This window comes from Sturnira hondurensis, unplaced genomic scaffold, assembly GCF_014824575.4.
Source record: "Sturnira hondurensis isolate 20B ecotype Veracruz unplaced genomic scaffold, ASM1482457v3 Scaffold0020237, whole genome shotgun sequence".
Classification (NCBI taxonomy): Eukaryota; Metazoa; Chordata; class Mammalia; order Chiroptera; family Phyllostomidae; genus Sturnira; species Sturnira hondurensis.
Genome location: NW_028092868.1, coordinates 8,500,745 through 8,629,048, shown reverse-complemented (window position 1 = coordinate 8,629,048; position 128,304 = coordinate 8,500,745). Strand labels below are relative to the sequence as shown.

The window sequence follows — 128,304 nt, the reverse complement described above, 5'->3', positions numbered from 1 at the left end:
CTGGGCTCCCTACCGAGTAACAGTTTAATGTACCTGATCGGTGCCCAGTAAGTAATTTTTGATCGACTATTATAACGCATTAATTAGAACAGCATCCACTAAGCCTACCAAATTAACTGTCTGTGACTGAACTGAACAATCATTTGCTTTAACCCAGTAGGCATTTTAGTTAAGCCACCAATTTGACTGATTTTTAGCTCTCAGAAAATTATTTGATGACATTTGACCAAGTGAGCCCATCCCCAAATAATTTATGTAACTCCTGACCTTGCCTGCTCTTAGATTCAAGGAGCAAACATGTTCTCAGGAATATACAACTCACTATGCACTCTTACACAGGACAGAAATCATGTGAGTGGTGGAGTCACATCGTTCTAGACACTGGCAACATTGGCTGCAAAAAATGCCGATAGGCTGACATGTTCAATGAACGACACATTTTAGTCTGTCTAGGGAAAACCACAATTAAAATGTAAATTGTTATTTTGCTTCAGTGAAAAATGAACCAAAATGAAAGTTGTCTCTCAAAAACATCGAGATCCGGAAAAGGCATTCGACCTGTGTTCTCTCTCTGGTGTTTCTACCCTGCAAACAACAGAATCTTGAAGGGGGGGGGGGAGGAGCACTGTGTATGAGATTGCTCATTCCTTAGCATACACAATGCCAAGGCTGTTTCTTAAACCATTCCAAGCCTCGTTAGACCAAAGAAATTTCTGACCCCGGAGGTAACCTTCTCCACGAGATAAACTGACAGTTTCTTGTGCAGCTTTTTTCATCACGTCCATGCTACTCTGGTTAATGCAACTAGCCCCACAGTTCAGAATATTCAAATATGCAACTGGGTTTGGGGACACAATGATGGGTCTCAAATTCACCCCCACAAAGGTGAGGTAACATTAAATTTGTCACTGCCTTGTCTAAGTCAGCAAGATGGCACTGTATAATATCGTTAGAAACACTAAGTTAAGAAGCCCACGGGGAAGAAGGTGAAAAGAAGGTCAGCAACTGACATACAGTCAGGCTCCAGATGTGATGATCCCACATCAGAGGCTTCGTAGCCTGCAGGTCAGCATAATGGTATCAAAGCCACCTCCCAGCTGCAGCCAGATGCGTGGACGAAACCAGCCCCACCTGCACACTAGTGGGTGAGCCGTCAGCATTGCCGCTCTAACGAGAGACACAAACAGATCTTTTATTAAAAGAACTTAAAGCCCCAATCAGCCTCTTTTATTTTCTATGCCCCTCACCCCAAAGTGTTGACCTGTATTCTAATGTCTAAAGAATCCACGAACAACTTAGAGGGGAAAAAAATTAACCTCTGGTAGCCAGAGTCCTGAAAATCGCACTTTAAAGAACACCTGGGAAACTCGATCTACCACGTGTTGACAAACTGGGGTAAAAAAAGTTCGTTTTACTAGAAACAGAGTGTGACAACTCTTCAAATAGCCTTTTTCCTCAACAGAACACACTTACCAAAAATAGCTTAAACTAGAATTAACAAAGTGAAACAGAAATTGGAACCCCTAGTTTTACTTTTGCCTTATGTTATGTAGGTAGAGTTTCTGGTATTAACCAGAAACAATGACCAGAGTCAATCAACCTTGATATGCTTTGATTACTACAACATAAAATTTTTCAAAAGACTTCTGTGTTATCTAGAGGAATTAATAAGTGAGACATTCAATGGGGTTTTAAAGCTTGGATGAAATGTATAGTAACTGTAATATTGGACAGTGTGGCTCCCTGTTTTAGAAGAGAAAATTCCCAAACTAGATGAGGAGTTAGATTCCAGAAGGCAGAATCTAGGAAATTGTTTATGGTGAAATATAATGTTAGGAGTTTGAAAAACTTCTAGCAACTGTGCTCATTGCAGACATTAACTTGTCACATAATTACTGATGTAAAATTACACGTGGCAACTAACGCCCTCAGTTGCCAACAATTAGAGTCTCTAAATGAGGACTGCTGGAGAGAGCCCACCCTTATACATGGCTCTGTAATGAAATGTATGAGGTGGTGTGTATCTTAACTGCCAGTTTAAGACATCTTTGACACCAAATCTGAATACCTGTGAAAGAAGGAAAAGTTTAATTTGTGACTTATTGTATTAGACATTATGAAGCAAGCCCTTATTGGATGTCATTGGTAGTCTGCAAAGATATTTAGGCTTTGTCCACAGAAATCTGCCTTTGAGGAGGCATTACAGCAAAATCAGGGCAACTCAGAGAGGCAAAGGGGGGAATGGGGTTAAACACAGGTCTTGGAACCAGAGGTTGGAATCATGGCACTAAACTGAGCCCCAGCTGCCGTACTTGCAGCGACCTCAAGTGCAAACTGGGGAAAACACCTTCCTCACCGGGTTGTTGTGATAATATACATCATTAAAGTTTTCATTGTTCTGTACTTTAGTTATGTTTAGTTAGAGTAGCTTAATTCAAGAACTAATGCATGGGTACATTTTCAAAAAACCAGCGATATAAGAGAATATGGAAGAAAGAGAAGGTGATCCTCACCCAGGAAAAACCATTGCTAAGACTTCTTAGTTGCCTTTTAGGATTTTCCCATGTATGTAAAAACATACATGTGCTTTTCTTTAAAAATCATAAATGATGGGGTTTATGATAATTTTGCACCTTGCCTTTCTTTCCTGTGGATTGTTCCATGGATCTACTGAATTATCTTTAATAGCTATGCAGTATGTCAACATGCAAATGTGGTTAACTTACCTAAGAGGTTCTGTGTTAATGGATATGTATGGTATTGTCAGTCATCCTCTGTGATGAAGTATCACTTCCATGAATATCCGTGCATGATTATTTCTATAGAACTCATTTCCAGAAATGGAATTACTAGGTCAAATGGCATATGCCTTTGAAATGTTTATAGCTCTTGTTCAACTGCCTTCTAAAGAGGCTGAAAGAATGTATACTCCTACTCAGTTGTAGTATACAGAAGTCATTTAAATACATTCTTTATAAACCACTAGATTTTCTTAAGCCATTTTTCTCACTGTCCCAGAAATCCCCAAGCTACATTCCTGCTTCCTTGCCTCTAATCTCGTTTTTCCCTGAACCTAGAATTACCTTCCTTCTCATGTGTCTTAAGTCCTATCTATCTGCATTAGCAGCGCATGCTCAGTTGAAAATAACAAAACTCAAATGGAACTAGCCGAAGGAAGCCCTGGCTAGGTAGCTCAATTGGTTAGAGCACTGACCAAATATACCAAGGTCGTGGGTTTGATCCCTGGTCAGGTGCACATACAAGAACCAACCAATTAATGCATCAGCCAATCAACCATAATAAGTGGACAACAAATTGATAATCTCCCCTCTTCCTCTCTCTGGAAATCAATCAATAAAAAGGAGAAAAAGAAACTAGCTGGCAAAAAAAAAAACTAAAAGAGCAATTGAGGATAATTAATGAAAGGATTTTAGGTAATTCATAGACTCGAAAGATGAGCTACAGATTCTAGGGCAGTGTTGAGGGCCTAGGACTGTGACTCACACACACTCCTTTTAACTTTGAACTCTGCATACCTCTATATGACTTAATTCTCTTCTGTGGTATATTGATAGGTCTCATAACCATCAAAGGCATGAAAGTTTACATGAAAGGTAGCAAGTGGTAAGCATGCAACTTCAACAGGTGTTTTGCCCTGGCAACTTCTGGCTCTCCATACTTTGGGTGTCTTCTCCTCCGTCATTACACGGAATTCAGTGAAGTTCAGAAAGCACTGACTGAATGTCCAGAAAAAGCATTCCTCCCAAATATCATGGAGTCAGAGTCCCACCTTTATTCTTTACAGTGGTACCCTTTAAATGAAAGTTGTGCGGCAACTGTTCCATCTTTTCCCCCAACTGCTCGACTAGAACGCTTTGGAAGCGCCCCTTCCTCGCGCTCTCCGTGGTCCTGAACCACCCTGTAGTGGCTACGTGGTAGCGTCGGAGGAAACGTGATGAGGGTTAGTGGGGTGGGGGGTGCGGGTTAGGAAGTAGAGAAAGTGAAGAAGCTGTTGAGGGCGAAAAGAAAAAAAATCGTTTGGTCAATGTTGAAATAATCTCAGTTACCAAAAAAGAAACCACAGTCAACCTTGGTGAAATCAAGGAAGAGCGAGCGATTCTGTGGGAAGCAAACATCCATGTGCCCCAGCCAGGTCGCCTGGGGGAGTGGACAGATCACCCCTGGGCAGAGGCAGGATGGGTCAACTGCCCTTTGCGGTTGACTGGTAGCAAACTGTACGTGGAATTCATTTCTTTTAAGTTTTATATCACGATGGGGAAAACTTAGAACTAAACCAACAATAAAATCTCCCAGTCCACAGAGGGGACTTAGACACTTGACCTCTCCTTTTAGAGGTTAAACAAGCATCTGAAACTCACATGTCTAGAACTGACTCTCGATCTCCCCCATTATGCCTGCACCTGTTTACCCACGGTCTTCCAATCTGTGGTAGCTTTTTAAATGACTCCGAATTCTTTTATAGTGTTCCCATGAGAGAAGTATAGTCTAGGTTCCCTCCCCTTTCATCCGGCTGGGATTGGTGACTGCTTTGCCGACAGAGTCTGTGCAGTTGAATGGAGGCCCCGGGGTTTCTGGGATGAGGCCATATAAGGCTGTGCCACTTTTGCCCAATTCTCTTCAAACAGCCCCCTCTTGGCATGTTTACTCTTGAGATCCTCAGTCTGTGGTCTCTCTTCTTTGGAATTCAGCCTCCATGCTGTGAGAAGCCCTAGCCACATGGACGGACCAGATGTAAGTTTGCTGGTTGACTCAGCCTTTCGGTCATCCTAGCCCAGGTGCCAGACACATGAGTGAAGGAACTTTCAAATGATTCCAAGTCCTGGCTATTCAAGTGCCACCGCCCGCCCCCAACTCTTCATGCCATCCTAGCCAGAGTCCAGGGACAAGTCATTGCCACAGTGTTCTGTCTGGATTCCTGACCCACAGAATCCTAGAGCATAATACAATGGTGGATGCTTTAAGATACATCCTTTGGAGTGACTTGTTAACCCAGGAATAGAAAACTGACACTTCATCTCAAATGATGGGAACTTTATCTTTCCAGTTACACAAATTAAAAAACAAAACAAAACGTTTTTCTCATATCACATCCAAACCACCTACAAGCCCTACTAACTCCACCTTCAAAATGTATTCACAATTTGACCACTTCTTAGCATGTCCACTGATGGCTGGATCTCCATCTCTTGACTGGATTTCTGTTTCCTCTTACCCAACATTCTATTCCCAGTATAAGTGCCAGAATGAGTCTTCAAACTATCGCAGATTATGTTAGCACTCTGTCAAATGCTCTCCAGTGGCTTCCTATCTCATTCAGAGTAAAAGCCAAAGTCCTTAAAATGGCCCGTGGGATCTTTGATGATTCCATCCACTGTTCTCTCTCTAGTGTCTCTTCTTCCGTCCCTCCCCCACTTCCCTGGGGACAGACTCCCTTCTGTACTGTCTGTTGAACATGCTAAGCATGCTCCTAACTTGGGACCTTTGCACTGGCTATTTCCTCTGCAGGGAACACTCTTCTGGTTGGCTAGTTAGCTCACCTCCTCCAGATCTAGACTCAGTCTTACCTTTTTGAATGAGTTTTGCCTGGACCATCTATTTATAATTGCAACCTTCTGCTACACCAGCACTCTTAATCTTTCTTTATTTTTTTCTTCCTCTCATAGTATTTATCAACTTTTAACATTTTAACTAGATATTTTAATTGTTTAAGATGCTTGGTTTGATTGGCATTTGTCTTCTCTTACTATATAGAATGCAAGTTCCTTGAAGGCAGGTACCTATTTCATACTGCAAGTATCTCAAGCACCTGAAACAGTGACTGATGCTTAGTAGATGCTCAATAAATGTTTGTTGAGTGAATGAATGAATGAATGAGTGAGTGAGTGAGAATTTGCCCCTGAACACTGGATTTCCTCATTTTGGGAGAAATTGATGTTTGGTGAATTGGAAAATACAAAATAGCAACATTTTAAATGTCTCCTTTATAAAAGAGGATAGTTTCTTTCTCATTTAGCATGAAGCCAAAACTGATACAAAGAAGGATCTACATTTAAATAAATATATTTTAAATGCATGTACATTTATTTCACCTCTTTCTCCCCAAATACTTCACACACAGTGCAAAGTCAGTAACATCAACTAAATATTCCAACAGAATAAAATTGGAAAATAATAAATGTCTGTTATTTTTAAGAAAATAGTAACTGAACTGCCTTTAGTGCTCTTAACTTGCCTTTCACCTGTATTCAGATTTCTGTTGTCAAGATACATGGAAAATTTAAGTGTATCAGATTGCATTGCTAGCAGGTACACATTGGCTATGGCTTAAAGAAAAAGCAGGGGAAATATCACATATTTGGTTGGTAGAAAAAAATAATATAATTTGAATGGACTAGAATTCATTGCAAGCTATGTGAATTTTCTTCTTAGGAGAGTCTATGGATAGCACACCTAAGGAACTAGAGATGACTGTTGTTTTGTTTCTGAAACCGTAGGTACTGGTATAGTAAAGGAAACTCAAACTGTTTTCAAAGTCAAACTGTTTTCAAAGTGTAGGTCATGGCTCCTTAATGTGCTCAGAGATTAAGGTAGTAGGTCTTGGCAAGCATCAAAAGAAAAAGACAGTGAGAGCCAGGGAGGGAGAGAGAAGGAGAGAAGAAAGATCTGAGTGCATTACAGGGAGTAAGGGTAGGTTGTGTTTCAGTTGTGTGTATGTGTGTGTGTACGGAGCTTGAGGGACAATGTGTTTATGAATGTATTTTTTACTATGGGTTATAGTCAATACTTACTAAGACACTGCAATAGAATGTTTCAGAGTAAAACCATCGATCAGACTTTTAATAATTACTGGAGGTCTATCCACATCCACATGTATTTTATAACATCCTCATTTAAAATTTATGATTTTAGACATGGTTTAATAAGTGGTTTTAAAATCTTAACACACATAAAACTCATGGAAGGGGGTGGGAAAAGGGGCAAGTGCACGTTAACCTATAGACAGTCTGATGTTTAGAGTCAGGTGTCGGATGGAGGACACTTTGAGTTTAATAGGCCTCCATTAATTACGATGTGGGTGATCCTCTGCTCATGCGTGGGGCCACACCAGACACCACCATAGTTAGTGATGTAATTGTGAATGTCTTGAGTTGAGATTAACTCATATATTCCAAATCCACACACACAAATATTCCTACACTTCTGTCAGTTGTTTTCATTTTTTGTTCCAAATAAAGGACCTTGAAGCCATGAGCCCCAGTTTGAGGAACTACTGAAGAAGGAAAAAGAAGAGAAGGAGGAGGAAGAGGACATGATTGTTGACCTTGTGGTTAGGGAGGGAGGCATGAGAAAAGTTGGGGGCTGTGTGTGTGACCCAGTGATTCTTTGTTAATAAAGCTGACTAGTTTCACCTCTACACTCTGACTAATGCGTAAAGGGCGTCGCAAATTCATCGTTACTAAAGTTATTATTAAAAAGCAAACAAGTCAAGTTAAAGAATTATTTTGAAGGCAATTTTTGGTTATCGGATTTCAGGATGAGCGTACTGCACTGAAAGACAACTTGAAGACAATGGGCAGAAGGAACAAGAGGTGTGATAATGTTTACAAATCCTTCTGGGCATGTGCCTTTCTACGTAAAACATAGGGCTCCTTAAATACAAGGAACAACCGGGGGTTCTTTCTTTAGATTAAATGACCAAAAGAGGTGGCAGCATTATCTAAGATGACAACTTGACTGACAAACACCCCATCCTCATCAAAGAATGTGAAAAACAAATAACTGAGAATATAATCATTAAGGAAATCAAGAAAAATTATATAATCTTTATTATATTTTTCTATCATCATTTAGTCCCCTCACACCACCCACCACCAGCAACACCACACTGTTGTCCGTGTCTATGAGTCCTTTTTCCTTTTTGCACAATCTCTCCACCCACTAAGTACTTACTCTCTAGTAGCTGTCATCTGTTCTCCATCTATGAGTCTGTCTCTTTTGCTTGTTAGTTCAGTTTGTTCATTACATTCTGCCTGTGAGTGAAATCATAGGTATTTGTCTTTCTCTGACTGACTTGTTTCACTTAATATAATGTTCTCCAGGTCTATCCATAGTGTCACAAAGGGTAAATTTTTCTTCTTTTTTACAGCTGAGTAGAATTTCATTGTGTACATTTCCCATAGTTGTTTTATGCACTCATCTATTGATGGACACTTGGGCTGCTTCCACATGTGGTGATTATAAATAACGCTGCAATGAACATAGGTGTGCTTATGTTCTTTCAAATTAGTGTCTTGGGTTCCTTCAGATATATTCCCAGAAGTGGGATTGCTGGGTCAAGAGGCAGATTCATTTTTAATTTTTTTGAGTTACGTCTATACTGCTTTTCACAGTGGCTGCACCAGTCTGCATTCCCACCAACAGTGCAGGAGGATTCCTCTTTCTCCCCGTGCTTACCAGTACTTGTTGTTTGTTAATTTATTGATGATAGGTATTCTAACAGGTGTGAGATGATACCTCATTGTGGTTTTTGTTTGCATTTCTCTGAAGATTAGTGATGAGCATGTTTTCATATGTTTATTGGCCATTTGTATGTCCTCTTTGGAGAAGTGTCTATTTAGGTCCTTTGCCCATTTAATTGAGTTATTTGGTTTTTTGGTATTGAGTTTTGCAAGTACTTTATAAATTTTGGATAGTAACCCCTCATCAGATGTATCAGATGAGGGGTTAATATTAATATCTAATAACGCAAATACGTTTTTAGGTACATCTGAAAAGAATATATATTCTGTGAGCTGTCTTTTTATTTTGTTGATGATTTCTTTTGCTGTGCAAAAATTTTTTCATTTAAGGAGGTCCCGTTTGTTTATTTTTTTCTTCTGTTTCCCTTGCCTGGGGAGATATATCCAATAAACAATTTCTACAAGTAATGTCCAAGAATTTGCTGCCTATTTTTTTCTTCCAGGATTTTTATAATTTTGGGTCTAACATTTGAGTCTTTGATCCATTTTGAATCTATTCTTTTTTTTTAAGATTATTTATTTATGTATTTATTTATTTATCTTTAGACGGGAAGGAGATGGAGAGACATCAATGTATGGTTGCCTTTCGTGGGTCCCCTGCTGGGAGTTGGCCTGCAGGGAACCTGCCTGCAACCCAGGCATGTGCCCTGACTAGGAATTGAACCACGATCCTCTGGTTCACAGGCCCACGCTCATTCCACTGAGCTACGCCAGCCAGGGCCATTTTGAATCTATTATTGTGTGTAGTGTAAGAAGGTGATCTAGTTTCATTTTTCTGCATGTATCTGTCCAATTTTCCCAACACCATTTATTGAATAGACTATCTTTAGCCCATTGTATGCGCTTGCTTCCTCTATTGAATATTAATTGACTATAAATGTATGGGGTTATTTCTGGGCTCTCTATTCTGTTCCAGTGATCTATGTGTCTGTTTTTATGCCTGTATCAGGCTGTTTTGATTACTATGGCTTTGTAGTATAGTTTGACATTAGTTAGGTACTGTCAAAGTACAAAGATTCATCCAACAAAGATTCATCCAGCTTTGTTCTTCTTTTTCAGGATCGCTGTTGCTATGTGGGGCCTTTTGTGGTTCCATATAAAGTTTTGAAATCTCTGTTGTAGTTCTGTGAAATACGTCACTGGAATCTTGAATTGTGTTGAATCTATAGGTGGTGTTGGGTCATTTTAATGATGCTGACTCTTCCTATGCATGAACATGGTATGTGCTTCCACTTATTTGTATCTTCTTCAGTTTCTTTCTTCAGTGTCTGATAATTTTCTGAGTATAGGTATTTTATGTCCTTGGTTAGGTTTATTCTTTTTGAATAATAGGTATTTTATTCTTTTTGAAGCAATTGGGAATGGGATTGTTTTCTTAATTGCTCTTTCTGTTAGTTCTTTATTGACATATAAAAATTCAACTGATTCTGAATATTAATTTTGTATCCTGTTCCTTTGCTGAATTCATTTATCAGCTCTAGTAGTTTCTTGGTGGAATCTTTGGAATTCTCTGCATACAGTAGCATGTTGTCTGTGAACAGAGACAGTTTTACTCACTCCTTTCCAATAAGGATGCCTTTTATTTCTTCTTCTGGCTGATCGCTGTGGCTAGGACTTCCTGTGCTATGTTGAATAAGGGAAATGAAAGTGGCCGTTCTCGTCTTGTTCCCGATCTTAAGGGGAATGCTTGTAGTTTCAGCCAGTTGAGTAGAATGCTGGCAGTGGGGTTGTCATCATGGCCTTTATTATGTTTAGGTATGTTCCTTCAGTTCCCACTTTTCTGAGACTTTTTTTAATCATAAATAGGTGCTAGATTTTATCAAAGGCTTTTTATGCATCTATTGATATAATCATATGGTATTTACCCTTCAGTTTGTCTATGTGGGGAATCACAGTTATTGGTTGTGAGTGTCATACCACCCTTGCACTCCCAGAATAAATCCCACTTGATCATGGTGTATGATCTCTTTGATGCATGGCTGTATTTGGTTTGCTGATATTTTGTTGAGGATTTTAGCATCCATATTTATCAGTGATAGTGGCCTATAACTTTCTTTCTTTGCAGTGTCTTCATCTGGTTTTGGAATTAAAATAATGCTGGACCCATAAAATGAGTTTGGGAGATGTCCCTCCTCTTGAATTTTATGAAATAGTTTGAGAAGGAAAGGACTGTTCTGAGTTCTTGAAATGTTAGGTGAAACTCACCTGTGAAACCATCTGGTCCAGGGCTTTAGTTTGTTGGGAGTTTTTTGATTACTGCTTCAATTTCACTAGGTATAATCTGTCTAGTAAGATTCTCTGATTCTTCCTGATTTATTTTTAGAAGAATATATGTTTCTGGGAATTTATCCATTTCATCCAGGTTGTCCAGCTTGTTGACATAAATTGTTCATAATATTTTCTTACAAGCCTTTGTATTCCTTTGGTGTTAATTGTTGTTCCTCTTCTTTTATTTCTGATTTTATTTATTTGGATCCTTTCTCTTTTTTTCCTTGATGAGTCTGGGTAGTTTGTCAGTCTTGTTTATCCTTTCAAAGAACAAAATCTTGAATTCTTTGATCTTTTGTATTAGTTTTAGACTCTATTTCATTTATTTCTGCTCTGATCTTAATTATTTCCTTCCTCCTACTCACATTGGGCTTTGTTTTTCTTTTACAAGTTTAAGTATGAAGTTAGGTGGTTTATTTGAGTTTTTTCTTATTTTTTGAGATAGGCCTGTAATGCTATGAATTTCTGTCTTAGGATTGCTTTCCCAGTGTCCCACAGGTTTTTAATTGTTTTGTCCTCGTTTTCATTTATTTCAAGGCATCTTTTGATTTCTTCCTTGATCTCATTTTTGACCCATTCATTGTTTAATAATATGTTATTTAGCTTCCATGACTTTGTATGTTTTTCAGTGTTCTTCTTGTGGTTTATTTCTAGTTTCATAGCATCACAGTCAGAGAAATTTCTTGGTATGATTTCAATCTTCTTAAATTTATTGAGACTTGTTTTGTGTCCTAGCTTGTGGTTTATCCTAGAAAACATTTCATGTGCTCTTGAGAAGTATGTATATTCTGCTGCTTTGGGGTGAACTGCTCTGAAGATATTAATTAAATCTATTTGATCTAGTGTGTCATCTAAGGCTTTGTCTCCTTGTTGATTCTCTGCTGGGAAGATCATTGATGTCCACTGGGTGCTAAAATCCCCAACTATGACTGCGTTTCTGTCAGTCTCTCCCTTTACGTCCATCAAGATTTGCTTCACATATTTAGGTGCTCCTATGGTGGGTCCTTAAATGTTTAATAGGGTTATATCCTTTTGGTGGATTGTTCCCTTTATCATTATGTAGTGTCCTTCTTTTTCTCTTACTATAGCCTGGTTTTAGAGTCTGTTTTATCAGATGTAAGGACTGCTACTCCAGGTTTTTCATCCTTTCCATTTGCATGAAATATATTTTTCCATCCCTTTACTTTAGTCTGTGTGTATGCTTTGATCTGAGGTGCAGCTCTTGGAGGTAGCCTATATATGGATTATGTTTTCTTATTTATTCAGCTACCCTTTGCTTTCATTTAAAGCATCTAAGCCATGTACATTTAAGGTGATTATTGATGGACAGTATGTAGTGCCATTTTATTGTTAGATGGTTTTCCCCCTTCTGTCTTTTTCCTCTTCTTCTTAAAGCAAGCCCTTTAACATTTGTTGCAGTATTGGTTTGGTGTTAACAAACTCCTAGCATTTTTTTTTTTTTTGACTGGGAAGCTCCTTATTTCTCCTTCAATTTTAAATGCTTGCCTTGCCGGGTAAAGTAGCCTTGGCTGTGGGTCTTTGTTTTTCACCACCCTGAATATTTCACACCACTCCCTTCTGGCCTGAAATATTTCTGATGAGTATTCAGATGACAGTCTAATTACAGCTCTTTTTCCATAACCACCTGCTTCTCTCTTGTGACTATTAGGATTCTCTCCTTGTCTTTAAGTCTTGTCCTTTTAATTATGGTGTCTTGGTGTAGGCCTTTTTGGGTCTAACTTGTTTGGGGCTCTCTGAGCTTCCTGGATTTGTGTGACTTTTTCCTTCACCAGATTAGGGAAGTTTTCAGTGATTATTTCTCCAAATATGTTCTTGATCCCTTCTAATAGAGAATGGCACTCTATTCTCCTTCTGATATTCCCACAATGTGGATATTGTCATGCTTCATGTTGTCCAAGATGTTTCTTAAGCTCTCCTTATTTAAACTTTTTTTTTCTTATTCTGCTCTGCCTGGTTGTTTTTTCTACCTTGTCTTGTAAATCACTTATTCGAGCCTGTGCGTCACCTAACCTGCTGTTTATTCCTTCTGTTCCTTCCAGTGTATTTTTTATCTCAGGTATAGCGTTCTTCCTTTATGACTAGTCCTTTTTGGAGGGGGGGAGGGTTTCTATGTCTTTTTTTCATGCTGTTGAGTATTCTTATAATCATTGCTCTAAACTGCCAATCTGATAAACTGCTTACTTCCATTTCATTTAGTTCTTCTGAAAAATTCTCTTGTCCTTTCACTGGGGTCCATTTCTTTGTGTTCCCATCTTGGCTGCTTCTTTGACTTTTCTGCCTTAGATGCTAAATTAGTCAACCATTACCCAATGGGTTCTTAACCTAATCAATCTGTAAACAGCACTCAGGCTTCAGCACCACAGGGTGGAGCCGGTAATTCCTGTGGGCGGGGCTATTGCTTCCCCTCCCGCTAATGTCACTCAGAGGGTTGTGGTCTGCCTGAGCGAAATGGCTGCTGCCCTATGGGTGATCACTCAGCACAGGGATCCTGGTGGCTGCTCTCTCAGTTCTCACTCCAAAGCCAGTTTCCCCAGTCTCTCCTTAAGCGTCTCTAGACCACTCTGCCCTCCCTTTGCCATTGCTCAGGGTAAGTGGCTGCGAATGAAAATTTATTTCAAAGGCTCTCTGTGTCTCCAGCTTTCCGTCCCTGGCAGAGTGAAACCCTTTCGCAGCTGGGTGTTCTCTGGGTATCTTTCAGGCTCTGGTGCTGTATGCTGGGGAGCTTAGCTGGTGGTGTAAACCCCACACTTCCCAGGGTGACCTGCACCCGGTGTCCACTGAAATATCCCTCCAGGACTTCAGCCCAGGCAGCCCTCTTGCATCTCCCCCGCACCCCCCACCAGTCACCTTGTGCTGAAGTGTTTTCTTCTGTCTGTGGTTATAAGGCTTCTCTCCAGCTAGTGTTCAGATGGTTATTCAAGACAATTCCTCTACAATATAGTGGTAATTCCAGTCTGGCCCTAGGAGGAGGTTAGTGTAGTTTTCACTGACTCCTCCACCAGCTTGGATCTTCCTCAAGTAAAAATTTAAAAACAGAAAAACTAAGTCTTTTAGGTATGTCAGTGATTAGGGGCTATCTAAAAATCATCAATCAGTAAAATTTATAAAATAGAAAATTAAATACTGGCACGGAGTCTTCATCTTCTCCTTTTCGTCCAACCCCATTCATTAGTTTATTTCATGCCTTATTTCAAAATCAGTGAATATTTAAAATTTTTCTATCGAGGGTATTATTCTTTGTGAAATGCCATGTTAGATCTCAGTGCATTTGTTTTCCCTGAGTTCTCTAGAAGAGATGGAGGATGAAGTTAAAATGAGTGTAGAACTGGATTCCTACTACTTGATTTCCAACAACAGATTTTTCTCAAAGGTCCTGAAATTCACCAGGTGTGGTTCATAACTCGCTCCCCCTAGTTGTAGTAAATAGTCCACAGGCAGAGACTTCTGTTTACTGGGTAAGGCTGTGTATTCCCCTGTTCCCAAGGTATTTAATTAAACACTTTCCTTTGTGCCCAAGTCAATGGCTATTAAATTTTAGTGTTAACAAGAATTTCTTGGAATGCTGCTTAAAATGCAGATGGTGCATGCGTGCGTGTGCGTGTGCATGTTGGATTGGGGAGGTTATCGTTTTCTGAAAGGGCTTGGATGGAGCCAGAACTCTGCCTTTTAAATCACACCTTGGAAAACACTAGCACAGATGTTTAAGAAAAAAAATAACTCTTCACACTTGTCAGAAAGATTTGATACCTCTGATTGAAAAGAGAGCAGCCCCAATGCAACAAGGCCTCAGTTAAGTAGTTTTGATTGCTGCTCTTCGCTTGATATGCATATAAAACTAGACTGTACAGGTCCTTCGTGTGTTTCACAGAACCACATTACCACGCCTTTCCACGAGTCCTCAGTCATTTAGAGCTGTGTTACTGAAAGGGTGGTGCCCACACCCTCCAGCCAAATCAGCATCATCTGGAGGATGTTAAAGATGCAGCCCCTCAGCCTGCCTTAGACCTTCTGGAATCAGAACCTGAATGCTATTAACAAGATCCTTAGATTTAAGAAGCATGAATCTGACAGGTTCTCAAGCCAAATATGACTTTCCAGCCCACTTTTAATTTCACTATGTCTCATTTTGTAAATCTGAAGGCAAGAAAAACATTTTTAATGATTTTATTTCTTTTTAGAGAGAGGGGAAGGGAGGGAGAAAGAGAGGGAAACATCAGTGTGTGGTTGCCTCTTGCATGCTTCCTCCTGGAGACCTCCTGGCCTGCAACCAGGGCACGAGCACTAACTGGGAATCAGCCGGTGACCCTTTGGTTTGAAGGCTGGCACTCCATTCACTGAACCACACCAACCAGGGCAGAAAAAATTTTAATTACAAGGGAAAGCAAGGTTTTTAAGGGGAAAGGCATCCCTGGGCTCCTAAACGGCACTGTCTGTAATTTATGATTTTAAATCAGAAGGCAGTTCATGGTCTTGGGATCTCATTTGCCCTGTGCCTACTTTTTTTACCAAAGAAATCACAGCACTCAATAATTGTATTCCTTCATCTTGCATCTTCACTGAAAAGCTTCTTGTGAGCCGAATCATGTCTTAGATATCCAAATCCTCAGTGCCTAGCCTAATGCCTACTGTAGGATGGAGCTTTGAGACGTGGGAATGGCAACAAATAAGCAAGTTGACAGCCAACCGCTAATCTGAGTTACACCCACCATTCAAGTTCAAGCTTAAGGCTCCTCTCCTTCATAAAGGTTTCTTCAGTTATTTCATCCACCATAATCTCCACCTGCTATAATTTACCACTTATTTGAGATTTAATACACACAGAGAAGACTTTATCAATTATTTTTATTTTGTATCTTTCTTATTACCCCAATCTAAGATATAAAAAACTGTCTCTTTTTATACATTTCATATTACCCTGCAGAGTAAGCATTCAAGTATGTTACAATTAAACTATCTTAAAATAAAAATAGAGATTAAAATGAGAAAATGTACAAGCTTTAATTTTCCTTCAAGCACCATTCTAAATTGCCAAAATTAATTCTAGAGATGACAATACTTAAATAGCTCCCCCAGCTGTGACCTATTTATCTTAACTAAAACATCTGTTTTGATATATGAAATACTTTCTAAATTTCAAATGGTTAGTTACACAGTTAGCCAACTCAATTCTAATTTCTGCTCAGTAATTTATACTTATGTATGTTGACTATATTTAAAATGTTTAATTTATAACAAATCAATTAATAATCAAAATGAGTTTATAGCTAGAGATCACTTTAGGGACATACATAGTAAGTTATAAAGTCTTTATAATGTATTTCCTAGCATTGCACAAACCAATATTTCCATTTAAAAAAAATCCCCATCCAAGGACATGCTTATTAATTTTAGAGAGAGGGGAAGGGAGGGAGAGAGTGAAACATTGATGTGAGAAACATCAGTCAGTTTTCTCTTCTGCATGCCCCACTGGGAGGAACTCTGGAACCCACAACCTAGGCTTGTGTCCTGTGGAGGCGTCCAGCCAGCGACCTTTTGGTTTCCCGGACAACGCTCAAACCAACAGAGGCACACGGGCCAGGGCCAATATTTCCATTTGAAAACTAATTGTAGACATATTGCTCAATAGTGTACCCCTGGCATATGAAGTTTTAACTTCTGGAGTCATAACTGCATGTGTGAATATCAACATAGATGTTCCAGTGTCTGGATGAATTGGTTTTTTTCCGCTCTCCTTATTTTAAAATGCACTTGACCACCTCTAACTATCCTATAGATGGCAGCATTGAGCAATACTTGGTACTAGGTGGCTTTTCGGTTTCTGTGAGTACATTTTTCATACAGTGTATACCATTACAGTACACCACAAGACTAATTTAGTGTAAGGCGACAGGATAATACTTGTACCCACTTAAATTACTTCACTTAGATTCCACCAAAACATCTCTTTCTATGCTGTATAATACTGCACCAAATGTGCACTTCCAGAGTTATCTCAACCCATTAATAAAAAATATGCAGAGAACAAATGAACCTACTATAGCATAATTATAATAAATATTAACCGCCTCTAACGTTGATAGTAAAACATCAGCAAGCAGGAAGAAATGAACATATCTAACATTCTATCTCCCATGACCAACGATGGTCTTCCACAGGAAACGCATTGGTCTGGACAGAATTTGTCACTAAATCTGGGTTATCTCATGATTTCTAGCCACTGTATTAGCCATGGAAGTTAAGTTTTCAAAGTAGAAATCCTTTTCCACTGAGACACTTTAAAAAAAGCTTTTATAACCATTTGTCTTACCCGATCAAAATCCTAACCTTTGTGTGAAGGTTGTTGTCGAATATTTGCAGTTCAATGGGCCTTCCCGCCCTTCCTTTAGGGAAGAGTACAATGTTCTGTTTTCTAAAAAAATAGAGGCATGTTCCTTTTATTTAGCATTTCTTTTTTTCTGTGGTGGGGATGGGGGGTGTCATTTGAAAAGTCAGTCTATGGATTTAAATGGTTTTCCTATGAAATATGAAATAACCTCCACCCTGCGCTGAACATTAGACCTGCAAAAAGCCCTTTGGTCTCAGATCACGTTGTTACTAGTAAACAATCTTTTATCTTTGTCTTGCTGAGGGTGAAATACCACAGTTCCACTTTACTACCAACTTCCTGCTTCCCGGCTGCACCCACCCTCCCCTGCTCCTCACAACGCAGGCTATACCCGCAGAATCTCGGCCGCCGCTGCCGCCTGGTTACCGGCTCCGTGTAGATGCTATTTATAGCTCTGCTGTAGTGGGCACGTGTGCCCACATCACCAAGCTGTCAGAGGGAGAGATGGCACGCTTTCAATTCAGCACTGTGTACACGACTTATGGATTCACCAGGTTTAGATGAGGTTGCGTGATGGCAGGGAACAAAAAGGTGAGAAATGAGACGCTCCCGGGCTTTGGTTGGGGAACTCCCCTTTGCAGATGCCGAGCCCTGGGAATTCACGTATCACACGCAGCTGAATGGCGCCTATGGGTTTTTTTTTTAATTTATTATTTTTTTTCCTACGCTTCTCAACCTACCTTGGTACCCCTACCATCTCTCCCCACCTCCCCTCCTGCAAAGCAAGATTTGAAAGACGGGGAGCCTCACCAATCAGCAGGCTTCTCCAAGAAACTCCTCCCGCCCCTCACCCCGCAACTGGCCCGGGCGCGCTATTCCGCAGCCCAGCCTGGCGGGCCGTGGAGCGTGCCCAGCGCCTCTTCTGCTGAGCTTTCTCTACCAGCGTCCCCGCAGTGGCAGAGAGCTGGCGGCAGACGAGGGTCCCCCCTGCGTAGAGAGGGGACGCAAACCGCCGAAGGCCTGGAATGAGGTGGAAAAATAAGATAGCATGAAACCGAGTGTCAGTCACCTTTGTAGGGTCCTTGATGCCAGCTGGGCAAGCAGGGGACAACAGCCTGTTTATGGGTCAGCTTAAAAAAAGAAAAAAACTTTGTGGAGCGTTTGCTTGTGGTTGCTGGTCTACAGCAAGGTTGACTGTAGACCCAGACTGCCGACCTGTTCTCGGGAAGTACCCATGTTCCTGTGCAACTGAGCTGGCACCATCCCTGTTCTTTCTCGATTATCCTTGTAGTCAAGGGTAAATATGCCATGGGGCGGTCCAACGGGTGTGGAAGCTGTGTGTGAAGCCAATACTTAAGCCAATATTTACACATTAGGCCTTATGGACCTCTGTAGGTCCCTAACACTTTAAAATCTGAAATAGATTTCATAATATTTTAAGGGGCATGTGATGTTCTCCCCCGTGCCTTCACCCCTAGGTGTGAATCCCCGCCCCTCGCCAGGATGGGGGAGAAGCTGTAATGCTTATATTACCCCCCTAATTGATCAGTGTGGGGCTGGGGCACGGGGAGTGTTGAGGGTGCTTCCCAGGGATCCCTCTGCTGTTTTCGGAGTTCCCAGAATCTCCCAATCTCTGCCGGTGGGCGTCCATCTGCTTATTCCAGATACGTCCATGCAGCAAATGCGGGGATTCCAAGGAGCAGGCCAGCCCTCAAGTCCCTCGGGAAACCTTATAAAAATTCAGATCGCTTCACCACGGCCTATCACCCCGAAACTGAAATGCAGCTTTTGTATTCCCTAGAGAGAAAGCCTTGAGTAGAAACCTCCCTCCCGAGAGGTCGATCTTACCTGTTAGGTAAGCTGCAGCCCAACTCACGCGCCCCCTCCTCCCCGGGCCCTCCCACTCCTGGCTCAGTAGCCGCAGTGCATCCCTGACCCCCCTCCCCAACTTCTGCGTCTTCCCGAGCTGGCCCCCACCGCCAGCCGTTTTCCCAGACTCCCCTCGTGCTTTCGGGTAGCCACCCAAACACCCCGCAGCGGGGATTCCTGCGGGCTGGGGGCACCCTGGGTGGCAGACGTGAGGGAAGGCTGTGCATCCGTGCGGGCTGCCGCGAAGGGGCGCTGGCCGAGCGCTGCAAGGAGGCCGGGCGCGGGCTCTGCTGCGGCAAGGCCGGGAGGCGGAGAGGGGCGGGCGTGGGGCGGGCTCGGCCGGGAATGTAGAGACCCGGGCGGGAGCCTCCCCAGCAGTGGCGGCGGACGGGCTGCGGAGCGCAGAGGCTCCGTCACGTGTTTTTCTCCTCGGAGTGAGACAGCGGCCCGCGGTTGGAGGGGGCCGGCGCTCAGAGCCAGACGCCACCGCTTGTTTTGGTTGGGGCTCTCGGCAACTCTCCGAGGAGGAGGAGGGAGGAGGGGAGAAGTAACTGTAGCGGCAGCGCCTCCCGGGGAAGAGGCGTCTTCCTCTAGTCCTTCCCAAGCCTACCCGCTGGCCTCCCGTCCTCGTCCCCTGCACTCCTCCCCTGCTGACTGGAGTGAGGGTCAGGGATGTGCCAGTCCCTCCGGCCTGTCCCCAGCTACCCCGGTTGCTTAGTAGCGTTTTTCGTGGAAAAGCCACTTTCTCCGCCTGCCGAGATGGGCCCGAATGGGGGCTGCAGAGGACGCACCCGCGGGCGGCAGCAGCAGCAACAGCCGCAGCGCCGCGGTCTCTGCGCTTGAGCTGGTATTTGGGCGGCTGGTGGCGGCGGGGGCGGTGAGGGGGTGGGAGGAGGCGGAGGAGGAGGCGAAGGAGGAGGGAGAACCCTGTGCAACGTTGAGACTTGGCAGCTCGCCTCCCCCTGCCCAAGGATATTTAATTTGCCTCGGGAATCGCTACTTCCAGAGGGGAACTCCAGAGAGAAGGCGAGCGCTCCTGGAGGGGCAACCTGGGGATCTCAGGCTGCCGCCGCCTGCCTGCGTGGGACTCCAGCCCAGGCGGCGAGAGATGCATCTGCGCCCCTTCCCGGAGACTTGGCTCTGGGAGGATCCAGGCTACACTCCCGCCGGACGCACAGCCTTTTCCCCGGGCATGAAACGCCCGTAAACTCCGGTTGGGGCTATCTCCTTGGCGTAGTCACTGCGTCCCTCTGCAGCCGCCCCTCCCAGGCAAAGAGGGGCGGTGTGGATTTCGGAGTCGAGGTTTTGGCCGCCTCCAGCCCTGTTTGCATGCGCGGGGCCACGGCGAGGAGCCTCCACCCCGAAAACGGGTGGTTTTTCGGCGCCTCCCTCTGCTCGGCAGCGGTGGCGGCGGCAGCATGGCGAGCCCTCCGGAGACCGACGGCTTCTCGGATGTGCGCAAGGTGGGCTACCTGCGCAAACCCAAGAGCATGCACAAGCGCTTCTTCGTGCTGCGGGCGGCCAGCGAGGCAGGGGGGCCCGCGCGTCTGGAGTACTACGAGAATGAGAAGAAGTGGCGGCACAAGTCGAGCGCCCCCAAACGCTCGATCCCCCTCGAGAGCTGCTTCAACATCAACAAGCGCGCAGACTCCAAGAACAAGCACCTGGTGGCCCTCTACACCCGGGACGAGCACTTCGCTATTGCAGCGGACAGCGAGGCCGAGCAGGACAGCTGGTACCAGGCCCTCCTGCAGCTGCACAACCGTGCCAAAGCCCACCACGACGGGGCTGCGGCCTCCGGGGGAGGAGGTGGTGGGGGCAGCTGCAGCGGCAGCTCTGGCGTTGGCGAGGCTGGGGAGGACTTGAGCTACGGGGACCAGCTCCCAGGACCCGCGTTCAAAGAGGTCTGGCAGGTAATCCTGAAACCCAAGGGCCTGGGTCAGACAAAGAACCTGATTGGTATCTATCGGCTCTGCCTGACCAGCAAGACCATCAGCTTCGTGAAGCTGAACTCAGATGCCGCGGCAGTGGTGCTGCAGCTGATGAACATCCGGCGCTGTGGCCACTCCGAGAACTTCTTCTTCATCGAAGTGGGCCGCTCCGCAGTGACCGGGCCTGGGGAGTTCTGGATGCAGGTGGATGACTCGGTGGTGGCCCAGAACATGCACGAGACAATCCTGGAGGCCATGCGGGCCATGAGTGATGAGTTCCGGCCTCGCAGCAAGAGCCAGTCTTCCTCCAACTGCTCCAACCCCATCAGTGTCCCCCTGCGCAGGCACCACCTCAACAACCCTCCGCCCAGCCAGGTGGGGCTGACCCGCCGCTCCCGCACCGAGAGCATCACTGCCACCTCTCCGGCGAGCATGGTGGGCGGGAAGCAGGGCTCCTTCCGCGTCCGCGCCTCCAGCGACGGTGAAGGCACCATGTCCCGCCCGGCTTCGGTGGACGGCAGCCCCGTGAGTCCTAGCACCAACAGGACCCACGCCCACCGGCATCGGGGCAGCTCCCGGCTGCACCCCCCACTCAACCACAGCCGATCCATCCCCATGCCTTCTTCTCGCTGCTCGCCTTCGGCCACCAGCCCCGTCAGTCTGTCTTCGAGTAGCACCAGTGGCCACGGCTCCACCTCCGACTGCCTTTTCCCGCGGAGATCTAGCGCTTCTGTGTCCGGTTCCCCCAGTGATGGCGGTTTCATCTCTTCCGATGAGTATGGCTCCAGCCCCTGCGATTTCCGAAGTTCCTTCCGCAGCGTCACCCCGGATTCGCTGGGCCATACTCCACCAGCCCGCGGAGAGGAGGAGCTGAGCAACTACATCTGCATGGGAGGCAAGGGGGCGTCCACCCTCGCCGCCCCCAATGGCCACTACATTTTGCCTCGGGGTGGCAACGGTCACCGCCACCTCCCAGGCGCTGGCTTGGGCATGAGCCCAGCCCTGGCTGGGGAGGAAGCAGCCAGTGCTGCAGATCTGGAGAATCGCTTTCGGAAGCGGACTCACTCCGCAGGCACATCCCCCACCATTTCCCACCAGAAGACCTCCTCCCAGTCCTCCGTGGCTTCCATTGAGGAATATACAGAGATGATGCCTGCCTACCCACCAGGAGGTGGCAGTGGAGGCCGACTGCCCGGCTACCGGCACTCGGCCTTCGTGCCCACCCAGTCCTACCCCGAGGAGGGGCTGGAAATGCACTCCACGGAGCGTCGTGGAGGCCACAGCCGCCCAGACACCTCCACCGTCCACACTGACGATGGCTACATGCCCATGTCCCCAGGGGTAGCCCCAGTGCCCAGCAGCCGGAAAGGCAGTGGAGACTACATGCCCATGAGCCCCAAGAGTGTGTCTGCCCCACAGCAGATCGTCAACCCCATCAGACGCCACCCCCAGAGAGTGGACCCCAATGGCTACATGATGATGTCCCCCAGCGGCAGCTGCTCCCCTGAGACTGGGGGTGGGCCCAGCAGCAGCAACAGTGCAGCTGCCCCCTCTGGGAGTAGCTACGGGAAGATGTGGACAAACGGGGTCGGGGTCGGGGGCCATCACTCTCATGCCCTGCCACACCCCAAACTGCCCGTGGAGAGTGGCGGTAGCAAGCTCTTGTCTTGTACAGGTGACTACATGAACATGTCGCCCGTGGGGGACTCCAACACCAGCAGCCCTTCTGACGGCTACTACGGCCCTGAGGACCCCCAGCACAAACCAGTTCTCTCCTACTACTCATTGCCAAGGTCCTTTAAGCACACCCAGCGCCCAGGGGACCTGGAGGAGACCGCCCGGCACCAGCACCTCCGTCTTTCCTCCAGCTCTGGTCGCCTTCTCCATGCTGCAGCCACCGAAGATTCCTCTTCCTCCACCAGCAGCGACAGCCTGGGCGGGGGATACTGTGGGGCGAGGCCTGAGCCTGGCCTCCCGCATCATCTCCACCATCAGGTCCTGCAGCCCCATCTGCCTCGAAAGGTGGACACAGCTGCGCAGACCCACAGCCGCCTGGCTCGGCCCACGAGGCTGTCCTTGGGGGACCCCAAGGCCAGCACCTTACCTCGGGCACGAGAGCAGCAGCAGCCGGCCCTGCTGCAGCCTCCGGAGCCCAAGAGCCCGGGGGAATATGTGAATATTGAGTTTGGGAGTGATCAGCCCGGCTACTTGTCTGGTCCCATGGCATCCCGCAGCTCGCCTTCTGTCAGGTGTCCATCCCAACTCCACCCAGCTCCCAGGGAGGAAGAGACGGGCACTGAAGAGTACATGAACATGGACCTGGGGCCTGGCCGGAGGGCCACCTGGCAGGAGAGCCCAGGGATCCAGCCTGGAAGAGTGGGCCCTGCGCCTCCGGGGACTACTACCATGTGCAGGCCTACCCGGGCTGTGCCTAGCACCGGGGGTGACTACATGACCATGCAGATGGGTTGTCCCCATCAGAGCTACACGGACTCCTCTTCGGTTGCCCCTGTCAGCTATGCTGAAATTCGGACGGGCACTGTGGAGGAGGTGAGCCTTCCTGGGGCCACAGCGGCGGCTCCCTCCTCATCCTCAGCAGCTTCAGCTTCCCCTACTGGGGCTCAAGGAACAGGGGACGTGGGGGCCTGCTCTTCCCTGCTGGGGGCCCCGCAGGGGCCCGGGGGCACGAGTGCCTTCACCCGGGTGAACCTCAGTCCGAATGGCAACCAGAGTGCCAAAGTGATCCGAGCAGACCCTCAAGGGTGCCGGAGGCGGCATAGCTCGGAGACCTTCTCCTCCACACCGAGCACCCCTCTGGCAGGCAACTCCGTGCCTTTCACTGGGGGCGCTGCAGGAGGGGGCAGCAGTGGTGGCGGCAGCAACACTGAGGATATGAAACGTCACAGCTCCGCTTCCTTTGAGAACGTGCGGCTGAGGCCTGGGGAGCTGGGGGGAGCCCCCAAGGAGGAGCCTGCTCAAGTGTGTGGGGCTGCGGGGGGGCTGGAGAACGGTCTCAACTACATAGACCTGGATTTGGTCAAGGACGTCAAGCAGCGCCTCCCTCAAGGGCAGCCTCCCCGGCCCCCTCATCAGCCTCTGGGCAGCAAGGAGGGCAGCGCCACCAGCCGCTCCAGCGAGGATGTAAGCGCCTATGCCAGCATCAGTTTCCAGAAGCAGCCAGAGGACCTCCAGTAGCTCCACTGGCCATCACAGCAGGTGCGTTCTATGGTGACAAAGTCAGAAGACAAAATTGCTTTTAACCTTGTGCTTGAATTCTCTTCACCTTTGCCTCTGGCCCTCCCATCTTTCTTCTGCTTCTTCCTTAGAACTCTGGTGGGGGAGGGGGGAGGTCAGGGCACACAGGATGCTCTCACCCTGCAGCAACACCTGGCTGAGTCCTGTGGTCCTGTGGGAGTGGTCCCCGGGAGGGCTGTTCCATCCGAGGTTCCCAACTGTAGTGTTTTCAAAACGTATATTTTTCATCACCAGTTCTGAGGTTTGTGAAGTTCGTGTCTGAGAACCTTGATCTCTTTGTTGAAGTTTACTTTTGACTATACACTTAGGTCACGCCCTGGAAGGGACAATTCTTCTACAAAAATATTGGTTAAAACAGAGCCCACACCTTCACCTAAACTCATTTCTTGGCACTCTTAGGTTAATCCTGATCAGTTGCTCTGTGGACTTTATTTCCGTGATTACGCAATACCAAGGCAACATAAACAGCAATGGGAAACATTAATTTTTATTTGCGCTCCCTCCAAAAGGACTCAGGAATAAGATGTTTAGGCTTGCCTATTTAGAAATACTTATCTACCTGTGACTCTTTAGAAAGTAATTATCAGTGAGGCTTTCTTTTTGTTCCTGAAGCAGGATTTGTGAAATACTTACACACTGACCTACCACCTCACAGGCATGGCCGCTCTTGCACCTGGTACGCAGGGAAGTCTGCATGCGTCTGGGACCTATTATTAGTTAAAAGTTACGGAAATTCAACCCGGCGTGCCTGCCTCACAGTTGTCTGTTCTTCCAAAGGCCTGCACAGAGACGTCACAGAGGTCATTTGGGGGCTCCTGTGCATCTTCTGTGAAATTAGTTAACGTGTTTATGTTGAAAGAAGGAGTATTAGGTCAGGGCATGGGAGGGGTTTGGTAGGGTTCTGTGTTCCATGTAAGGGCTAAACTCTGTACTCTTCATTTTTAGGACATTTATTATTTGCCTTGAAATTCAAGTGTGGATGCCTCATTAAAAGTTGGAAGTTGGCTTTAGGTCTTCTGTGGTAAGGCTCTATTGAAAGGGAAGAGCATTTGTAATAGGAAATTAGCTCGCCCTTCTGTCTGCTGAGGCTGTTTTCTGGTGGTCATGACCGTGGGAGGAAGAGAGGAGTATAGTTTGCAAATAATGTGGTGAGCTGGCACTGCAGAAGTTTCCAGCATTTGGAAACACTTTATTCTGACAAACAGTCATTCTTGTGATAGTCTTTTTATATGTACTCCACAGAATGAGCTTTTAGAAGCATTCTTCTTAATAGCGTCCATTCACGAGAAATTTAATTTGTGCATTTGGATTCCTATTGATAGGTATTTGTTTATTATGAGATCACAGCCTCCTTGATTCTAACAGTTTCCGATAGTTGAGCTATAACCTTCTCTATTTTACAGAACAAGAAGTAGGTATATGAACACACTAAGCTTTTAGGTGATAGTATATATTCTAAAAAGCAGGAATTTGATCAATACTCAGCATTTATTTTCATGATTCGCCAGAGAAGATTGAATTATGTTCATCAACATCAACAGTAAAAATCTTTGAAGATGTTTTGGGGGATGCGAATTCCTCTAAAACTTTAATCGTTTTTGGTGCAAAGTCTTTTATTTATAGAGTAATAAAAATTTGAAGAAAAAATCCCCAGCAGAACTTAAATTTATAAGATGAAAGGAGAGGCTAGGGAACAACAAGTTTTCCTCACCTGTGATCTTAATTCGAACAGGTTTCTTTATGGAGAGGAGAAGAAATAGTATTTGCCCCAAAGGCAACTGATGACCAAATAGACTTTTCAACTTTAAAAAGGGCTTAAAATCCTCCCTATGTGGAAAATACATTAAAAACAAACCAACCAAAACAGTCTCCTCTTCTTAGCTTTCTTGGGGAAAACATAATACTCTGGACTAATCACGTAATCATTTCCCTAATAATCTTGGAGTATCAGTAGACCATGCCCTAACAGCACCATGCCAGCCAGTTCTACAGTTTGTTTGTGAGATGTAAATGGAGAGAGATGAGGGGTGTGTACATTTGAAATGAGGCACCAAATGCTACTTGGCACACATATACCCTGAATTCTGCTTGCTTGCCTTTGCCCTGTTGAGTTTAAACGTGTGATTTGAGAGTCAATCATATACTGAATCTGAAAGAAATCAAACCTGTCCCTGGCAAACAACTTTTCCTAGAAATATGTTAACTTTGTGAAAACACATTAACTTCCTGAGCAATTAGTATCCTTGCCTCTTTCCCATTTTTCACGTGAAACCTGAAACGCGAGAGGCAATGAGATGCTACAAAGAGTGAGGAATGTGCTGGCTCTTCTAGCCCCTCCCTTTGAACATCTCTGCTTGTCTGATGTTTTTTTTTTTTTTTTTGCTACTAAAGGAGAACATTCCTGAGGCATTTATTTAGCTCAGGTGCCCTTTGCTTCACCTCCCGTCTAGCCACCTTTCGGACCTGCTGGATTGTTTTCTCGAAACCCTCCTCTCCCATTCCCTTTGTTTCCCACTTCTTATTTCATGGTCCTGGCATTGCCCGCCCCCCACCCCCACCCCTTTCGCTCCATTCCAGAATTTCTCAGTGCGTGTGGCCTGCTCTCTGCAGAGTCAGGGGAGAGCCCAAGAAGGCGGGCAGAGGACACAGCAGCCCAGCTACTTTTAACCAGCGTGTACCTCACATGTGTTTTTTCCCTCCAAACTGCAGCTGGGCAGATAGAGCAGGCTTTGGCAAAGACAGAGTCCCCTTTTTTATCTTTGGAGGGGACGGGTCAAAGATTCTCTACCTCCACGGCCACCTGCCCTGTCTTCCCCAGTCTCCCTCGCTGTGTGGGCTCTCTGTCTGGCGCCCCCCTTCGGGCTCTGGCACTTTCCCTTTTCCCCAGGTCACCTCCGCTTCCTGCATTCCTCTCTATTTATTTGGCACTGGCTTCCCCCTCCCTCCTAGCCCCCTTTTGCCAGGGGTTAGAGATTCTGCTGTGGGGCCCAGTTTGCCCTCTGAAGTCTGCCACCCCGCCCACCTCCGGTGGCCTGGGGGCGCTGAGGTGGCCGGAAGGGGGGGTGGCCCTTCCCAGGCAGTGGTGGTGGGCGAGCCGCTGCCCCTGGGGCCAAAGCGCGGAGAAGGGCTCGAGGGGGCGGGGCAGACAGGAGCTGATTGGCCCCCACCAGAGCCAATCGGCACGAGTATCAGCTGAGCTGTGCCCGTGCGGGGCGGGGCCAGGGGTGGCCAGGGTGCCTTAGTGGCCGCTGGCCTGGCGTCCAGGGCAGCCTTTTCCCACCCCTCTCCCTCCAACCCTTTCCTGAGCCAAACACGAGCCCCTCCCCCCCCTCTCGGAGGAGGTTCTGCGCTTAACCTCTCGCAGCCATCGAGCCCGGAATCCTAAGAATGAAAAAGTCCACCCAGCCCACTTGACAGGGGCCGGAGACAGACACTTCCTTTTATTTTTAATTGAGAAAAATCCGGGCCGTGACCATGTGACGTGCCCCATTTTGTTTCCCTCTTCTGGGTACTACGTTTTACTAAGACGCCTCGTTCCTTCTTCGTCTTCCTGTCTTATAATCCAGGAGCAGAAGGGAGCTACAGCATTTAGTTGCGGGCTTTGATGGGGCTGGCTCAAGACTCTCACATTGACATCCCTTACTACGGGGAGGGAGGAGGCGTAAAAAACGGAGACGGGTTAGGGAGTCTTTGGGGAAAAACTCATTTGGCCTGAAATTGCTTTAGGGTCAACTCTATATTGAATGCCTGCAGTTTGCAAAGCGTGGGCAATAACGAACTCTTCTAGGCCCCGAGGGAGCTCACAGAGAAATGAAAACGTCCGATAGAGCTCACGTATCTTGAGAATCCAGAGATTCCTTAAGAAGGCTCCGGTCAGTTTCCTTTCTGAGGTTGGAGGAAATGCCGCTCATGCTCCCCCAAACACTTGTTTTTCACGACCGACAGCACACGTGAAAAATCATCAGGACAAGCTGGGGAACCAGTTTTGAAATCCTGCTAGATTGGTGGTGTGCTCTCTCAAATAATCAAAACTATGTAAGATGTATTACTATACGGGATAGAAACTTTGCTGAGATCTGTCCTTTCTAAAACAAAGAAGATAAGAAAGAGAACCACCTCCCCCTCACCCCATTCCTCTCAAATGAGCAGTTTTCATTAGCCAGCATCCCTGAATCCTAACCAAAGGCAGCATTTTCCCTTAGCATAAGAACTTACTAAGTAAAAATGTAAGAAAGAAGGACAGCCCTGTGTAAACGCTACTGTGTATGCCCTGATCTCTTGTTCCAGAAAACTTTGAACACCTAACAATCTTCTTAACATTTGCCATTGTTTAGGTAGCTTTATATTGTTTTTAAAAATCAAGTAAAAGTTCTATACATTGTAGTCATTTATGTGACTACACCCAAACAAATACTGTCTCCAGTATTCCCTACAGTGAGGGACTTGGAATTCAAAAGTGCATGTCTTCCCCCTCCCCCTTTTTAATCGAAATTCCTGGAAACTATGCTCTCTTGACTGATGCAATGGAAAAAGCAGCTCCTTGGAGCCAGAGATCTTGCCTTGTGACAGCCAGTGCCCTTCACTGGCTGAGTGACCTTGGGCAAGTCACTTAAGTTCTCTGGACCTACTTCCTCATTGGTAACTTGAGAATTTTGTTCTGAATTATTCTAACCTCCTTTGCAGCTCTAAACATAGGAATATTTTGGAGAAAATGACTGATATTCTTTAATGGGTCAGTTGTAATGAGGATTCTTTGAGGAAGCTGTGGATGGGTCACAATGAAACACATTAGAATATTTTGTTTCGTTCTATGCTAGCTTTCAGGTCAGACATTTTTTATGGTTTGACAAAGGGCTGATTTTACTCTTTTTCATTTAAAGGGAGCAGTTGCAGGTTTTAACAGACCTTCACACAAACCCAACTGACTGTACCAGTTTAAGTTTTTGGAATTTTCTATGGACTAATTAGGCTCCTCCCCCTCATTTTAAACTTGTGTGTGTGTGTGAGAATGAAAGCCTCCTGCATCCTAAGGCAACTGTGGATCAGAAGCATCCTTCCCTACCCTACAGTACAGGTCAAGCTTTAGCCAATCCCTTTCTTGACATTACTCTGCGTATCCTGTTGGAAATCACCCCTTTCTGAACTGTGGTTCATGGGTAATGTTTCTCATCTGCACCATCAGAAGAATCATTCGTGAATGGAAAAGAAATCTTGAGAGGCCAGATGGATCTATAGGAGATCTTCCACAATTTTTTGTTGTTGTTTTCTGTGTTAGGTGTGTGAAAAATCTCAATATTTCCCCTGCCACCAAAATGATTGTCATCCAGCCTTTTTGTGCATTAGGATTTTCGATTGGTTAGTTGAACCATACACGTTTTTTCTGACCCAGTTTTATCTTGGCTGTTGAGTTACCAGTGTATCCAGAAGTGTCTACCTTTTGGGCACCTCCATGTAGATTTCGTAAGTCGTTACAATAGTCTACGGACTCTTTCGTTCAGAACTTCACAGACTTATCTTTTCCAAGGCCCCTGCTATGGTCAGATAGATTTCTTAGCTGTATGGTCTATAAATGGTTCCTTTTATTTTGGTGGGTTGGTGATTTTAGGAAAACAAAACACTTCACAATGTTAAGGTTTTGTTTTGCTTTGTTTTAAAGGGAGCCATTTCCTCAATTATTTCCTCATGTTGCAGAGTTACTGGAAATTGTATTCAAGGAAAATAGCTTCTTGTGAATTCAGTTTGAAGTTAGTTTCACACTAAAGATTCCATAACTTTTTTCATACTGATACCCTTTGTGTTTAATATAATAGGTATTCTACCACCTTTATAGTGGTGTAATTGATTTATTTCATTGTTTTATAAGTCCATCACTATGTGCCAAACTTTAAACTCTTTTTAAAATGTTATTGAAACATGTTCAGAAGTTGTCATCAGACTGAATGTTAACAGGATTACAGTTTGATATTAGTAAGGTATAATAGTATACTAATTTCACACTAATTTTAAACTAATGTGAAGCAGTTACAAAAAAGTTATTGTAAGCCTTTCTAAAATATTATCTATTTACTTCTAATCTTGTCCTACATTATGGAAATGAATGTCTCCCATTCTTAATTCACAGAAAAAGGAGAAGATGGATTAGATGAGCATAGCGTACTGTCATCTGGGGGCAAAGGAATAGTTTCCGTTTTAATAGCTTCCTTGCTGAAGGCTCTGCTATAATCTGTTGAAATAAATTTGGTTGGATAAATATTATTTGTGCTTCTTCGATGAGTCAGTGATCACTGAATAATAGAGCTTTTAAAAGTGATGTGTTTGTGTTGAAAAGCTGCTTTGCTTTCTCAACTTCTTCTCTGCATTTTCATGAATGACCGCAGCAGAACTGAGTGTGTGGGCCAGACTATAATTTTAGCTGTCTCTATCTGCAAGCAGAGGGGAGGTTTGGGGGTTTCATTGCCCCTGCCCTGAGTGTTTTATTGAATAAGCTGCGCTGCGTGCATTGTCTTCCTCTAGTCATTCCCCGCTCCCCACCCTCCCACCCCCCACTCCATCACACCTGACCTGGCCCAGTTAGAGCCAGGCTCATACACAGTGAGTGCTAATTGGTTGGCCTGAAGAAGATCCAGAGAAACCCCAGCTGTAGTAAGGAAGAAAGACAGATAAACTTTCCGCCTTTTGTTCTTTTGACCAAAATACACTTTGATGTGAGTTCTCTGGTCCTCCTTGACACATTTATGTCATGTTGCTGAACAATATCACTTAATCTTGAGAAGTTGATAGTTACGTTTGTTGAAATGATCAATGAGGCATTCTTCTTCTTCCTTTCTTTTGTCTCCAAATATGTCGGGTGACAAGAAAACTGTATTTTGTAGAAAAAGTCACAGTTCTTTCTGTTAAGAAGGTTATTATTAAGTAAGACAGGCAAAATTTTTAAGAAATTATAAAAATGCAGTAGTTAGTGGAAAATGAAAGAGTAATTACTATGTCTTTAACTGTTACTTGTTTGATGTTACTAATGGTCACTTCCCTGTTCATTTAAAAATTACTTGAAGGTTTCTGTGGGATGTGATAAATAAATTGTACTCACCCTGGAATTTTAGGGATTGTGGGAATAATCAGAACTTTAGCATCTCCGGCGTAGTGTCAGAGGCCGCCCCACCCAACACAGATGCTCTGATCTTGGTCGCTACACCGCTGTCTCTTGTGGGGCCCTCTCCTCCCTCTCCTCGGCAACACCACTGAGCACCTGTTGTGCTACAAATAGCACATTTTCTTGAAAGAAATGGGGGTGGACACTTGGAGAAAAAATGGGAGTGAGGCGAGTTCATCCAAGTGACTACTAAATTTTGTACGGCACAGTTTATCTGGATTCAGATAAATCAAGATTCAAAGCGTGCAATCTGTGGAAGTCAGCATTTTTTGTGTACTTAGCTGGTGAAAATGCTTCTCCCTCAAAGTTTTGTGCTTTTTGTTATCGATCTAACCATGGCTTCCTGCCCCGCAGTAACACCCGCGTGCACTTAAACAGTGTACAAGGCTGCTGAGACTCCCTTTTGGAAGAGTAGCTCACTTTCAGATAATCTGCTAGCACACGATATTGGCAAGAAGCTAGAAAAAGTTGTCCTTGGCTTTTTGTCCCAGTGACACAGCCAGGAGAGGGGTCCAGGTGTTAAGTGAGCAGAAGTTCAGTGAGTTCTTGCTACGGGTTGGTTGGTAAGGGTTAGGAAAGGGAGGTGTGGTGGGCGGGAAGTGCTGGGGGCTGCAAAAGGCATTGTCAAGTCTCTTCTTTTGGTCTTAGAAGCTCTACTATTCAAGGACTTTTCCCTCTTTCAGTGGGTAGTTTTTATTTCTGGCGGTGAAAGGCTCTAACCCTCTGAACTCCCCTGCCTGTGCTGGCTTCTGGCTGGAAGTAGAATCTCCTTTGAGAATTTGTCATGGCTGTCTCTTAAGTGTGCGCACACACACACTTGCTCTCCCTCTGTTACGATGGTGTGAGTCGTATTTGTTTTGAAGTTTGCAGTAGTTCCTTCCAGGAACATAAAAAAGCATTTTGTTAAGACCATCGTGTTTTATGATTGCTTTCTGTGCCTAGTCTCACTATTTTTCCCTTGAATTTTGGGGGTATAGGCAGTACAGACACATGCTGTAAATTTTGAGCAGTTAGCAATGTTTTAAAAACCTGCAGAGTGAAGACTAGGGTCCCTCCCACTGGGGTCGCCCAGCTTCTTTTCTCCGGGGCCATGGTCAGTGCTGGGTTTTCTTTGTTTATCTTTCCAGAGATGAGCTGCCTGTACATTTGGAAGCTTAGTAATAAAAAGTTGATTGGATGCACTTTGCTCAAAGTCCCAAATTTCTGCACTAAATGAACACAGCAACCAATATACCTCTTTAAAAGACTCACTGCATTTTTGTTTTGTTAAAGAGAAAACAGAAAAGCGCTTCCCATGCCTCCTCTGAGTTTTGTGTTTGTACAGACAGATTAAGGAGGGCTAGGTGTCTCTGTTTTAAATATTGCCATTTAAGATCTTTGTTACTTTTATTTTCTTCCCCTGTTCACTTCCATAATGGTGCTCAGGCCCTCCCCGTTCCCTGCCCTTCCCCCCCTCCCCACGGAATGAACGATGAGTTCTCCATACGGTGTAGGAGGGCTACGTAGGGAGGTTAAGGGTCCTTCTGAAGAGTTTCTGGACACCAAGATCTCGTAGTTTTGAGAGTTCAGAAGAACTGATGCTTTTTTATTGGAGTAGTCTTTCGCCATTTCCAACTCTGGGAGCAGTTTACTTTAATATGATGTTGCATAGAATAATAAAGTCAATTCGTCGACACGAGTGATTTCCTCGAATTTTTTTCAAAGTGGTTAATGCTTTGGAGAAAAGGAGTGGAATGCAGAGAACCTCTTGTTCGTCCTAAGGAAGATATGTGTGTTCCTGAAGTCATTTTTCCTTTGACCCAAGGAGAAACTCTAATGTTTAAAAACGCTGATAATTGATGCCCTGATGTTCTTTGCTAATTGTAGTCCAGGTAGAATCTGAATGGAGTGGTGGGGAGGGGGAGGGTAGCTCTTGTTACAAAACAGAATATGGTATTGGAGAATATGGTAACAGGTCACATTAAAATCAGAATTACCAGTGTTGTATCACTTTTGGGGACTCATCAATAAGCGTATGCTAAAAGCAATAGTATCAGTTTTCTTCCAGATCATCTAGAGCACGGGTCTCCAACCTCTCTGGGCCTGGACTGGTACCTGTCCCCAAACCAGTCCCCTCCCACCCCCTCCCATGGTCTGTGGAAAAATTGTCTCCCATGAAACTGGTCCCTGGTGCCAGAAAGGTTGAGGATTGGAGACCACAGACCTACAGTAAGGGGGAATGAAATTCATCAACAGGAAGGAACTTTTTAAAAAGCTGTTAAAGGGGTCTGTCCTTGAAGCTATCTAGTTTCTGAGGTGTGTGCATCGTTTAGCTTTGATGTGTAGCAAATCACCCCCAGACTGATTGCCTGAAAATATCTCTCATGGGCTTGGCCACACTGCTGCGGGGAGGAAACTGGGCTGGCTTCTGCCAGTCTCACCTGTGCAGGTGGGCTCGGCTGGCTGGGGTCATGGAGGGTTGTGTGAGGGCCGGCAGGTCTCTGATGGCTTCCTTCGCTTATCTGTCCGGATAGCGCTGGCTGTCACTTGGGGCTTGCTCTTGACTTAGCCGCGTGTCCCCTGCTAGCCAACCTGAACTTCACAAGGCATTGGATGAGTTCCTAGCAACAGGAGAGGGCAAGCACGCACAAGTACTTTTCAAGCCTCTGCTTATAACACATTTGCTACTTTCCCGCTGCCCAAAGCAAGTCACAAAGCCAGAGCCAGTTTCAAGGGGTAGAAAAGTAGATGCTGCTTCTTGGTGGGAGAAACCAACTGTTTTTTGATTTATACAATGCACACGTGTATTTATCAATGGAGTTCTTGGTGTCATCTTTAACACTCTCTTATCAGTTGCATGCTGAACATTTAGAATAAAATTCTTCTTAGTTGTTTACAGTGAATACTCTCAGCTTTGGGTGAAATATCAGTGAGTTCCTCATATTAGAGTGGTAGCACTCTTTTCCTCTTATTATTTTTAAAATTTTATGCTCCAGTTACAGTTTACACTCAGCATTACTTTTGTTTTATTTTTCAGGTATTTGCCTCTTAATTTTTCTTTGAAAATTGTGAGCCTCAGGTGGCTCATGTAGGCTTGGAGATCAGTGCCTACCGAAGGGACCCCAGAGCCAGAGGACATTAGGGATCCTGTACTACCTCTGTCTGCCCTTGACCAAGACCGCAGCTGATCCTGTGAACACAAGCTGAGGCTTGGCTCAGAGAGCTAGACCTTTCCTGGGGTGAGGTGGGGAACAGTGTCCAGAAAGGAAGTCAAAGACCTTTCAGTAGTTTGAAGGAGGTTTTCCCACGGGAGCACAGATCCATGTCTTGGTGATATAGAGTGGCTAATCATTGGAAAGCAAGTGTAAATGGTTGTAACGAAGCGTGCCAGGCAAAGCCAAGGCCATACCTTTACTACCTCTGTGCCCCAGATCACCCGCCAGGCAGTTCACACTTTTCTTTTGCCAGAATCTTGAACGCCTGAAATGTTCCTGAGGCCACGGGACAGAACAATGTGGGGCACTGAATAAAACATGTCACAGTGAGGGGCAGGGGAGTGTGCCCCTCGGGTGTTTTGAGGGGCTGGCTGAGTGGGGCTGGTATTTGTATCTGGATCTTGGCGATTGCCATCCACCTCTCAACTCCTCCCTCGCTTCCTCTCTCGGCCCCCCTCCCAGTTCCAGCACACTCTTGGAACCACAGCTAAACAATAACTTTCTTTCAAAAGCAGATCCCATTCCCTCTGGTTCGATTAAGGACTATAAATATTACGTCTATTTCAAGAATGGGCAGTGGCTTAATTTCTGAAAATATTTTACTTCCACTAGCAGGATTCCCTAGAAGTCATTGGGATCATAATGGAAACTTGCCCTTTTGCCTAAACTTTACTGTGTGTGCGCGAGGAAGTGGGCCAGAGGGGTAGGGGATGGAAACTGCAGCCCAATAAAAAGGGTTATATTCCTAACACTAGGTCTTTAAAAATATTTTGCAGCCGCGGGTCCTTCACAAGCCCTTACTAGGGACGACCTTCGGAAAGTGTGCAGGCTTATTGTTTCTCCCGCCTTTGAACTGGGTGAGGAATGTGGCCTGAGACGGAAAAATGAATGGCTGGTGCTTTTAGCCTCCAGCCTGAAATTCGCTGGAGGAATGTTATTGTGCCTTCAAAGCCTGCATCCCACCAGGCTGTGTTTGATGGGCTGCTGAAAAGCGTCTGCCTTCTCCAGTACACAACAAAAACCCATGCCACCCAATTCGATCTAATTCACTGGCTACTTTTAAGCAGATTTTATATTAATGTCTCTTCCCTAAGAATAGAGCCCCCGTGCACGGTTCTCTCCCACTGCAACTGGAACGATTTGCTGTTTCTCACGAGGTAGAAAACTCCAGGCTTTTTTTGGGGGGGGAGGGGGCGGTTGCTGGGGGATATCATTTAAAAAAATCGTGGCAGGAGGTATTTAGCAAGGTGGAGTTTTTGGCTCAGGAGAGTTCGGAATAGACTTGTACTCTAGGGCGGTAAAATTGCCTTTGCACTGTAAAAATCAATACCTTTCAATGATCAGAGGAAATAGTGTTTTATTTCGAGGGTTCCAGTGTACCCGGCACCCTGCCTCCTTTCTTTCAGAAAGTTTTCCCCATCCTGAGAGATGGAAGCCCCTGTGCTTCCCCTGGCTGCCGGGTTCGTGGAGCTCCTTCTGACTAACAGCTGTGAGCTCTTCGAGAGGAGTCTCCCTGTTCATTTCATGACTCCAGGATCTGGAGAGGTGCTCCCAAAACACTTGCCAAGTGTTGAATTCGTTTATCAATAATTCAGTAGAAACTTGTCGAATTGTGGGAGAGGATAGCTTTGAAAATTTCCCAAACAGAACAATACTGTGGATATGTTTTTGAATGCATCAAACCCTTTCATGTGCCAAATATTTTAAAATTCAAATTTAACAATATATTTGAAAGTAGTCAGACAGAATGACAGGAGTCCTCCCAAATCTGATGTGAGTGTATCTGTGAAAACTTGGGTAACATTAATTACAGTTGCAGCATCCCTATTTCTGAAATCCTTGGATGCGTCCTCTGTTCCCCCAACTGTTCTTTTAAAGATTGACAGAAACTTTGCTTTGTTTTGACAAGATTTATTTCTCTGCTTCCAATAGTGGTGCATCAACTTTCGTTCGACTAACAGAGTTCTGATGTTAATTGTAGCTTACTGATCTAGGCCATAACATAACATTTTTACTGAGGTTTAAAGATATCAAAGCAATGAGAAAATTATTTGAAAAACAATTATTGTATTATAGGTACTTCTGGTTTTAAAAGGAAGTCAGTTATAAAGTATGTGATTCATAGAGTCCCCTTCTAATTTGTCCCTGTGCACTTGGCTTTTCTTCCCCTTGGGTTTATTGTTGTTAATTAGTCCCTCTGCTAAAATATGGGTAAGGCCTGGGAAAAGAAATTAAATTTAAACAAGTCCATTTTGCCGGCATGGCGCTTGTTAGCTACTCTGCTAAAAGGGTACCTTGCCCTAGAAAATAGAACCGAATTCCCAAGAGATGAGACCTTCCCCCTGCATTTCATGTCCCCTCTAGATTGAGGCCGGGCTAGTTTGATGACCATAGTAATAGAATGTGTACTCTGGTTTATCAGCTATTATAACAGTTCCTTCTAAACATGGGTTGAGATTTCAAGTATGAAGCCAAAACTGAGGATTCAGGCAATTTCGCATGGAGCCAAACATCATCTATCATACGTTAATAATATACAATCCTGCAACTCCTTAAGATTTGCAATGTAAATGTATTCTGTTCTATTTTAAATAGGACTTCCGTTTCCTCGCCCCTGCATAGTCATTTGACATTTATGTAACTTTCTAAAACTTGACCATTGATGCTGCTTTCTGACAGCTGTGGCTGGGACTGAGCTGAGAGGCTGACCCTCTTTCTGCAAGCCAGCGTGCTTGGCCAGGGTTGAGTGCTTAGTGCAGCGAGCCTGGCGTTTAGTGAGCCTGGCATTTGGTAGCTGTTATTTGTTGTCGATACTGAGTGGATGACTATGGGACCGTATGTTTTTAAAACCGTTGTAGGGAAAATATGCCTATACCTCCTTTATCTGTAGACCAGAATCATACTCTATTCAGAAGGACAGAGAGTCTTCCTTAACTCTGTTACTGCTACTTCCTGTCTTACAGTTTTCCATTCATTCCGTAATTAAGCCATTGTGATGACTGAACCCGGGAACTTGAAAAAATCAGAACTTGTCATGAAGATAGCACTAGGGAATTGCCGAAGACTCAAATATTTGTAGACCAGACAGGAGAGAATGTTCTGGTTAATTAATGTAATGAGGAGTTAGTGAGTTTCTACTGAGTGCCAGCGTATGCCTAAGTTCTTGACTTACAACTGTAAAGAAAACAGACAAAAATGCAGGCCCTCTCACTACTTTCTTGAGGACACGTTGATTGAGAAGACTATGAAAGGGCCAGCTTCCCCAGAGGTTGGAGGGACACATGAGACCTACTGAGAGAAGTAACAAGGACTTCTGGCCCCTCTTATGGACTCAAGGGGTTGACAGCCTTGATTGATTTGTACACAGAGTTTGGCTTAAAACTCAAGATGTCCCCGGGCCTGGATGTAGGAGTGTGGTTGACATATCATGCGGCTTCTCAGTCATGTCTGAGGTTACCCTATGGCTCACAAATGAAGCAAGGGCTGATTTTTCTGACATGTAGGGCAGGAGATGGAAGAGAGAAAAAAGTAAGCGCTGAGGTTGATGTGTGTCTGCTCGGTAGAGATTGTTTTACCCAAAAGGCAAGATCTGGAGCTGGCGACAACAAGGGACAGGTGTGAGGAGCATGTGACATCTCCTGGGGGACCCTGGGAGAGCCTGAGCCCGGCCAGTGTGGCCACCAGCATGTATTGGCCACATGCATACGTTGGTGAGTTTCCTCTTTAAGACTGTGATGCAAAACTGGTAATTATGTGTACTAACCCTTTTCTGAAATTTTGTTTGAGAGTTCTTTGGAAAAGTGTTTCATATGTTTGGGTATCTCTATATGTATTCTTTGTATAAAAACGCTTGGGCGGAAAAGACGAGGACCTTGAAACTCTTCATGTAAAAAGCTGTAGTTTGGGTATTATTATGTATTTTGCTAGTAAGGATCTGGAGGCATATTTCTGTCAGATCCATACATCACAAGAGGAAATCCCACAATTTTTAGTCACCGTTTCAAGTGGTTAACGGCTTTTGTGGTGAGGAAATTCCTTTGTCGGTAAGTTAAATCCACCCTTCTCAGGGGAGAGTGATTTCCTCATTCTGACTTTGGCAATGGGGACAAGTGATGGTCCTGCCTTTTTTTAATTGAGGGTATAAATTATAGTTTTATCAGAAGATTCAAGGTTGTATAATACAAACATCTAAGTAGGGCCCAGTAAGATTCTCTAAAAACAAATTAAAAATAAAACACAATGAATGTATTGAAATGTACAGAAGATAAAACAGAAAATCATAACAGCCTCAGTACTGTTACTAATTAGTTTGCTAAAGAGGAAATAAAACTGGAATTTAAACAGAAATTCTTAGAAAAAAATAGCCATAAACATAAAATGTTTTATAAGTGATTAGACAATGCTAATTAAACTGAATATGACTTTCTGGGTTTTAATATAATATATATTCATTTGCTGAAATTTAATTATAGAGTCCATTTCCTCTGAAAGGAATTTAGCATCATCTACCTTTAAAAAAAAAACAAACCAGTAATTCATCAAACACAATTTACAGTTTGGGGTTCTTTAAAGTGGCCAGGAGATTTAAAGGTGTTTGGAAACCATTTAGAGATCAGAACACATCAATATTTGCATAATTACCTAAACTTGTTCTATCCCTCATTTTTACTCAGTGGCTTTAAAAAAAAAAGCATTTCCTCACTTTCCAACAGGCAAGATGCTCTAGGATCATCCTGTTTATTTCCTGCCCCCATCCCAGTATCTGGTCCTCCCAGGAGTCCTGGTTCCTTTCATTGGAACAATCGCATTAGAAACTCTAGGGTCCTGGCACTAGATGTGTTTGTTGTACTGGGTTTCGGTTCTTTTTTGCCCTCTTGGCTTTCCGAGCAAGGAAGTATGTGTTTGTGTGTAGACATAATCTTCAAACTACCCAAGCAGCAGTATAATTTTTTAAGCTGACATAAGATGACATAGACTTTGAGTGCTCTCTTATCTATTTATGAGCTTTTCATTGTACCTATTCTTACTCTGTCCGGAAAGTATCCAGCCCACATGCTGTGAAAAATAGAGGCCATTATTGAAGGCGATACAAGAAACGCTGTACATAGGACAGTGACACCTCAGTCCCCTTCAAAGTAGGCACTTTGGGACCTCACACAGTTCCCCCAGTCATCATCAGCTGCCCCATCGTATTTTCCTGGATTTCATCAACAGTGAAATCTCTTCCCCTTCAAAGGTGATTTTAGTTCTAGGAAAAGCCAGAAGTCACAGGGTGCCAAATCTTGGCTATAGGGTGGTTGAGTCACCTGGGTGATCTGATATTTTGCCAAAAAACTACACATGAGTGGGGCGTGCATTGTCATGATAAAGCTGCCAATCCTGAGTTTTCCAAAGCTGCAGCCTTCTGCATCTTTCAAATAGTTTTTGTGGTGGATATTCAGGGTTAGTGCAAAATTTGATGCAGATTCATTGTTGTACTTACTCAGTCATTTTGAATGTGACAGCCACACAGTACGCATGCTCACTCAGTGCACCTATTTCCCCATGGGCTAGAACAGTGAAGTCATCATTGTTCATGCATGCATATTCCAGTCTACTGTCCTTGGCTACAAGATTACATTGACGTCACAAATACCATTCTCATTACATTAACAAAGGCTGGACATTTTCCAGATAGACCTTGTATATACATAATATATATAGGTATAAATATTTCTGTATGTAATTATCTGTATACTAAGCTAAGTACGAGTTCCTACTGATGCCTCTTAAGTCTTTGAATGCTAATCAGTTTCCAAACAGAGCATTGTAGCCCCCTCCCCTTGCTTATCTGTCATACTCACTCCAATAGTGAGAAACCTGGCTCTTGCCATCTTCCACCCATTTACCTGTGAAATTCCACCACATGTATGTACAGAGCAGCATCAGAGTTGCTGACTCATGCCCCTGTAGGAAACAACTTTATGAGTGATTACAGTGCTTATGTGCACTGTTTATTTTTTTGTTTTGTTTTGTTTTTTGCCTTTGGTATTATAGACTCACTTCATTTCCAAAGTTACACAGGTCATTCCCCCACTCCCTGCAAAGAGGTTTTTGTGTGCATTTGTAATACATTTAGATCCTTTCAGATTCTTCTGTCATATTCTGCATTCCACCTGGGATAAGTGATCTCTGAAGTGATTTTTAACAATTTGCACATATGAAGGTTTACTCTTTATATTAGGAAGTTCTATGGGTCTAGACAAATGCTTCACATTTTGTAAAACACTATCATGCACAATAGTTATACTTCCCTAAAAATCCCCTGGGCTTTTCTAGTCAACTCTACCTTCCTCTCTCCAATCTCTGGCATACACTCATTTGTTTATATTGGCATTTTGCCTCTTCCAGAATGTCATATAATTTTTTTAAGATTTTATTTTATTTACCTTTAGAGGGGAAGGAAGGAGAGAGGGAGAGACATATCAATGCATGGTTGCCTCTTGTGAGTCCCCTGCTGGGAACTGGCCTGCAACCCAGGCATGTGCCCTGACTGGGAATCGAACCGCAAACGTGTGGTTCACAGGCCCGTGCTCAATCCACTGAGCTACACCAGCCAGGGCTCAGAATGTCATATAATTTGGCTTATATAATATGTACACTTGTCCGATTGGCTTCTTCCACTTAGCAGTATGCACTTAAGATTCATCCACTTTTTTTTTTTTTGGTAGCTTGATAGCTCATTTCTTTTATATTTCCTTGTATGGATGTACCACAGTTTGGCTCTCCAGCCCATTGACTTTTCATGGGCTATTTCCCTAAAAAATACAGTTGACGATTTGCTTCCTGATTTCTCCATGTTCTCCCCATTTCAATCTGCTTCATGCCAGTGTTTATTTGTTCAATGGCAGCAGGAATTACAGATAATTATACCACCTTAGAGCCGCTGTGGTCATCAGAGCCTTCTTAAACACTCTTCCTCGAAGGACCTAGCTTTTTTTGGATTTTTTGAACGGAGTTATTTGAAACCTTCTACTGGTAGTTTAAAAAATATTTACAATATGGCCTTGGTATAGGTATTTATAAAATCTTCTTCTTTTTTTTTTTTGTCCTTTACCGTAATTGATTCCCAAGTCTCAGGGAGTGAGTTCATCGGAAGTTGGTTGTCATGAGTTCTGGGAGTCCAGTGGGAATCTGACACTGGCCCCAAGGCCCATTCCTGTTTGGATTCAGAGTCTGGAGACAAGCGTTCCTTGCACGCTGCAGGGCCTTGTTCCCGGCCTTGCACAGGGACCCCTCTGGGGTGGGGGAATCAGTGCTCATCGCCTTTGTGTGGAAAAAGGCAGCTACTTAGCAATTGGCTAAAAGGGACTTGAAGATCACATTCATACAATCTTTCAACACTCAGTAAACTTTTTTGAGCATTTACTACATACAGAGTATAATCATCCTTAAGGCTGTGGGGCAAGTCATCAGAAGAGGGAGTGGTAAGGGCCCAAGAGGCAGCGGTCCCCAAACTCTGTGGCACCAGGGACTGGTTTTGTGGAAGACAATTTTCCCATGGACCTGGGTGAGGGGTAATGTTTCAGGATGATTGAGGCTCACCTCCTACTGTGTGGCCAGTTCCTAACATTTGGTACTAGAGTTTGAGGACCTGTGCCGTAAGGCATAGATGGTTTATTCAAATACCAGGACACAAAAGAAAAATAATAATAATATCCCAGGCATTTGCGCTCTGCTGTCCCATTCCGCAGTCCTTTTATTTCCCCTTGAAGAACACAGACACTGATGATTTTTTTCTCTCTCTCTGAAATTGTCTCGGCTTGTTGTGTAGTTCTGGCAGCAGAATTCCTGACATAGTAGATCACAGAGATTACAGCGAGGCGTCTTCTATGCCTCTGCCTGTGTGCGCTCTCCATATATTTAACCTTGGGTTACACGTGGAATTTTTCAGACGCATTCCCTTATAATCAGTCTTGCTGTCTGTACTTGTGGACAACGAAAGCCTCTGGAAAAGTTGTTTGAAAGATAGGGCCCGGGGGTTTCTTTGTATACCTCCTTTTCACCAGAGTGAATCTCTGGATAGAAGTTGCTTTCAAAACTGATTAAAATGCAATTGACCTGAAACAAGTCTTATGTTCTTTCGTGAGCCATATATTAAAAATAGAACTCTGTGTTTGCTAATGGCCTTTCTTTCAAAATTTCCAGAAATATCCGAATTGAGTGCCTCAGGTCATGGACTAGAGACAGTCACAGTGTCCTCCACGGAATTGTGGGGCTGCTTGATTGTGCACGTTTTGGATTGTCATCTAAGGCTGCAAGGGGTGGGTACGACTGGAATCTATTTGCATTGAGAGTGCTACTAACCCTCCAGAGTACATGTGCTGGGCTGTTTTTGAAACAACTTCAGCTGACAGCTGAAGATCAGAAGGTTCTATTTTGGGAAGTGTCCTAAATGTGAGGTTCTGTAGTTAAAAAAAAAAAAAAAAAGAATTTAGTGCCCTAAAGATAAGAATACTTAAAACAGGAAGCGGTGGTAATTTATTGCTTCCTGTACAAGTATTCTTATCAGTATGATAAGCGTTAAGTTTCAGTTCTCCTTTCTCGATCTGCTTTTCTTTCCTTGTAATCAGCTTCTATAAGAGGATTAAAAACAACAGCAACAAACATTGGGAGAGAAAAAAGAATCTGCCAGCATCATTGTTTTCTGTCCTCCTCAGATTCTCTCTTTTCTCACAACTCAACGGTATTGCTTAGCTAAGAAAAAAAAAAAAGCACAGGGCTGTTCCCTCATTCCATTGGTATACCTATGGTGTGTGTGCATATAGTTTTGATTCTAAATATTGTAATTCTATTATACAGGAGGGGTCAAATGATAAAATAGAACTAGTGTGGACAGAAAAGAAATGTGAATTTTATTCCTGATTTTGCCACTTCCTGGGATCCATCATTCTTTGATCTAATTTTCTAGTCCATTAAATTGGAGGTAGTAATATTTCCCCAGTGGCTCTTAGAGTGTTGTTCTGAGGATTAAGTGAGAGAATGTATGGAAGTGCAGTTGTCAACTATGAGTTGCCTTTCCAACCTGAGGTTTGTCGTGGGCTGGGGCCCACCACTCCCCCTTCACCCTTAGAACACGAGGGGGCTTTTAGTTTCTGTCCCTTCCTTTCACTTGGCTCCCTAGATTTCTTGGCTAGAAGAGTGTATCACAACTGAGTGCCTGAAAAGATGCATCAGTGTGGACCCCGTAGCTCAGATATTTGTTTCGTGAAGTGTGAATGTTGTTCCGTTAAGTTCTAGGAAAAACGAAGTTCTACATGTGGCCTACGTTGTTTTATAAGCTGTGAGCATAAATCAGGATTCAAGACTGAAATGTATTTAATAAACTTCAAAAGGAGGTATGTACATGCAGTTTGTAGTTCCTGTGGATTTAATTATATACTAAATATGGAAAGTAAAAGTATTAGCGGGTAGCACGAATGTTTTCTTCAACAGAATCCTTGTTGTCGTATCTCTGCTTTTGAGTGTTAGCGCTGTTTACCAGTGGGACCTGGTGTTACATGCTGGGCTGGCCAGAAGGAATGGCCGTCTTGAAGAGATGGGTATAGAAAAGACTGTAGCCCGACTCCCGTGCTGGGCGAGGGAACTGGACCAACTCTCTGAGGTTGGTCAGAGGATGTAACCGATGCAATTTATTGTACTTGCCCCAAAGAAGGGGAGCTTTGGAGAGTGAAAACTAGTTAAATCTTTTCTTGACTGTCCTCTTGCTGTTCTAGAATGACTTTGGTCGCGTCGGTGTTGTGATTTTAAAGGTTACCACGGTTTTATGGGGGAGAGTGAGTATTTAGGTGTGAGCTCATTCTTGGCTCTGACTTGCCTTTGTCAAGGTCACAGGTTTGTGGGGAGGATAATGACGATAGGGTGCACGTGGCTGTGGAGGAATTAGCTGGGCTCCTGTGCTTGAGTGCATGGCATTAAGCAGCTATCCAGAACAGTAACTTCAGTGGCTCCCTAGACTCACTTATGTTCCAAAATAACTTCAGAGCACTTGGCTCCATCGATCAAGGAAAAAGAAAACAGGAAATGAGAAGAACAAAGGGGTAGGTTGGAGGAGGGACTGAATTCATATGGCAGTTTTATAGATAGCCATTGATTATAATTATCCAGGGGTCAGGAGTTAGAATTTCAGTTACTTGCTAACTTGTTTTCCATGTAGAGTAGATTATGTAAACTGTTATATGAGTCTTTTGAATTTACTAAGAAAAATTATTAGAGCTGAAAGTATCCTTGAAGGTGATAAAGCTTAAAATGTTCATTCTGTGAATAAACTCAGGCCCAGAAAAGTTAAGTAACTTACTGAAGGTGATACATGGTAGAGCCAACAACCCTCCCCAGCCAGGTACGATCGATCTTCAGCCTGATGCTGTTTCTCCATAGTGTACTAAAGGTGTGCATGTATATAATCCTTTGTCTATTCTATATACTGTATATTGCAAGTTACAGTGTTACATATTTGCATATACATGTGTACAGAGTGCTTGTTATAGGTTTAATTGTCCTTTCATTAGTTCCTAAAATGTTCTGTAATTGAGTAGTAAGACTTGATTTTTGCCCTCATAGAATTGATATCCTAGTGGGAGAAACGAACAACAAACATAAACACTTATTTCAGGCAGGGGGAAGAACTCTTAGGGAACATCAACCAGTGTGGAGGAGTTTATGGGCAAAATATATGATCATACGTTTATCAGAGAATCTAAGTGGATCTCTCTCGAATTTAGTTTTAATGTTTTTGAAGGGTGTTTTTTTTTAAAAAAAATTCTCTTGGCGAGAAGCACGCTGAATGTCAAAGATATGTTTGGAAAAAAAATCTGATTTATGAGAATAATTAAAAGATTTAAAAGATAGCTTGTTATATGAAATTTCCATTTTATATGTAGAGTGTTCGATTATTAGCCCTCCTTGAAAATAATTTATGAGCACTGGTCATTAACTGCCTGTATCTGTGACTTAGGCAATCCTGACCATAAAGTTTTAAAAATGCATTGATGACTCCTAGGATTTTATGAGTGCTTTTTTTCAACCTGCTGTTTCCTTTCTGGGACAGGACTGGGTTTTCTAGCCCCTGCAGCGTTCACTGCGTAGGAGGGCAGTGAGACTGGGGGGCCGCGTTTTATATGACTCAAAAGGACATACCTTATGCAATAGCAAGGATGGTATGTCTCGACTAAGCTAAACATATGCTTGTTATCAATGAATGAACCAAGTTCATTCAGAAAAGTTGGAGGACTTTATTTCATAGATTTATGAATTATTTTCCCATGTACCTGTTTTCCTGGAGTCATAGAAACAAAGATTTTGGAAAGTAATGGTGAGAGGAGTCCTCCCTCATTATCTCCCTGTTCCCACTAAAATGATGTTATTTTTAAACTACACTTTACCCTTGAACAACATGGGGGTTAGGGTGCCAACCCCCATGCAATCGCAAATCCATGTGTATCTTTTGACGCTCCAGAATTTAACTATTAATAGCCTACTATTGACTGGAAGCCTTACTGATAACATAAGTAGTTGATTAACACACATTTTGTATGTTATCTGTATTATATTCTATAGTCTTGTAGTAAGCTAGAGAAAAGAAAACGTTATGAGGAATACCTTAAGAAAAATATATTTACAGGATTTATTTTTTTAAAAATCCACATACGCCTTGACTGGTGTGGCTCAGTGAGCTGGGTGCTGTCCAGCAAAGCAGAGGTCACCTGTTCAATTCCCAGGCAGAGCACATGCCTGGGTTATGGGCCAGGTCCCCAGGTTGGGGTGTGCGAGAGGCAACCAATTGATATTTCTCTCATGCATGATGTTTCTCTTCCTCTCTTACTTCCTTCCTTTCCCTCCCTCCAAAAATAAATAAAATATAAAATATTAAAAAAAAAACACGTACAGATGGCCCCATGTAGTTCAAACTTGTGTTGCTCCAGATCAACTCTCATGTTAGAATGATGGGTTGATAAGTTGCTGCCTTGCACATGGAAGGTGAGTCTCTAGCCTCCTGAGAAACCCCTCGGAAGCCTCCCATGACATGTCCTGCGTGCCTTGCTCTTTCATTCATGGACTGGTTGGCTAAAAAAAACAGGCCCAGAAATGCCCCTGTGGTTCCATGGGTGCTGGAGGAGGGCATTGCTTTGGTTAATGGTGGCACTTCCTGAAGACACACTGGGCAGCCTGTCTTGGAGCTTCTTGAACCCAGGTTGTCCTGATTTTAGTGTCCAGGTCCTGCCTTGCAAGAGGCCAGCCCTTTGCTGAGCAGGGGCTGGTGTCTGTAGCTGGGTTCAGTCTCATTATCTTTTTATACTTCTTTCCTGTCTCTGCTCATTGGATTGAAATTTGTGACTTGTTTTCTGGACATCAGGAGCATACATGTGGTTAGACGGATTTGGTGATGTTAGTGGCAATGAACTAGGAGACTCTAGTGCCAGTTTCTAGGTTCTGGTGGTCTTTTCAGTTGCACAATGTGGAAATATATCGAAAACGGTTGTACAGAGAATGTGAGTGGTCCTGGTTAGCAAAAAGTGTTATGATGCTGTTGGAGAATGGGTCAGAGAAGGTACCAGCTGTCCTGCTTCAGTCAACTCTGGTATCTTTAAAGAAGAATTAAGATCTCAGTGAATTTTGCTGCATCCAGATTGGTTTAGTCCCAGCCAGAGCTTAGTTTGAAGCAGATTTTGAAGTCAGCATGCAACTCCTGGCATATAACGTGCGGCACACATACACCCATGTCTTTGAACCATTGGCTTTGGTTTGGTTTGTTTTCATCTTAGCAGTGGTGACTTGCTTATTATTTTCATTAGTAATGAATTATTTCATGAAATGTTTGTTAATGGTTTGGGCCTTTGTAAGGGGTTTGGATTTCACTCCAAGGGGGACAGAAGCCCCTTAAGAGGTTAGCACTTGTGTCAGGAACCCCCAGCCCGCCCACCAAGTCTTATGTTGGGGAGACACGGGATTCTTCTGGACATCCCCGTGGCTTCCCTTCTGATTGAGCCCATCAGCTGGGACCTCTCAGGTAAGAACTGCAGCCACCTCTGACCTGGGTTTTCATAGACTCATCCTCAGCATGACGTGGGCATGTTTCAGGAGTGCCTCAAGGAGATTTCATCCTTCGTCTTGCGTCAGCAGCATATTGCCCAAGTTCCTGAACGCCCATTGGGCAACCAGGCCCTTTGGATGTGATGAGGACAGTTTAGGCCGAGTTCAAGGTCTGCCTGAACGCTGGACCCCCTACCTGATGACACAGTCTTTGGAAGGCACACCTCGTCTGACTTCTTTAAGGCCAGATCACTGTTTTTCTATGAAAAATGGCGAAGGGCCTTCCGTCTGGGGCAGCATCCCTACTTTAAGCCTCCAATAAGCTGTCTCGCTGTAAATAACTTGATCCAGGGTTTATGTACGTTGATTTGGTCGTTTTTGTTTTGGAATCCATGTCCCCTGATGTGACCCGTTCCCATACTGGCCCTGTTAGTCCTTGAACTTATTTCAGCACCCTTTTTATCCTAAGTGGTTTTTTAGGTTATGAGGTCCAAATTTAAACTTGCTGATAACACTTGGCTGCCGGTCGACTGGCACGGAGTGGAAGTCTGTACGTTTTAGGAAGTACGGTATTAGGTCGTTTTAATCCTTTAATCTTCCTGTATGCAAGACACGGGTCTGCTCTAAAAAAAACCTACCTTTCAGAGCAGTTTTGACTGTGACGTTTAAAACCTATAATGGGAACATACAGCACCAATCAGATGAGTGCGTTAGCTTTGACTTTTATTGCCTTCTTTTTAAAAAAAATCTGGATCTTACCTGCTTCCTGGAAAATGTTGGCCAAGTTGACTTTTAGTGATGTTTTTGATATGCCCTTTGCTTTAGGTGTTAATTCCGTGATCGTTCTTGTTTTGAGCTGCCCTCGGCAGCTGGCTCTAGTGGTTTCCTGGGGACAGGCTAGTGGGTCGATGAAACCTGAATAGGTGGGTGGGAGGGAGAGTGGTGTTGAGAAAGGGATCTTCATGATCTGAGTTCTTGCAATTATAAGGATTTAGTAGGGAAGTGGAAGGTATAAAAATATTAACTAATGAAGTAAGCACTTCTGAACTCTCTCCTAGTTTGTTATCACTCTGTACTTCATACCAGGGACTGCTCCCCCATCGGTGTTATTCAACATCGAAAATGAACATTTTGCAAAGGATGCGGGACTCCATGAAGTTAGCGAAGGTGATGTGGAAGAACTTGTGAGGGTTCACAGCAGCCAATGACGAGTAAGGATCTGGCCAAACTAGACGAAGGAACTGTTGAAGAAACCCAATATAATTACTCCTTTAGTACTTGTAAGGTGCACAATAAAAAGGCATGATTAAGAGAGTCCCTTGGAAAAATTGATAAAGCTTTGGAAATTTTCTGCAAAAGCAGTTCTTGTAATGAGCGGCCTGTGGAAACCAAACACAAGTGAGAGATGAAACATGAAGGAGAAAGAATCCAAAAAATGAAGAGTTGACCACATTTCGTTCATTCCAACACTTTGACAGTAGAAGCAAGGAAGACAAATTTGGTTAAACATAAGGCAAAATAGCTTTCCCCTCTGTGTATTTTAGTCTCAGCATTTCTAATATTTTTGTTTCCCAATATGAAATTCCATTTAAATCCTTGTTTACTATAAAAATCAGGTCTCTGTTTTAAGTGGGGTTTACTTTCTGATGTGGTCCCTTTCTGGTACCAGCCATGGTCAGCTGTTGGAGACATCCTGCATTTCCTGGTGAAACCAGTTAGGCAGCTGAGCAGCCTCTGATCTGCTCACCTGCAGGTGAGCCTGAATTCACACCTTGACAACCACCCCCAGCAGAGGCACAAGTAGCATCATCACTCACTACAGGGATGGCGCTGAGATGGCCCCCACCGTGATCTGCTGTAGCTCTTTCTTTCTAGGACTCATAATGACACCCTCATTTAAATCTCCCTTTTTCCAGGGCTGCATGTATTTTCCATAACAATTTAAAAATCTATGTTTTAAAATCTGATTCTTTGTCGCATCCCTTTGGTGATCCTTTGTTATTGCCAAAGGATCACTTATATTTGTGCAGTACAAGCAAGAACAAAATATTATTTAGAAAATCTGGTATGGGGAGAAATCGTAACACTTATTTTCAGGTGCACAGATGTGGTGTTAGATGGTGGGCTGTGGAAGTTTGTCCATTTTTCATCATTTGGCATGAAGTACAGAGTTGTGTAGAGATTTCCATTTTATTATTATTTGAAGTTCATTTATTGTATAATATTGATACAAATGAGGTTACTAAGTGATTATTTAGCGACTGTCCCAGAGAGTGTGGTATTAAGTAGGAGAGAGTGGTACCCGAGATTCACTGTTGGTGTTGACAGTGAAGAAAAGAAGTAACTCTGGCATTGCCAAAGAGAAAATGGATTCAAAAGTCCAAGATTTTGTGAACGGACGATTCACGTACAGTCCTTTTGGATGGCATCTAAAGTTGGTTTGGAATTATTGTGAAGATAATAAATCACCCCCACTGACATAAAGCTTATACCATAGAAACCAAGAGAGAACACCCACAAAAATGTGAATATGTCGGCCATCGCAAATCAGGTGTGCTGTAATCTGATACTCTGGATGCTGGTGCTGGAGGAGGAGGAAACTCGTGGGCTGTTTTGCTTTTGGAAAGCAGATGGCATTTTTTAAAAGTACCCTTGAAATTTAAGCTCTCTGCGTTGCTCATTTCATTTTCCTGTTGGCGTTCAGGGGGGGTGACCACCAGGATCTGAGATGTGGCACCCATGGCACTTTTTGTGGATTTTGTTGGCAATACTTTTGTCTTAAGTGTAGATGGTAGCCTTCCCAGAGGGCCTTAATACAGGACTTTCCGAATCTTGCGCAATTTCAGGACCAAAGAAACCACAGCATGGTATAGAAAGAAAAAAACCCAAAATGTAGCAATTTGAATAAAAAGGAACTCAAGAGAGGATGGTAGGGAAATGTTTAGGGAATGGTGAATTAAAGCTAATGAGACTCCAGTCTAAGGTCCTCAGCATGCACTCTCTCTGGTTTGTCTGTTCCTTAATCTAATAATCTTTCCTCTTGACTTTGAAGGTGACTTTGAGCAGATTTTCACCCTCCTTTTATGTTTCCATTCAGAAATTGCTGTATATTCTTTACTACGAGAACATTTAAAGGAAGATAATGAGACAGAATGTTCTGGAGTTAGTCTTGTTCTCTTCTGAATGATCAAAACAGTGTAGTATTGTGTGTGAATAACAAATGTGTATTTATAAATACTTGAGCATACCACTTGTTTGTTTGCTAACCCGATTCCTTGCATTAGAAAGGTGTTTTGTATGCGGAGGGTTGCCATTCTGAGCTGATTTGGTCTTCACGTTCAGTCCCTCTTGTGTTCTTATTCCTAATTTCCGATGGAATGTATAGTTTTGCCCACGTCACGCTAGATCAGGAGCCAACAAACTAGAGCCCCTGGTCCAAAATTTGGTTATAACAGCAGAGGTGAGTCACTGCAGTAGAGATTGAAGGTAGAAATGGGAGGTGGAAAGTGTGTTGTGGGTTTTTTGTGTGCACTTTATCTTTTGTTCACATATCTATGGTCTCAGGTCATTGTAGGCGGTCATGTCCCAGAAGGCATGATCTATCTTTAATTGTCAGTACAATATCCCACATGAAATGACTTTCCAAAAAACTCTGGGCACTGATTCTAAGTCAGGATGCCACATTGAAATGGCAATAGCGCCCATTTACGTTCACTAAAAGCAAAGTTTTTGAAACGGAATTAGTGAATCAAACAATTAGAATCTATGTTTTTTTTTTTTTCCCGGGAAATAGCGATTGCTGGTTGTTGGAAGAAAGTGAACCTGAGGGAACCTTCGAAGTGTACTTGGAGAGCCTCCGTAATGACCGGTGCCTGCGTACAGGGTAGTCACGTGAACCCCGTCTTGCGTGCTTTTTTGGTAAGGGGAATGAAGTACCTGTGCACCGTAGTAACCAGGGGTCTTAGCGGAAAATAATGAGAAACTTTAATTTTCCTATAGTTTACGGTGGCACATCATGCCATTTGGCTTTGTCATGATTTCCAAACGACATCCATGAAACAGGCATTCAAGTTTCAAGATTAGTTGGGTCAGACCTTTCTCCCTTGGATGGATTCCTTGGATTTGGAGCATTTCAGGTTTATGGAAGTACTTGTGAAATCCTAGTTCTGTTCAAATTTTAGAACCTTTATTATTTACAATCTGGGATTTTGGTGGGGAAGAAGGAAGCTCTTGGAAACCTCAGCTGGCCCTTCATTCAGCGTAAGGTTTCATAAGGAGTCAAACTTTGTCCCTGCGAACGACAGCTGCCCAGTGTGGACAAGGTGGCTGGGAAGAATTACACAGGAAAGTATCAGGGATAATGGATACTTTTCCAGCGTTTTCCTGAGGTACAGCTTTTGAGAACCAGTTTAGAATGACTTGGTAAAACCCACTACTGTGGTGCTATGTTCACCCAGATGGTGGTGTAAATAGCGCCCCCTGTGGTTGTACTGTCAAACCCCAGGTACAACAAAAGCCGTATGTAGTACCGAGTGGCATTCCAGAGTAATTATATGTTTTTGTTAAGTTATCTGGAGAGTTGGATTTTATTGCTCTGCTTTGCTCATTAAAACCAACAGTTCAGAATTGGAGCTGTCTCTCTGTTCACATTCCTGCCCACGGCGACTGAGGTAGTGTAGCTTGATACAGAACCCCGCTTGATGTCTAAGTTTAGCTTCACGTGGTGAGCCAGCAGTGAAACCTAGAAGTATTGGTTTTCATGGAAGCCGCGTGGAAAACCTCAGCAATTCCTGAGTCTCTGCTGAGACGCACATATGCGTCTGCTGCTCTGAAAACAGAACTGCCCGGTTAGGTTTCACAATGCTCCTTTCACAAGATTGGCTTTGGTATTATGCATATTTGCTTCCAAGGCTTCTAGTGACGGTAAAAGACAGCACCTTGGACTTCAGACAGCTTTGATGGCAGGTTTTCAGGCTTTGTGCTTGCAATATCTTTTCAACAAGGAATTGTTTGATATCTGATAATAGTGCAGAATTCAATTAAACACACACACACACACACACAACTCATTTCCTTGCTAGCTTCATATGAAAGTGGGGAGAAGGGGTGCTGGAGGGATTAACCATTTAGCCATGTGTGTGCACGCTCATAAGTGGGTTCCTTCATATAAGCCCAGATCCCCACAGCTGTGTACATGCTCATCTGTCACAGGGGGTGAGGGTTTTCCTCTGACGTAGAGACATTCCAGATGGACAAGAGTGTCCATGCCAGGTTGCATTTTTAGGGGCTTACTAATGGAGCCACAGCAGATTAAGAAAGGGGGGAAAAAAAACGATGGCTGCGTGTATTTGTAGGGAAGTGTGGCCCAGACGCCATTAGATCTGCTGGTCATGAGATCCTCTTCTGTTGACATTTTGTGAGCTAATTGGGTATTTTCAACTCTTTTTCAAGGAGTAGAAAGGAGATTCGGAATGTCACTTTTTGCTGAGATAATATTGCAGACAACCTTTTAGTAAAGACACCTATTGAATCTTGGTTTTAAACTTAAGTTTTAATCTAGTCTTAGGGCAAAAGAGAACAAAACAAACAACGTAAAAATGCGCCTCCGCCAAAAAAAAAATCCACCCCAATTTAATTTATGTACATAAACAGAGACTTTTGTTTGGAGGGTGGGCTCATTTCACTCTATGTGTGACTTTTCTTTCTCACCTAGGCCTGCGCACGTGTTTTAACAGATTCTAGGAGACAGAACATTTTATTTGACAAAGCACTGTATCTTTATAACCTCATTATTCATGGCATATTTGTGTTTTATTGTGACTTTGGATTCTGTTGTGTTTTCTTCAGGGTAAAGAAAGCTCCACATTTGAAATTATTTCCAAAAAGGAGTTTTTGTTTGTCTTTGCATGAAAATTTTTTTAAAAAGGGATTCTTTTTCATTTGGTTTTTAAATACATTTGAAAATATGTATCTGCATTGTTCATAACAGCTTTTCTCTGTTTGCATGATCTTTGTTCAGCCCTAGTGAAGGAATACATTTCACCGCATAGCAACATTTTCCTGTATTATAGGAGCTGCAGAGTTCTGGAATGTGGCTTGCTTCAGCTGCTGTTTGGTGGTTAATGGTTCAGGACATGTGCCAGCTGCCATGCTTTGCTGGCTATGCCAAACCTTTGTAACTTCAGACTCAAGAACCTGGTCCTTAGTTGCCCCTTTATTCAGTGCACCTACCATGCTCAGAAGTGCATTGGTTCCTGACCTGCCCAAAAGTTTTCTCTGGACAAAGTGTTTTTGCTTTGTAGAAAGAGTTTTTTCCTATACCAACATGGCATTGTACAAATACAGCTACGGTAGCTCACGTTTGTAAATAAGTATTTGGATTTGGTTTTCAAAAGCCATGTGGACGCCTAATGAATGTTCCTTGGTAGTTGTGACTTTTATTTGTGCTTTGAGCCTTGTGTAATGTTCCTTTCCTTCTTGAAACAGGCCAATTTGGGTATTAGGTCTTTTTTTTTTTTTATTATCCCCCATTGGGCCTCTGTGAGTCATGTTCTGGGCACAAACAGAAGGAAATATAGTGGTGCCGTCTTTCTTCATCCACAATTACTGGATAAAATAATTTGTAATGTGCACTGAGCATCTCTACTAAAGGAGTTTGCAAAATTCTCTTCAAAAACAATCTCCACTTCCTTGGATATTAGCGGAGTATTAGATTGGATTGCACTCTATCTGGCTAATGGTGAGGCTGTTGCCATTTGCATCTGATAATTTAACTTCATTCCTTCCCTGACATCTTTTTCGGGGTTTTTTACACCCTATAAAAAATGATGCTCTTTTATGTCTCATTTTTGTGTTTCTGGCCATGTATAATTTATACACATAAAGATAACTTAGAAAATATTGGATATCATCACACCCTTTTGGAAACCGAGAAAGGAATCAAAGTAATAGTCTGATTGGTTGTAATTATGCCTGCATTACATCAGGGTTTATAACCAGTTTATGATGTCGGGAGGGGGAAATCTGTGCTCTTAAGGTTAGTTTTTTTGTTGGGTTAGCATTTTAATGCTGAAAGGCAACAATAGAAATAGTGTGGAATTAAGGCCACCCAGTTCCTTAAGGCCAAGCATCAATAATGATGCTGACAGGTATTTATGGTTGGCACTAACTGACGGAGAGGAGGTATTTAGGGAAAGGAAAAAAGGTTGGGGGGAGGAAAGAGAAAAGTAGAAGATGAAAGGATAGAGTGTCCCTCCCCTCCCACCCCAGGAATTGCATCCAAGGTCATCAGACCCAGATTCACCCAAGTTCACCTTGGAAAAGCTTTTTGGGTTATTTTTATTTGTTAAACCAGTTGTGTCCTGGATCTTATCATAGGGAACGCACATTCAAACTAGATACCATGTTAAAGGGTAGGTATGTGATGAGGTCTGTCTGGGAAAAGTCCAGCCATTGTTAATATGAAGAGAGCCGTTTATGTGACATTGGTGTAATCTGGCAGCCAAGGAGAGTGACAAGAATGTGCATACATGAACAGTGACGACTTCACTGTACTGGTCAGAGAGGGCTGTGGATGCTGTTGAGTGAACGTGTGCACTGTGTGGCCATTGCATTCAAAATGACTGAGCAAGTAGGGCAACGAATCTACATCAGATTTTGTGTTAAGCTTGAGCATTCCTGTGTGGAAATGAGTGATTTGGGTGATTCAGAAGGCCTCAGCTGTGGACAACTGGTGACTGGCAGCTTCACCGTGACAACACGCCCCCGCTCCTGCACCATGTATTGTGCAGAGCAGTTTGGCAAAACGTTAAATCACTCAGGTGACTCAGTGCCCTTACGGCCCAGATTTGGGGCCCGGCAACTTCTGGTTTTCCTCAGAACTAAAATCACCTTTGAAAGGGAAGAGATTTTAGGTTGTCGATGAGATTCAGGAAAATACAACAGGGCGGCCAATGGCGACCGGAAGAACTCTGTGAGGTCCCAACGTGCCTACTTTGAAGGGGACTGAGGTGTCATTGTTCTGTATGTTGGGTGTTTCTTGTATCTTGTATCTTCTTCAATAAATGTCTCTGTTTTTCATTTTACATGGCTTGATACCTTCTGGACAGACTTCATATGTTTTAGAGTTTCCTGAAGACTGTGAGATGAACAAAATTAGAGCTCTTCAGCTGAGCCATTGAGAACAGTTGCTGCCAACTAGAATCATGCTCATAACTCAGCTCTGTTTATACATAAACTGTGTAATATCTTAAAGCTAACGTCATTGTTTTCCCCTCCTCAGAGCACAGCCTGTTGTGATCTACAGAGAGAGTACTTTTAAAGAGCGGCCGTCTAAGAATGTAAACAATTGAGAAGGGAGAGGCAGCTGGGTACGATTGACTTTTAATCTTCTGTTCTCTCCTGGCTTCTAATGGCGAAGGGTTTTCGTTACCTATTATATTATAGCTCATGGCTTTTGACTCTGTAAGTGTACTTCTTCTTGGTTTTATTTTGGCTTTCTAAATAAGGGACGGAAGGAAAAGTTGTCGAGTAAAAATATCCCGGAGTGTACCGAATTTCACCCTGGTCCTAGAGGGAAAGGGTTTCTGTTTTATGGGGCCAATAAATGTCAGGCCTCCGCTTTACCTCTGGCTCTGTTTACGTGTGTTTGTCAGAATCTATTAGTCACGCCCAGTCGCTCGCATCCACTGCTGTCTAGACTCCAAGCAACGAGAGATCTCGCATTTAGTGTTTTTACAGGCGATGCCTTCACGATGGCAATCTCTTTTGCAGACTGTTTTCCAGAAGTGAAGGTACCTGTGATGGCCAGGCGCCTATTATATAAAATGTGGTTTTAACTGAGTTAGTTTAGATTTATCGGAATGGCATTTCACTGTGTAATTTCTTGTTAACCTTTGTAAACACGAAGCGTACCCCTGTTTCCTTTCATCAAGAGAACTCGGTGTGTGCCAGTGGACTTCATTTAGATGAGAGGCTTGACAACTCTTCCACCCTGCTTTTACTAGCATTTTCTATAAATCGGTGGTTGAGAGCAGGGGTGGTGAATCCCAGTTCCCAAATTTGCTAGCTGTGAGACCTTGAGGAATTTACTCCTTCTTTCTGAACCTTGGTTTCCTAGTCTTTAAAGCAGGAATACTTATACACTCTCAGATGGTTGTCAGGATTAAATGAAGTAATGCACATTCAAACTCCTAAGTATTACCTAGCATGTAACAGATGTTGGCTTTGTCGTTGGCAGATCCAAGAGTGGCTGTGTGTGTGTGTGTGTGTGAGCATGTATGTGACATGTTTACCTCAGGAATGGTTTTCTGGTTTTCACAAATATGCAGGGAGTAAGGAGGATCCAGGTATAATTAGAAAGCAATTATAATCAATATGAAAGTGTCTGTATTTTTTTAGTATTGTTATTTAATTTGTAGGATTAAAATTAGGTTGCATTTTTTAAAAATATAGATGTTTCAGAAAGAGGAGGTAACACTTTTAAAAAGTTAGCAAATCCCCTTACTTGACCCCTTGTCCACCATGAGGGAAACTTTACAAAAAACTGAATTTCTTGGGCTGAAATTACCCTTAATCAAGTCATGCAGACCTTAGAATGTGTGTGCGAATACATATGATTTTTGTACAGACACTTTTTGAGACAGTACAGACAGTTGTTCGCTTTGTGCCAGTTATGTATAAAACACTGATGAATCAAGTAGAAAGTCAGAGATAAGGAAGCTCAAGGTCAACTCAGTGACGTTGTTCATCAAATGGAACTTGACTCGCAGTCTCAGAAAACTGAGTTTCGTGGCGTTTGGGGAGTGTGGTATGATTCCACTATGCCTGGGTATACGTTTACCTTTCAGCCAGTGAAGTTTAAAAGTTCAGGTCACAGAACTTGAGGGTGCTTTATGATTGCTCAGAATAATGCATTTGGAGTCCTGGATCAACTATTAAAATGGCAGCTTCAAAGCCAAGTGGGAAGCACCTTCATGCTCAGTGATGAATTAGCTGTGACTTGGACAGAATTCCACACAGTGAGTGTAACTGTTGGGGTTTCAGAGGTACCATTTCCGAGGTGCTCCTTTCTGTACACGTGTCAGTGGTATCCCAGAGCAGAGGGTGTGAGGCACCTTCCTTCCCCTTTCAGTTCCTCGTCCTTCCTGTCCCCTCCCATTATGGTCCCTGGTGGCCTCTTGCCACCTGATACAGTGAATTAATTGTTCTATAATTGCGTAATTGCAGGAGCCTGTGCCTGGAGTTTTACAGGCACCATCTCATCACAACAACCCAAGGAGTGGGGCAGTTTTAGCACCATTTTACCATGTATATGGCATTGTGTATGAATTTGTGGTCAGGAGCATGGGCTTGGAATCCCAGGAAAGTGCAGCTCAGTGAGGTGGATCAGTGCCCGAGTGCCAGTGAGTGGTGGGGGTAGCGAGGGTCTCACCACTGTCTGGTGGCTGCGGGGGTCCCACGGACAGGGCCTTTCCTGTCGTATCCCATAGCCCTTGGTTCAATGTGTTCTCACTGGGTCCCAACTGGTTAGGACATCAACACATGAGAATTGCGTGTGAATTGCACTGTCCAGCGGTGGTTTGGGAATTAGCTCTTGGGGAGTATCTCCGGCCACATCATCGTTCTCCTCTCATTTCCTAAAGCCGTTAGCAATGCCTGCTTGCCTCGTCTGGGCCTCGCTCGCAGACCAGTGACACCGCAGCTTCTGGTCAGAGCACAGGGTCAGGACTTGTGCCTGAAATTGCCATCAGATAGTGAAGGTCAGAGCCCTGCTGTAAGACCTCATTGGTGGGGAAAACAGAGTCTTGCAAACTGACTTCCTAATAAATTGAACTGAAGGGCACGCTCCGGACTCGGGCTGCCTGCCTTCCCATGGAAATGGGGACCAGTGTGCTCCTACCTATTGCCCCGAATGGCAGTTCCTAGCACACATACAACATCTGCTTGTTTTTGAGTCTTTTCCAAATTGTGATACCTTTGAATCTTTACGACTTTGCTGCTTCCCCGGATATTATAAAATGTGCCAGTTCGAGATTGGTCCTCTGCACAAAACTATGGCTCTGGGGATGAGTTGTCTGCACGTGAACTCATCCTTGTTCCTTAGAAAGATTGGGGAGGATGCGTTTGTACTCAGTGGGAATGGTCCTCTTGTTAGCTGTGAGCTAACACGCATGGCCCTCCTCAGCAGTCTGCGTTCAGTTTGTAAAGATAGAGATGTGCTGGGTCACAGTTTCCACCCCCGTCTCCCTGTCCTGGGTTCAAAGTCTCCCTGAACATTCGATAGGGTAGAACCCATGAGTGTGGAGTCTTTTAAGGGATTCTGACTATTGTTGTGGCTCCAGTGTCCTCACTGCAATCTTCTAGATCTTTCTCTCTGTTACCCTGGGCAGAGGTTCCTCATCCTTCTCCCATTAACCCCTCTGGAAACTGTTCTGCCTGGAAATTTATCTTTGTGCGTCAGTTCAAAGCTGTTTCTTCAATGTAAGCCCAGGGACCTGTGGAGATGGAGCCCAGACTCCGTGTAAGTCCCCAGTCATACCCTTTTATTATTTTTCTTTATAAACTAAGTGGCACTTTTTCTTTTAGGTTCTCTACTGCTTTGCTACTTCTGACCAGCAGCACAGGGGCCACCTGGGAGCCCCACCCCAAATGGGCAGTGAAACCCCGGGAGACCTGAAGCACATTCAAGTCTGAGACACTTTCTTTCGCCCCTTCGTAGTTTGGTTGTTATTTTCTCTCTGCTTATCTCTAGTGTGTCCTCCCAGTGAAGACCCAAACTGGACGTATTACTATAATTATGGCTTTGATATTACCAAGTACAATGGAGATATTTCTCTGTCTTAAATTTAATACCCATAATGTTAAAATATTTCAAAATATTGTTGACCCTGGAACATCATGGGTTTGAACTGAGCAGATCCACTTGTACACAGACATTTTTCAAGAAACACCATCGATGTATTTTTCTCTTATGATTTTCTAAATAACGTTTTCTTTTCTCGAGCTTATTGTAGTGATACAGTGTACAATACATATAACATACGGAATATGTGTTAATCAATTGTTTGTTATCAGTAAGCCTTCCAGTCAGCAGTAGGCTATTGTTAGTTAAGTTTGGGGGGGGGTTACCAAATGTTGTACATGGATTTTCGACTGCATGGGGTGTCAGTACCTCTGACTCCTGGGTTGTTCAAGGGTCAACTTTAAATGGATGCATATTCTTTATTTAGAAAAAATCTGTAGTCAGCAGAGACTAGATGGGGTCTTTTTCTGCTCTTTGTTTATTCCCATCACCTATAAAAGTCCCCATTTTGTAGTAATGAATTGGCTGCTACAAATCTCGCTTTGTGTTTAAGCTGAATATCAACCTGTTTTTTTCTTCTACTAGGGTCGTTTTGCTTTTCTGACTAGTTGGGGCTATTATAAGATTTTAAAGACTTGTGGTTAGAAAGAATATTACTCTTGAGGTGAGGAGACCCTCAATCTCTCCCCATGCTACCACCAACCAGTTTCATGAGCTTGGGCAACTCATTTAATGATGCTTCTAAGCCTAAACAATAATCACACAGTCACGGAAGTTCTCCTAACACCAGGCCTGGAACTGCTTTGATTGCTCTGTTCATAGGAACCCATGAACCCTTCACATGTGACTTGGTCATATAGTGGAAGTCACCTATAGAAATAGAAATGGAGCATCTAAAACAAAAATTGGAATAATTGTCATCCAGGTGCATGCTTTGGTTAGTTATTGCACCGTCCTACTTACCACTTTTATAGAACTCTCAGGTGGAAAAAACTCGCTGTGTTGAATTTTGGTTGAGTTCTTGGATCTATCCCTGGAAGAAATGCCAGTAAACCACTAAATAGCCAGTGGAGGACAGGCCACCATGGTGAAGGGTCTTTCCTTATTTACTTCTGTCAAATGGTTCTCAAGGCACCTCCCTGTTGACTTTCTGTTGCTCTGCATTAGAATGAGAAATGAGCAGGGATCTGGTTGCTCTCAGTCCTTGCAGCTCTATTTGCAAGACTGTTTGCAAGACTCTGGGAAGGCCTTTGTTTCTACTGGAAGTTAAGTGATGTGTGGAGATTCAGTGGCTGTGTTGGTGGGCCCCAGTGGGTACTGCTGCTGGTATGGGGGTGAGGACAGCTAAGAGCAGGGGACAGGAAGACAGAGGAGTGTCTCTGAACTAAGACTTGACACAGACATTTCTGTAGTCATGCTCTTCCTTACAGTGTTTTTGGCAGGAGAGAGCAGAGAAACTGAATGAACAGCCACGCAGGCCATTGCCCATTTGTGACATGGTTTTACGGGAAAATTTTAAGGCAATTTTGGGGCATAATTAAGCAAAGTTCATCATAGGGTTGTTAATTAAGTGTTAATTATAGCCTGTCACTGTTTGATAGTAATGTCGAAATTGTGTGGTTAGGTTTTATTTTGGAGGCATTTGGTCAACATCTCGGGCTGTGGTGTAGAATGAATAGGAGCTGTTGTTTTCTTTGTGTAGTTTGGGGCCACAACAGCTTCTGTGGCTGTATTTAAAGCGGATCCGTTCTTATTGCCACTGCCTTATGGTTCAATCTGAAAAACTCCGAATTGAACCACCTGGAAATCAATTGATTTTCTGTTCATTGTCTGATTTTCGGAATTTAGAACCATGTGTGCTCTTATTGAGATGGTAGTATGTACCCTTCCCCTTCCCTTCCAACCCTGGTATTTGAATTCACGTTTAAATTTAGGGAGAAGAGACTAAAAAGTATCTTCCTGGGAAGACATCTCATACTTTAGAAACAGCAACTGGAATTTCTGTCTCAGCCTTTGACTTTTTTTTTGCAGTAAATTATCTTCCAAGGTGGCTCTTTATTTCATAAAGTAAAAACAAAATGAAAAAAGAAAAACCCCTAGGAAACAGTGTTCTGACTTAGAAGTAATCCCTTGGAGAGCATGGTAGTGGACTAATTGTTAAGATTTGACTATTGCAACAGAGGGGACCGACTCCTTCGGTTTTTTTTTTCTCTAAGAGATTTGAGGGCACCAAGTGTGACAAATAGTCACTAGTAACCTAAGTCAAATGTCTTTTATTCACAATGTCCTTCTCTTGTCTCACTGAGTTTCTTGCAAATGATCTCGAAGACTAGCTGCTATTTTCTCCATTTTATTCAATTGCAGAGGCAGATGAGATCGAATGACTTGTCCAAGACCGTAGAGAAACTCCTGGCTAAGGTGGACAAAGCACACACCTCAGGTGGAGCGATAACGTGTATCTCCCTGCGGGGCTGGTGTCTTTCCCACGGTCACAGCAGGTAGAGCAGCATCTCACCCAGCTGCTCTTCCTCCAGCTGGTGCCCGGTTCCCCCCCGTCTCTAGTCATCGCTTTTGCATTGCGTCCTGAAGGTTCCTTCGGGAAGGTTCCTGCTTTCCTCTGGAGGAGGGACATAGGGAAACATGGGCCAGGACTGGTTTGCCACATTAACTAGCAGAGGGAAGATTCCACGAGTGATACATTGGGAACGGCTGTGAGCCAGGGGAGGCACCTGTAGGGAGTCTGAAGCCATGGGTGACGGTGGGTCAGAAATCCAGGGAGGGCTCAGAACAGGAGTTTCTCTTCCTTCACATCCTTCCCTGAAACTGGCGTGGACCCTAGAAACAGTGGACAAGCGTGTTTGGTGGCTTCTTATATTTCCTCAGCTAAAGGCAATAGCTGGGGAGTATGGTTTCTCAGCCTCAGCGGCATGGACATCTGGGCCAGGTGGGTCCTTTTGCAGGTGGCCTTTGTGTGTGCTGTAGGATGCAGTGGTACCCTGGTGGTGCCAATAGCACCTCCCTCACCCTCCCCACCAGCCAGCCCCAGCTGCAATGCCCAGAAGTGTTTCCAGGCATCGCCTTGACGGGAGACATTTTTGCTTCCCATGCACACTAAGAACCTCCTGCTCTAGAGAGTGAGCGAAATGCTCAGAGGCTGAGCGAGCACGTTTCAGCTGAGGTCCAGGTGGCTCCTGCGTGGCACTGCAGTGGGCCCGGGGGTCACCTTCACAGGCCCCTCAGGGTGACTGGTGAGTATTCCCAGGAAGGATCGCCTAGTCAAGGGTTGTCACCACCTCTTGATTAAGCGTTTGGGACAACTGTCCTCAGGACACTTCTGGTTGAGCCAGGTGACCAGCTCTGCACCCCAGTAACGTGATGCATCCTAATTCAGCACACTGCAATCAGTCAGTTGGGGAACTTTCCAGAAAACGTCACTTCCCAAATTAAAAAGGAGAGGGCTGAGATATCAGGTAATGGAGAAAAGAGAGAGGAACAGGAGCAAAGTGAAAGTGAGACCTGAGAGATGAAAGCGAAGGACCAGGAGCGCGGGGGTTCGTGGGTGAAGGGTTAACCCCCTCCTTAGACAACTGGAAGAATTTTGACTTCTTATTTGAGACAATAAAGAAGCGTTTGCAGTTAGTTAGAAACCTGCCCCATTGTCTGCCTCAAATACCTTAGAGACGCAGGCAGTGTACACGTTGTCGATTATTTCAGATTATCTTCGCCATCTCTTCCCTCCTCGTCCAGCTGCCAACGATTAAACGTGAGCATCTGGCGGCAATTTCGGTTTGTCGTCGAGTTACTGAGGCAGCGTTCACTGGCGGTGTCACACTGCTGCTCGGTTTCTTCGGATGAGAGACTGGGAAAAGAATTCGAAAACAAAAGCCACCCAGTTCCTCCCCCATCAATTAGAAACATGCTTTAGGACTGAAAACAGGGCACAGGAATTTCACCGAACATCCTTTTAAGCCTCACCAGGAGAATTCTTTGTAAATTCTTTCATGCGGCATCGTAAGTCTTTTGTTAGCTGCCTGGAAAGGGTGGGTAGCTGGGCGTCAGGCATCTGATTTCTTCTGGGAGAGCCATCAACGTGGCCTGTCCACGATGACCCTGTAGATGACAATATTTTAAGAGCTGCTCAAAGATACGCTCATGCTATCCATCCTAATATTTAATCCATGCTGGTCTTCTTGCAGGTGGGTGGGTCTTTTTCTAAAATCATATCACAGGGTTCTATTTTTACCTTTACCAGCACAACTTTTTGTTCTGGCCTTTTCTTCATACCTACCTTCTCTCTGAAACGATTTTGTCTCACTTCCCCAGACACATGCCTGTCCGGGCTTCAGCTTTACTCCTTTGCTGGACCTGGTCTCTGGCATCATTCTTGCTTCCTAGTTCCATCAGGGCGTTTTAGGTTGGTAGGTATTCAGTATCCAGGGAAGTTATGAGATCTGAGGACTTCTCCTTCTCAGGAAGAGGAGTTACAAAACAATGATAAGAACTTTTCAGGTATTATCAGCGACAACCCTGTTTACCCCATGTTACAGATGAAAATGTGGCGATTTATGAGTGTTAGTCCCTTGCCCAAAGTCACAGAGAAAAGAACGATGAACGAAGAGATCATCTAAGTTCTTAGCCTCCTTTTAAATTTTCACTTGGACATAAGTTTTGAGTCAAAATTGGTCAGTTTTTAAAAACCGTAATAGCCATGTAGTAGCTTCGTCTTCATTCTCAAAATAAGCTGTCTTTCTGTGTTACATTTTCAAATTCAGAATTGCATACGCATTACTCACGTGCCACTCAGGGTGCGGCGATGCCAGGGAAGCACACATTTCTTTCATTACTTTATTGCAAGCAGCGTTACAGCTTAGCTTTAATGTAACCCAGTTCAATGGAGGTCTCACCTGTGGCCTTCTGTAATCTGTGATGGATGGTCCAGATTCCCATCCCCCTGAACACTGGACTTTTGTTTAAGAAGTGCTCTCAAGGCCCAGGAGTCTTTTTTTTTTTAATTTATTTAAGTATTGTTCAAGTACACTTTTCTGTCTTATACTCCCACCCCAACCCACCCCCTCCAACAAACAATCCAGAAGTCTTTATGACTTGCATTTCTTCAACAAGAATTCTTAAGGTAGAACAAAAGAGAACTGTGGGTTGAATGCATTTGAAATATGCCGCCCTATACTTATACATTTATGACCAGTTTCAGTTGGTTTCGGGGAGTGTTCTTTTATTATTTAGACCATTTAAAAAAAAAAAAAAACAAAAGAAAGAACAGCTCCCTTAACTTCAAAGAATCCTGGATTGAATTCTTCCCCACATTTTCCTCTTGGGCTTGATTCTCTGAGCAACAAGGCAGACACAGGTGAACACCTTTTTGTGTGTGATCCCTGATCCTGGTTTGCAGGGGACGTTCACTAGGTGTGCGTAGTAGGGAAAGTCTTCTGCTGAGCTGGGGCTTCCCAGGGACGGTTGGGACTGGTTCTGTCCTCCGTTGGACCAGTTTAACCACCAGAGAACCTACAGGAAGGTGGTCGGGGCCACACAGCCGAGGTACCTCGTGGCTCCTTGTAAAGATGCTTGTTCAGTTCAGTACATTTTTCTTGCATTACCCAATTCTTCCATAAAGTCAACCACAACCCATATTATCGGGGACTCCAGCTAAAACTTGTGGTGAGTAGGAAATAGATTAAACATAGGTTTTCCCTTTTCTCCAGCTGCCAAAAGTGATGTCAGCGATGTTAATGACCCTTACCTCAGCCCGCTGCAAGACGCAGGGCCTCAGTGCCAACGCTGTTCTCTCTCCTCTGGTTCCCGGGCGATCTAGGAAAAGTTGGTGATGGCTGATAAGAAACAATTGGGGAACGAGACCCTGGCTCAAACGTAAAGTCAGGCACTTGCTTTCGTGCAGTGATTTGTGCCACGATTCCAGGGAGAGAGCAGAGAATACAAACTTTATTTAGGGTTGAACAGAAAAGGTAAAGGCAATGGGACTTGGTCTGCTTGGTTTCCTTTTGCCTAATTGCAGAACCGGTATCGCAAACAGCTCTTACCACCTTTTACATCACGTTGTAAACTGAAGTTGTGATTTTCATTTCACCCTACTGGTTTGTGTCAAAGTCCAGGCCGATAAAGCCTATATCCTGTGTTCCTGAACATCACCAAAAAAAAAAAAGGCTGATATGAAATCACAATATAAACCTTCTGAAGTGGACTGTGGTCCCTCTGAGGGAGGAGACCGCAAAAACAGCTCCCGTGAAAACCGAAGACAGACGGACTTTTATGACTTTCTTACGCAGGTAGGGAAGACGGTATCATATTACCTCCGTGTCTTTTGAGTCCCAGGTTTATTTGGGTTGAGCTCTGTGAAAATTAAAGCTTCCTGGCCCACAGCACATGTGGTACTTGAACTGTGGGGGGCTTGTTTTTCCCACCTCCTTTACATTGACTCTTGTATATACAGGGATTTATGATGATTTTGGTAGAAGAGTGATTTGAGACAGTTTGATATCCTTTGGGAGGGGCTACTATAGGTATCGACGCCCATTTGCTTTACCTTTTCACGATCTTTCATTTTACCAGCATGCTCCCTGTTAGGAAAAAGAGTAGGAAATCACTAAAGTGAATATCCTTTGGCTCCAAAGATTTCTGGATGTTTGTTCCGATTTTTCTTAATATATCATTGACAGTATACATTCAGTTGTTGAGAACCATATGCTGTGGTTGCTGTTTTAATCTGTCTTCCCCGTAAGTCCCTCATGCTCTGGAAAAGTCTCCAGACCCTCCTCCAGCCGTGGCTGCTGGGGAGGGAGAAATGCACAGGCTCACCGCATTGCCCCCAGTGCAGGACGGCAGCGGGAGCCCACGGCCTTGAGGTGGTGGATGGTCTCTCCTCAGCCACGCCCTCTCCTTTTCCCTTTTCGTAATACGTGTGCCTTTCTTCCCTGGTGGTCTCCTGAAGTCACCCGCCCTGCCAGAAGGTCTTTCACTGGGACAAAGGGGGAACTGGAGCGAGCTGGCCTCTCACATGTTGGCAGCGCTGCCTGAATTTTCTTCCCTGGCAACGCTGCGCACGGGAAGGGCCGGCCAGCAACCTTGCTATTTGCGCCACCCCTCTCCCATGTGACTGGCACCAGGCAAAAGTGCTATTTAAGCAGCCCTGCTGGCTTGGCTGGCCTGTTACCCTTTGCCATTTACGACCATGAAACCGAGCCTTTCCAGCTCACTTCTGGCCCGTTTTAAACCACGTTCGTTTCCTTCCCTTAGCGAAAATGGCTTTCACCTTTCAACATAAAGTAGCCAACGTCTTGGTGTTACCTCGAACTTTAGTTCTTGAGTTGAATCCTTACTTGGGAGGCATATGAGTGCGTGTATGTGGAGGCTGTGGTCCTCAGGCTTCCAAGCAGAATGCCTCCTTGCACTTAGGTCTGCCCTTTCCCAGAGTCCCAGCGTGCCCGCCCTGCCCAGCTGTACCTCGTGCAAAGCAGAGGTTCTCCCAGGTCCCAACCTGGAGCTCCGTGGGTTGAGCTTTTCTTTCCTTTGCCCTTGGTTGACTCCCATGTCTGACAGAGCCGGGCTGGTTGTGCTGCTTCCTCCCAAAGTGCTGGGAACCCCTTTCACGTGGGGTTTCACAGTCCGTCACACGGGCCACTGTCCTCATGTACCCACCTGAGATGGCGTGGCTGTGAATGTTAAAACGAGGGACACCCACGCACTACCAGAACTACAACTATATATGACACCGATGATTTAAGAAAAACCCCAACATTCGGCCCATTTGCGAGATTTCAGGTATGCTTAAAAACGGTACTTTTGCAGTGTTTAATAAGGTGTTTTGTTACTGCGTAAGCCATCCAAAAGACTTGATCAGCTCTGAATTGGTGGCTCTGTGAATGAGCTGCAGGAACATCAGGGAGGCAGCAGAAGAAACGAACTGGGGTCGTGCAGTGGTACGAAGTTGGATATAATGGTGTGAAATAAGACATCAGCAGGCCCGGGAAGACCGGCCGTGGAGAGGGGTATGTCCAAGGTGCGGTGCTCGGCATTCGGCAAAGGCAGTGCCAACTGCCCGCCGATGTCTGCTTTTACGTCCTTTCCACCTTTTTTCCCTCCTGGTTCCTTCCAGTACATGGCCTGTTCCACTCCTTTAAGGATTTCAGCTTTTGGAAAGGAAAGCCGGGAAGCCAGAGGCTTTTTCTATTCTTGCACCACGATGCTTCTGCCCCTGCACCATGAACAGGGAGTGTGGGAAAGGGATAGAATACGTAGAAGGCTTAAAAACTTGGTGAACGGTTCATATATTTTTTCATCACAGATTTTTTTTTAAGAATGGGAAAAGCTCTAAACATGATCAAAATATTATTCTCCTCTCCTGTTTAAACATTTATTATTATTCCATAATGTATATGCAAGAATTTTTCTGTGTGATACTCAAGAATGTTTTTTAGGGCACGGCTGTTTATATTAAGAGAAAGAAAAAATATGCTGTTTTGACACATTTCTTTAAGTGGAGGAATTTATTTATATGAATTTTTCTAGTTGAATCAACAATATGAGGTTTCAAACAATGATCTCCATTGAAGAAGTCATTACTGTAGTCTTTCTTTTCTTTTTTCCTGCATCGTTGGATGAGGAAGACTTCCCTTCTGGCCCCATGTTAGTTATACGACCATAGCCAAGCAACTTAACAATATTCCACTGCTGTTTCTTAGTAAAAGCACAGACTGCTGGTAAGGCTCTAACCAAGTATTTATAATTATGTTCACTTGACCCAACAAATTGGCAGGAAGTTCCAAGGCATTTAAACACAAGAGAGAAACTTTTAACCAATGGCCGTGATTAAGAGCGCATTGCTGGGCGGGTGCGACCCTGCTATGGTCCGTGTATTGTGACCTGGTGCTCTTTTCAGCTGCTTTCACAGGGAAGACTAATCAGGAGGCTGACAGTGTGAAAGGCAGCCAAAGCTTTGTTTGTTTTTCAGCTTTAGCCCGCCTGGTTTAAGTGGGTCGACTCCAGGAGATGTAAATTCCTGCCGGATGCAATAAGGCAATAAGCCATAGGTGTCAAGGAGCATTGCTCAAGTGTTGACTTATTTGATAATGCTTTAAAAATTACATTTTTCATTACTGGCAATGGGATTGGGTGGGTTTTATCTTACGAGGAGACACACAGAAGGATACAGTAGATGCTGATGTGGTGATAAAATTTTGTCAAAATGTAATTTCCTGTGGCCAAATCTCGTGACAGGTGCATCATATTTCTGAGTTCCCAAGTTATTCCCCAGTGATGTAACCAGAGAGAATGTATCACAGGAGCGTTGTCGCCATTTGATATTTGTACAGCTCTTCTCCAAGGAAACGTTTGGGGTTTTTTTTGTGTGTCCAAGTTATGTGTGTTACAAATGAGTTTTTGTATTTGTAAAACAGTGTAGCGATCGTCACCTGGTGTGGTTGATGGGAGTCTGTTGCAGTTGTGTATATAAAGGACGTTGAACTTGTAAACCCTCATCTTCTTTGTTAGTGCATCGCATAATCTTTATCACTGCATTTTTATTTGTCACTCAACACGTTTGTTGCATTAAATGACTGCAGGAGCCTAGTATGAGTATTGCTTTTTAAAAAACCCACAAATACCTAAATTACAAAAATGTACAATCTGCATCTCTGCTTCTGTTCCAGTGAGTTCTTTGTTCAAGCTCAGCCCCTCTTGATTGCATGCGTATAGAAGTGAGGGTATTGGCAGATGAATTGAAGTCATGAAGCACATGCTAAGGTTTGTCCGTAATGGTGTGAGAGTCCCTTTCCAGTAAAACTCATCAGAGCAATTGTGAACAGCTCTGTTTGGGAACTTTAGTCTTGGAGTCTTTTGGCTCCAGATAATAACTCTCTGGGAACCATTACCCAGCTTAATCAGCCCTTTTATTCACCATATTTGGCTCTCAGAGCTTTTTGGCTGTCTCCAGAGATCAAATGGGCCCTCCGAGGGCCAAGACTGGCTGCTATAGTGACCATTCAAAAGCAGGCACCCAAGGCTGAGCAGGCAGTCACAACAAAGAAATGGGGACCTGAGGAGGCATTCCAAAAATGCCCCGAACGGTGGCCGCATGATTGGAATAAGCACCACACCAAGGTGGCTGGAGGGAAGGACAGTTCTCACTGAGGGGTGTCCGTTAAAAATCCGTGTCATTACCCTGTAGTGAAACTTCATGTGTGTTTATACACATGCACGCACACATGCACCCCCTGTACAAAGATACACAGATGGGAACATCAGGTGTTCCTTGTAGCTTTTGTTGGACCTCTATTGCCTGTTTTTCTTGCTCTCCATTCCCATTCCCTTCCCGTCAGGGTCACCACCCGGGTGCTGTCAGTTTTGCGTGGACTCCTAAGTTGACGGCATCAATAAGGTACCCTTAGTGGCTGAGACATGTGTTGATCGGTGGAATTGATAGAGCCTTTTATTCCTCCCTTTTGAAACATACATGCCTGTGGGAAAGTTCAGGGGGCAACTTGCAAGTGCCCCAAAGTGGCAGATTTCCACATCTGGTGGAGCTGTAGATTTCTCCCTTGCCAGGGGGCTCCCAGACTCCTCCCACCTGCATCCCTGCCGGTTGTCACATGCGATGCCACAACTGGATGCAGTTTGTCACTCGGCCCTTGGGGAGGAGAGCCCAATGTAAAGTAACATTTGGCCTTCATTTCACATTCAGCAGTTGGTGGGTCTCTGCCCTTGAATCGAGTGTGGCCTTCCCATCTCATTTGAGGCCCAGAGCCAGGGATCTGTGCTGGTTAAGCTGTATCTGCACAGCCTGGTAGGAACGTTCGGACAGATTGCAATATGAATTCAGGAGAAACTTGACACCAACTAAGAGATCTGCAGACTGTTGGGGGGGGTGGAGAGGTTGAGAGGATGGGCTAGCCTATCCTTTGTAGGAACCATGCAATGCCACTTTCGTCTCTCTGGCCATGAAGGGAAACGCCTGGGATGCTCTTGTGTTTTTATGTGTTGTCTCCATGTCAAATCTTTATGTATAAGGAAATAAAGAGGCTGTTTGTTTACCCGTTGTTTAGGCACAGAGTTAATATTTTAAAATGATCAGACATCTCCTCATAATACTAGAGTTCTCATTCGGTAAATTTTGTCTCCCCTGAGCCATTATGTAAATAGCGAATACCGTGCCAGCCATACCCTCCTTCAAGAGGAGAGAGAGAAGGAAAAAAAAGTCAAAATGTTCCACATTTTCCCTGAGTGAGTTTTGGAATCCACCACTGTCCTTGCAGCTGACGTGGGTTATCACTGAGCACTCTGATTATCCCACAAAGCATGTCCTTGTTGTCCCTCTACAGGTGCCCTGACCTGTCCAGGCTCTTCACCATCTGCCCCAGCCCGCACCCGCACACTCGACTCCCTCTCCTTTTTCCAGCTGCCCTGTGCTCCCACAAGGCCACGTTCGTCCCTGGCCCCGCCCCCTGGCAGCACTCTGGTCACCCAGGGCCTCGTTTTATTAGGTGCTGTCCGTGGGCCTGTGCTTGGTCCCGGTCATTCCTTCAGCTCACACTTAGCGAGTACCCACCATGTGCTGGCCCCTGTGCTAAGCTCTGGACATGCAACACGGGAGCAGCGTAAACACAGCCCTGTTTCCACCCCCCAACCTGTTTGTTCTTCCAAACCAAGCCAGGTAGCTCCCTTCTGTTCCTAGCTGGGACTATCCTTTCCCTCCTTCGTGTATCTAGAGCACAGGAGGCAGACACAAGGCCTGCAGGCCAAATCCGACCCTCCACCTGTTCTATCCGGCCCGGCACCTCGTTTCTACCCAGCGGCAGTGCCGAGCCCCTTGACCCTAGTTGAGGAGTCATTACATCCATACAGCCCTGAAATGACATTCAGCCCTTGGAAGGCAACCTCGAGGCTGATGTGGCCCCCGGTGAAAGTGGGTTTGACACCCTGCTCTAGAGCTTCCTTCCAGTGCTTCTGTCGTGGAATTCACCCCTTCCCACCTGCATTCTGTCCATGAGCAGGAACTCTCCTTCCTTCCTAGACTTTCTACAGAGCAGGGCCTGCAGCAGAGTTTGACTTTGTGTTCTCCATTGTGTTTGATTCAGCCGTTTGACTAATTCAGTGTGGGTCTATTGACTAACTGCTATCTTCAGGACACTCTAGAAATATGGATATGTATAGAGAACTTTTCAATGATGAAAAAAATAGACCTCAGAAGGACTCTCTTGCCCTGACTGGTGTGGCTCAGTTGGTTGGGTGTCGTCTCACAAAGCAAAAGGTCACTGGTTTGATTCCCAGCCAGGGCACATGCCTGGGTTGAGGGGTCGATCCCCAGTCAGGGTGTGTATAAAAGGCAACTGATCAATGTTTCTCTCTTACATCGACATTTTTCTACCTGTCTTTCTCCTTCCCTTCCCCTCTCTCTAAAGATAAATAAGTTTTTAAAAGACTCTAATGTTGATACTTGAGAGCCACAGAGGCTTCATGAGGTTGAAGAGGTGGGTTGGGTCCCCCTAGAAGGGGTCATGCCCCCTGAGAGCTGCCTTTTTGAACTGCATAAAAGAAACGTGCTTCCGCCAGAATAACTTATTTCTAATAAACCTAAATGGAAATCCTTTTTTTTATTATTAATTTAATGATTAACTTGGTCTGCTTTGCTTCGGCTTCCTTTTGTAACCTAAAGTTTTCACATCAAGCAATGGCACATTAAAAAACAATTTTAGGTTTTGTAATGTTAAGCCTTGCAACGGGAACTTCTAAAATATGCAGGTGACTTTTAACCAGAAGCAGATTCGGTGTAGCCTGACTATACGCCTGCGTGTCCTGGTCTGTCGCGGTGTCACCCAGCACCCGCAGTGGCCATTTTTGTCTGGGTCACAAGAACATCAAAGCGCCGCGTGTTTTTGCGTTGCTGAGGCCCTGAAACCTCCAAATCACATCGATTTGTTTGCTGACTTAATATTGACTATTTTGAGTTTGTGATTGCTTTGGACTCTTGCATTTTGAAGGGAAAAAAAAAGAAGTCAAATACAGTCTGTTGATTTTATTTTAGCACACAGTACTGTGTGTGCCCATGACTCCGGTTTATCTGGTAGGTCCCCCTTTTAAAGCCAAACCCTGACGAGGTGGTTTTGAGATGACTGTGTTGATGAGTTCTTCCTTTTTTCTCTTTCCCAGAATGAAGACCTAAATGACCTCAGCGAATCCTCCTCTAACTCATGGGTACCCAGACTCGAACTCTTTCATGATTCACAACCAGGACCTCACATCTCCCTCCTCAGTAGATGGTACGATGCACCCATTTCAGTTTGTTTACTTCACAAACCCTCAGGAGTCCATTGACTGAACTGCATGTTCTTAATTGTGCCAAGCAAAAAAAGCACTGTGACACCGGGACAATGAGTCTGCATATAAACGTCATTTTCACCCGTCGGGACTTAGCCGGCCACAGGAGCCGAAGTGCCCACCACCACACCACGAGAGAATGGGTTTCCTCTCCTTGCGTCTACGAGATACGTTTCATCTGCTGCTGAAACTGTGCGCAACGAAGCCTCGTTGTAAATTATTTCACACAAAATGGTTTGCGTTGGATGGAGAGAGTATTAAATATTTAACATAGGTTTTGATTTATATGTGTCATTTTTTAATTAAAATGTAACTTTTCTTACAGCGCACATCTTTTTTCTTTTTTTTTTTTTTTTGGATGTGGAACTGAGGTATGCAATGTTCAGTTGTGAAGAGTGGAGCAAATGCTTAAAACAAGGTTAACGAGAGTAGACTGGGGTACAACCCTTGTTTTAAGATTGTAATTCAGAAAAATAATATAAGAATCATAGTGCCATAGACGGTTCTCAATTGTATAGTTATATCTGCTGATACTGTCTCATATAATATAGCCCTGATGTTGAGCTGAGATCCTTACAAGAATTGATCTTAATTTTGTATTTTTCCTGTAAGGCAATAGGTCATGCTAATGAAACTGAAGGAGGGTAGAGTCAGTCTGCTAGGTATTTTCAAGTGTCAGCTTACGATGGGCCACTGAATGGAAGCGAAGTTCTAAGAAGAGGAAATAAGAGTCTTCCATTGTACATACTGTACAGCAAAGGAGACATGGGAGGTCGCGTCACATCAAAAGCTGTCTTTGGAATGGACAATGTGGGTGTTTGTAAATTCTGGAGATTTCTTTCTATTCATAATAAACTAGAGACTGTTGGTCCTTTCTTTGCCCCTCCCCCCACTTCTGCCAGCCTCCCGCTGCATTGGCCCATTTCCTTCTGTGCACACACCAGGGTGTTTTGTTCTCTGCGCCGTCTTGACAAAGATGGGGAGAAAGGCGGGTGCTTGTCTTTAGCTTCTCACCAGGAATTAAAATCCCAGAAGGTGGTGGGGCTTTTTGTTTGTTTGTTTTTGTTTTTAAATCGTGACCAGGACTACATGTCAATTTCTTTAAGAGCTTGTCTCATGCTTTCTGAGAACTTCCCCTATTCCATTCCCTAACTGAATGTCATTTGGCCCATTTGGGTGCTAGCCTATTAGTGATTAGTTAGTAAAACTCAGTGCACAGCGAGCCCTTCCAGGCTCCATGAGCAGCTACTGAAATATCTAGCCAGCAGTGAAAATATTAATTTTCTCTTGGGAAGTACCCACGTCTTGGAATTTTTTCCTTGTGAAAAAGAAGTGGCAGTGGACGTACTCAAAAATACTGCCCACAGAGTTTTTTAAAACTTTTTTACCAGGAGACTTCCTATAAGTTAAGTGAATCAACGCCAATGTCAGGCTCCCTCCTAGCCTGTGACAACTCTGTATCAGAACTTCCCAGTACTGCTATTGAAGGAGCAACATTTCATGTCTCTGCAGAGTTGTGCTTCCCGGGAAGAGATGAGGCTAAAGGAAGGGGCCAGGGTTGGAGGTGCATTGCAGTGGCTGCTGCCCCCCGGGTCCCGGCTGGGGAACCCCTGCTCTGCTCAAAGGGAGCAGAGACAGGCAACCCCTCTCGCTGCTGAGGCCCGGGTTCCTGTTGATTCAACTGGATGACGTGTGCTTCCCAGGCTGTTGTGTAATGTTCATTGTTGCAGATTCTAATCATCTGCATGCTCATCAGTTTCTAAGATAACTCGGTCCATAGTCATAAGAATCCATTGTTTTCAAGGAACTTGCTGAAGGACATCATTTCCTATTAGAAGAGAAGACTACCAATGGGAAAAAAATCAGATTGAAAGGGATTTTTAAAAGCCGTTTATGAAAAACACTTTGTTGATCAAACAAACTGCCATTTTTCAAGTATTCTGACTCATACTCTTGCTAGTAGTGTGGAAGAGCAAGCTGTCCTGCACTCTCCCATCGAGGACTTAAGTAGCTAAACAAATCCGTGAACAAACTCAGCCCCAGTTAGTGTCCTGTAAAGCTGGTTATTGTTACTCAAGGAATCTAAACTCTGAATGCTTCTTACCAAGATACCTCTGTGTATGGAATGATCAGCGTGTATTGGTTGAGAACAGAAATGAACAGACTGGAAAAATCCATCTCTTGGTTTTGATTTCTCTGATGTTTTGTTCAGCTACATAGCATAAGGGTAGAAATTCTTACCTAAGCTGCTTCCAGTGGTCCCTGAGCTGGGTTGGGTGGTGGTTTCTAGCTCTCCTGATTTAAAACTGGAGGTTGCTGGTGTCTAGGGCAAAGAGCTGATCCACGAAGGGCTGATCCTGAGCAGCGTCAGCTGCTGAGTCCTCGTGTTCAGTTCCTGTTGAGGAGACTTGACTTGACAGGCTCTGGTCAGCCTGTAAGTCAGTGGCTTTTTCTTCAGGAGACCAGCCTTTCCCAGCATTCTTTTTTAGAGACTTAGGCCGAGTTTAAAATTTTTCTTTAGTGGAAAGAACAACTATAGTTCATGACTCTGATGGTATCTTTGTTATGGTTTTAAGGAAAAGGCCCTAGAAGCAGCTACAAGTGAGGAGAATCCATTAATGATCAACTGCCCAAGTCAACAGTGACAGATCAGTACTGATGTTACCCTGGTGGCTATTTCTTGGTACCTTTCAAAGGTCAGGGACTCTCTTGCCCAACCTAGGTTACCTGCAGAAATGGATTTACAAAAAGTCATCTAGCCAGAGGGAGAGATCTTTGACCTTTCCTTCCCCGGCTATTGTCTCCCAGCTAGCTGTCTTTTACATTTGAGACAGGGTGTTAAGAAATGACCTTGCTATACTGGAAGAAACTGAATCGGGCAATCCTGAAGCCCTGTTTCGTTCCTGAAGTCAACACGCCACGCGGTTGAAAGTTTTACTTCTATTCACCAGAGGTGGTTCAAAGACGGGGCAAGGGAGCTCACGGTCCATCGACACAAACGGAGCCATGCAAAGCGGGAGAGATGTGGTGGGCTCTGACTGCTTTGGCAGCACTCTGCGGGTCAGTCCATCACAGGAGGCGGTGTTGGAACCCCAGGCACCGTGGGAATGAAGACCTTGACTGGGGAGAGACAGCACCCTTTGGAAAGGCATGTGAAGGAGGATGGATGGGAGCCAAAAATGAAATCGCTTCTTTGCAGTGACTTCACAGGGGAGGTAAGGGTGCCTAGGATGACAAGAATGTTAGCGATGAGGCTGCGTGCGTGTAGGCTGCTGAGAAGCTGCAGAGGGAGAAGGAAGCATGCACTGTGAGGGATATGAAGACATGTGACCTGGCCAAAGCTAAGGCGGAGACCTCTGGTCTGTGACCTTAGTTGGGAAGAGCACAAACGACCTTCTCGTAGTCGGTAGAACATCAAGGGCTGAACACAGGTGCCTGTGGTCATTCCCAAGGCCAAGGCAGAGAAAAACCTTGGAGGTCCTCCCATAGCTCCACAATCGGTCTCCTGAGTGTAGGCAGAGAATGTGTGGCTCAGAGGGCATGTCCTGGGTGTCCCTCTCTCCTTGTTACTGGAACACCAAGCAAGGGCCAGGAGGAGGCAGAAGGGTACTGGTGTTGTACCCAACTCCTAAAGCACTTCAGTCATAAGGAGCTTATTAGCTTAGAAGATTAGAAAATGTATGACTGAGCTGGAGAGTTGTCCCCCTTCCGTCGTTCGTTGATCAGCGGCATTTGGGATGTTTATATCAAGTGGTCTGGTGTTTCACACTTCTGCCATCCACCCTGCATTTCAGTCTCTCTTTGCCTCAGTGGTCCATCTCTCCACCGTTGACCAGTGTGCCACATGATGGGGTACGTTCGGTGAACCGGGAGACTTGTCTGTATTGTTAGAGACATCTGGTGAGGTTTTCTTTTTTAAAAACTTTTCTATTGGATTAAGAATGTAGTTCCTGGAACAATTTTTCTTACAAAACTCTTTACACCTCTTGGCTGCAGGGTGGGCCCAATGAAATACATATATATTTTTTCATTTATTGTATGTGCAGTTTGGTTTATCATCTAAGATGGTGGTGCTGCCCAAGGTGCTACTTCATCTGTGTACAAAAGGACCAATGCATGGTCTGTGTTGCTACCAAAACATTTACTGTATATATGTGTATACCATGTACTATGTATATATGTAATGGGTACCAGGCCGGGTATATATTTTTATTTAGAAGTGGTTCACTTTCCCAAGTTTTCTTTAGAGTGTTATGCTTATTTTTCAGTTTTTCTTCTCCCCTGATTCTGTCTGGTACTTAGAACTGTAGTGTCTTCATCGTTAATTAAAGAAAACTGTCTAAATGAATCCACGGATGTGAATGCTAGTGATCCTTAATGTCTTTGGTTATGGGACGTAAAACAGAAACTGCCAATTAAAACTTGCTGGGGCGTTTGATTGGGTCAAAGCAGTGTACGTCACTTCACATACTTTAATAAATGATTTTGGAACAGACAGGTTGGCTTCCCCCTGTCCCTCTTCTGCTGGCTTTCCATGGCCGACAGTGTACAAGGAAACGACTTCTGAAAATACGTTCGGCTACGGTGGCGGGTGGTGCAGTGGGAAGAGGGAGGGGGGAGGGACACGTGTTGTGTCGTGTTGTGTTGAGAGGCGCTAGAACAGCCTTGCCACCCTTCAGTGTGCACACAGGTCCTGGAAGAGCCAGTCAGCTGTAGGTTGCCCCCAAGGGGCTGGGGCGGGGCCTGCGTTTCCAACCAGCTGCTGGTCCTGGTCTGCCGGTGGCACTGAATGGCAAGGCCAGGGAACAGTGTTTCTCAGCCCTGGCTACAGGTTGGTATCCTCTGGTAGCTCTGAAACAACTCAGTGGCCAGGCCAGCTCCAGGGATGCTGATTTGCTTTGTCTGGGATGGGGCCTGGGCATGTGTCATTGCTGCTGCTGCTGCTGCCGCCGCCTCTTATGCCTTCCAGAAGATTCTGGTGCCAGCTCGGGGCTGAGAAGCACTGCAGGGAAGTGTTGCCCCAGTCTGCTCACTGGAGTCATTCACTAGAAATGCTGATTCCCTGAGCCGTCTGGGAATGCGTGTTTCTACAGAAGACTCTGATTTCTGTACTAGGGGAGCCTTTGAGGACATTTTACCGCTGGAAGGGATAGGACACTTACACTTTTTTCTTTGTATTGCGTTTATTGGGGTGATGAATTTTGAAAATAATAAACCATGTTGGCAATACAGAAGCAGCGAACTTACCTACTCCTCCCAAATTGAGCTTTGTTGCCTAAACAATTTACAAGACATAATTGATGTGTCTTAAATTGTTCAGACAAACTCAAGTGACTGAACATTTTGGAGAGTCAAGATTTTTTAATTTTTATTTCTCGATGAACGTCATGCCCCATTCTCTTCTCTGCCCTAATTTGGTGCTTCAGGCTGAGTGACTTCCTTCTCCCTGGCATCACAGATGACATTTTCATTGTTAAGGAGCGGCCCATAACGTGATGGAATAATGCTGATGTCATTATTTGACCTTCACTTTCTATTAGCTTCTTCCATTGTTAGTCTTGGAAAAACAAAACACACACCTGATGTTTCCCTCCCAGCAGTATTTCAAAGCAAATCACCATGTTGGCCTCTATTGAAATTACACACAAATATCACTAATTAGTATTAATTTGAGAGTAGTCTAGTTGAAATGAATTAATGGTGTAATTTATAGCATAATTGTCTTATTATCTTTACACATACACTGAAGCAAACTAGAGCAAGGACAACATTGTCAATAAAAGGTCTGCACGGATTTAATGGTCATCAAGAGTTGCAGTATTTCATTGATTCTATCACCACCGTCTGCGTTCATTCTAGATTGGCTGCGGCACACACATCAGTGAGCTCAGGTTATCCTTCCAGCACCCTAGAGGCAGAAACTACCGTTGTCCCTTCTTCCCCGATGGGCCAGCAGAGGAGAGGGGTGCTGTCTGCGGCCAAGTCTGAATTCTCAGACACCCTGCAAGTCTCCGGCTTCTAAGCACTCAAAAAAAATTACGGTCTGTCCATGAAAAACTACACCTCCAGCTGCCTGCGTTATTCATTTGCTGAGCAAATATGATCGATCTCACAGGAACCTGAGAGTAAACCTGTCCACCTTGTAACTTCCACCCTACAGAGTTACATTTATTTCTGTTCTTTATCTTTTTTGTCTAGTTCAGTTCATTTGTGTCCAAAGTCATGTTCTGGTTCCCTAATGTTTCGTTGTCTCAATCAGTGCCCCTCTTTTAGCAATGCAACCGAGAAAGTCAGCTTTATTTTAGGAACGCACAAGGGCTGGGGCGGTGGCGCGGGGAGCGGATGGGAAAGCCGTGTGGAATCCACATGCCTGTGTTTCTAACTGTCAGGTTTGACACATTATCTCCCATAAACTCTTGGAAATCGGCATTTACATTATCCATTCGACCACTAATGACTGGATGAATGACCAAGCTGGCAAAAACGTGGGCGGCGAGGAAGCCTGAGTTAGGAGCTGAACTGGAGACTGAGTCCCCACCGGAAGCGAAAGGGCAGCTGAGGCTCCAGTGCAGGGGTCTCCTCCCTGCGGGGGACGAAGAGGGGTCTTGTGTCCCTCCTGAGGTCCCTGGCTGGGTCTGAAAATTCAACTGACAAGCACATTCACAGGGGAGAAGCACATAAATCTGTTGAACAGAACATTTACTCGACACAAGAGCCTCATGAGGAGGAAATGAAGACCCCCCAATAGTTATTAGACCGGAGTGTTTTCACGCGAAGCTTGAGGATGAGGGAACGCACGTGGACAAACTCGATCGCCTAAGGAGCACGAGGGAAGCGCAGCCAGCCCGGGGAGGCATAACAAGTCGTGTTCCTCGGTCAGATTCTACTCCGAATTTCTTTGTCCTTAGAGATAAGAATGCTCCAGTCCTCCGGGCGTGTAGGGAGGGTGGCTCTCACGAGAGGGTTTTATGACCTGTGTCTGGGAGCAGTGTGGGGAGAAGGTCACAGTGACCTCCTTCTGCTGTTTTCTCAAATCCCTTCAGCTGGAAATATTCAAAAGCCCAAAGTACCGTATTTTGATGTAGCATTTCCTGAGTACTGCCAACCCCCAGTTGCTTCTCAGAGCTTGGACTGTGCACCAGCTGAACAGAATTTCCTGAAGGATTTACATGGGTTTTAACAGGAGCCTTAGGATACAACATTAGCAACACGTTGTTCCTCCCCGCCTGCCCACAACAGCCCTTCTGATCCCTCTACACCGGACCTGGGAGGGAACACATGAGAGGCGTCACCCTCCCTCCCCCCTGCCCACGCTGTGTTGCTCCAGATATTGGGCCCCACAGCCCCCCCCCACTGTAAACGTGAGTGGAGAGATGACGCCGATGAACTTCCTCACTGCTCCATGAAACCATCTGTGTACCAGAAATCAGTCAAATTAAGTGTAAACTTATGTAGGAAATATCAGAAAAATAAGAGCATTAGGTAAATTTGCACTTACAAAATGATAGTACTGTCCTGATTCTATAAAACACAACCCCCCCAATATTAAAAAGTGGTATGTCTGATGGCATTATGAATGATTTTCATCTTTTCTATTCTGCTATAAGTTTTTACAGTGATCTTGTCTCATTTTCATAATGAGAAAGAAAACAAAATATTATAAAAAACCACAAAGGGGGGTGGATGAGAAACTTAGTAAATCATATATCACACCACTCCATGGTTGATAAATCAGGAATCAGCCAGCTATGACCTCTGAGCCAAACTCAGCCCAGCTGCCTGTTTTTGTAAATAAAGTTTTATTGGCACTGGGCCGCACTCAGGCATTTAAGGATAGTCTATGGCCCTACAACAGCAGAGTTAAGAGTAGCTGCTGCGTAAGCCCATGGTCCCCAAAGTTAAGCACGTACCACCTAGTCCTTTGTAGAAAATATTGGCTGGCACCCCGGCTCCCCGAGACATAGATGTTTCTTACGGGAGAGAATTGGCAGGAGGCAAAGACCCTTGCCCCCGGCTTCTGAAATTCTGGACCTGGTGAAGGAGCGTCTTGGAGCTCCGCGCCCCTGTTCTCATGCTGTTGGACGGTTTACCGTCCCCTCTTAGTGAATCCCTGTGCACTGACCACAGAAGTGCTAAAAGCACTTCTTCCTGTTTTGTCTGCAAACACCAAAGTACTTTTATAGTTCAGCACATGGTGCTAAATTAGGGTACTAGATCTAAAATGAGACTTTTTTCTTGGCGCTTCAGTTACAGGTTGTCCTTTTCAAACAGAGGTTGGAGTTTCTCAAGCAATTCCAAAGGAAGTTCAGAGTAGACCGGGGCGTCTGTATCGGTGGGTCTCGACCGGTAGCAGAGACGTGGATGGGCGCCCGTGTCCGGGCCCCCTTGCTGGCTTGCCCTCACCTGCGGAGCTGAGAATGAACATCTGTGCCACGTACACACCCAGGTCACACACATAACACCTGCTGACCTGTGAGACCAAGACAAAAGGTTTGAGGAACATTGGATTAAAAAAGAACCAAGGTTCTAAACTGAATCATTAGGGAGTCAGTTCCTTCTTTTTTTTACAACATCAAATCCCCGTGTGCTCTCCTGCATCATACCCTCAGTCTTATTGAGGAACTACTGGGTGCTTGTGTGAGAGACACAGCACAGGGATACAGTCCCCGCCTCCCGTTCTCAAAGTAGTCTCAGATCTCTGCTTGTCTGGACCACTTGTATACAAGGAAATTGGATTTTAGTTTCACTCCCATTTAGCATGACTATAAAATTATATACATGCCAGGTGGATTTAAATGGATTCTGAAAGTGTTTTAATGCCCACCTCCCAGAGAGTCTGGGCATCGTCTCACGGGCTCAGTATTCAGTGGGTGAAGCAGGTGCACAGATTTGAAGTCGTGTCCTGACCTAGGGGGTTGCTGAGGTCGATCTGGATAGCCAGTAAGGTGGAGAGTGGGGGGCAGGTGCAGCCCTAAAAAGGGAGAGTGACAGAACCGGAAAGCGGAATGGGGTCAGTCAGAGCACCAGGTGGGAAAGGACCCCCCAGCGGACTTTCAAAGGGTCCACAAGGAATGGTCGAATCACCAAGCATTAATGCTGGGTGGAATCCTTTATTTGCCATGGGGTGCATTTTCTTTTTTCCCTGTAACATCCAGGAACCAAAGCCCCTGGTCCCCTGCCCAGGGGTTCAGAACTCCTCCTGGACCAGATACAGGGAAACCCAAGTGACACCCACAGCTCATGTCTATCAAGCATTTTGCTACATTCCTGTCGCTGGTCATAGATCAGCTCTTGTACCCACAAAACCCTTCACCCCAAAGGTTTGTAGATATTACAGAGAACACCATTTGACCCAGTACAATAAACTAGGGCCTACAAAGAAAGTTGTCTAAGGTCCCTCAATGGGTAATTGTCGATGTGAGATTCCAACTCACTTCCACTCAACTCTTTGAAAGTTTCAATAATGAAAAGGCATGAAAACTGAAAAAAACAGTGACGTTCTCTGGAATCCTGACATATGTATTTATGACACCGGGCTGACAGAAGATGCCTCGTGGAAGTCCTTGATTTGACGTTTCAGTACTCCAGACACACACTGTACCGCCTCCCCGCTGCCTCCTTCCCAGTGCAGAGTCCTTCTCCGGTGCTCGCGGGGGCTTCTGGGTAGCGGGGGTGAGAGCGCCGGTCAGCAGTCTCACTAATCTTTTGGAGCCCGGTTGTCAATTAAGGGCTTTTCCTCCTGGGTTAAATGAAGCTTCCCATTTACTCTTCACAGAAGATGACAGCCAAACACACACACACATGCACACCACATCACACACACACACATACATACACACATGTATACCGTATCACACACACACACTCATTCACATCCACACCACACCACCCACACCCATACAGGCACACCACACATGTACACACATGCACACGTGTACACCATACCACACCAAATGCACACCCAGACCTATACCATATGACCACACACACCATACCACTCACACACGTACAAACGTACACACGTACACACATCACATACATGCACATTCACATCCACCACACCACCCATACACACAGGCACACCACACCACTAATACACACATGTGTGCATACACACCCATCCACCACACCACCCATATGCACACATGCACGCCACACCACTCATATATATACCTGTGCACACACACATTCAGACTTACACTGCACCGCCCATACATGCACGCAAACCACACCACTCATACACACATGCACACCATGCCACCTGCACACATATGGGTATATCTGCACAACACACACATGCACACATGAAGATCACACACACAACATGCCACACAGGTATATATACAAATGTACACATGCATGCCATAGCACTCATGCACACACACACATCCATTCGTGTATCACCCTACACCCCCCTACGCACACAAGTCAAGGAGGAAATGTTAACGACGTATCTAAAACACCCAACCTATTTTTCACATCAGCAGCATGTTTCTGATTTAAATTCCAATTGTTCTTTTAATTCGGTTTCCACCTCTCACCCCCACCCCACACCAACCACTCCCATTAGCAGAGCCCCATCCCCCATATGCAAAAAAAGAAAAAGGCAGAGTTCTGAATCTGGTTTACTTCATCTGTTGAAAAATACAATACATTTGGCTGAGCTAAACAAACTTCTTCCTGAAGAGAGTAACCCGACTGTTGGTGTTTGCTGAAATGTTTGACAGATGGGAATCTGTGGAGGGGGGGATTTCTTTTAATGATCGTGTGACTGCTTTGGTTCTCATCTTTGCTTTGCCACAGCTAAGGAAATTTGCGCAAGCAAGCACGCCTCACTGGGCCTCTGCCTCTTTGTTTATAAAACACGGAGGTTATCTGATCGTAATGGGGGTCTAGAAGGGCGTCAACATCAAAGCTAACACAGTGTGTTTCACGGGCAGGGCCCTTCACATTCCTCCTGGGAAGAAGACACTGGGACTGCCTGTGGACTCGCCAAAGCTTCAAAGCAGAGAGCTGGTTTCTTACAATGATAGAACTTCATGATTTTTGTGATTCCCTGGTACATCGTATAGACTTAAGGACTGGCCTAGGGCAAAAATATTAAGTCAGCAAAATTTGTCCTAACTTTTCTACCCATCGGGTGAGGTCGGCATCGTCCTTCGCCAAATGCTTTCGTGGGACCTCGAGTCTTTCTGGTGTGGAGAAAACATATCTGAGAGCCAGTCATTTTCCCCTAAAGGTATATTAAATTAATATATTAGCGCCCAAGGAATTTGCCCCAGAAAAGAAAACCTACCCAGAAAAAAAGGGATCACTTCAGCAAAGGGGAGCTCACAGCTAAAAATGGGATTTTAGGAATCCATATGGGGAGATGATTAGCTTAGTTGAGGGAGATTCAGCACTTTGTAGGCATTGAGCCTTGCAAAGGAATATGATAGAGTGGTCCCCTCCCTTATATGTAAACTTTACTTTGACAATGCCATAAAACATGTATGTTTGCTAAATTAAAATGGCCTTTTTTTGGTTTTTCAGGGGGACTTCCATGTTGTATACACACATTAAAGCTAAATTTATTTTCTTCTTTTTTTTGGTTGGGGCAGGGGAGTGCTCTCAAGTCCTGCCTGGGTTTAGGGTGCCTGTCCTCACATCTCCGGAGTCGTCTTTCCCGGGTGACCACGTACCGCGTGCCCAGGCGTGGAGTCGGCTCTCACCCACTCCACAGCGAACCGGGTTTGACCACTGGCAGCAAAAGAGCCAAGCAGGAAAAGAATGAAAGAATTCCCCTGCTGGCTGACAAACAACTGCTACTTGTCGCTGCTAATGGGAAATCTATTTTTACTCTTCGTGCCCCGGCCATGGAGCTGAACTTCGTGACACAGAGCAACCCCAAGCCAAAAAAAGTCTGAGAAAAGAATTTCTCTTTGGAGATTTAAATGCAAAATTTCTTCTCCAGGAAACTACACTACAGCATCGCAGGTGAGAAGACCACACCTACTGTGTATATTCCGTGAAAAGGTCGACCACTCTCCCCTCAACAGCCAGTAAAAACTGAATCAACCATCCGAGGTTTTCACCCAAAATGACACGCAGGTGAAACCTGCCGTTTAAACTTCCCCATTGCGGTGGTGGAGACGTGAGCTTGTATTTCAGCATCAGAATGAGATCGTCCTAGGCCAGCCAGGAAATCCCACTTACCCACCCAGAGACCTTGGGAAAATTGCTCGGAGACCTACCAAGGGGATGACGGTGTCATTTCGGCCTCTCCTGTCACATGCAGAGCACTGGGTGCCCCATACATGGTAGACCTTGTTTGATGATTTGACTCCAAACATCTTTACAACTTTTGGATAAAATCTCTTCTTTTGTGCCAAAACAGTTAGCTTTGCCTTTTGTGACTGTGACGTTGGCAAGGCCTCAGCTCCCCCAGGCCGTGCGTCTTTGCCTGAGGTCTTCCTTCTACCTTTCTGGTGAAAGAGGCCTGTGTTCCAGGAACCTCGGTGATGAGGCCACAGCTGGCATTTGGCTCTAACAGCAACATTTCCCAGAAATGTGCTCCCGTGGCCTTTCTGTGCACAAAGCTGGCACCCACGAGGAAACTGGTCGTTAAGAATAACGAGCACGCAAGCTCGTTCTACCTTTATTCCAACCGCTGCAGCTCCTCGAGCTGCGAACGCAGACAAGCAGCTCTCGTCCCTTCCAGGCTGGTGAATCTTCAAGTGGGTCTCAAATGGGGGCCTGAGTCTCACACTCTTTCCGAATGCTGCTGTTGTGTTCTGACCCATAAGCCTTCCTTGGAGGTGTTTGTCTATTAGCAAATATCCCCTGCACCTCGGTGCCAAGGGGCTTGGCTGAGCTTGAGTTCAGTTCTTTTTATATTTAAGACCAGAATTAATTTAAAACACATTTAATATACAGATGATGTATTCTAGAACTGTAAATAAAACAATAGTTAACAGGAGGCTGTGTTTTTCCTTATTTGTAGCCTCGCTTCTCCTCACCATGATGCTCTTAGAGAGCAGGGTCTCTGGGGGAACTTGTGCCCCTGAGGCTGTGAAAAGAATGCTCTGGAAGACAAGGTGGGTAGGCTGTGCCCAGCAGCCCCTGCCCCCTCCCCCACCCACCACCTCTCTGCCCCTCTCCTTGCTCCTTGTCTCCACACCGCCGCCGCCCCCCCCCGCCCCGCCTTCATTTCCCTTCCCCTCCATCTCAGGGCTCGGCCGACCTTTTGTGGCATTATTTTTAGTTTTGTATGGCAACCCTGACTTGTTGCTCTTGTGGTTTCTTTTTCCCTTTACCAAGGATGTATGATTATTTTTCTGCTTGTGCGTTCAAGGGCGTCGGGAACATTGTGTGCTTATGGCTAACCCCTTGCATTTCCCTGAGGTGCTTTGTTCATTTGCTCATGAACTTTTAATTTTTTCCAGGCTTGTGTGTTCTGTCCAGACTGCAGCTTCTCTGGAGCTGGGCTGGCCTCTTTGTTCGGGGGAAGCTTACTGCCGCACAGTCAGACCATCTGACAGTTGTTATCTGCGACCTTAGAAACAGAACTGCCAGCGATGAGAGCCAGAGGCAGCGATGAGCTGCTCTTCTCCCAGACCTCCCAGGTCCCCGGCCCCCAGCACCATCTGGGACCACCCGAGGAAAGAGACCAGCATGACACCAAGTGTTCACGGGAGGATGAAAAATTTCTCCACCTTCCAAGGCCGGCCTCAGTCTGTCCTCGAGCCCCTGACAATGGTGAGAACCATCCAGTGTTCACTGTGACCTTCTCTTCCTCCTTCCCCTCCTCTTGTCTTCCTTCTTCTCTTCCATCTCTGTATTTCACAGAAGCCTGTGGACTGGCTGCTGGGTAAGAGCACTCGGGGGCGGGGGAGGGTGCAAACGCACAGGCAGATCTTTCATACTGGGTACGAGCCAGAGAACCAGGTCTTCCAGGAAGTTCCTGATCTCATTGGGAATAAAACCCATGCTCTTCAATGGGGCCAACACAGCCCCCAGGGACTGGCCACTGCCTGTCACTTCCCATCCATCCTTTGCCACGTCCTTCGTTCACTTCAGGTCACTTCAGTCCCCCTCAGGGCCTTTGGAAACGCTCTGGTGTGGGGACTGCTGGTAGGTGCTTCCCACTCACCCTGACCTCTGTCAAAGTGCTCCCTTCCCCGAGTGGCCTTTGCTTGTCCCCCTGGCTCTGTCACTCTGCACTGGGTATGTCATTTTAGGTGCTTCACAGTCTGTCGTCGTGTGAAATTATCTCTGTATTTATTTGTTTGCTTGTTTATTCACTGCCTTCACCTCCCCCCAACCCAAATCTTCTGTCCTTTTTCCCGTGTGGAGCCCAGTGCCTGACACGGAGTTTGGCCTCCATAAATATCTGTTTGATGAATGGATAACTAAATACTTCAAAGGAGACATAAGAAATAACAAAAATAACATCATAAATAAGGATGATGATGATAGTGATAATAATAATAACGATGATTGACTTTTTTGGTATTTTACCAAGTACTGCGTTTTATGTATACAATCTCCAAACTTCAAAACAGTCAGGAGAGAGGATATCGTTTTATATATTTTGCCGAAAAAGGAAGCTTCCCAGACTCTGGAATTTTCCCAAGGCCACCCACCTAGTGAGGGATGGACCTGGCATCCATCCTCAGACAGGTCTGACTCCAAAGCCAACAGTCATTCTTTCGTCTTGACCGTGATGTCTAATACACATAAACAACTCTAATACAAGCCAGAAAGTGATCAACTCCACAAGAGGCACAGATTAAACAGCCTGGGAGTTCAAAGGAGAAAGAAGTGGCCTCTGAATGAGGGGAGCAGGGAAGGGTTGTGACAGGGTGATTTTGTTTTTCTGGGCCTGTGCCCCTGCAGGCCCTAGGGAGGGAGGGAGGGCAATTTGGACACATGAAGGTGGACTGGGAAAGCCCCGGTGTGTTTAAGGAGACTCCAGAAGGCTACATGAGTGTGTGTGTGTGTCTGTGTGTGTGTGTGTGTGATTATAGTAGTGAGTAGAAAGGCATGATTGACAAGATGAGTTTAAATTCTACTCAGAGAAGGGTACTGGTTGTAGTAGGAAGTATTTGTTTTATCCAGTTCCAACTCTGATTCTTATTTAAAGACGAAAGTACACATCTGTATCAATTACAGGAAGAGCTGCATGTAAACATCTATAATCCCACATTTTTGTTTAATCAGACCTCACTATTTATCTATAAAAAATGTACGATATTTTCTTATTGAGTCATGTTTTAATTTCGCATCTAGTCTAAATGTTCCCAGGCCTGTCTAGCCTGGGGACGGGGTGCGGGTCACATGTGACCCCTCTACCTCTTGAACCCAAGTTGTCATCATTCAGTGTCCCCATCTATTCAGGCAGGACATCTGTCCCCTGCCACGTCTCTGCCCTGATTTTCCTTGAGTCTTCAGGAGCACATCCCCGTGCTCACAGGCAGGCCTTGTTTGCTGGTAATGCTCTGCTCTCTCAAGGGGCATTTACCTCTCAAGTCCCAAATAGCCCTCCAGCCCTGGAGCCGTACACTGCGGTCCTCAAAGACCACAGAGGCCTTTTCTTGTCTGAAGGCAGAGACCAGTGGGGGAGGGCTGGGCACTGAACTAGAAAGGCCTGGCATTCCTAACAGATTTAGATGGATACCAATATGTCATCAGGAACTGAATGTAAATGTTCTAAGCCCTGATGATGTCACTGTGAGAGTAACGGTGTCCCCTAATGGAGCTCGGGTAGGGACCCTGATTTCCTGATCTCTCCACCTGAGAGAGATGAAACCTGTAATTGAGAGCTAATAAAGCAAATGGAAAAGGTAAAAATATATTTAAAACATAAAGATGAATATTATAAACTGGTATCGAAGAGTGGAAGAAACAGCAGTGGGGAGGACACAGAACTGTAACAAGTCTTTTTTATAAAGATTTTATTTATTTATTTTTAGAGGGGAAGAGAGAGAGAGAAACATCAATTGGTTGCTTCTTGTATGTCCCCGAAAGGGAACCCAGCTGACAACCTAGGCATGTTGTCTGACTGGGAATCGAACCGATAGCTCTTCGGTTTGCAAGCCGTTGCTCAGTCCACTGAGCCACACCAGCCAGGGCAGAGCAATGATCGTTTATTGGTTGTCTTTACAACTATAACAATATCACAGTTTAGGATGATAAAGAGTGCAATTCAGAACAAGGATCAAATAGTTTTCAGTGTGCGTAAGCCTAAAAACATAGTATCAACCTGCGTAAAGAAAAAATGTCAATACAGCCAGATCTAGAGAGAAACACTTTATGGGAAGAGACTCTGGTCCATTCTCTTAGACTGTGGCAGATCAAGTGAATGAAAGTAATAAATGCAGCAGACTTAGACAAGGAAATTAACAAGGGAAATCCAATTGTGTGTATCATACTCTGTGCCACGAACACAGAGCACACATTTCCCCCCAAGTACACAACAGTGTTCACACACACAAATGACTGCCCATTAGGGTACAGAGAGGACTAAGAGAAATCCCAAAGTGGAGTCTGTACGGACACCTTTCCCCCTGCGACAGGCAAACAAAAGATGACAACAACCAGCATCAGCACTACTCCCCGGGGAAATAGTTGTTAGAAGTTTCTTAGAGTGACTTTAGAGGCAAGGAGGAATCCAAAACCAAAATGTCACGCTCTCTAGGAAAACTCTACATATCAGAGGTATGTTATGAAACTATAAATTCTGCTCTGTTCTATTTACGTGTAATAAAAATGAACATAAATTAACAGAGAGAAGAAAATAAACCAAACAAGAGTGGAGGGAGAAAGAATCAAAGGGAAAGCATAAATTAATTAAAGAGAAAACAAAAAGTAAAACAAAAACAAAGATCTCATTTTTTAAGCAAAAGCAAAATGCAACTATCAGCTAATCTAAACAAGTGAAAAAAGAATGCATAAAGTGAAAAACTAATCATAATAACCACAGAAGTAGAGGGCTCTAGAGGACTGGCAGAGAATACACTGCAGAACTCCATAAAATGAGCTTTGTGAACTTGGTTATAACAGATAGTTTTTCTATAACAATGAGTTATTAAAACCAACACCAGAATGGATAGGAGAGGGAGACATTAGAAAGTAACAACAGAAAGAGAGCTTAAATGCATATATTTGGAAAGTAAGTAATGTATTATTAAATAATACTCAAGTTGAAAAAGAGATTATAAATGAAATCTTAAAATATTTAGTAATGAAAAATATAAAAACCCTATGTTTCAAAATGTATGGGACAACACACATGCTTGTATTCCAATGTTCAGAGAAGATTTCTTCACCTTCACCCCAAAGTGAAAGCAAAGCAAGTATCCGTCAACAGCTTCACAGCTAAACAAATAAATTGTGGTATATCCACACAAAGGCATAGTACTCAGGAATGAAAAGGAATGGACTATTGACATGTGCAACAACATGGATGGATCTCCAAGACATAGTACTGAGTAAAAAAGGCCAGACATTAAAGAGTCCATTTCTGTAGGATTCCATGTATAGAAAGGTCCAAAAAAAAAGCAAAATTAATCTATAGTGCTAGAAAGCTAATCAGTGTTGCTTTGGTGAAGTGTCAGAAAAGATTGATGGGCAAGAGGCACGAGGGCACGTTTAGCAGCCAGGGGAAGCATGCTGTATCTTGACTGCATTCGGCTGCTCAGGGCACACATATGTTAACACTCTCAACCCATCCATACGAAAGGGCTGATTTCATGTTCCAGAAGTTATGTCTCAAGAAAGTTAATTCTTAAAATTGCATGGCAACAAACAAGCCCTTTCAGGGAACTTTGCAGTTATAAATAAATTTATTTGGAAACAATGTTTAAAGATAAAAATGTTCATCAATGGAAAGAATTGGAAAGAGAAAAGAATTGGCAAGAGAAAAAAATGTTACATCAATGTAAAGAATTGGAAACAGAAGAAATCCCAAGAAGCAGGAAGGAAGAAAACATCACTAACAAAATAATAATAATATAGATTAACAAAGCACGATTCCTAGAAAATACTAACAAGAGAGAAAAGACTCCTGCCAAGATTGCTGCCAAGAGTCCTGCCAAGACTCCTGCCAGAAAAAAGAGAGAAGATACAAATACACATGGAATTCAGAGGAAAAAGAAGGGGGTAGGATGGGGAATAGCTAGGAACATAAGTATAATGCACATTCATTTGATAGTAACTTTGAAAACCTAGACGATATGTAAACACACAATGAAATGTTCTGTTCTTGTAAGAGAGACAGTGAAGAGAATCCTTATTATTGATATGGAAAGATCTCCAAGATTCACTGTTAAGTGAAAAAAGCAAGGTGTGAACAGGAGAGCGATGTGTATTAGCAGCAGGTAGACAAGGAGGGAACAAACATCCGCTTGTGTTGCTTTGTGTGTATACATTTGTAAACAATATCTGGAAGGACACTCATGGTTACTGGTGTGTGTGTGTGTGTGTGTGTGTGTGTGTGTGTAGATTGGGAAGAGCTGGTACTGAATCAATGAAAGAAAGCTTTTTTGGGTACACCTTTTCATTGTTTGAATTAGATGACTCGACTACCTATTCAAATAGGTAGCTTGAAAAAAGGTAAAAATTTGTGTTACTATGGTTATGTGTGTTCTGTAAGTAATGATCCCTCAAATATTGCTTTCTGACAGAGTTTTGGATTAACCTGAAAGTAAATAAATGGTCACAATTTTACTTTGGACTTTTAGATCTGGAATAGAATTTAATGATTATCTGATGAAATTCAAAATCTCACTCGCCAAGTAAAAAGAGTGAAACCCAGAGAGGGTGAGTGGTTTGTTTTATTTACTGTCGGAGGTAAGCTGAGACTTAGGTGCCTGGCATTTTCCTATCGATTCAGTGGCAACTGTACTTTTCATTTGTGTAATTCATTTTAGGCTATTTTGTCTCCCCCATTCTTACCTAAGTGACCCCTCTTTAGTGAAGAATTGTGTAATAACTGCTTCCCATTTCCTCCAAGCTCATTTTCCCACAGGGGAGAATTGATCCCTGAAATTCACGGCCAAAGGCTGAACTAACAACTCCATTCACCTGTCTGCAGAAACATTTTTGCTTGGGACTCTTATTTGGATGTTATATATCATATAGAAACTCCAAGGAATAGGAATTTGATTCTGGAAGCCAATAATTTTCAGTCATTTGGGGGCCCTGTGAAAGTTTTCTGTTTGTTGGAATAATAACAATAGATAATAAAGCTAGCACTGGGTTCTCTCTCTACCCTAGGAACTGAATGAGGTGCTTGTATGTGGAACAAACTCATTTAATCCTCACAACAATCCTACGCGTCAGATACCGTCATGAAACACATTATAGTGCAGAAGAAACGGAGGCTCACAGAGGTGACTCCTTCAGGTTCACAGAACTGGTCGGTACTGGAACCCAGTTGCAGACAAAGGGCGTCTAACTCCTAAATCACATCCTTCATTGTGGCTTGGGAGGCCTCTGCCATACGGATTACTTCTTTACCTCTCGGATTCTGGTTTCCTTCTCCACGTCTCTCACACCCGCTGAGTTAGAAATGTCTTCCCTTTGAGTTTTCATGCATTTCTGAGTGCCATGAGTTCCGATGGCAGTCTACCAACAATTCTATTTCTTGACACTTCATCTTATCCAAGACTTCGTTCGAGAAGAGATCAGATTGCTGCGGGGTATTTCTCTGGGTGAAGCACATGCTTTTCAACAAGAACAGTTTTGAGGAGTAATATTTTGCTAATATCTGTCCAATGTAGGTTACAGGCATAAGAGCAACATTTTAATTTGTAAAGATTTATTCCTTAGAGAAATTAGTTGTTGAGTATTAGAATAACTCAAATGCATGAAAAGTCATGCATTATGATTTTTTAAAGAATTGCTGCTTGTATTGCTTTTGAGTAGAAATTGTAAGTCAAATAAAGTTAGCATTTTTTTGCTTAGAATGGACCTAAGAAATCTCTTTTAATACATGAACAGGATTTATAATGTACATACCAATAAATATCTTAATTTTTTATAGAATTTATGTATTTTGAAGTACTTAACATCTTTTTTTAATGGCATGGATATTTTTTCTACCTCTTATTTAAAAAAAATATGATACTTATGTATTACAGGGTGCTGAGTGTAAGGTGGTGTTAACATACAATAAATGCTCACATCATATACTAAAATTAACCTAAAATGAACCACAGACTTTAATGTGTTGGCTAAAATGATAGAACTCTTAAAAGAAAACATAATGGTAAGTCTTCATGACCTTGGATTAGGCCATGATATGTTAGATGAAGCATGAGAAAATGAAAAATATATTAAATTGAACTTCATCAAAATTTAAAACCATTATGTTTCAAAGAACAGTATCAAGAAACTGAACAGACAACCCCCCAAATGGGAGAACATATCTGCCACTCATCTATCTGATGAGAATCTAGTATTAAGCATAAAGAACTCTCACAAGTCAACAATAAAAAGACAAATTACCCAATTAAAAAATGGGCAAAGGATTTGAATAGGCATTTCTTAAAAGAAGAAATGCAAATGGCTGATAAGCATGTGCAACGAAAGTATTAATCATTAGAGAAATGCTGATCAAAATCACGAGATACCATTTCACGCCCACGAAGGTAGCTGCATGTTTTAAAAGACAGATAATAACAAGCGTTGTCAAGGATGTAGAGAAGTCAGAACCCTCAGACAGCTGGGACTGGAAAATGATAGATGATAGTCTGGCAGTTCCTGAGCAGGTTCAACATAAAGTTACCACATAATCTAGCCATTTCGCTCTTAGGTAATAACATTTCCACGCAAAAACTTGTACATACTATTCCTAATATCCCCAAATTGGAAACATCCTAAATGCCCGTCAACGGATGCACGAACACAGAAATCGTGGTACATCTATACAATGGTATCCAGCTATCACAGGGATGTGGTACTGGTGTGTGCCGCACCGTGGATGGACCTTTCATTCATTACGCGAAGTGGAAGAAACCACACTTTGCATGATTCCACGTGTGCACGATGACCAGACTAGATAAATCTGGAGACAGAAAGTAGACCAGTAGTTCCCAGGGTTTGTAGGGTGAGGGGAAAGGAGAGCGCTGCTCAGGGTTTGGGGGTTTCTTTTGGGGGTGGTGGTAATGTGCTGGACTGGACAGTGGACATGGTTGCACAACCTTGCGAATATATTAAAATCCACTGACTCTATACTTTAAATAAGTGAATCTTATGGATTATGAATTATATTTCAATTTTTAAAAAGAAGTGATAAGTGTCAGGTACCACGTTACCTACAGGAATATTAGCCATTAGCCATATGCACAGTTCAAAAGATCTGTTCTAGTTACATGTCTTGGATCCCTTACCCAAGTGAGTCTCACCTAGACCAAGGGTATAAAAGGGTCAAGAACACGAAAATCAGGAGATGGCTTGTTGGGAGGAATGTTGTGGAGAGAGCTTTGTCCGAAGCCCGAACCCTCTCCCAGAACTGGGATAGGGGGTACTTTCCCCTCTGAGTGGGGTCTCATCTTCTGTGGAAACCCGAGTCCCCACAGTTACTGGTCAGAGTCGCCAGGGCTGGGATGCAAACCTAAGCAAACCAACAAGGCTGTGCCAGCAGGTCCAGAACTATATTGGGAACTACTGACCCCGCCCTCTGATTCGAGGTCAAGGGGCATGACTTCCAGGTCCAGCTGGGGAGCCCTTGGCTGGAATATTGTCCTGGAGATTCCAGGAGTGGTGACTCCTTCTGGAGGGGTTGAATGGGGCCTAATGAAGGAGGCTCTCTGCTCCTGATAAAGTTACGTTTGCAGTATCCCAGCAGTAGGTCTCCAGAGAACCCCTAAAGGCTCTTGTCAGAGAAAGGGTCAGCTTGAAGCACCTCTTAGATGCAGAGAGCATGGAACCTTTTAAGGACAGTAGGGAGCAAGTCAGAACTCTTCTGGTCACCTCTCTTCCCTACCTGCTTGGATTGCAGTGAGGCCAGAAGCAGCAGTTGGTGAGTCAGGGAGGAATAAGGGCGAAGAGAGAATGAGAGTCACCCCACCCACCAGGTGCACGTGGTCCCAGTCAAGACTAAGGGAGGTGAAGTGGTTTGCTCCATGGCCCGCAACCCTGGCTGGTGGAGCTGAGTTCATTTTTTTTAGTGCATAGCCTATCTGCTGTACTGAGAGAGAAGATGAACATCTGTATGGTGGACATGGACATTTCTGAGTCCTAGCAATTAATTCAGAGGAGGCAAAGGCAGGGCAGTGATGTGATAGAGAAGCAATTGTGTTACGGGTTCAGGAAGGAAGGGTGGCCTTGTAAAGACCTACAGAATCACTCTGGTTTCCAAGTCTTCCAAGAAATGCTCATTTGTGCATGGGGTCTTTCTGGCCTTAAAGCATTGCCTTCCAGCAAGATACATGCTTTCCTCTGCCCAGATGAAAAACAAAAAAAGAAAAGAAAACCCATGCAAAGTAAATAACAGAGTTAACAGCGTGACGAGCTGCACGTGCAGTTTCTTCGCAGGTTTGTGACTGTGGAAAATATTCACCGATAAGCACTTTCCCACCTATGGCACCTATGGTACCGCGTTCATTAATTTCTTTAACAAGTAATGCTCAGCACTTCCTACAGGTTGATTTTGGAGACTTCATAAGTTTATTTCAGGAGGTGTTCATGTTGGGATAGCTTCTACAAGTTCATGTCATTCGTTAGTTAAAGCTCAGGAAAGGATCTAATGGTGCAGACCCATGTTCATACCTAGGGGCAAATGGGGGCCTTTGAAATATGATGTTTGGTCAAATGTGCGGACTTCCATAGGACTTGGCCATCACAAATATGATAGCTGTGGTCATAGAACTGACATCATTTTGGTTGCTCCCCTCAAAAATTAGTCATCTCTGTTTAGAATTTGAAAAAGATGCTGCCATTGTACACACTTTTATCTATAAAAGAAAAAGCATTTTCATTGCATTTTGTTCTAAAACAGCAGCACTGTGAGTAAGCTATACATAGAGCAAAGATGTTTCCACTATTTTGAAAATGCAGGCCAATGAAATTGGTAAATAAGAAATTCTGGTGTGCAAACCCTGAACTAATCCAATGCTTACATCTTAAAGATGAGGCTTGAGGCTCATATGTAGTGTCAAAGGTGAGGGTGTCTAATTCTAAGACCAGCCTCCTTTCTACCACCTGATGCTGCCGAGAGATCGAAGTGCCTGGCAAGTAGCCAAATGCCATTTATCAAAAGTCAGCGTCAACTTGACCCAACCACAGGATCTGCCTTGGGGTGGTTAAGCCCACTTTGTTCTTTGTCTTTCTTGCCCTCCTACTGAATATGAGAGGGACATCCTACCTTACCTTTGACCTGCAGCCATTATCGAAACCCTGATTTCAGCTTCCTACACCTACGGGGAGGAGGGTTCAGGGAGGCGGTGGTCTGGGACAGGGGCATCAGGATGACAGGCGTGGATCTGCCGTGTTTACTGGCTACCTGTTGTGGAGGAAAAGCAGATGTTCATGATGGGCTTTGGGACCGAGGGATCCTGCTGGAGCCTGCCCTGTTCTTACACCTTCCTGCAAGCCAGCAGCCCAAAGGTCAGAAGAAATGGGAAGCTGACTTGTAGCAGTTAGCAGTGGTGTTTGGGTGACAGCTGTTGCCATTTCTTGTTCACAAAGGATCTGATGATCAGGTTTGCTACTTATTTAACAAAAGAGGAAAGTGGGAATGCTAAATAAATGCAGAATACATTGGTTATTCGTTAAGAGCCGTGAAGCTGTGTATTATTTTCCTCCTCTGGCTGCTGTAACACAGGACCGAAAGCTTTGTGGTTTAAACACACACATACACACACACACACACACACACACACACACACACACATTTATTCACTTAAGAGTCCTGGAGATGAGAAGCCAAGAATCAGCTACCCTGGGTCAAAATCAAGGTGTCAGCAGGACTGTGTTCCCTCTGAACCTCTAGTGAGGGATTATATTTCGAGTTTGGCTGGATGATTCAGGATAATCTCCTCATCTTGAGATCCTCAATTTAATCACTCCTGCAAAGTCTCTTTTGCCATGTAAAGTAACATTCACAGGTTCCCAGGATTACATTTTCAATATCTTTTTTTGGTGGGGGGGCGCATTATTCAGCTGGCCACAATCTGCAGGTCGATAAGTCTCCTCATTGGTACACACAAGCCACTTTTTAAAGCATAATGAACTGTATGGGGCCATTGGATACAATCAGGGCACCGGGCTGCTGTGGGCTTCTAGAGGACTAAAGAAGTTCATCTGGTTTCCAAAGGTCTAATTTACACCCACAGAGGAACCACATTCGATTTTTAGAGGCCTAGGAACCACATTTGATTTTTATCCACAACAGCTGCTACCGTTGTTTTATATTCAACCAGCCCGTGTTTGCCTGAGTTTGCGCAGGTGTGGAGGTAGGCAGATGAAGGGGCGCCTCTTGCTCCTCTTCAGCTCTTCGTTCTTCCAAGTGTGAGGCTAGTCACTGCACAGGCGAACCAACTGGGAGCCCTGCTGGCTGGGAGCCCTCTGGATCCTGTGTGTGGCTCTGGGCTTGGCTGCTCTCCACTCCACAGTTGGGGACCCCACCTGTGATGCTGGCCAGTGAATTCCCTCTCTGCCTTCTTGGCATAAGCCTTTAGATTTAACCGAGTGCCTGCAACTTCTGGTGCTAAGGATGCTATGAATGGGGGAGAGGTAAGTGAATCTTATCACTGGATACCACAGATGATCCTTGTGGAAGAACCTGGTGGAAGGTGGAAGGGCCCAGGCTCTGGACTTAGACTGCCTGGGTCTGAATTTGGTCTGTGTGACCTTGGGAACCCTTGGTTGCCTTACCTGTAAGATGGGGGAAATTCCAGTACTTAGCCTCTAAGGCTGTTGCAAAGATTCAATGATATAATCGGATCAAACTCTTAGCATGAGGCCGGGCACATCGAAGCGCTCAATCCATTCTGAATAATGGGTCCAGCCGTGGGGGCTCCTGGGACATGGGCTTACTGGATGTTTCACCAAGGTTATGCTGAATGTGTGTTGGGGTGCGGGGGGTGCACTGTACCCTGGGTCCTATCTTTAGTCATATTTATGGGGACTTGACAAGAGTCAGTGCTCTCGGGGAGACAGAGATATGTGAAATAGGGAACTCAGCATCTGAAACAGAGCAAAATAGACATAAAAGTTCTTGTGGATATCACGGGACTAAGGCAGCTGGATCAGACTGTCAGAACCCAGAGCAAGAGGGAGGCATTTGGGGTCATGTGGGAAGGAGGGACAGTTTTCTGGAGAATGTGGGGCTCCAAAGACTTGTAAAACTCCCGCACCACACTCTCCTGATTCTCTGAATCTATTTCCATGTGGAATTGTCTGGTGTCCATCACCGGTTGAGAGTGCCGCACAGACGTACAGCTCAGGCAGCTTGAGCTGTACGTCTGTGTGGGCGGAGCTCGTTGACTTGCCGGCCTTGTAGGGGGGCACTTGCGAGGGGACCAACCAGGGCAGCTGGCTTCTCTGGCCAAAGCTCTTCCAGGCTCCTGCCTGTGCTAAGTGCAAACCTGGAAACTGAGATCTGGAGCAAAGCAGGGAAGCAGGCTGATGAAGGTCTGACCTTTCAATGGGCCCATTTCATCACCCTTTCCTGGGGCCAGGTAGTACCTGACTCCCTCCACGCTTTGGGACTGGGACGGCCACTCCAGATCCGGGTGACTGCATTAGTCCTCCAGGGACACTGCATGGCAAAGCACCACGAACTGGGGGCTTTAAACACCAGAAATGCACTTTCTCACAGTTCAGGAGGCCAGACACCCCAGATCCAGATGTCGGCAGGGTCAGTTTCTTCTGGAGGCTCCGAGGGAGGACCATCTCTACCTCCATCCCAGTTCCTCTCGGTTGTTGCAGATCCCTGATGGTCACTGCCTGACAGCTGGGCAGCGTAATCTGCATTTTCTGGCTCTGTTGGCAGATGGCCTTCTCCCCTCCATCACTCTCATCCTTTCTTTCGTAAGAGCTCTCCTGATTGGATTTAGGGCCCACCTTCGTTCAGGGTGGTCTGATTTCAAAGTCCTTACCTTCATTACACCTGCAAAGATTATTCCAAATAAGGTCATATTCTGAGGTTCTAGGTGGATATCTTTTGGGGGGATACATTTCAACCTAATTGAGTACTCATATAAATTTCATGTTGAAACCAAGATGTGTCGGGGTCGACAGATGTTAACTGGACAGAATGCCAGACAAGTGTCCTTGCTTGGGCCCACCAGGCTGGCTGTGTGTCCCCCCTCAAACTAGCCAGCACCATCTTCCCCTGGGAGGAACAGCTGTCAGGCTGTGTGGGTTGGGAGAGGGAATGTGAAGACCAGGCTATGTGTGCCTCAGTGGATTAAGTGCTGGCCTGTGAACCAAAGGGTTGCTGGTTCAATTCCCAGTCAGGGCACATACCTGGGTTGCAGGCCAGGTCTCCAATAGAAGTGTGCAAGAGGCAACCACACATTGATGTTTTTCTCCCTGTCTTTCTCCCTCCCTTCCCCCCTCTCTAAAAATAAATAAAATCTTTTTTAGGAAATCAGTCCCCAAAAGCAAGGACAAAGAGGAAAAAATGAACACAACAGGAAAAAGTAAACGGAATCCCTGTCCAGTCCCCTTTCTTATGGTGTTCCTTGCATGGTATAGGGTCAGGCTGTTTAGGGAATGGAATATATGCGTGCTCCCCAGGACCACCGCACCTCCTACCAGCCGTGCCCTGAGGACTGAGCCCTTGGTGGCACTAATTCACTTACTCTGACCCGCCACAGTATTTCTAGAAGCCTGGCTTGTCCATCTGTCATCGTCGGAAAACCCTCTGAAGCTTGGAGAAAAAAGATTGCTTTTCTTTTGGATACCAGTCAGAATGAACTTCAGGTAGCCTTTTGTTGCTGCTCTGTCCCTCCAGAGTAGCCCCTTTCAGCAAGTCACTTGGCTGGGAGGGAGCAATAAGTTGTCACTACTCTTTGTACAACGGCTGTAGGACTTGTACCTCCTGCAATCAGGTGGCCTGACCTTCTGACCTCTCATAGAGTCATTAGCTTTATCCTGAAAGCTAATCTCTTTATTAGGCAGATAGTCTCAAACTTCTTTTGCTTTGAGTATTGATAAAGTACTTGAGGTCTTTTTTTCCGTCAAAGGTGTGGATTGATCAGTTCCATACACCTCAGACAATTCGAACACCCAGCTCTCCCATCATCCCACATCCTCCCCCCTCTAATCTGACCACCAGACCCCAGCTGCAATCATTTCTGGTCCTGACATCATTGTCCCTGTTGCTCACTTTCACCTCATTTATTATGCCTTCAAGGCTCCCTCCTCCCGTTCACTTAGTTTCTTTCTCAACGTCATTTGCTTGTTCGTGAGTGTTGCAGACATCCAGGGAAAGGACAGGAGAGCAGTGGGGTGTTTTTGCACACATTTGATAATCTGTTTGGAATTAAAAATAGAAGACTCTCTTTTTAGGTTGCCCCATCAACATTTATGGACTGCTCTCGTGTTGAGTGACCTTAGACTCTGAAACGAAAGTTCGGTTTCATGGGCTGATTTGTAGTGCTTAAATACCTATTTGGTCAAAGCCTTACAAAGGGATAAAAATGAAAGAGTGCTTAGTTTGAGTCCCCTGTATGGATGGTAATAAACATCTACGACGCTAGGACCATTGTAGAGAATACCCAGCACCTGCCTAGTGTCGTATTGCTGCCCTTTGTTGTATGTGTGTGAGTATAACCCACTTTGTGTACAGGTCGCATTCTAAAAGCAATTCCATGGGTGTTAGGATATGTAGTGTCTCAAAGTACAGTGTACACGGACCCACCAGCCTGTTAACTTACCAGCCCCAAACACACTTAACACCGAAACACAATTCTTTGTGGAAGGTACTGTTTGCTTTTTCTCAGCCGCCGGATGAAGGAATGCTAGAAAGGGCTTTGAAGATTGAGGAAGTTATGTTTTCAAAAAAGTGTATGACTTATAAGAACCATGATGTAGGAGTTTCCAGGTCCCTGTGGCTCAGGTGGCCGTGTTTCTCAGCAGCCTACCTACCCCATTGTTTATCTGACTGTCAAAGCTGCTTCTTGAAAATAAGTTTTTAAATATTGAAATACAGGAAAATTTTGAAATAGAGAAGAGCTTAGAGAAAAATGACTCACAATTTCAATACTCGAACGTCTGTTAAGATTTTGACTTAAAATAATTTTCTGTGTATATATGAATATAGAAGAGATCGTGTTGAATATGCAATTATGTATCCTGCTTTTTAACTTCACGTCATATGCTCACCATTTCTCTATGTTAGTAAAAATTCTTAAAAACACAATTTTAAAAATTCTTCAAACCTCACTGTGGCAGAAATCTTTGCATTTTTTGCTACCCAGTGTCCATCCGGTGCCTAGGACAGTGCTTGGGTATAGTAGGCATTTAATAGATAGTTATTGAAAAGTTCTATATATTGTGAATGCACTGTCATTTACTTGTTCACACTCTAATCATGGACAGTTTTTCTGTTTTAAATTTTCTTTTAATCCTCACCAGACCACATGCCCACTGATTTCAGAGTGAGAAGAAGGGAGGGATGGAGGGAGGGAAGGGGGGGAGAGAGAGAGAAAGAGAGAGAGAGAGAGAGAGAAAGAAACAGAGAGAGAAAGAAACAGAGAAAGAGAGAAACATCAATGTGAGAGAGAAACATTAGTCGGGTGCCTCCCATACACACCCCGACTGGGAATTGAACCTGCAACCTAGGTATGAGCTGTGAATGGAAATCAAACCCGAAACCCTGTGGTGCACAGGATGGTGCTCCAACCAACAAAGCCACCTGTCCAGGATGACAGTTTTTTCTTTTATAAATTGTATTTCTATGAATGCAATGTGCTTTTGGGCACATTTATAAATCATCTACCAAGGGAGTTACTTCTTAAAATTTGATTTTCTAAAAGTATAACTATCAAGTCAAACAAGACAAACATTTTTATGGCCCATGATGCAAATTGTTTTTCAGTAGGGTGCCCAACTTCAAGGAGATATTGTATATAGATCATGGATAAAAATAATCTCTACAGCCCTGGCTGGCGTGGCTCAGCGGATTGAGCTCTGGTCTGTGAACCAAAGGGTTGCTGGTTCAATTCCCAGTCAGGCACACATCTGGGTTGTGGGCCAGGTCTCCACTGAGGGGACACATGAGAGGCAACCACGCATTGATGTTTCTCTCCCTTTCTTCCTCTCTCCCTTCCCCTCTGCCCCAAAATAAATAAAATCTTAAAAAGCAAATCTCTACATATTCAGTTAATAAGGTATCAAACCATGATTTTCCTGAAGTGATTTAAACAAGATCACTTGCTAATCAGAGGTGATGGGGAAATAGTTAAGTCACTATGTCTAACTGTCAACTCCCCCCTGCCCTTCAGTTAATGCTAAGAGGATTCATTACTCATTCAATAATTGCATATTGAGTGCTAACAATGGATCATGTGCTAAACTCTGGGGAAACCATCATAATCACAGTCTCTGCCTTTATGGGGCTTAGAGTTGACTGGGTGGGGGACGGGGGCTTTGAGGGACAGCAGCACCTGGGGATACTGAGTCACAGTTAACGTCTTTGAGCAACCTGGGGCAAACTACACATCGTTTACTTATCTCTTAATGCCTGGTATTTCTTCTCAGGAAGAAATAGTCAACATCATAAGTCAGAGTTTGGAAAGAGATGAGACTTAAAAGGACCCCACGTGAACTCAGTTACAGTGTTAGTGACAGAAGCTTGAGCGGACTCAGTGGGAAAACTCCTGCAGAGGTCTTGACTTTGCCGTTTAACTTCCCAAGGCCATGGGTTTCACCTGTAAAACATTTCAAACCCAGGTCTAGCTTTTGTTTTTTAAACCTAAGTTTCAGCAGTCTCTGCCTACCCCACAATACTTACTAATCTACGAGCAGAGTGGGGTGTTCACAGACGGAATGTTTGGAGGTTAGCTTTTTCATGCAAAAAGTTTTTATAGTAAAATTTGGTGAGACCAAGGCCCCATTCCCCTTGTGCCTGTTCATCTGGTCCCATCTTTTTCTTGGTGTGTTGGACGTACTCAGAGCATCCGGAAGCACAATGTTGGTTCCCTTTCCTTACACCGCTCCTTGGCTTAAAGTCTGCCTTGTTATCATAGAGTACCAGATTCTGTTATTGCCCTGAGGACAGTTCCTTTCATTTCATTGTGGGTGTGTACGTGTGTGATCATGATACTCCATCTATGTTCTCTCCTAGATGTCAAGTAGCCTGGGACACTTGGTAGGTGTGGGGAAGGGGTCCAGGAATGACCGTCTCACACCCTTTGGTGGTCCTCCTCAGTCGCTGAAGGAACAGCTCTGAGAAACAGCATCTGGGGAAAGACTTTATTTTATCTGAAAGTAAAATCAGATAAAACCATCCCGCTGTTTGTCGATCCAAAGGGCCCATGCAGAGAAAGAGCACTCAGTCAGTGGGAGGGAAACCAGCTGAGACAGGAGGGTTATGAGTAGAAGGGAGATAGAGTTTGAGCCGAGACGGTAGAGCGGCTTTTTAAGGTTACCTCGTCACCTCTGAGGATGACAAAAGTTACCGTTCGGAGCAACAGCGGGATCTGGCCAACTGTTAGTGACTAGAACAATGCTAGTGAACAGGATCCTGGCTGGTCGGAGGCTAGCAGCAGATGTTACTGGAACTGCCAGCTCCGGCCCAAGGAACATATGGCAGGACCCCCAAGTCATCTGTGCTTGCTCTGAGCACTGCAAGAGACGCTGTGGAGAGCTCAAGTTTGGGTATTGAGTGAGACCAAATGACTTGGTCTGTTGTATCAACCACGACTACAGGAGCTTTTATTGAATTGGAATAAACTTCTTTATGATGCTCTGTTGCCAGGGAGCTCATTATTAGGAGAGTTGATGTCGGCCTTCAGGGCGGCTCAATAGATGGCCCTTTTCAGGCAAAGAGCCAGTGTGGACAGATGATGAGATGACAAGAGTGCCAGCTTTCTCTGCTTTGGGAGCTTTAATCATGAATTAGGGGGAGAATTGAAGATGAATTAAAGAGAAAGAACACTTCTCTTCCAGGAGGGGTAGATCATCAGGAAGACGAAATTGGCATGTCACGCATCCCCTTCCCAAGTTAAAAGCCAGCGAGAAAGCTGTCTTTACGTGACCGTGATTATGCCAAGGGACCTGTGTGGTCACCTCACTTGTCCTTGAGTGTTTGCCTACCTTGAACTTTGCCCTTTCCTCATGTTAATAACGCTAGGGCTACATTAGTACTGTGTGTACTAGTTTAAATTTTCCTTTGGGAAGTTGCATCATCTCTTCTTGTACTAGCTGTTCCTCTTTTATTGAACAGTAGCAAATGTGCTAACCCAGTTTTAAACCCATGTTTGGCAAGTTCTCCCTCCAGGCAGAAGGGCCAGAGGAGGCAAGGGGGCAGCCTTCCTTGACTTTTTCTAAGAAATTTAATTCTTCTTTTCCAAAAGAAGTTTGCCAAATGTTTACATTAAAAATAAACATATCTTCACGCACATTGTTTGACTCAAATTGGGATAAGTTATGCTGTGAATTTAGATGAGATGAATCATTGACCTGAATGAAGATTTATTCCCTATTCAACAAACATGTATTGATTTCTCACTATCAGCCAGGGATTGTGTTAAATACTCTGAGGCTTATATTGATAAATGAGATAATCCCTGCCTTCAAATTGCTCACAGTCTCTTGAGGGAGATATATAATGAAAGATTAATGGCACATTGTGCTTAATATTTAGGTATAAGCAAGCTGAAGAGGCTCTGAAGCTGTTTTGGGGGTGCCAGGCAGGGAATATCAGGCTCAGAAGATCACCCATTGAAATGCCAAAGACTTCTACAGCTACCCGTAGGACCCTTCGCTGTTTGGGCACCCCAAATGTTCTTTCCACGTTACAAGGTTTGGTGCCCTATTCTCTTCAGTTCTTTCCTCAAAAATCGCCTTCCTACTGACGTCTTTCCTGATCGTCTGATTTAGAATTGTACCTTCAGCCCGCCCCTCCTCCCCATTTCTTACTCTTCTTCTGTGCTTTCTTTCTTTCTCTTTTGCAATTATTGTTAGCGTTTATCATTTTTACTTGTTATTGTTATTAACCAACTATCTCCCTCTCCCCTTATTAGAAATGTGAGCTCTGTTCTTATATAGTTATATTCCCAGCACATTGGATATTGGATCTAGAATATTGGATTTCATATAGGAGGTGCTCAGTAAATACTCGCTGACCAAAAGCAAGGGTGAGGAATCTTATCATTTTTGCAAAGTTAAGAATATAGAAAATGCCCTCTTTATTTTACTTTTATTCTTTACTTAGCCAAATGATTTTAAGGAAAGAATATTAGATAAAATTAGATGGAAAAAAGAGTCAGCTTGCAATTAATTAATATTTGTTGAAGGCCAATTAATTAATATTTGTTGAAGGCCTACTAGGCACCACGTTGGATGCTATGGTGAGTACAATGAAGCTCAAGAGAGATCTCTGCTCTCAAATATCTTATAATATAATTGGCAATGGAAATATGAAACAATGTACAAAAGGGTAACGTGTAAGGAAATAATAGAAGTTATCTCAAGCAGAGAAAGAGCTAAAGGAATGTCCAAGCAACCTTGCCTGAGATGATGGAGGGCAGGCTGGCTGATCAGGAAAAGTTACCTGGGAAACATAGAACTTGACCTTGGGTACAGGATTTAAGGAGAAAGAAATGAAACAGCTACCCGGGGTAAAGAAATAGAGGCCACAGGACACATCACTTATGGGGAAGACTGTGCAAAGCATGGCGCTGGGAGGTACATTACAGCATGAAACAGCCCTGAGATAGTTAAAAGAACTTCTTTAGAGAAGTTATCTTGGGAAGCAGTAAACTCATTCCAACAATACTACCTTTGTTCCAGCCATTGTGAAATATCCCTTTGAAAATGATCTTCAGAGATGAACTTCTGCTTTCAAACTTTCCCACTGGGGGCATCCTTCATTATGGGAAAACATTTAATATTTTATGGGAAAAGCCCATAATAGTTCAGGGTCAAGATGGGTGCTATGGACTAAATGTGTGTGTCTCCCTTCCCCCCAATTCATATATGAAATCCAAATGCCCAAAGAGATGGCACTAGCGGGTGGGGCCTTTGGAAGGGGATTAGGTCCTGAGGGTTCTTCTGGGATTAATACTGAGATTATTTGCCCTTATAAAAAAGACCTCAGAGAACTCTCACCCTCTTCCTGCCAGATGAGGATACAATAAAAAGACAGCAGTCTACGAATTAGGAAGTGGGCTCTTTCCAGACATCTAGTAGGCTGGCACCTGGATCCTGGGCTTCCAGCCTCCAGAACGCTGAGAAATACGTTGGTTGTTTGTAAACCAATAGTCTATGGTATTTTGTGATAGCAACTTAAACAGATTGAGACCGTGGATTAAGAAAGTGACTGATCAAACCAAGCCATTCTGTTTGGGCCTCAGCTGAAATGTGAGTTTAAAGAAATGGGCTAGATTTTCAGATGCGCCTTGTACATTAGAGTTAAAGGCCACTGCAAAGTCAGGATTTAAAAACATGTTGAGAACTATGTCTTTGGCATTGTCCTTTTTAAAAATTAAAAAAAATTAAATTACAGTTGACATACTATATTACATTAGCTTCAGGTGTACAACACAGTGATTAGACATTTATATAACTTACAGAGTGACCACCCCAATAAGCCTAGTACTCATCTGATACCATCACAGCTATTAAAATATTACTATATTCCCTATGCTGTACTTTATATACCTGTGATAAGTCACCTTCTAAGATCATTGTTTTGAGAGCCATTGCTCATTTGGATGAGTAATTGTTTTCTTAAAAAAGCAGCATTTCTCCTTAATAAGCCACTCTTCCCAATTCTGAATATAATTTTTTTTAAATTTTTGGAATTCCTTCTGAGGGTCCTTTGCACGTGAAAATGCATTTGCTGTTTATCTATTGGAATTGATCCAATTAGTTGTGAGGATGAGAAATGACCTTTCTTGACTTGAGAACAACATAGAGAAAAGAACAAAAATTCATCTCTTTTTAATTACTGGATGAATAACATCAGTGTGGTCAAAAGGAGGTAATTAACTTTGACTTTGGCCATGATAAAAAGTCAGGCAATGGCTACATCATATGAACAAGAGGTTTGGGGACACGCAGTGGCCCATTCCATTTCTCCTGTTCCTTTATGCTCTGCTGCACTCCCCAAACCAACTTTGGCCTCAGGCCTCAGGCCTGAAATACTCAGATGACTGGCCAGCTATATTCATGGTGATATCGAAACTTTGCCTCAGCTTTCCGAAGTAGATGTCATTTCCATGTTCTTTGGCACTGGAATGTTTTTTTGGTGTGTGTGGTAGAGGAATTATGATCATCCATTTCTGTTTTACACGTAAGTGGGAATATCGATAATCAGATTTAACACTTGGAGTCCGTACCATGTGTTTATTTATAGGAGCCTGCAGAAGATTCTGACAGGATCAGTGCTAATGGATGACATTACAAAGGCAGACCTGGCTGCTGTGGCTTTGAAAGTCATTCACCTCGATGTGTCCCTCCAGTGTGGACCATAAGAGAAGGGAGAGGTAAGTGGAGATAGCAAACAGGCGAGCATTGCACTAGCTGCTGACAAATAAATCCTAATTGCCAGGGATCACTTGGTAAGAATCAGCCCTGTTAAAAATGATAAGGTCAAGTTTCAGGAATGGAAGTTCAATTGCCACATCGGTCTTAACATCCGCAAGACTTACAGCCTGTAAGGCACAGTGGAGTCCCCTAGTTCTACTGTCCTAGGACTCGTGTGACATTAGAGTAAAAAGGTACCAGGTAGTTTCCCAATTTTGCATTTAATTAATGTATAATCTGTCACTGTTGCTTAATGTGGGTTAGAGTTATCTCCAAGAACAGAGTGTGTGTTCCTTGGGTATAATTCAGAATATTTGTACGTAAGCTTCTGCTTGGGTTAGCAGATATTGGACTCATTGCAGACACACAGCTGATTATCTGTTGAGTTAATATAGGGACTAGCCATTTGTAATTATTATTGGGACTCCCAGTCTCTGCAGAAATATAGGGAGTGCAGAAAAAAGGGGTGAGGGGGATGAAGTGCTGACTGCTACAGGCAAAGTGACAGGAGACAAAATTACTTCGCAGCAGACTTTTCTGCCATCCACAGCTCTCATAGCCGTTTAAGACATTTAGCTGCATGGTTTTAGCTCTTTGTTTGTGATTGCTGTCAGATCTGTAATTTTAAAGGCGATGCACTAACCGGTGTTTAAGTAGGAGAAGAGAGGCCGTGGTATGTGCAATGAAATGCAGGAGGAGCAGGAAAACATGAGCAAGTTGGCACTTTGTAGATCATTATTGCCCTTGCTTAATAAAGCAATAGATGCTTCCAAATTGCTTTGAAGTGGTTGCCAACTTCCTCACAGTGCCGTGAAACCCGATACTTCTGCCTTTAAACAGTGTGTGAAAGTGCAAACGGTAGTACTTGTGAATTCATTCAGCGACTTCCAAACTGTCGTCTAAGCAGGAAACAAGAACAGGGAGACTGAGAACGGAGGGGAAATGGCCTCGGCAAGACTCCGTGTGGCTGGATGTCAGATTTGGCTGACTTTTAGTTATGCAGACTTGAACTTTATAGAGATAAACATTGGTTTCCTCAAAGGATCTAAAGGGATTAAAAGAAGGAAGTCTGATCTTCTTAACATATATTTTTTAATTTAGTAAGCTCATGGCAGAATTAAGTGAAAGCCAGCTCAACCCACATTTAATAAAACACTTCATTGGGTTACCAAATTTAATAGATACCTTTTAGAAGGTGGAAATTAGTGTCCAGATAATAAAGGAGAGTAGGTCAGAAGGGTCTTTTCTGTGCTTGAACTGAGCTGACTATTGCAGGATTGCAGGCGACTTGTTTGGCTCAGCCCTCAGGTTGAAATGGTTTTCTGTTACCTGCCTTTCCTTCCGTGAGCAGGAGGTCCACGTGTTGAGGTTCTTGAAAACATCGAGTCATTTTTATGTGTCATAAATGCTACACAGGAACATAAGGAAGACTTTTTTCCAGACCTACATTGGGGCCTTGGCTACGCACTCACAATTTCTGTTGCCTTTGGAGAGAGACGATAACTAGACTGTTGGCTTTGCCACGTTTGCTTGCTACCAAAGAGGTTTAGAGAAAAGGTTGACCTTTGGGCTGCTCATTGCCTGCTGAACTGTGTCAGAGAGTCAGAAGGATGAATCTGTGACTTGAGCTATTTCTGAAGCAACAAACCACTAAGTCAGAAGAGCAGACCAATGACGTGCTTGTGCTACACACTGGGAAGTACAAAAAAAAAAGAAGGAGTCTGTATTTGAACCCTGGTCCAGCAGCAGCCAAAGTCCTCTCCAAAAATTCATCATCTGGATAGAGTGCAGATCTCCAGCTGTGTTTTATCACATGCGCGCACACACACACACACACATGCTCCATATTCAGTAGCATCACTGCTCAATGAAACTTTCTACAGTGGAGGAAATGTACTATATCCCCCTGTCCAATATGGTAGCCACAGGCCATGTGTGGCGACTGAGACTGAGGGACCAGTTTCATTTTCCTTATTTTTCATTGACTTTAAGTAGCCACGTGTGCCTCATGGATATTGTATTTGGGCAGCACAGGACTGGAGGGCCTGTGGCTGGGACGTGAGGACCTGTTTCATGTGCAATTTAAACTTGATGACTGGTGCATGTTGTTAAAGCTTGGGAGCTTTCATTTCTTTTTTTCATGAAGCTGCAATACTGATCATAAAAATCAGACATGTCCCTGCCGTATGATAAGGCTGTCGTTAAAAACAAGAAGGAAAAGCAAGGCAAAAGAAAAAAAATTGTGGCTGTGGTTACAGGAGATCCTGGAGAAGGGCTGGTGGTGATTTCTCAGCCCAACCTTTGCTCGGATGAGACATGGCGATATCCCAGCAAGCACACCCCTTTCCCGCCGTCCTTCATTTTTGGATGCTGGGTTCCTGCACTTTCATCTGTGTTGGAGAACTGTCTGAGTCCTTTCCAAGCCACCTCTCAGAAAACAAAACAAAACAAGAGAGAGGAAGATGTGCTAGGTGTGGGAAAATGCTTTAACGACGCAGGTTGCAGCTTGCTACCAAGTCATCCCCTACGTGACAGTAACTCCCTCACTTGGAACTTGGAACATATTCTCTATGGAAGCACATTTGTAATTTGCTAGTTTTCAAGGTTTAAACTATTTGCAATAAAAATATTAGAAAACACTTGTCTGGCATATGAGTTGTTAATGGAATCCCATATCAAAAATTAGCAATATTAACTATTGTACTCTCCAAAAATATGTATGAGATCTGAAAAATTGAGTAAGAGCTAATTTCTGGTTTTATTTTGAAATGTTGAATGCACAAAGAAAAACAGATTAAACTTTGAAAGGGGGGAAGGATGAAAGAGATATTTGGGATAGCCTGGATTTATTTTTAAGGATGTTTATACTCATTAACCCTAGTTCTATATTTTACTTCAAATATTTCATTTCAAAGTTGATGGCTTTCCTTTTCTTATCTGTGTATCTATCAGTGCTGCTGCTCTTAGGGTCCCTAACTAGCCTCGTTTTGATTTGTGAGTGGATTAAAGAGTAGAAGAGAGAGAAAAATTGGAAGGGAAAAGGAGCCACGTATAATGGACGGGAGTTGAAAGAAAGCAAAAAGGAAGTAGTGGAGGTTTATGATGATAGCTGCAGGTGAACTTCACACACCTGTGAAAAATAATCACCCCCATTTATAGAGCAATCCTACTCAGTACCAGGAACTGAACTAGATGATGACCATTAATTATTTCATGTAATCCTCCTGAAAACTCTGTGAAGTAGGTCCTTTCCCCTATACCTTGAATGGAGGAAACTACATTTAGAGGTGAAACAACTCACTCAAGATGCTCTCTCACTGCCTTCAGAAAAAGTTGATGGTCTAGATTTAAACCCCAGCCTGCTGACTGCCAAAGTCTCTGCCCCTTCCATTTCACTAGGTCCTAGACTGCCCTGAGTGAGCGTGGTGACAAGGGAAGACCTGGGTGGTTGTGACGGTGAGCACATGCCCTTTGAGAAAGATAAAAAGAGATGCTGACGAAGGTGTTGGATGGGTCCCTGGTGCTTGTCACCGGGGCCCCAAGAGAACTTAAGGGTTTTGAGCTGGTGAGGAGTGAGATGGGATTGATCATAAGGCAGTGTCCACGCTAAGCAAAGTTCATTATAGCAGAGGAAGAGGTTGAGACAACGTGCAGACCCTGAGTGATGGACCCATTGATGGCAGTGTGCTAGGTAGTTGGTGGGTTTCCAAACTCACCTTTCCAGGGGCTTTGCTTTGGAGAAGGCTTTCTCCAGTCTCAACAGGTAAACTATGGAACATGGTATGTTTATTCACAAACTCAACCTGTTTTGAATACCTGCCACACGTTGTCACCCCTTCCACATTCTACGCATGTTGAATGAGTGCCTACTGTGTCTCAGGTCCTGTCCGGTGCCCCACAGTGTGAACCCCAACTTGACATATCAGACAACTCCTGCAATGAGGCCAACTTTAAGTGATTTAACCTCTGATTTCCATGCAAGCTCCTCTCTACCCTTTGTCTCACATTACCGTGTGACACTAAAATACTCCCGAAAGAAAATGAGAACATTTCCCTGTAGTGTATTTATAACTTCTTTGGGTTTAGGGCTTAACATGGCTGAATAGAAAACTAAATATAACCGGCGTTTGTATTTTCCCCTCTAAGCCTATTGGGCATTAGAAAGGAGGGAGAGAACACAAGGTTGTGGAAAAGACTTCCAGTCTTAATAAGCCGCTCTATGTCTCTCAGGGAAACAGTTTGTAACTAAAAATAGAGTCCGTCTAACTATAGCAACTCAGAGAATTTAATACCCAGATTTTGCACAGGCAGAAATACATTCCAAAAGGGTGTGTGAGTGAGGAGGGCGCAGTGGTAGTGTTGAAGGGGTCAGAAGAACAGCGACCCCAAGCCCAGGGTTGCATTAATTCAAACGTGAGCTTCCATCAAAACGCAGTTTCTCATGCTGCATTCACATGAGATTTTCTGTCTCTAAAACAATTAGAAATCAGTAGGTAACAATGAAGCTAAAAGGAAAAACAGTGCACATGGGCTATTTTTAGCACACTAAGCCACAATGTTGGGGGGGGGGAGCTGGGAGAGTAAGAAGAAAAAAAGAGAAAGATAATATGTAGTTCTTTGTGTATGACCGTAGCTTACTGAACAGGCAAGATGCGTCCGGAACACTGGAAATATTAGCTTTAAAATGGCCATCTTTGTATTTTATTAATGTGTGTTCAATTCAGACATTTAGAAAGCTGCTTTATAAGATAAATGATAACTTTATTATTATTTTTGTTAACCAGTGCTATAGACTGAAGTGCCTCCCCTCCCCATAAATTCACAGGTTGAAACTGTAACCCCCAATATGCTGGCATTTGGAGGTGGGGCCTTGGGGAGGTAATTAGATTTAGGTGGGGGCTCAGGGTTGGGGCCCAGGGTGGGGGCCCTGAGAAGAAGAGGAAGAGACACCAATTCCCCTCTGTCGGTTTCTCTCTCTCTCTCTCTGTGCCAGGAAGAGATCCCTCATCAAGAATGAAATCTGCCAGCACCTTGATCTTGACCTGGCAACCTCCAATGCCTTCAAAAAGTGAAATTTTAAATGTCCATTTAAAGCTACACAGTCTGTGGTGTTTGGTTAGAGCAGCCCGAGCAGGATAATGTAACCGTCACTGCTATCAAGGTGTGAAAGAAGTCCATGGGATGATTATTGTTCAGTAATCAAGGAAGGCCTAATTAAGCATTTTTGGCCCTCTCCTTATTCTTTTTTATTTCCTCTACGGAGATGGGAAATCCTCTGGAAATGTCAACAAGTACGGTTACCTTCTAATACAGATATCTCCTGATACTCATTGGCCTTCACTTGATAAAATGTTTAATGCGTTTCTACCTGGGTAGGTTTTTTTCACTGAAAAGCAAGACCCACAGAGCTACGTGGTTCTGTGAATTTGGCAGTTTGATAGTAAAAAGAGGAAGAGTAAGACTGCCCGTGTTTAAACTACTCACGGCCACACCTTTGTCTTGAAATTATACTTGTTGTGATCTTGCCAGCGGTGGAGGCCCTGGTTACAAATAGGTAGGTAGACACAGCAAAGAATGTCCACGTGGAAAGGTTTGGAGTGTGGTAATGCTTACTTACAATGCACTTGGTGACTGCCCTCCTTGTGACAACAGTCTGATTAACTTGAGGAATTAGGACATAATTATTTTTTAAGGAATGGAATCATTCTTCTAAATCCTTCACTCACACATGTCATTTTTATTTGTGTTTTGAGGTCAGAGCCTAGTGGCAGGTATACCAGGACTACGTTCCTGATGGAGAGACTCAGTGAGAGAAGTTCACATGAGAAAATAATCCATTCCTCTCTGTCTAATGCTCAGAAACCTAAAAAGAATAACTTTTTATTTCTAGAGAACTCAGATCATTCTGGTTTTTTGTTTGTTTGTTTGTTTGTTTTCTGTGATGAAGGGTCCAGAGCTGAGGAAGAAAGAAATTCCATTGCCAGTCTCAGATGTACATACCCAAACATGGGTAGAAACACGGAAGCATTTGTAGCACTGTGTATTGCTGAAGTCTTCTTGTTAAAAACGGGGCGAAACAAATAAAAAAAAAAGCACACATCGTGGGCAGCTTCCGTCTGCAGACTGCAGACCCAGCGTGTAGAGCCAGCCGACTTCTGTCTATCTGTTTCCCCGGTTGTTTTAATGCGATGTGAATAATATTAAGTTGAACATACGAAACTGCCACTTCTGTGGGTCAGAAATGATCAACTGTGGTCATACTGAGAACACCTATTTCCAGGTTTCCGTTGCACAGGTTGGTTATAAAACTGATCAGGGGTAGTGCAGGCATTTTCAGTTTTCTCCTCCTCATTCTACTGCTGTGATTCGTTGACATGTCCACATGATACAAGCTCTCTGAATGTACTCAGAGTTTCTTGACACCCCAAGCTAGGAGCAGGTAAAGAAGAGATGGGCCACCTAGAATAGCAATTTTTGTCATCCCAGGTGTAAAGAGCCTGTGGCGTTGATTAATTAGGCCTCAGGCTCTGTGCAAACACCCACAGCTCAGTCTCTCTCTCAAGAGGAAGGGCGAGTGGAGTTGTCACTGTTACAGGAATAACCAGGAACCATCTCTGACTTATTAAAGAAGTCCATCATTTTCCAATTTCAGTAATGAATTCCCTCCAGTGCACCTTATCTAATAGCCATGGTGTCCTGACCCGACGGTCAGGCACACCGGATGCTGCCTGTAAGACTTCGGGGACAGAAGGGTTAAACTCTGAACCCCTGAGCTCGGGCCCCAGGAAGCATGTACGCCCCAGACGGCGTGTATAATGGGGCCGTTTAGGGACTGCTAAGAGGTCCATGGATTCTACATGTCTGGGAAACCCCTTTCAGTTTAGATCCAACCTGTAAACGAAAGTCAGTTGCTTTAAAGACCCTCCCCAATGCTACACCCCTTGGAGGAGGCTGGACAGGGGCTCCGTGGCTAAGATCACTCACGGAGCAGCATGGAGTCTGAGTTGGGATGGCTTGTGAGCATGAGCACCGGGCTGGTGTCAGACAGGTGGCAGCACTCAGAGAGCATCCATCGAGCGAAAGCAATCACGGAAAGCTACGGCTGAGAACGACTGTGCGTCTAAAACTGCCACTTACAGCAACTGCAGCCTGAGAATCATTTGCAGCTGGTATGAAACGCCCTCCTATAAAGACATAGCCACCAGCCCCCTGCAAGTGAGTCTTTGGGGGACAGATTTGGGACTATAGTGGCAGGAGAAGATGCAGGCAGGCTAGGACAAGGACAGAGCACTTAGCAGAGCACCATGCAGCTAAGAATTCCCACCAGTTCCTTGGTAAGGAAGGGTTGGGTGTGAACACCGGAACGGTACTGAACAGCACTGTAGTTTGTGTTTGGGGTGAGGTGCTGTGGTTCTGCTGGTGTGTGTGTGTGCACATGCACATTCTAATTTGTAATCTCTATTGTTTTTAAAGTTCATAGCATGGGTTTCATCCCTTTCAGTGTAGTCCTGATAGAGTCTCAAGACTGTGTAAAGTTAAAGAGTCTATTCAAATTACTCATATACACATTTGTACCAGGTAGAGTCAACTGTTAACTTCTCATAAGATTCAGATCCTTGGAGGAGGCCAACCAGACACACAGCTCTCCTTAGCCTATGCCAGGACAAAGCACCTCGCAGCCTGGGTGGGGCCCCTGATATGTCAGGATGACAGCACCCTTGCTTGGGCTCACGTACTCATTGCTCATATTTGGCAGGCACAAGCTAGGAAACACATTTACATATTCTTTTCTCCCCCCCCTGGCAAAGCAGTGTTTGGAGAGGAAGAGAAAAAAATTCTGAAGCCTTTCAAAATAGCTCTATAAGTGAATGAAGCCAACTGGACCTCATGACATATTGAAAAAGGGACAAAGACTTGAATGTTAGGAACAATTTTTTTGGCTATTACTTGAATAAAAAAATTTTCCAAAAAAAGGTCATGGGAGTAGAAGACCAATGAAATTCAGGTGAAGACTTTAATACTGGGGGAGCATTAAATGACCAGGTATTTTGTTTGTTCCTCCCCATTTGGATTCCTTGGTGGGACCCTGAGGAAGCATGGTGACAGGAAGACAGTGTGAACTTTATTGTTTGTGGACACTCAAGGTAAAGTGGAGTCTGATTCCAATAAGACTTCTCCAGCCTTCTGTGCCAGAGAGACACAGACTCTGAGGGGTTCCCATGTAATTCTGGAGCACGACTTCCTAGTCTATTTGTGATCCATCGGAGAGGAGGCCTGCAAGGAGACCTCTCAGTGCTGGAGCCTGCGAAGTCTCAGCTGGTTCTCCCGGAATGAATCGGACTGGGCCTGGACTGGAGGTGGAGCTGGAATGAGAAACCCAGGGCCAGGCGCTAGGGCCGCCGTGGGCCACAGAGCGGCCAGTCACTGTGATTAGCAATATCGTCCTGTGATCATCATGAAAGGCGTGTATTTTCATAATTCCTAAAAATACTTTTGGAACAAGGCAGGGCATAGATACATGAAACAAAAATAAAAATGAGCTGTTTGCACAGTTTAAGCAATTTGTGACCAGAAGATGACAATACAGAAGGAAAACTCGCTCCAACCTCCCAGTCTAGAATGAGAGATTTTCAATTTGCCATCTTGGTGTTGGAGGGCTCTAATGGGAAGATAGGAATGGATTCGTGTAAAGACATTAAACCTAAAGAAACAAGATGCTTACTTTATTATTCATTAGCATTCCTGAGGGCAGGCCAGAGTTCGCCAGGGCTCCATTTTTCACAGAGGGACTTCGATTAGAGCAGGGAGTCTTATATTTGGGGGAGGGGGTCTTTCAGAAGTCTGCCGAAGCCTATGAACCCCTGCTTAGGATGCTGATTTTTAAGTGTGTACAATACTATACATCATAGCGCAGAGAAGAAATTAATTATATTCAAAAAGCTGTTACCAAAAGAGTCAGAAAAATTAAGTCTGTGATACGTGTTTCTGAACGTGCTAACTAACATGACCTAGCAGCGGGGCTGGATTTCCATTCTTTTGAAGTTCTGATGTGCACAGTGGGCTGCTGGGTCTCCCACAGTTGCAACGTGTTGTGGAACCATCTCGGAAGGTTATTGCTGCCAAGTCACGGGCGCTGCTCATATCAGTCTGGCTCATTGCCTCCTTCCGTAAGTGAAGGAAACGCTACATTTCGACTCAAGGTCAGTAGGTCAGGTACAGGTCAGTGATAATAAAGAAGTAATATTTTCCCCTCTCCAATTTCATAGTCCCCGGAATTCTCTCCAGGGAACTCTTGTTAAGATGCCCTGGCTGAGCTTCCCTCGCACGTTTTCATGGGAGGAGGGGAAGGAGTATTTGCCTGGTGACTTTGGGAAAAGAAACAGCCTGCTCAGCCCCACTCTGCCCTTTCTGTCCCCTTCCAACCTGTCTGCACCATGTGTACCTTCCTGCTACTCTGTCCTGTAGAGCAGCCTCCTTCTACAAGGGGGACCTGCAGCTTCGAGCCATGCCAGACAACAAATGGGCACATCTGTCCCTTTTAGGGCTCACTTTCCACAATCCCTTGTAGTGGTACCGAGTGGTCCAATCCAGCTTTTATCGGTAATAAAGTTGCTGGTTGGGGTCCTGATGTGGCCTGTGGTCTGCCCCCTGTGGACCCCCCGTTGGATCCCCAGGAGCTCACGTGTGCTGCCGAAGAACATAGGCTCCGGAGATAGACAGCTTGGGTACCAAGCCAGCCTCTGCTACGACCTACCTGGGACTTCACCGAAGGGATGTATTTCGGGTTTTCATGTGTAAAATGGGGTGGTAACAGAACCTACCCCATTAGGCCCTGGGTGAATTTAAGAAATTCATTGACATAAAGATCTTAGGAGGATATTGGAAATGGGGTGCATGTTCAATAAAAGCCAGCTGTTAAGATTCTGTGCGGGGTGTGGGGGAAAGCTGAGGTATTGACTGAGGGCCCAAGCCCGGCAACTTTTTCCTGGGACCTCTTACGTTGCCTGCACGGACTGAGTTACCTATCCTGGCTGCCAGATCATGTCCATGTGCTGGGTCAGTACAGCCATGTGTCACACCAGGCCTATCTGGGGGGAGAGGTAATCCCAGGATCTGTCTGCATGATTGTGCTGCTTATTAAGATACTGAGGCATGAGTTTTATAGGCAAAAAATGGTTAAGTGTCAATCATTTCATGTGATTTAAGCTGATACTTCCATACTGGTTGTTAAAGAGCCAGTACCTCCCAGTCCCCAAAAGACCCCCCAGAATCCCCTAAAGCTCTCCAACCAAAGAGGTTCCCCAGGATTTCCCTGTAGTGATGAAGCTGATATCCATTTTGGCTCTTCAGAGCCTTTATGGTTACTCAGGGAAAGGCTTTTAAGAACCTATTATTCATTGGGTATCTGATAACTTGGGTTGGCTGTTGAGACCATGTGAGGCCCTCAACTCATGGTTTGGACTTCAAACGATCACTTCAAATATAAAGAATTCAAGGCCTCCAGTGGTTTAATCTGAAACATCTAGGCACCCGTGACATTTCCTGAACCTCCACGCTGTGTCCGTGTAAGTCTAATTATCTCAGATCTGGAACATGTTCAGATTTAATGTCTAGTTCTCCCAGGAGAAGCATAGCACGAGGACTGAGAGAGCAGAGGCCCCTCAAAGGATTATCAGCAGGCACGTGGCCCCCTGCCCACCGACTGGGGAGAGCCTGCTGGGACGTGAAGTCCCTGTACCCAGCAGGAAGGAACAGGCTGAACCTGGTGACCAAGCTCCTGGCATTGCGTAAGTCATCGCATGCACACGGCCGATCTGACATCCAAGCTAACCTGGGGGAGCAAATTACAAAAGAATAATTATGTTGGCTTTTCAAATTCGGCTTTGTCCCCCAGCCTCTTCAACAAGCTGTCCCACACGGTTTTTCCCCTCAGCGATTCAGTACTCTTTCCCTTTCTTTTCTTTCTCTTAGATGTTATCTTTTCTTCTACTGCTCACTGCTGAGATGAACAAGCCAGCGCAGATGCAGACGGGATACCCTGATGGCTCCCGGCTCACGTCAAGGCTGCCCATGGCTTCCTTTCCTGTGAGACAGGCAGGTCAGGACTCCCTCCTTCAGAAGCCACGAACAGTAGGAGAAAGAGGTTCATGGAGATAAACACTAGTCGAGCTCCTGTTATGAATCAGACACTTCAGAGAACTACTGTTTGATCATTCATAGGCCAAATATTTACGTTCCAGGCGTGTTCTAGGCACTAGAGACAGAGCAGATAGTAGGACGCAGTTCCTACTCCCAGAGACGCACGTTCTTTCAACTACACTTAAAATCTGGGTCTTTCTACTTACGAAGCAGAACCTTCAGTAAGGCTGTTGGCTACACTGCCTTTTGTGAAATCATGTTCACACACATAAATACATACGGAAGGAGAACCAGACACATTTGTGCCGTGGTACCCATCCCTCCTTCTCCAAATAAGGAATTGGCATCACCATCATCCCACCTCAACCCCTAACACACTATTATAAAATACAAGGGCCATAGAAACACACTGAAATAAATGGGCTCAGGGTATATGTGCCTGTATTCCCTTGGGACTTAAGGACAATCAACTTCTCACATGTCTCAGCGGACTTTGGTGTGCAAGACCCATGATAACACCAAGTATTTGTCCCTGGGCTACAGAGGCGGTGCATTAGCAAGCCAGGCCACCTGCGTGGAGAGGCCTGCTTCGTTTACCAGCCAAGGCGTGTCGATACGGGGAGGTCCAGACTGAACTCAGCAGCGAGCTATGCTCAGATAAGCAAGGTCAGGCATCCCTGGGGGCACAGGCAATTACGGCAAAGGCGGCTCATTGCAGCCCTGAAAATAGGTTGCCATTTGCTCCCTACTCTCTTTGGGCGTGGGGCCAATGTTATTCAGGAAGAATTATATTGTAATATTCACTTACCAAAACAAACAAACAAAAACCTCTGTGCTTATTTTATTGTAAGTATAACAAATAATCCTCTTCGCGTAAGCCATTTAGAATTTTACGGATCTCGGGGCCTCATTTTTCACTTTTAAAGCAAGTGGTTTTTAAAAAATTGTTTGCTTCCACCATTTAGTGAATATTTTATACGTGTGGTCCATCTTGCGCATAAGTAAGCAGTTTTGTGGGGTTTTTTGATGAGAATAATGTCACTGCTAATATTATCAGGTGAACATATTACGTACATAAAGCATTCTTTAGATCTCTGTGTCCAAAGACATTGTTGACTGGGGAAGTTTCCCAGACATGCTAGTGTGAAGTTAGTGTCTGGATGAGGATTTACGGAGAACTGTGCACGTTCGTGTCATTTCTAATGAGCAAAATGCCTTTCAAATAACCAGTCCAGCTGTGCGTCTAAGGAGCGATGTCTCTAATCGCCCTGCGATAAACTGTGAACGAAGCCCACAGCTGGGTGACGGATAGCAGTGCAATCTGCCAGTACAACCAATACCACAATGCCTCCCCGCTCTGCTCACTTGTTCACGTCTGAAAGCTGAATTTCAATGGAGAATTATTTGAAAGACACTTGGGCATGCTGGGACACATCTTGGCTCATATGCTGTGATGTGGTGAAATTTGTCATCCTTCAAAGCCAACCGTGAAGGAGCAGAGCACATACAACAATATTTAGGTAAAAAGGTTTCTCCTTTGAAGACTTATGTGTCTTAAAGAAGGACCCAACCAGGATTATCAGGACTGGGATCAAACATTTATTGCTCCTGTTTCTTATGCAGGGACACTGTGTACCAGCCCAGTGTGATTACCATTTAAATAGGTCCGATTTCACTCCAGGTTGGTAAACACTTTCATCACGGGTGCATGCTTACTCTGCTGCGTGCGGTTTATTATCCAACATTTTGTTATATTGAATTTGTTGAAGCCCTAAATAATTTATCAGGTGGTTTTTAACAATATTACTCTGATTCGTGTAGATGGAAGTTGCCATGATTTTCTATTCAAGGTGGGTGGTAGAACATACTGAAATTGCCTGTTAGGAAGTCATGGAACGAAGAGAGGCAGACTCAGACTGTCAAGGAGACTGTGGCAACCGTGGACTCTCACTACCCTGAGTGCTTTTTCCACGTCCTTCTGATAACGGCCCTTTGTTTTCCTTTTGCTGCCCACCCCGCTCATTCCACATGAACTTGGTGAAGGCAGTGGTCATAGCGGCTTGCCCTCTCTTGACCACAAGAGCCAGGCAGATGACTCACATACCCCTTCGTCACGGCAACAGTGATTGGTTCAGAGATTGGCCCGTGGCCCAGTAGGAGCCAATCACTGACAACATCCTCTACGATTTTTCGGTTGGAATTACTCATTTCTAGCTGGAGTTGCTAAGCTGAGAGGACATTGTTTGTTGGAGGCCACCAAGGGACATCTTGGAGAGACACAGGTTGGAGAACAAAGCTGAGTGAGGCCAGGAGAGAGGAGCAAGGCAGAGATGGAGCTGAAGACAGACATGCTTTAGGTCATGACACCAGCTGTGTCTGAAATCAGTGAGCACTCTAGACCTTTCAGAAATATGGGATTGCCTTTTTATTTTTTATTTTTTTGCAAGAGCTGGATTGAGTCAAGTTTGCATCATTTGAAATGCAAAGAGTCATGATAAATACTGAAGATTACCTGTTTATTTAGGGAACATCCAAAAGAGGCTTACCTTGATCGGAAGGCCTAAGTGTGATTACTACTGACAGATCCTGCCAAAACTGGGCTCTCATCCGCTAAAGGTAGAAGACACAATTTGGAAGATAGTCCTGCAAATTTGACAAAATATATGGAAGTCTTATTGGAGACTTCCAGAAGTCATGTTGCGCTATTTCCCCATGATTTCTGTTTCAGTTAAATATTGTACCTTTGTAGAGGGTATTCTCTTTATGAGAAAATTCATTCAGTTTGTTGAGTTATACATCAAGTGAATAGAGAATAATAAAAGCACATTGTACAATAAAAGCCAAAGATAGCACCCTTCTTTCTCATTTGGCAGTTATGAATACCACCTCAGAACCGGCCAAGTTGCATCCTCGGGGACTATTCTAAACACATTACTATTGCTGGGCTTTCCCGAAAGTCCCTATGTCCAGCATCCCCGGATTTAACTTCCAAATTTTCTGACCTTGTTTGCTGACCCTCGACCTCCATGCTTGATTAACATTCACACCTTCATCTTGTCTTCATTTTGCCATTTCTTAGCCTTGCTCTGATGTCTAAGTCCCACTGTCCTCACCTCCAAACTGACCTCCCTTCTGGGCTGTGCATGTAGAACACAGTTTTTCAGATGAAAACTCCTCCTGGACCGACCTATACTTTAGGGCTCTCCCTTCCCTCACACCAACTTTGGGAAGTCCCCTTGCCTCCCGAATCTGGCCTGTCCTTTCTAGGAGGTGACATTAGAGTCCTTCAGGGAGCCTTTTCCAATGAGGCCTCTGCCATCTAAGATGCCAGAGATTCATTCCCTTGTCTATCTTCCTCTTTTGATAAAACGCTGGCGTCTCTGGAGAAGTGATACAAGGAGCCTCATCAATAATGTCTTCCTTTGGCATCTGCTAGATGTTGTGAATGGTCCTACAATACCCACTCCCCGCCTCACTGACCACCCCCGTCTCCCAACCATCCACCACCTTGGATGGCAGCAATGGGGTTTGGGGACTTGATCCAGGTTCAGGGACGGAGAGACCCTGAGTTGACTCAGCCAATGAGGGCAGTCTTCACTGCTGATCCTGCCCAGCCTGCCCTCCCCCTGCCCGCCCCCCAGCAGTTGGCTCAGGAATTCAGACAGAGCACAGCTTTTTCCATGTATGGCAGCTGAGGGGTAAAGGGCAAGCATCCGTGCGGTCAGAAGGGAAGGCTTTGATTCAGTGTCTGGGGACAGCATCGTTCTCCTGCCTCTCTTGTCCCCATTCACATGGCCCTCCCTGGATAAGAATGAAGAAGCACAGGACTCGGCGATTGGTGCGTGTGGCTCTAACCACAGAGAAAACAGCCTGAGGACGCAGCTGCCACTGTGAGCAGAGAGACAGAAAAAACCCGAGTGTTTGAGGACATTGTCCAGTCACTCCACCTGCCAACCCTTATCAATCCTTCCAGATAAATGTGTCCTAACGTTCCGCAAACCCTTAGATTTACAGAACCTAATGTAACTAAGACAATGAGTTTATGTGTGTTCTTTTCTGCAATCCGGTTTTGAGTCCAGGAGAATAAATAGAGCAAGGAAGGAGGTAAGAGGGAAATATTTCCCAGAGGGAGATGTACTAGGCGAGAATATAAAGGAAGGGAGTGAAACACTCCAGAAAGTAAAGCTTTTATACCGTGAAACCTGCCACAGGGTCAGCACTCCATCCAAGTAGCCTGGAGAAATGATTTTTTTCCCCATTAATCAGGGATAAAAGGCCCCTTTTCTGAAACTATCCTTGAAAGCCTCTACATTGTGCTCCATGGGTGGAAAGACTTGTCCAGTGTTTGGAGGCAAAGGCCGTAAGGTTGGGCCAAAAGTCCGGGCCACAGTGTTAGTAAGAACTAACATTAATATTTATAAACCACTTTCTACTTTACAAAGGGCTGCCGCTACCTGATTTCATTTGAGCCTGAGAGCAATTCTCCAGAGTAAGTCATTACCATTTATTTTGTACCGACAAGGTAGCTAAGACTTGGGAGACAAATGGAGTGGCCCAGAAGCATGCAGCTGGTGGCAGGGACTCCGGGACCCAAAGCTCAGGTTGTGACTCGGGCCCCACCTCCTGGACCGCCCCACGGAGCGTCTGCCACCCCACAGGCCTCGTGGTTTCCTGGCAGGCAGCTCCTTCCTCTGAGTTCAGAATCAGCTTTCCTTGGCATCTCTTTGGGAAGGCAGCCCCAGGGCCTTCCTTATCGGTTGGTGGTTGCCAGACTTCTCTTACCATGAACGGGGCTTTATTTCTTGGCATTTAATCCCCTTCCTTATCCAGTCCCGCTTCTCCATTACTTCATTGGGCTTCCTGTTGGTTTTGGTGAGGAACACCCCAGGTCGACAACTGGAGTCAGTTTCTGCATTTGAGTCAAAGGAAACACAATTGAATGAATTCAACACAATGGTGAACTTAGTGGATCATTACATCTTAAGTAATTCCCAGGAAATGGGGTGAAACCAGAGAAAAAGACAGACTTAATCCTAAATAATAAGAGCTGAGAGTGAAGAAGCTCTTTGGTTTTTCAATAATGCCTGTGAGATGATTGAGGTTTCACTATAAATACAGAAGGAAAACAAACAGAACGGAGTGAAAAGCTAGGAGACGGGGAGAGAAATAGGTGCACAAACACTGGGAGTGAAGGAGTAGGTATAGGCAACAGTTTCCTGACCTCTAAATTTTTTCTCCCTTTTTTGGAGTTAAATTAGGCGTTGCTTAGTGAGTGCAATTAGCGATTCCACGGAGCCTCTTTAGTACCCCCGACAGCCCTGACTCCGTGATCGGGGTGATGGGCTGCCAGCATTAGCCACGGACAGAATGGCAGTTAGAGTTGATAGCCTAGTGATTCATCATGAACCAGTTCATCTGGCCCCCAAACACCTGTTTGTTCATTTGTTTATCTCACGTAGAGAACACAGATAAAGTGCGAGCTAGTCTTGATTGCGTCTGTAGCTGTTTACTTTCCTTCTCCCAATAAGCCCTTGTAAATGAAAATGGAAAGTCAAGTTAGGAGTTCAGAGGTCAAATCATGTTTTAATCATTTTCCCAAGTGCACGTTTTTGATGGCCAGAAGCCCCTCCTTCTCTGCTTTAGTGAGGCACGCAGTTGTTTGAGCCTCTCTGTGGCTGTTATGGTTCGGCTGCAGTGAAACTTGGATGAGTGTCGGAAGTTAGACGTGTCAACCAGGGACTACTAGGTCAAGAGAACCTTCTATTTGTCCCAGGCCCCCAGCCCTTGTCTGTGGCTGACCATGTGTTTGAATGCCTTGGTGTGGAGATTTGGGTGCTGGGTTGTTGACACTCCAGAAAATAATAGGGTGAGTGCATATACACTTAAACTTGTCTTTTCTAAACCGGAGGCAGCCAGTTTATTTAAAGCACTGTTGAATAAGAGGAACTCTGAGAGGGAACATTTGACTCATTCTTATCTTTACTTGTAGGATGATGATACTCCTTGGAACCAAGCAACATTAAAATAAACCATGTGATAGTGGATCCATCCGATTAGCTTCATTAGCAGAATGGTGAGATTTATTAACACTGATTAGAAGGTGGAATTGGCACACATCTTCACCGCTAGTGTGTAGAAGGTAATATTAGGAAAGATGTAGCAGATGAGAGCACTATGGTATAGATGCGTGTGGGGAAACATCCGCAAAGTTTATTCTTCTGGTATCAAGTTGTCACACAGTATCTTTGTGCAGTAAAAGGCCTTCAAGAGAGCAGACACCACGGCTTGCTCGTGCTAAGCGGTATTTCTCTGCATTGTTAGAGGGGAACTTGGTAACAAGAGTGAAGTCATAAACCGTGCACTCATTCTGAATTTGCATTCACTTAAAGAAGATTTTCAGTGTTCTAGCTGGCTTTTGCTTTCTCTGGGACTTCATGGTTCCTACCTCATTGCCTCGGGGTGCATTCGCATAGCACCGCTCAGCTCTGCAGGGTGTTTTCCCCCACTTGTTAGTTTCCTATCTGATCCAAAGTGAAGCTTAGATGAGGGATGAGGGCGGGATGATATTAGCGAATCACGATTCGGGCAAGGGATATACCAGCAGGCCGGGCTGCCACCTCGTGCTATTTCCAGCTTTTCTCTCTAAAAGTTTCCGATCTCTGTGCTTGGCAATGAATGCCCAGAGACAGAGGCAGGTCATCTTCCCAGTTCCTATTTCGGACAGAGCAACAGGCAAAATGGCCACAGCCAGTAGTCACTGATATTTAGCGCACAAAAGTAATTCTTCTACATCTGTTATCTCATTTAATCCTTACAATAACCTGGAAGGCAGGTGATGTTATTGCTTTTAACAGATGAGGGAAAGGAAGAGCAAGGAAGTTAGGTGATGGGATCACACGTGAATCTGAGCTGTGGAATGGGAATGTTGCAGATTCCTCTCCCATTAAGTCTGTGCTTTTGTTACTGTGCTCTGCTGCCTTTTTTTTTTTTTTTTTAAAGGCCAGGTTTCTAGAAGGGAGGGATGAGACAGGGGCCACTGGTTATGCGAGTCTTTCTGCACTTGTCACCTTCTTGACTGCACCTTCCCCTCGTTTCTCCATCCAACACACCCAAGAAAACACAGGGGGACCCAACCAACAGAGACAACTAGCTGTCACGGTGTAGAAAGAAGCCAGTTTTCTAAAGCAGACTTCAGAGAGCCATTCTGCCATGCTCCCAAATCCCAAATTCAGAGGCTCATCTTGTTTTCCATTGAGCAAATTATCCAGATAATCATTTAGGGGGAATTTCCTCTGACATGTAAGTAAACCTTATTTCGGAATTTTAGGTAGAAAAGACCCACTTATCATTGATTTGCATCTCAGTGTTTCTCTGTGGGTCTGATGCAGCAGTTCTCAAACACTGGAGTGGATGCAACTCGTCCAGGAGTGAATCACCTAATTATTTATTGGTTGTTAAGTAACAGAAATCTTCTCTGGTTACTATAAGCAGCAAGGATTTGGGCAGCTCTCAGAACCAGCAGGCAGCCTGGGGAACAGGGACAGAAAAAGCAGAGACAGGCAGTTCCAGGGATATAGGTGGGAGGAAGGAACTTTCTTTTCTCTCTGTTCTCAAGCAACTATACTTTCAATAATCACCTAAAGTAATCCGAATTCTAAGACTGGTCTCGATACTCCTACTTTCTGTGTGTTAGTTAGGGTTGTTCAGAGAAACAGAACCAGTAGAAGATAGATAGATGGGTAGATGAGTAGAAGATAGACTGATAGAGATTTATTATGAGGGACTGGTTCACATAATTATGGAGGCAAAGAAATTCCTTAATCTTTAGTGTTACTGGACTAAAGGGTCCACTTGCCTGCATGCACCAAAGACCGGTAAGACGTGAACAGGAGTTTGCAGAGGAAAAAATAAGGGTTTACCAGCTGAGGGAGCGGCCCATGCGCAGAGTGCCAGGTGAGTCAGTGCTCAAAGACCAGGCTTCCCCATGGATTTCATCGGATTGGTTATATAGGGGACTGAGGGAGTTAGGGTCATGGTCAGGGTTGTGGTCTCCACTGATTGGCTGGTGCTAGGGTGCGGGGCAGTTGGTCAGTGCATCTGGCCCTGATGGCAGCCATGGCGTCTCTTCATCTGGTTGCACAGGGGTGTGGTCAGCGGGGCTGTTCCGGAGCTGAGAGACAACTGAGGCCCAGATGGTTTTGTTAGTTTGACTGAAATGCTGTCTCTGTGGTCAACAGACACAAGTCTTTGTTACTGAGTGTATCTGGGGGCTTGCTGATCAAGGGAGTGAGTGTGTAAGGGAGAAGGAGGCGGGTGCATCAGGGAGCTGGTTGAAGGTAGTTTGAATTAAAAGGAAAGAAAGAAGAAAGGGTCACATGGAAGAAATGAAGTTTCCGCGTGGTTGCATTTGTAAGCCAGAGGCCCAGGAAAGCTGGATGGAGTTCTGGTTCAAACCGTAAGGCTCAGTACAGCAGCTCTGATGTCCAATGACAGGAGAAGATGGATGTCCCAGCTTAACAGAGAACAAACTGGGCCTTCTTCAGTTGTTTTGTTCTAGTCAGGCCCTCAGTGGATGGGATGATGCTAACCTGCATGAATGAGGGTGATCTTCTTTTCTCAGTGCCAATCAAGTGCTAATCTCTTCTGGAACCCACCTCACAGATACATCCAGACACAAGGTTTACCAGCTGTCTGGGCATCCCTCAACCAGTCAAGCTGACACATAATTAACCATCATAACCTGGTATATACATCCTGTGTCATCCCCTCCCTCTGACCGTGGGTGGGACTGTGAACATCAGGGAATATTAATTCTGCAATCAGGTGACTAGTCAGTAGACCCCGAGTTCACGAAGAAGGAGGATTACCCTAGGTTTGTGATCTCATCAGCTGAGCTCTTCAAAGAGGGCCGGGCACGTCCTCCGGGGAGAGATTCTCCTGCTGACTTGAAAGCTGAACAAGGCCGTGTGGCAGGGAACTGTGGGAACCTCCAGGAACTGAGTGACCTTGACCAAGAGCCATCCGGAAAGTGGGACCTCAGTCTTATAGTCACAAGGAGCTGAATCCTGCCATCAAGCAGCTAGCTTGGAAGAGGACCACAGCTTCATGATGGCCCCTGTTAACACCTTGATTTCAGCCCTGAGAGCCTGAGCGGAGAACCTGGCCGTGCGGTGTCTGGATGTCTGACCTGCAGAACCACTGAGATAAGACCTGGATGTTGTTTTAAGCTGGTCAGTTTGTGGTCATTTGTTACAGAGCAACAGAAGATGAATAGATGCCGTCCATATGCTGATGACTCTAAAACTTTTATTTCTAGTCCAGACCTCTCTCCTGAACTTGAGTTTGATATCCCACCACCTACTTAATATATCTGCTTGGATGTCTAGGAGCTATCCCTAACGGAACATTCGTCCAAACTGAGTTTCTCAACTTTGCTTTCTCTCAACCCACTCTGCTTGCGGCCCTTGGATGTCAGAAGTGACAACTCTATCCTTAGAGCTGCTTAACTCAAAAACTTTGAGTCATGCTTCACGTTAAATCCACCCATTTGAAATTTTGATTCTGGCTTCAAAATATTTCTAGAGTTAATCACTTCTCACATACGCCTCTGCTCTCACTTTGCTATATGCCACCAATGTGTTTTACATGGAGTAATGAAAGAGCTTCTGCTTGGCCCTGCAGATTTCACTGTGGCTCCCCTACCATCTATTT

The 128,304-nt window shown here is 44.4% G+C and overlaps 1 protein-coding gene across 2 annotated transcripts; it reads left to right on the top strand.

The window, feature by feature from the left end:
• Window positions 1-19,386: 19,386 nt before the first annotated feature.
• IRS1 (insulin receptor substrate 1) lies at window positions 19,387-77,113 on the top strand. Of its 2 annotated transcripts, none has more exons than XM_037029276.1 (2): window positions 19,387-24,170; window positions 72,598-77,113. In XM_037029276.1, exon 1 carries the CDS (start codon window positions 20,442-20,444, stop codon window positions 24,147-24,149), a length of 3,708 nt encoding a protein of 1,235 aa, XP_036885171.1. In that variant the 5' UTR covers window positions 19,387-20,441; the 3' UTR covers window positions 24,150-24,170; window positions 72,598-77,113. The 2 variants fall into 2 exon arrangements, with proteins under 2 accessions (XP_036885171.1, XP_036885172.1); XM_037029277.1 differs by lacking the exon at window positions 72,598-77,113 and adding an exon at window positions 25,155-28,694.
• The last annotated feature ends 51,191 nt before the right edge of the window (window positions 77,114-128,304 follow it).

Coding starts and splice junctions, on each gene's coding strand:
- IRS1 (XM_037029276.1), top strand. CDS start 20,442: ATGGCGAGCCCTCCGGAGACCGACGGCTTCTCGGATGTGCGCAAGGTG.